This window comes from Hetaerina americana, unplaced genomic scaffold (assembly GCF_022747635.1).
Source record: "Hetaerina americana unplaced genomic scaffold, ioHetAmer1.1.p SCAF_9, whole genome shotgun sequence".
NCBI lineage: Eukaryota > Metazoa > Arthropoda > Insecta > Odonata > Calopterygidae > Hetaerina > Hetaerina americana.
Genome location: NW_027287538.1, coordinates 23,942,722 through 24,086,900, shown reverse-complemented (window position 1 = coordinate 24,086,900; position 144,179 = coordinate 23,942,722). Strand labels below are relative to the sequence as shown.

Sequence of the window (144,179 nt, the reverse complement as noted above, 5' to 3'; positions counted from 1 at the left end):
TTTCGCAAAATAAATATATTCTCACATATTAGCGTTTGACTAGGCATTGGTATGCTGTATGAAAACGTCTAATGAATAAATGACATAACTGGTGGAGATACGTTATGCCTCGTATAAAACTTAAAAGGCTTGAAAATTATCTATTGGCGAAGAACATAGCAAAAATGGAGTTATTATCTGTTAAATTTACTCACCTTTTGATTTAGTTTTGCTTATACATTCCTCAATGTATAATAAAAGATGACCTCCAAAATAAGGTGAATAAAATTTAGAACAATGGTTTTCTATTTGTCTTTCGGTGCTATACTGCGTTACTAGCCTTTAGTTGATGACAGTTTAGACCTCGTTCCAGAGATCATCTGCAGGTAGAAGAAGTTCTTCGTTACCTTCCAACTGAAGTCTTTTTTTTTAACAGGAATCAAACTGTCATTACCGAAAGACTGCCATTATGGTGTAGGACCTGAATCATTACACGACCACATCATGAAAGACCGCGGAAACCTATGCCAGAAGTTTGAGCTTTAATAAATATTCTTTTCCCTTTTTTAGGATTAGTTCCTCGCAGTGGCGATCCAAAGTTTCTCCCCATGACAAGTACTTCTTCGTTAAACTGAAATTATTCATTTTACGATCTTACCATATACGTATATTAATGAAGAGTACTTTAATATGAACCCGAAAAATGTTTCAACGAGATTGTGGTGAATTGTTTTCTTTAATATTTAACCATAGAAATTTAATTTGCTATTTAAAAAAACGATATTTCACACAGCTCATTTATTTGATGAGCCAGACAAATGTATACCTACGAGCCGGGTAATATCTTGTTGATCCTATTAGCGTTCGGAGTGTCGATTTGAGCAATGGCTCTTTTTGAAATGTTCACCGCACATTATGTATTCCAAGGATTGAAGTTTAACCTTTTGATTGGCTATTCCATCACGAATAATATTGAATTCTGCGTTTAACCGTCACCGCTGCTTTTCGAGGGATTGTGGCGGAGGGAGAGAGGGATAGTGAGGATTTCAGCGGGCTGGAGCTCGCCCGGCTGATGCAACGCGAACCCTTGGGTGGGGAAATTGACAAACAACAGGAGGATTTTGGAGGGGTTGGGGAGGAGAGGAGGGATGGGGAATAAGGATGTGTGTGCGTGTGTGTGTGTGTTGGGGGGGGGGGAATTGTTTGGCCGCTACGGCGGCGGGAATACCGAAATCTTGAATAGGCGCGGTGTCTTCGCTTCCTGGGGGAGGAGGAGGTCGAGTACGCACAAGTAGGCGTGGAAAATATTTTGAAAGAATTTTCGGCGTGTCGCTACCCCCGGAAGACAAGGCCGCTCTCGAAATGGTAAGTCCATTGATATTTGGGAAACGGTTCCTATTTTTAGACACCTGGGATTTCGGGATCTCCTGTTGATAGATATTTGTGTTTCGTTTCGTTTGCAAAGACTCTTTCCCTCCTTCTGTCTCTCTCTGAATTTTCTCTCTCATAGTTCACCAACACCGGAGGCACCTCTTGACAAATACCACTCGTTAACATCATTGAGATTTACCTAATACTATGACCTTTAGATAATTGCCATCTTAATAGCCATAAATGTTTGGCCTATGAGGAGATAGTTAGTTTCAAAACTGCCTTCGGAAGGAAAGCTCGCACATGACCTAAGTAGAAACTCCTTTCAAGTTACCCATATTTAAAAATAACGAAGGCCTTATCAGCGGAATTTGAATGCTTCCTTTGTCAAATTCTTTGGTATTAAATCCGCATCTTAAACAAATTTTATCTGCTTCGAATCACGCGTCATTTTTGAGAGCCCTTTCTGCGGTATTTTCTAATACCAAAAATGCGATGGTAATCTGAAATTATCCACGAGAGTAACTGTAAAAGCATCAAAACCGAAGCACTACTGGTGCTGTGGGACGTAGCCATCGCAAAACAAAATATACTGCACAGGAGTACTTAGTACTTTTTCGTGTTCAGGTATTACATGAGAGCAAGTAGGATGTTTTGGACGAAGCTTCTCAAAGTAAGAGGAAAAGAAAAAAATATTGTCGGGCAAAGAAACATTTGCAGAGTTAATGAAAGGGACCTTGAGTATGGATTCTAAGAAAATACTTGTTAAAACTGTGATATTGAGCATAGCTCTGTAAGCCGCGGAAACTTGGTCGCCGGAGAAAAATGATCGACGTGAATTGAAGGCTTTTGAAATTTGGTTCTGGAAGAGGGGTGAAAAGGTAACATGGGCGGAAAGGAAAACAAGCGAATAATTTCTACGGATGGTGGGAGGGGTAGGGTTATTGGGGGAGAACTAAAGGATGCAGGAAACGTGGATGCAGAGCCACTTAAGTGGCGATGGAATGTTGAAGACTTACTGAAATATAGAGAGGATTATGTTAGCAGACAAGGTGAGGGTGAAGGAAGGAAAAATAATGACACTTCAGATGGAATGAAGGGAGGTAGAAAGTATGCGTAATTAAAAGATTTGTTGAAGGTTAAAATGTAGGGTGTCGAGTTTTGGTGTGTTAGATGAGACCTAGTAATGTATTGTTGATTGTTCTGTATCTCATGCCTCAACCTACATGAACCGGCAGATTACCATTAATAATAGCAGTTATTAATTTTTAAGAAAATGCTTAAATTTTTATATTTGACACGAGAATTTCTAGACAATTTACTTCTCTCTATGCCATACGCCATCAAGTCGTATTAGATAAGCTATATCTATGCCTATATTATTCAAAATATATTTTTGAGTTTAAGAAATCCACGAGTGTGGTTGTGGAATGTATTTAACTTCCTGGAAATGTAGGTCGGGTCATGAATTAATCTCTAGGCGATTCTATTTTTCGACCAAATACTAGATAATATCCAAAAGGTGGCAGGACTAGGCACATCCGTATTTTTTAAACTTATTCTAGGAGTAAAAATACTTGTTTCTGCTCCTATTTTTTAATCATAAATAAAATCTGAACCCTTTCAAATCACCGTTGAACAGATTTTTCATTAAATAGCACATTCTGGTATTTTGTTATTAACAGTATAACGACAAAGATTGGTTTTCGATGGCCCCAGAAAAACTATTAATGTGGTGTTAGATAGGGAGAACTCAAAAGACAGCAAAGGACCAGTATTTTGAAGTCGAAAATATGTTGACAACTTAGAATAATTTTTTGAAGAGTGGGCAGTGAGGCGATTCATCACTAACGTCATTATCTCCGAGTCATTAAAGGAAAAACTGGATCATGGCAAACTGGAAGCAATCTTTCATTAAATGCCTCCAAAATCTTTTGCAATAGATAGATAGATGAACGTTTTTATTCGGGCGAAATTGGGACAATAAGGTCCCTTTTTCCATTTAACCTTTGGTATAAAAAATGCCGATAAAGATGTAATCATGCGACTACTGCTGTCAAGTTTTGGACTACTATCTGAACAAACGTCCAGCTAATCCTCACTCCGGAAACCAAAATAAAATGAGTATAATTAAACCGTTGATTTCCATTTCACTCTCTCCAAGCCTCCTCGGTACTCAGAGCCACTTATCTCGTTTTGATATTCTGGAACAAGATTTGGAAAACTAAATGCCGAATGTTTCTAAATCAATCACGTGACCTCGTTACCCTTCGAAATAACTTAGATATCAGCTTGTAACGGGAAATTAGGAATTTATTTTTGACTTGAAAATTCTTTAAGGTTCGAAATTCGATAGAAAAACTGCCCAAGGCGTCATAGCTGGTACTAGAGAAAGTTTTTCTCATCTAGCATAATAAGTTCATGTATTTATACTGAAAATTATGTCCTCATATAAGATTCGACTCATTTATCTACTGAGCATTTGAGTTTCTAGAAATAGATTAGTAGAGATTTCACAGAGGATTTTTCTCTTAGAGATGTCTCTCTTTTATTTCAGGTGCTATTAACGATTCTCAAGTAAGTGTTGTTGGGACAAGAAATTCGGATTACATTGCCAAATGCTTATCTATCAAAATATTTGTGTTCGATTTACAAAGAATCTACTTGTTTTAAGAGAAAAATTTAGAGAATTAAATTGTTTTGAGGGAAATTATCTGTAAACTACGCCCATAAATTATCTTCTCCACTTTTATCAATCGATATTCACACATTTTTACGACAACTCTAGTCTTTATACTTCAATTTCATTTCCGCACCACACGTATACATATTTAAGGTCACCGGATAAAATAAAATTCAATTCAGAATTTTAAGAAGTTCAATTGACAAAGAAAATAAAGACCAAGCATTCTCTCACAATAGTAAAGGCAGATTGGGATTATTAAGTATTGCAGCTGCCACAATTTGGTCTATGAAATAGAGTGGGTGCAGAATTTTTAGAATTATTTTCTCTAATACACCTTCGCTAAATGGAGCAATTAAAGGCCAATTCGGTATTCAGAATAAAGCAAGCCATTATATTTCCATGTCTGCGTCATTATCATCTTCAAGAATCTCTGGTTTTCACATGTTCACAGGAATGAAGTTTACCATCACATGGGGGCATATTTTTTGAACAAGTTTTTCCATGCAATAATTAATTTGTAGTTTGGATTAATACTGGAGAAATGGTAATGAAGATTTTGAAATTCGTTCTGTAATACAATTTGACACCAACGATGTAAGAAGGAGATCATTGGTATGAATGGTCACGCCTTGGTTTGTCTTGACCCCCATTATATAATTCAACAATTTGATGAAATACGATATGGGAGTGTTGAAGTTCAACAGCAAGAATTGGATGCCTTCCCTGCGGATTAGTCAAAGGCGAGGAGTGTATTTTCCGAGACTTTTTTCTTCTCTAAAAGGAGTGTTCTAATGGCTCTCTTGCGTATTCCATTTACCCAACGACACCTCACGACTTTTAAACTTAAAAAAAAATTGTAAAGTATACCTTCGATCAAATCAGTAGATCATTTATTATTTATTTAAAAATGAATTCCAAGTGATGTCGTGACTGATAATGTCATGGATAAACAGAAAAGCTTCTTAGCGGATCTTAAATAATTTTAATGACCGCAAATCTTGTTGGTTGTGCATCATTTTTTCATTTATCCCTTGCTTTACTTGCGGAAATCAAATATACTTCTCCGAAGGTAAAAACCGGGCGGTATGAGTTATCAGGTCAACCAACATATGTTGGTTTATTGTGAAATCATGTTTTTCAATGAAAATGTTCCTCGAGAGAAATAAGGGCAATCAATAAGTTGGCATCATCTGAGACAAAAATGACGCAATGAAGTATTTGCTTGAGGAATTGCTCAGCATCTTTTGAAGTGGTTTAATGACTGTTACATTTTTAATGTATTCAAAATTTTAGACATCAGTTGTATTCAAGACGTTGTATTCGATTTATTTTTGCTTCTAGGTCCGTTGAATAAAATGTTTAACCTTTGATTATTTCTTATATATAAGCGATCACCATCTTTTAAGCGTATCTCGCTTTGATGTGGTGGATTAATTAGTGGATTAAATGCTCTCTGTATCTCAGATTATATTATCAACTACAATTCTAAACGATCACTACTTCCTAAATATACCTGGTAAGAGAAAAGACGTCAAAAGAGGAGGTTTTATTATTCGACAGTCATATTTCAAAGCATATCTATAGGATTAATTTATCCTGGGTTTTCGATTTATGTCGTTTCGGTTGCTCATAGCTACTTGTGTGTAGAGTTATTCAAAATCAAAGCGAAGGGATGATTTTTCCAATCAAGGGATGAACCTACCAGGGTAGGTGAGAGAACTTCATTTTATTTATTGTTAACGCCTTCCACGATATTTCTACCAAAGTGAAGATTTTTCCTTATACATGACCCTTTCTTGGGAACGCAATTCAGCCCTATTAGATAGCGATTTTATGATCACCAGTTTCGTGAAATTTTAGGAAAATTAAAGCAGCAGCTCCTATAATAATATATGCATATTTTTATTTTCCTGTTGCAACACATGAAGCCTTCACTTTTCATATTAATAATAAATGGTAATATCATGAAAGAAACAATACTAATAAAATATAAGTATAATAACAATACTATTAAATATAATACACAACAATAAACAAGAATGCGGCTTTTTTAAGTGAAGAGTTTTGACTCAAGGTGAGGTTAAGCTCACCTAACAGATATGACGTGTATAAAGTTCACATTAGGTGGATAGAGACGGGAAAATATATTCCCTATGCCTCCCTGTGTTTTACCAAGCATACGTATCTGGTGCCAAAAAAATCAAACTTTTGTTTCACTACTGTATCTAGAGGCAAATCATCCCTGAGCTGGGACCATCCGCCTAGTAAGAAAAAAATCTGACTAATTGGATAGCCGTGAATTAATATAAACCAGTCTTAATCTCGAAGATGAAACTTAATAATCCTAGTGTGCACTACCGACTAAAAAATATGAACGAGATTTTTTGAATGAACAAATAAAAATAGTATCGCTTCGTAAAACATTCATCGAAACAATCTCAATTTATAGCCGCGTCTATACGAACTCTGTGGTAGTAACCACGAGTACTAGTAACCATACCAGTAGTAACTCTCGAGTAGAGCTCCTGTGTTTTTCTCTTTTGCCGACGCACTCTCAATGAAGTGTCTTGATTTTCATGTAATTTCCCGAACCATGAGGAATACATAACCCCAGCTTCGGCTGTTTCACGGGGAGGTTGCGGAAGTACGGGGTGACCAAGGGAGGAGGAGGGGGGTCGTCTCGTGGCGGGCGACGAGGTCGATGAGGAGGTGACCTAGGCGCGGGTCGTCGCGATAGCGATTGCCGCTTTCACTGCACGACCCTCGGCCGCCACAACCTCGCGCTCCAACCGACGCCTTTGAACCCTTCCCGCTCCTCCCAAGCCGCGTCTTCTGAATCCTTCCTCTGCCTCTTCCATATTTTAAATGCACTCTCCTTCGCTGGAATAGGGGACGGACGTACGTATGAGACCCGTTGGGGGATCTATTAAAATTCCCCGGCCTCTTTTAACTAAATGAAGGCTTACTGACATCATTCAATTACGGAGCCCGAAGTTAGGAGGGGAGATGCGAAGTCCTGAGATTTATGACCCGCATTCAGTTGGTTAAAAAGTTCTAAATCGGTGCTATTTTGATGCGTACCACGCCCGCGTTTGATTTTAACAAGAAAGGAGGAGGGGTTCTCAATTTTGGTGCGATGAAGTTGATTTTCGCAGAACATTTAATTGTATATTTCATAAAATAATCCTTCTGGAGTTTTAGTTTATTTCATATTAATGTAAATTTGGCACTAAAAAGTTGATGTTACTCATATTTTCGGGACATCATATTATACGTACGCGGAAAATCCTAAGTCCTTAAAGAGTTCGTCATCCGAGGTCTTAGACGTTCGTATCGTAAAAGTTTCCTTACCTATTCAAGATACATTATTACATACATGGTGTTCTACAAGCCAACCCTAGGGTATGTCACCAGACTACTTTTGATCCAAAATACTTTCTCCCCCTAGCGTGGTTAGACAACATATTCTGATCCTTTTTAGTTCGCGGGGAAAATGGCATCTTAAATCTATCTGTTCTTGTACACCTAATCTCTCCAATTTTATTTGCATATTCTCTACTACCGTAGAACGATGGGGCTAGTAATTAATGTTCAACATTGTCGCTAAAGAGATATCCTTTCAATTTGTGCAAGCATATATTTACGTTATTTTGTATTGAAAGTGAATTAATAACTTGAGAATGCCTTTCATAATCTAATATTAATGCAGCCCCTTTGAAAGTTGCAAAAGGTTAATTTGCTTTGTTAATAAAATAATTCGTACAATTTCTATTTAAGAGTTCTCATAGTTTCAACAGCTTCTGTTCTAATCGTTCTTTTAAGTCCTTAGCTCGGATTGAATTAGTTTAAACTGTAATAATGCGTAAATTATTGCAATTGGAATATTTCTCTTCTAAAGTGGAGAGGGATGATAAAAATACTTTGAATAGAAATGATGGCGTTTTAAAGGTGGTAGAGGATACAGAGGATATCCCAAGTTATAATTAGAGGAAGGTAAAAAGTGTAGTTGGAGGAGATACTGGGAGGTAGTAGAATGCAGAAGGAAATGATTGAATGGAGAATGTTTGACCGCAGGACAGAAGGACTGGAGAAAGGCTTTCTGGATGGTGCGAAGGCTTGGAAAGTATGATGTAGCGAAGAAGAAAATATTGGAGCGCAAACAAGAGTTTAGATTGGGGGAAGTCTTTAGTTTTAACCAATTAGTGTCATCAACCCGCTCTTTGATTTGGTAAATCATGTTCGAGCCTACCTAAATCTACGTCCAACGGCTAGAAAACTCCAAACATCAGGGAGGCGAGGGCTCCTTTCTCTACACTATCTTCCCGATTCCCAGGAAGATCTAGTATCCCAAAAACTACGGTGTCGAGCATACTTAGGGTGTCCAGAGGCGTCACCTTCATAAAGTCTTAATATTTTCAGTGAAAAATGTTTAAAATCTCCAAGGGGAAGGTCTTGTTCATTGGATTATTCCCAAATTTACCCGGCAGTTCTGAAAGCTTCGAGGGACATCCTCAGCACATTAGCAAGGAGGTTAAATGCCGGTGCACATACCTCCTTCATCCACACCACTTCGTCGACATCGCGACTTCCGTGTGGAGGGGGATCCGCAGATGCTGTATTCGATGCTGGTGAAAGGTCTCTGCGTGAAGTAGCATCGAACTTCTCCCAGCACTAGTCCCCTTCAACTTCGCCGGAGCGAGTAGGGTACGGAAGGAGGGTGAGGGGTTTCGGGGAGGCTAAAGTGGGGGTGGGGTTGAGCGGGAATAGGGGAGGATGGGGTCAACAGAGGACGGTTTGGGAAGGGGAGTAGAAGAGGGAAAGGATAGACGACCAACCCACGACTCTCATTTTTTTCTCTTCCAAAATCTTCACAGAGAGAAAAGACATGTCCCACCAATCACCAATCCTCTAGTGCCCAGACCAAATTTGAATGCGCAAATGAGTAAGAAATGAAATTTTGCCTTCGACTGCGGGATATTCCTTTCAAATAAATGACATTGTTTTTATTTCTGACAGAAATACTGATAAATAATGAAAACACTCAATTTGCCTTCAGCGAATTATGCATGCGTGTACGTAGGCTCGCATGCATCGATGAAAATTGTTGTGTTGAATTTGTTTAACATTTTTGTCTGTCTAGAGAGTATTCAACGCGTGATGTGTGAAAACGTGGGTAGGCCTGCGGTCAAGAGTGCTCCGACTTTTTCACTTCCCCTGTTCGTGAGGAGCGCGGATTCGGGAAATACTAATTATAAAATTGCTTTGTTCGACGATAGTAGTTACCTTCTTAGTCTTTTAGTATTTGGGATGATATATCTCAACTGGCACCTCTAAAGTGTGCCTACTTTCATCTTGCTGGTATCTTATTTTTTGTCTGCCGGTCATGTTTCTTGCTACTTAATTATTATCGGTAATGCACCGGTTAAAGTAGCTTTGGATGGATCCAAAGTACCAAATGGTACAGCGACAATTCTCTTGTCTCTCTTAACAAAACCTAGCCTGATATCCAACTGTACAACAAACCCCTCTTCAGTTCTGAATACTTCTTCCTCTTCCCTTTATTCTATTCTATTCCTACCCCTTCCTTGTTTGCCTAACATTATCTAACACAGTCTTTAACATCCCATTGCCAATCGATGTGCTTTGCATACATTTTTCCTGTCTCCTTATCATTTCCCTCAACAATCCCTTTTCCTCCCCCCGTACAATGACTAGATCTTCCCCGTTTGTTTTTCGTTCTATCCATTTCACCTTTTCCAACCTTCTCCATGATCACATTTCAAAAGTCTCCAATCTACGCCTATTATCCTGCTTCAATGACCATGTTTCCGAGCTGCACAAAATCCCGCTCCATACCAAAGTTTTGACGAGCCTTTCTTAACGTCCTTACTCAGCGCTTCTTTCCAAGAAGTAATTACATATTTAGAAATGACGGTCTTCAGTATTTAAGGAGAAAATTAGCCGTGCTGGCTGAAGGGGATGTGAAAATTTATAACACGTACGGGTGGCGTATTCTCCGTTTCCGAATGAAGTGGAAGGTGGAAGTGGACCGTAGGCTTTCTTTCTGTACGTTCAAAGGATGGTGGAGAAAGTGAGTTTAGATCGAGAGGATGGCAAGTGAAAAAGTGTTACATATGACGAGGAGAGGAAAGGAGGTTGTTGGGTGAAATACGGAGACGGTAGTAAAAGTGTGTTGGGAGCTATTTAGTAGCTACGGCGTGCCCAGTAAGACGAAGTTCAGAAAAATGTTAGGTAAGTAGGGGAGGGAATATAGACAAATTAAGAAGTGTTTCAGAATACACTCGGAGCGGTGTAAAGGCCAGGACTTACTTGAAGTAAGTGGTGTCCAGAGAGAAAATTCGTGATGACTCTTAAAGAATTCCTTTCCTTTCTCGAATTCTTTTAATGAAGGTAGTTAATAAAAGCATTTTCGGAATGAAAATGCAAATTTGTGGTGAATTTTCGAAACTTTCTTTCACTCATATAATTATGTTTCCGGAAGAAAAATGTTTTTACGCACAATATGAGAAATTCATCAATAAAATAGAAAAAAAAATCTTTCAATTTTCTTATAAACCTAATTGGACACGCCATATATCGTGAATTAAATGGGTTAGATACTCGTATACAAAATATTGTGTAAATTTGGTGGCGATGATAAAAAATAATTTTGCGAAATTAACTATATGCGTGCATTTTACATGTGGAATTAAATGATAATAAACCCTGCTGTACGGGGAGTATATACTAGTATGTATATTTATGAGCTATTTCTGAATATAAAATTCCAACCTGGACGTGAAATTTCGAACTCCTAGTATTACTTCCAAATTATTATTTATTATAATGAATATTTTATACTATAGCAAAAATATTTTCTAGCTCGAAGTAATTTTATCGATTTATATAACCGAAGATATGAAATATATTTATAGAGTCCCTAGAAGGATAAATATGAATTTTTGTCAAATATGATTGGTACTAAGCTCAAAGGCGAGCGAAATTCACACATTAATGAGGTAATAAGGGGGGTAGTTCCTTATTTCCTGTACCCCCTATGATTTCCCAGGAAGAGCTGGTACCCGGAAAACCGCACAGCACGGGTGAAGCTGCGAATTCCTAGACGCGTACCCGGGAGTCCAATCCGAGCCCTCGAGTCCAATCCAACGATCTACCCAATGGACTATCACGCCCCGATGTGTACAATACAAATATTAATTGAAGAATAAGCTTGTTTTAAAATTATAATATTAAAAATAATTGAAGTGAAGAATATCCATGTAATTATGTGCTCTATAAGTTATTATATATTATTCATATCCTCACTGGTTCGAATTGATAGTGATGAATGATTTCATATGAATGCCGTTATTAATAAAATTTAATGAAATCTTCTGGTTTGTGGCAATATTAATGACGACGATTATGCAGATGAGAGTAACACATGTCTTCGCACAGCCATGGCCTAAATTTACAGGACACAAAAATTGTTTCAAAACGAATCACCGAATATCGTAGCACCGTAGGTATCAGGATACCGCTGAAAAATATCTGCGTCTCCAGGAATCGAACTCGGGCCATCTCGGTGGGAAGCCAATACGTTAGCCTCCACACCATCCAGAACTCCCATGTATGCATATATATGTGCTCTATCAGTTATTTTATATTATTCATATCTCACTGGTTAAAATTGATTGTGATATATAAAATGTATATTATATATATAATATACATTATATATATTATACATATTATACATATGCATGTATCATATATATATATATATATATATATATATATATATATATATATATCCCTCCCCGGACTACAACCTTGACGTGGTGGAAGGGCTTGTGCGTTCCGATGACCCCTAGAGCTGTACTGGCGGGAGTAATAATTATTGCTCCTGGTAGGGTCACCCATGCCAGATAGGTCGAAGGTTAGGAGCCAGACGAAAGGTAGTCCACGCAGCGTCTGTTCCTCAGTGAGGCGGCTGCAATGGCGTCTGAGCCCAGTGGGGCGGCCAGTAAGTGATGGTGTCACGTTAAAAACACTATTGAGGAAGGCAACGGGAAACCACCTCAATTATCATTCCCTAGAAAAATATGATGGACAATAGAGATATTTTGAGTCCTGGCAACCACGGGGCTCGGCCCAATCGGCCGTGTGTCGTGCCCGGCAGCGGGGGAGGCAAGGCTTCCGCGGTCGTCATCCCACGAAACCCTTGCAAGGGAAAACCAGCAGCAGCAGGACAGAAGACGCAGGAGAAGAAGACAAAATTAGTTAGAATAGGATCGTGGAATGTTAGGACAATGATGAGGACAGGGAAATTGGAGAATGTTAAGCGAGAGATGGAAAGGGGAAATATAGATATTTTAGGTCTATGCGAGGTGAGATGGAAAGATAGCGGGGATTACTGGAGTGATAAGTATAGAATAATATACAGCGGTGGGGACGAGAGCCAACGAGGGGTTGCCATAGTATTAAATGAAGAGGTAGGAAGAAGCGTAGTCAACATAGAGCAGGTAACGGATAGAATACTACTAGTGGAGATAAAAGCAGAACCGACGAACTTAGTTATTATTCAGGTATACATGCCACCGAGCAACCATAAGGAAGAAGAGGTCGATAAGATATACGATCAGTTTGAGGACATGATCGCGTGTGTTCCTGCAGGGAAACATTTGATAGTGATGGGGGATTGGAATGCGACGGTAGGCGAAGGAAGAGATGGTGATGAGGTGGGCGACTACGGTTTGGGCACGAGGAATGACCGCGGGGAGAAAGCAGTTGAGTTCTGCAGGAGACAGGGGTTAGTCATCACCAACACTTGGTTTAGACACCACAAAAGACGCAGGTATACATGGAAAATGCCAGGTGACTCAGGAAGATATCAGCTAGATTATATCCTGGTTAGACACAGGTTTAGGAATAGTCTGATAAATTCCCACAGCTTTCCGGGAGCGGATGCGGACTCAGACCACAATTTAGTTGTTATGAAATGTAGCGTACGTTTCAAAAAGATAAGGCAGGGGCGGCGAGTTAGAAAATGGAATGTAGAAGCATTAAATGGGTTGAAAAGGAAGGAATACAAACAGGCGGTAGAGAAAATAATGGAGGATGGTAAAGGGCTTATTACTATCGAAGAAAAATGGGAAATGATCAAGAAAGGGTTGTCTAAAGCCGCAAAAGACACTATTGGAACCGTTAACGCTAAAAGGACTAGGAAACCATGGATCACGGATGAGATGATTACAAAGATGGATGAGCGGCGAAAATGGAAGAATATAAATACAGAATTAGGCAAAATGAAGTACAAAGAATTGAACAATAAATTGAGGCGGGCAACAAATAAGGCAAAAGACGCATGGTGGAAGACGCAGTGCGAGGGTATGGAAAGTCTCCAGAGGAAGGGCGAAATCGGTGCGCTGTACAGCAAAGTTAAATCGTTATCGGGAAGTAAGAAAGGAAGAGCTATGCTAATTGTTAGAGATAAAGCGGGTAAGGTAATAGTTGACGCAGGAAAGATCCAAGAGAGATGGAAGGAGTATATAGAAGAACTGTATAGTAAAGAACTCAGACCAACACAGTTAGACATTGAAAAAGAAAATGACGTAGAGGAAGACAGCTTAGGTCCAGGCATACTAGACAATGAGATAGAAAGGGCATTAAGGGAGATGAAACTAAATAAGGCCGTGGGGGTAGATAACATTCCCGTGGAACTTTTAAAATGCTTAGGAAAATGTGGGAGGAAGAGACTATATGGGCTGATCCGTAGCATTTATGAGGAGGGAATCTGGCCGGAAGACTTTGTGAGAGCAGTTTTAGTTCCGATTCCGAAAAAGGTAAAGGCCACGTCATGTGAGGACTATAGGACAATTAGTTTGATATCCCACGCAGCTAAAGTTGTTCTCAGGATCATAAACAAAAGGATAGAGAGTAGGGCAAATGATTACTTAGGGGATGATCAGTTTGGGTTTAGGAAGGGGAGAGGTACGCGTGAAACCATTGCAGTAATGAGATTATTAATCGACAGGAATATAGAACACAACCAGGAGGTATTTGCCTGTTTCGTAGATTTCGAAAAAGCGTTTGATAGAGTGAATTGGGAAAAACTAATGAGTATTCTGCAGAAAATAGGAATAGATTGGAGGGAAAGGAGGCTAATCCGCAACCTGTACATGTCTCAGACTGCTCAGGTGCGGGTGGGAAACGGGGAGTCAGGATGGGCAGTGTTAGGAAGGGGTGTAAGGCAGGTTGCCCATTATCACCGTTGCTGTTCAACCTGTATGCAGAGGAAATGATCAAAGAGGCATAAGAAGAACTCGAGGTAGGAATGAAAGTGGGCGGGGGATTCGTAAAATCAGTTAGGTTTGCTGATGACCAAGCTTTAGTTTGTCAGTCAGCCAAGGGGCTGCAAGCATTGCTTAGTGAATTGGAAATTCAGTGCGACAGGTATGGGATGAGAATCAACATTAATAAAACAAAGGTTATGCGATTTTCTAGAAAGAAAAAGGCTAATCTTAACATTAAAGTAAGAGGGCAAAAACTAGAGCAGGTAGAACAGTTTACGTATCTCGGTAGTGTTTTGGACCAACACGGTCAAAGTAGTAGGGACGTAAGGAGAAGAATTGCGCTAGGCAAAGAGGCTTTCACGAGGAGGAGGGAGTTGATGACGGGGACTTTGAGTAAGGATGTTAAGAAAAGACTCGTAAAAACTTTGATATGGAGCGTAGCTATGTACGGCGCGGAAACGTGGTCATTGAAGCAGGAGGATAGACGTAGACTGGAGGCTTTTGAAATGTGGGTGTGGAGAAGAATGGAAAAGGTGAAATGGACAGAGAAGAAAACAAATGAGGAAGTACTTGGTATGGTGGGCGAAGAGAGGGGTTTGTTGGGAGCAATCCTATGGAGGCAGGAAAAGTGGATGAAGGGGGTGTTGACCGGCAGTGTGATGTTGAAGACTGTGATAGAGGGTAGAATGTTGGGCAAAAGAGGAAAGGGAAGGAACAGGATAGGGATGTTGGACGGGATGAAGGGAGGAAGAAAGTACTCAGAGATGAAGAGGGACCTGGTGTAGAGTAGAATTTAGGGTTGTGTTTTGTTAGTAGTCACAAAATATTTGTTTGGTAGTTGTGTCCATCAAAAAACCTACCTTAACCGGTAGATTACCTTAAAAAAAAAAAAAAATATATATATATATATATATATATATATGCATGCATATACGTATGTTCATGTTTGTGTATATCTCAGGAAATTCCGCAAATCCTCCCAATAAGTGCACAAAAACGATCGGTCACCGCAATTTTCCGGGAGGCAAAAGAGGGCGCAAATTCATTCAAGATCAAATGCTGCTGTATCCCGCGACGGGGAAGAATTCGGAGCGCCTGTCATTGTAGAATATTGGCCGATCAGTTCCCCGACGGCTTTAAAGAGTTTGAAGGAGAAGGTAAAGGAAAATAAAAGAGGAGCGACGACCGCCGCCTCGCTTCGAAAAGGCATGGGGGTCGACCCTTGACATTCACGTGGGGGCGGGCGGGGAAGGAGGGCGACGTCGTCTGGGCGGCCTCCGGTGGGGGCGGGTGGTCGGGAAGGCGTATCTCAAGGTGGGAGGGGGGTGGTAAGGACGGGGCTTTCGGTAGCGGGGTGGTGGATGGCGACGAGGGTTGCGGGGGATCAATGGCGGATTGCGGGAAGGGAAAATCGGTTGCTCCCGTTTGGGAAGGGCAAACTTGGGACGACGGCGACAAATCGGAAACAAGATTTGATTGAAACCTCGCAACGAAAATAGCCGAACAGTATTGGCCCGGATGCGCGTGAAACGGAATACGTTTATGGTGGCAAGGTCCGCAGGTCCAGTTTCACTCGATACGGCCATCAATATCCAATGAAAGGTAAAAGGATTAAAGGGAAAAAAATAATTTACGATGGAGGAATTATTTATTCAGAGTTATGACTAATTTTTGGCGAAAATTGTAGCCAAGATATAGCGCTCAATCTGAAAAAAGCGAACTGTATCTGTGGCGTCCGCTACACTATATTGAGTGTAGGCTCATTCATCGTCATCTCATGCAGTCAAAGAATCGATGCTGAGCTTACGACCGTCCCTTAGGGTTAAAACGTATCCCCGATCCTGCTTGTTCTACATGATGTAAAGAATGTGAGTTATAAGTACGGAAATTTTGGAATTGGGTACATTCATCAGGAAAAAAACTGGACGCTTAAATCCCGGCAAGCGCGCGTTTCCTCGAATAAGATTTCCTCGCCGGGTTAGTGAAACCTGCCCCAGACTTCTCCGAAGCATTATATTCAGCCACAATATCGTAAACAGTTGATCTGGGGTACCAGAAGAATCAAACTATTTCGAAATATAACGCCCAGCGCGAGCATTTTCGATTGTACTTCGCACTTGTACATATTTTCTCGGCCATTTTCAGGTTATGACTCTTTACTAGATGCCTATAGCTTTTAAGAACTCCAATCGCGACCTCCAGTGGAACTACGATATGGCGGGAAATTCAAATTGAAAATCGTCCAGATTTAGGCGCCACGCCCTGTATACGGGTGAGCCTTGAGGAACCTAGGTCCCATTAGACGGGTTTTAGGAAAATCTAATGAAAAGGTTAGAGAGAGGAGTTGCTTCACTTTATTTAGTCCTAATTTGGAATATGATGTGATTATCTGGGGTCAAGGGGCGAGTATATTAATTGAGGAATAGGAAAGGGTTAATAATCGATCAGCTAGAATTATTAATAATTGCTACCAGAAGACGATAAATATGACGGCCATGTTGGAGGAATTAGGCTGGGAGTATTTTGATTCACTCAGACTGCTGGTAAGGCAGACTTTTAGAAATATACTATATAGTTCGCTTGATTTTTTTGAAGCAGTGAGGGAATTATTATGACACCGAATTGTAATGATTAATTTCAACAGCGGGATCAAATTAGAAACACAGGCACCGTCACAGGCCCATTCAATTACTCGTTATTCCTTAATAACCCAAGTGTATGCAAATGCATACAGGATGTGTTCCAACAGCAATGCAATTGAATTTACCACGCCGCTGCTATTGGTTGGAGTGGGATTAAACCACTTGGGAGTGGGAGGAAGGGACGCTAAGCTTTGCCGCAAAATAGTCTTAGTGCTCTCCAAGCTTAGAAAGCGGCAGGACCTTAGTTATTGTAAACATCTGCGCGCTGTGTCACGAAAAAAATAGAACCGTCGATCGTGCAAAGTTACGCGATTGCTAAGTTTCCTGCTAAACTAAAAAAATCTCTTGAGGAGACTAACAAAATGATTCTTGAGTCTTACGAGTACCCTGTTATATTCTACCCACAAGTTTGGAGATGGTGAAAAGCCTTTAAGGAGGGCCGGGAAAAGGTTCACGGCGATCAACTCTCTGGGTGGCCGTCCACCAGGAAAACTGACAACAATTTGGCTCGTCTTCGACAATTGCTGGACTTAGACCGTCGATTGATATCAAGATGGTTGCTAATGAACTGAACATGTAGTCTAATGTTGTATTTTGCATTGATATTGAAGATTTAGCGATGAGGAAAGTGTGTGCCAAGCTCGTGCCCAAGGTGTTTGCCAGAACGCGCTATGAGTCCGCGAGTTCCTGGCGAAACACCGGGTGCCAACACTGCTCCACCCCCCCAATAGTCCTGGCGTCGCCCCAGCAGATTCCTTTTTGTTCCCTCAGATTAAGGCAGCCCTGAAAGGAACTCGTTTTTGGTCCATAGAAGAGATCCAATCAGCCGTGACGAAGACCTTGCGAGAGGTCCCCGAAGACGCCTTCCAGGGCGCGTACCGGTCATGGCAGAGTCGCTGAAAAAAAAGTGTAGTGGCCCAAGGACAGTACTTTGAAGAATTTAAAGTGTTTGTGCAAATATGTCCAATAAATTACTTTAAAAAATAATTGTATTACTTTTGAGATGCACCCTGAATTAACATAGATATTATAATTTAATGCTTTAGTCAAATATTCTACCCCAATTTATGTATGATGTGCGTGTAGTGTATCTAGGAATGCCTGTATGTGTGTGAGTATTGTAGTGCTATTTTTTAACATTATCTAATATATATATATATATATATATATATATATATATATATATATATATTAGATAATGAAGAACGAGGATGCGACTTGGGGTGAGAAGAGAGGGAGGAATGGGTTTACGCTGATGAGGGCTTGCGGGGATGTTCGAGGAGGAGGAAGTCGTTGCGCGTAGGTTTGGGGGTAGGATTAAGAGAGAGTAGGGGAAGAGTTATTACGCTCCAGTTCAAGGTATGGGTGGGCTCCCACTCCCACATGGAGACCATTATTTGGGGTTCCGTAATAAGTTTGACAATCTGTTCATGCTAGTCGAGAGTGAGTAGGACGAAAAGGAGTTGATGAAGGACTCCTCTGTTTTATGGCAGTTCAGCAGACTTTTGTCAGCCGGTTACTGAGATGCAATATCTGACAAATTCAGCTTTGCCGCAAACGCACCATACATTTGCAATGTAAAATTGGTCTTTGAAGCAAGAGATTGAGAAGACTTTTGAGATGCGTGTGTGGTGAATGATTGAAAAAATAATTTGTAGAGAGAGGAAGAGCATCACTGAAATTTTACATGCAGTGTTTGGGTGAAGAGAAGAAGTTGTTAGGGGATAAACGAAAAAGGCACAGGCTTCCCACCGAAATGGCCCGGGTTCAAATCCTGGAGACAACTATTTTTCAGTGGTATCCCGATCCCTACTTGATGTGCTTTGTGGAGACCACTTTGAGCAAGTACGACGTCCATCGGTTGGGACATTAACTGCGGACCCCTTGGCGCCTTTTGACAAGAGTAGGATAAAGCCAACGCCGGGTTTCTCTCAACCCTTCCTTTCCCATCCATCCCTAATGGTGCAAATGGCCTTAGCTGTCGGTCGCCTCCCATAAAAACTACTACTACGAAATAGGAAAAATAAGTGGTCGGAGTAAATATTGAAAGGTTGTGGGATGTTAATGAAGCCATGATATAGAAGAGAAAATGTTGGGTAAGCGAGGCAGAAGAATAAAGAAAGTAGGCTTTTTAGGTAGAGTGAAGACACGTAGAAGTGATGAAGAAGTAAAGAAACAAATTGTGTACGGTAAACATGAGGCATTTTTCGTCGATACGTAGAGGATAATGATCATTAGGTACCGTTCAAGACCTATGTTTAAAAAAATAGAATACCTTGACTTTAATGAATTGCTATGTTCCATTTACGCGAATGATTTTTGATTTAAATTCTAGTTTGGTTCACCTATTGCAAGCAATGATAACAAACCATAGTTCCATGGTTGTAGTCGCTGAAAGTAGGCAATCTAACGCAGATTACCCTACCTCCTCCTCCGTACCTGCTCCTCGTCCTGATTCCCGCTCCTATATAACCCCCTTGGATTCACACTCATCCCAAAATAAGAGATAGATCAGAAGATTTAAAAGAAATGTGTATTCATGCAGTACGGTTTGTGGTAAGTTTCGGAGTATGTTATATTGCGAATATTGTTCAAAGACTAAAGGCAATGGAAGGGCATGAAAGTTTACTCTAGACATTATTTTATCGAAGTAACTTTGGATATGTTGGGGTTAGCATACGTATCGAACAAGTGTGGCGAGTTTGTAGTTCTTGAGGAGGGCTTTTCCTAAGATAGGGAGAATTGGGGCGAGGAATAATTGGATACTTTATAAATGTGGGTTGGGTGCATCACGTTATAGACAAATATGATTTGAGTGTGCGTACAGCGCTGGATTGGGAATACTGAGAGAAGGGATGGCAGTAGAATCACTCCAATTAGATAATGCGAGAGAAGAGTAGTGAAATGGCTTAGGAGGAAGGGATAAACAGAAATTATAATAAGAAAATCTAAAGACGGGGGCTGTTGTCTCTAGAACAAAAGACGATTCATCATGCACTGCATTAATGTGACGCAGGTGAAATATGTACGCAAGGATGGAGTAATATATAAGAAATTGGTGAATTGGAGGGATTTTTCTATCAAAACCACAGTAATCAACCTGAAGGTTGGTTTGATAAATGGGAGCAAAGTATGTCTTATACTGAACTATATACGCGTAGAATTTTGAATTCACATATCAACGCAAGGGGGAGGGGACAGTTCCTTTCCCTGTGCCGCCTACGGTTTCCCGGGAAGAACTGGTCGCGGATAAATCCGGGAGTCCGGGTGACGCTAAGGGAGTCCAGAGGAATCACCGAGAATTACCCCAAGCACTCTGCTAAATCGACTACCAGGTCTCCGAAGGTTTCTTTAATGCACTTGAAATGAGACTGTTTAGAGTATCCAAATCTTCCAGGATTTCTTACGCGTGGGTCCATTTTCTAGGACGACATTTTCACCGGCATTACATTCGGTGTCTTCAGGTGGTCTTCCCAAATACCTGTAGTCATAGAAATTGGACCCACGTCGAAGAAAGCCAGTAAGACTTGGGCCATCAATCGCTAAACTCTAGGGAAGCCATTACAGCGAACTGAGACTATTTTGATATTGCATACAGTCTTGACTTTGCCGCCCACGTCAAGGGAAAGGCGCGAAGGGAATGCATATATGTTTTTTTCACTCTCGGCGTAAACGACCTGCGACACTGAATTCCAACTTGGGCCACCGAAGGGTAAAGGGAAATGAAAAGCGGGGTGCGCTGCTGGCGATCATGCAAATGACATGCCCTCTACTTGATTCGTGCCACGACGCGGATACATTGACATATCTCCAAAATTCAATTCGCGGTCTCAAAAGGCGAGCTCCGCGCGCGTCCCTTGGATTCTGACTGGCTCGGGAAACTGATCCAGGGCCGTGGGCGGAATATTTTCCGATGTGCCGGGCAGCTCCTTGCCAAAGATGCAGAGGCCGCCCACGCTGCGCCGGAGCTCCCTTAACGTCTCGGCGGGAGTCGTCCCGATAATACGTGCGTGGTTGAGGGTGAGAGTAACATGGAGGGGGAAGGGGGTGTGGAGGGAATGGGCTGTTGGAGAGGCTGGAGTGAGTGGGGGAGAGTGGAGAAGCGAGAGTAAAGGAGGGGGAGGGGATCTGAGGAGAAAGTGACTGGGAGGAGGAGGATGGAGATGGAGAGAGAAGGAAAGTTCGTGGAGGGGTGAAATGGGGTTTCCTTGCTCAAGGGGTTTACTGGGAATGTAGGTGAGGAGGCGTGCGTGTGTGTGCGTGCGTGTGTTTGTGTGTGAGAGGCAGAGATAACGGGGAGCAAAGCGAAGGGTGTGGGTGAGAGTGTTGGCTGGGGAAGGAATAATTAAAAAAAAATTTTCTCTTCTCAAAATATTTTAAATTTCAACCTCGAACCTGTTAGGGCACGAAAGATACTCGTATAGGCTGGATCAATTTTCAACTTCTAACAACCAGGTGGATATGATATTCAAAATTTTCCGGCGAATAAAAAAACTGCAACCACTGTAACGTCTCTCGAATTCTGGAATGGTTACACTTTCGCTTCGAGTGTACATATGTAGACGGGTCGATAATCTTCAACTCAGTTTTTGGAGAGTTTAAAGCCATTGGATATTTGGGCCCTTCGATAATATAAGATAATGAAAACAATTGCTGGTTCATGGTCAACGATAAAATTGACATGGTATGTAAACATACGATTATGGAAGAAATAGTGGATGCAAAAATCTGGGAGAACTATGAGAAACCAACCTTGAAGAGCTCACACAGCACCAAATATAAACCTTATGGAGGTCAAAGGTGATTTTGAACCCCATTTCACACTTAATGAAGTGAGTGAGAAATATTGTTTATTGCTTTCGACAGCCAAAGCTGTGCTACCATGCCTACATAAATTTCACATTCTGGACTTTCCAATGAAGCTTTTGTCTTTGGCGTTGCCGCAGGAAGTGCGTAAGACAGGCCTTCTGATTTTAAAAGCTTGAGAAGCAACTCCCTATTGGCCCATCCGGTACAGTAACATTAAGTGATATCCGGGTAAGTCATTCTACTGATATACAGCAAATTATTAAAAATCGGGGCAGAGGCACATCGAAGGTGACGTTTGGAATCATAAATGACTGAGGACTTCATTCAGATTAAGGACAACCGTCAAGGTCAAGATAACGGTGAAATTTAAAAATATAAATGGGGGACGACTTGGTGTGATTATTAATGTGATTTTTTGTGGGAAGAAACACAATCACTGTAATCGCGCAGTAACCTTGGTATTGAGTTTCTGACCATCTTGCTCACTTCTCTAATTCTATACTATATTGCTTCTTTTATCGTCTTACGCACGCACATTGTCCCAGTTTCATACTTTGCCTGCGGCCCTCAAATTTTCATTTCGAACTTCTTCCTATACCAACCGCACGAATAAATATTCTGCATCTATATAATACCTTGCAAGTCACCGCAGGGGCGTGTGGCGGGCAGGGGATGTTGGGTCACCTGCCATTAATATTTTTCCACACGGAGCAGTATCTAGAAAATAAATGACAAAAATGAAGACATGGCCTGTTGCCTTTTCTCGTGAAACACCTGAATTCCATTTTGCACCTTGTATTTCAAACCTTTTCTAATAGTATTTGTTCCGATTTGAGGTAAGAGTTTACAAGAATTCGCAGATATTTAGTATTGATATTTGATATCGATCGCAAATACTCGCAGATTACTTGATAAGTAGTTCCGCGTGATTAAAAACTGATTTCCAGTGAACAATCCAACGCAAGTTTTCTCAGTAGTAAATAATTCTTGTTTAAATTATGTTCAGCATAATCTGTGGTTTAAAGTTTTATTAAGAGTGAACTAACGGATTCCACAGCGTAAAGTCTTATTAAAAATAATTGCAGTTAGTGACGACTGAGAAAGTTATTAGCACATAGGAATGGAATTCTGTGCTATCTGCGTCCAATACCACCTTTTATATCCTCTCCTTCTTCATCTTTCCGACTATCTCTGAAGTCGTATCGACGTAATTTATTTTTTATTGTGTTTGTCTCACTATTCTCGAAGACATTTCCTCTACTGTTTTGATTTCCTTATCCTCTTTTAGGAGTTTATAATCAGATTCTGGGGTATCGCCTCCTCTATTCCATTAAAACATCCTCACTACCACTTTCTCGAACCATTTGAAGCTAGGTTTCATGGCCACTAACGTCTGATTCGAATAGGCATCCGCTCTCAAAGAGCTGTGAAAATCGTTGACGTTTCCCTAAATCTATGTCAAACCCTAATAAAATTTAATTGGTGTCTCCAGGCACTTTTAACGCGTACCTACACCTGTTACGGTTAAAAAAAACCAGTTTTTGAGTTATGATGATACCATTTCTCCCGTGAAACTTGATTGTTTACACACACTGAGAGCAATATCACTCCTCGTTTCATACCTCACTCCCAACTCTCCCTTCGCCCACTCTTGTGCTCTCGATTGCCCATCACTGTAGGGCGTTCCATTCCCGGGATATTCTCAACGAATTCCCCTAGTTAGTCATATCCACACACGATATTCTTCCTGCCTATGACTTTCTCTTGCGATGTGCGAATGGGTTACAGCTAAATTATTAGGATATATTTTCTTATCTAACGGGATTTATTCGAATCCTATCACTCACCTGTGCTATATTTACTACCCCTTTACGTACCCTAGTATTCCACTCATCACTGTGGTTACAAACGTTATCGATACCTCCTGCCATGTTTTTTTCCCGAAAGTGTCTCTATTTTCGTTGCTCATGAAAATATGCGATATCGATGAGACCAGCAAAGACGGCCGAAGAAATAAATGGTGGTCACCCTAATATCTTCTTCTCTTTCCGAAACAAGAACTCGGCAAGTGAATGAAAGGAATGAAGAGGCACGAAGAAGATGGAGGGAGAGAGAGAGAAAGGGAATTTGGAAGAGTGTAATGGCATAGGCGTTGACAGAATAGTGGAGGAACTCCCGCGGAGGGATTAAGGTCACCAGACTCCATTACTTTTGAGATGTCAGAACCTGTTTTCGTATGCGTTCCTCCTCAGCGGGATGGAATTATTGAATAGGAGCGGAAGTTCTCCGTGGAATTTCATTCCGCACTCCTACGCACCTCTTTCCTATGCACCAGTTCTGTGTCTCTCACATATCGGCTCCTTTCCTCGAGCCTGTAGGCTGATGGTTTCTCATTTGTTTTGGAAGACCAGAACGATTCCCTATTTGTGTCTTGGATTAATGAAAACAACAGGGTCATTAATTTGAGAAATGAATTCACTATTTTTGTACCCATGCAACGAATCGAAAGTGAAGGAAACGATCAAATTATACCAAGGACCTTGGGGTTAATTTCCCAATCACGTGGACTAATTTCAATTGTAAGTCCGATCCACGTACATGTAAACTCTAAGCCTTTATTATGGCTGTTGAGAGTATTTTATTTCTTTATGGGAAGTTCAATTTATTACGAGATATGGTAAAGGAAACATAGATACAGGAAAGACGTAGGCTAAATGAAATATCACACAATTTAGCGTTGAAATGTTTAAAAATATTCATACGATTGAACTTACTTATTTTGGCTCATCAAGTTATCTCCAACACTATAAAAGGTAATAAAATTAATATTAAAGATGACTGAATTTCGATTTACGAATCCGTATTTTTTTAAATAGTTAAATTCGATACATTTCACCAGCATTCTATTATTCTCTAAATTCGGATGCTCCATAAATATATGTTTACGAATTTACTGTCAATAGTTGAGATTTTGAGCACACAAATTACATTACTTTTGCCAAGGGCCGGTTTTATATGACTATATTTTTTTAGGTTAGGCCCAAGTACCATTAAGATTTATGATTTCCAAAACTTCAAACAGTATTCACGAAATCCGCAGAGGAAAACGACGCAACCATTTTGCAAAAGCCAAGTCACCCATTCGGCCTAGCTATCCATTATGATTTCGTAGGTTTACTCGACAAAAGCGAACCGTCAGGTTGAATGGCCATCAATAGATAGGGAGAGAATTTTGTATGAATCACTTAAGTACCTAAAGAGTACCTTAAAATAATTTCCGGTCGTTCTGTGTCGTGCATAGACAAATTAGGAACGGTTTATTTTTTTATTATTATTCAACCTCTGCCTCCGAAGCATCAATCAAAGACTGAGTCGATTGAATTTTTAAAAGACATACCCATTTCCTCGGCTCACCTGACATTTCCTTCCTCGGCTAAAAGCTCAGCGTTACACTCATCCCTCCCCTCTTTCCATGCTCTCTCCCTCTTGTCTCTCACCAGCTAAGGGTTCCTGTAACCCCATTTCTTCGAAGTCTCCGGAAACCCCTCCCGTCTTCCCGACAGCCTCGAACCCCTCCAAAATCCCGAAACCTTTTCCCAACCAAAATCTTTCCTCAACACCTTATCTGAAGCCCCTCCCCTCTTTGTACTCCTCTCCAAAATCAACAAGTCCCAAATTTCAGCCGAACTTAAGATTTTGTCCTCCCTCAACTTGAAGCTCTTCTCAGCTCTGTTGACTTAAATTTTCTCTCGTTAATCGATCCCATAGGAGTCAAGGAAGCTTAGAGAACCGCAGCTTTTATTCATTACACAGCCAACTTCGACCTATACCGTGGATTTGTCGGAATGGGCATGAGAAGTTTCGAAGATTTATCTGCATTTCTTTATCGGGGATTGAAAACTCGCTTATGACAAAAAAATACCTGATTGAAATTACCATGATACTAATGGAATTCGCTAATTAAATGTAAGCCAGTAATGGTATCAATCTATATCGCGCGTATATTTAAAATCTTCAAGTCCTTCAATTTTGTGCTTGAATCGAGTTTCTTATTACCAAATCATAGTGGAAAACTATGAATGAAAAATCCTGGATCAAAATATGTCAATTTTACACGATTAGACTTAGGCTTAGTTCTAATTGAGGTATGATCTCGCCTACGAGAGCCTACCTTTCGGTTGACTTGTGTGATTACAAAACATTTTTCAAAATATAAATAGAAAAAATGAAATGAGTTGTGAAATTTATGAATCGAAATTTCAATCAATTTCAAATAAATACGTATTCCGTATTTTGAAAATGAATATTCATCGTTAAAATAAATGAAAATAGGCATAATTGAGTCGTCAAGCCCATCCACATTGGTTTAAAAATGAAGTTTCTGGTAGACAATAAAGACAGCATAATTGATAAATTATTTTTATTACTCCAGCAGTAATTTATTCTCAGTTATATACACTCAGGAAACGTGCGATGAATTGCACTTTCATTAACTTGAAATTTTTAATTTCCTTTGACTATTAAGTAATCCATAAAACTGCAGTTTATGATTTGGGTTGTCAAAACATAAATTTAGTTTATATTTACGAATAAGCTCGCATTACCCATCTGTGGAGCATTACATTGGGTTTTAATATGAATATTCTTTCGGCGTAGTAGAAGATAATTTGCATCTATTAAGGGACTCTGTATTCGTTCGTTTGTATCGTCTTACCAATAAGTGTCATAAATTGGTTTTCTCCTCTTCAGATGTTTCGTGATGATAAATGCTCAGCGGAGAATGATGATGGTATGAAAATTTGTGTCAAGTTTTTGTTATTAATCCTTTCCCGTTTCTGCAATGCATGTTTACCCGGATTCCTGAATTTAATGTTCGAGTGAAGTTAATGCGCCGTATACCCCGAATATCGTCTAACTCCTTTCAAAACAGATTAGAGATGACTTTATTTTTAGATATTTTTCGACCACAGAATTGTTCAGGAGAACAATTAATGCTTCTTTTCGTAAAAGTAGGTCAACAAAAAGTATTTTCAATTCCATTGTCCGCATAACAATACGAATTGCTACTTTTACGCGATAGATACGGACTCCCTTTGCTTACAGGTCCAAATAGTAACACTCATTGGAAGTAAAACCGCTTTTTTCTATTAGAGGAACTCTATCAATCTGATTTCACATAAAGCATTAGCGTGCCCGCATTGTTGTAATATTATGGTGATCATCCTTCAACATGGGCGTTGCACATTATTCTGGCCTGTATACATGGAGAAAATATTTGAAGTAGATTTTGTCAGTCTAGCATAGTGTTAAAGTATTTGATTTAATTGCAAGTAGTTAATTATTTGAAATGCCTTTAAGCTACAGTGATGCTAATTTTGATAAAGCATGCTGCATCATTATCTGGATTTTCTTATCGAGGACACTCAAACTGGATCTTTTTTTTATCGATGTTATCTACCTCAATTTTTTTGCACAAACAAAGCGAGCAGATTTGCAAATTACTTCCCCATTCTTTTTCGCGAAATCTCGAACCCTCGTAACGCCAGGCGAGCGGTGTAACAGTAGCAATCACACCGAGCAATCCAATAAAAAAAAGCGAAAGGATTTGGTGAAAATTGCAAAGGCTTTAATGGTAGCAAGTAGTAATGTAACAGGAGGGAATTAAAGTTGTTTCAGCATGGGGAGGTAGATAATTGAATGGAGTCGATCATCGAAATTCATGCTCTTTCTGCGTGAAGGGTGGACTGAAATCGGGATCATTGCTTTCGACCCGCTGAGCGTCAGACCGTTGAGCAGAACTGTAAGCGTTATTCTCACCTTTGAAAAAATTGCTTTCTGAGCTTGTACAGTTTAATAGAAAGTCTCATAAAGAGGCATTATCGTTCGCTTCTCATAACCGCAGAAAAATCTTGGATTATGAAGACAGAGCATGACGAATGGGATTATTAGGATGTCCTCAAAAGATTTTTGTGTTTCTCATTGCAGCTCAAGTCAAGCATGCAAATTCACGCGTTTTTTTCATACTTCGCCGGATCATAGACCCACCAGTAACTTTATTTCAGAATGTAACGGTCAAAAATGATTTTTTCGTTATTGCTAAGGAAGTTTTAGATAACGATATGGATAGTAACTAATGATATTTTATGCCTTAATATTTTTTGGCATTTAAATTGTACCTTGAAAACTGTCGTTCAGAGCTGAGTTTTTCAGAGGTGCGCTATCCATAATACGTATCACACGAAACTACAGTCCACTATAAGTAGAAGTATGACATGTATAGCAATGATAGCACTTTTAGAGCAATTGGAAAGGGTATGTGTATCAAACGGTGAAACTTAGTAGGACTTAAATGAGTTTTGAATTCTCTACAAAGATCGAGTATCTATTAGTGGTGCTCTCTTAATAAAGCTGATGAGCCATTAGTGGAGATTAAAGAACATAAATATGACGCCTAATTTCCCAGAAACTTGATAATTTTTTGAAAATGAGTGATTTTTATTTGAGCGAGATTTTATTGATTGTAGATGAATTGATTGGACACCTGAATGTTCTACAGCCACGTTTATGTTATCTTTATGATCCATGCCACCTCTTGATGAAGTTTTTGATATGCCTGTCACATTCTTGAGGAAAGGTACGTATGTCTAGACTTCGAAGTTAGTTAAGAGATTTCCACTCAATTTTAACCTTCGACCTACGAGTAACCTCACTCTAGTGCTTGTAAATATCTGGTATCACACCAATAGAGCTGTGATACATTCTTTTGCAAAATGATATTCTTACTCAAAAAGTGACCATTGTTGTTCTGGGCTACTACCGATCAAATATTACAAATAGGGTTATGATTTCCGTCTGATGTCATCGGAGCACCCGCCCATCCTTGCAGTCGTATTATTACGCCAGAATGTTAGAAAGAGTGTGAAAAAATTGTCACGATCAGCTACACACAAAATAAATGCCCCAACGAACTCACTAAAGCTCTATTTACAGCTCCGTCCGTTTTTATGCCCCAAGAGAGCTTTTCTTGGCATTTTTTTTTAGTTCCAGTGTTACGGTCTGGTTATGCACCCAAAACCACAGGAAGCGTTGAGACGTAGAGTTGGGAGAGATTTTGCTGTATGATCGATAAAAATCATTATGGAACGTTAAATGAGACAATAATTATCTACTAAAATATTGGTTTAATGACCAAGTATTTCGATGTTTAGTTTTACCTATAGGTACTGCATATCCAAAATAGAATTAGAGATGTGCGCGTCGAAACACGCATGTATGAAATTGAGCTTTTTTATGCTAATTTACGAAATAATTCATTTAAAATTTTAACTGGAGTAGTTTTGCTGTATTTCCTTTAAATCCGTTTATTTGAATTTTTCCTCTCGTTAAGTGTTTAACCGTTTGCATGTGGGATAAAGTCTCGCTTTCCATAATATTTTCATTTGATTGATCACACATGCGTACAATAGACAAATAGCAGTGTAAGAAAGTTGAATATGTAAATTGTTTCAGGTAATTGACTCCCAGAGTGTTTCTTTTACATGTACGGCATTCATACGTACTTTGCTTGATGCACGCTCTCAGGTTGATGATATTTGTTTTATTCCACATCTTGAGGGTGTCCCTTCGACCACATTCCACCAATGATTTTCTCGGTCCAAGCTTCCTCTCATTCTTCTCTCATGTACTTTATAGTGGTAAGATTTTCTCCCATTGACTCAACATGACTAAGCACTTGAACACGCTTTTTTTCATACTTGTTAATCCATCGATGGTGCAACATTCTTTCGAAACGCACTCATTTCTCCCTATTTCTCTCCTAATTTAATCAAAAACACTCATCCAAGACTCATATTTAGACCCTTTTTTCGACACTTATTATTCCTACTTTGCCAGAATTTTACTTCTAGTCACTAATGTAGGAAGAATTCTTATATCCACTGCCGTATTCGGTCCTTAGGCAAAGATCTATCGATTAGGGTACGTCACGCACCACAAAGAACAACCCCTTTTCCGAGAATTGCGCGTCTTTTAAATCCCTTCACCTAAATATTTTTTGTAAATATTTGCTGTACTACAGTGTCGAATATTCATCAAATCAAAGAAGTTAAGTGTCTTCACCGAATGAGATTAGGATGTTAATGTGTGACTCTCGTGTGATTTTTCTGTCTCGACGTCAAGAGGTAATGACTTACGTTAATGTTTTTAAATGCCAACTTGTGAATTTTCTCTCCATATTTCTGGATGTAGATGACGGAAATATGAGAGGTGGGTGTTTTATTTTCACGAATAACCACAAAGCTGTATTCTCACGTGTTTAGCGACTCTCTGGTGGCCTTCCGTCCTTCGGGGTCAGTTATTGATGAGATTTATAACACGATACCTTTGAAATAGATGGAATATTCACACTGTGAACTCGCCTCGGGACATCCTCCATCCCCCCAAGTATCGGGAGAGAGATACTTATTTTCGAAAGGAAATTCACATCTCAGTGGTGAACCAGTTTTGATAACAGAGGACGCGTAGAGTGATAAAGTGGAAGCATTATAATCTCATGAGTTTATTTGTTACGAGGGATGAATCGATAAAGTGGAAACGGTAGGGAAAAAATTCGTAGGCTTCTCGCATTGCCCACGGGAGGACACAACCCCCATGTTGTTTTTCAGGAGAGAGAACCATCGCTCATACCGTATTTATTAATTCATGCTCTATTTGTCTGCTCACTTTGCTACCGTAATGAATTTTCAGTCTGAGAAACGACTTCCTGTCACTTGTGATTTATGTTACCTCTTGGGTTTCAATAGCGATTTTTTCATAAATTCACGGGAACGTTCTCACGGGGATCGATGCGTACTTGTGCCCATCGCTTGAGTTGAGTGCTCTCGTGAGATTTCTGGCCCTAAGTCGTAGTTTTTTTTTCGGGAAAAATGGCATTCCTTGGAAAATTTATATAAAAACAATGACGTGGTCGTACGCAAAAGAGAACTGCAAATGTTTCGTCAAGTCGTGGATTAATGGAAATATATTTCGGTCTCCATGTTGTTTTATGATAGACAGGTAACGTTGGGACTCCATTTACATGAAGGTCATCTCAGTCAGCAGTGGTAGGAGGGATTAAATGGCGCTCGGCAGCATTCTCCTTGACGCTAAATTATAGGGGAAGAATCATTCAATGCGAGAAATTTTAAATATTTCTTTTGAATACGCTGGCAACTGAAAAATATTCTTGAAAAAATAATAAAACATGAAGGCCATGACTGCCTTAAATATATATTTAATGAATTGTACAGTGATTGAAATAAATGTTAAGGAAAATTATAAAAAGCAGCTTAAAGCCTAAATTTAAATCGTAATATAAGACCATGATTCTGCAGGGTCAAAAATGTAAAAAGATATGTTTGGTAGTCTCATTATTACCTTAGTCTAACTACCTTTAAATCACGACTTTGTCTGGTATTTTCCTTCTCTTTAATTTTAATTTAACGTGTAGCAAGTAAAACAATTAACCCATTTAGGAGTTGTTTTAGATAAAAATGGGTCAGTATATGCATGGGGCCCCAAGAGGAGGTTTGCGCTGGGTTGAGAAGCTATCAGCTGACGCAGATTTGGCAACTTTTGAGATAAACGTCAGGAGGAGAATGGAGAAATAGCAGGGACTAAAAGACAAAAAGGAAGTGCTAGAAACTTTTAGGGAAGAGAAAAGCTTTATGGGGAAATTCTGAGGCAAAAAGAGTATCCATAGGAGATACTTGTATTATGATACGTATACCTCTTGTATATATATATATATACGATATATATATATATATATATATATATATATATATATATATATATGTATATATATGTATATATATACATATAACATAAGTGAGTGTCCTTTCTTTGTGTTTCTATGGTTTAAAAATCTACATCTGTGTTTATATATATATATATATATATAATAATGTTGTATATATTCTATTTATCCCTCCCCATAGACTATAATGAAGACGTGATGGGAGGACTTCTACGTTCTGATGATAGGTTTGCGGTTGACCTATCTTATTTAGCTAATAAGCAAATGGTAGACAATCATTGTTGATTGCATTAAAAATTCGATGCGATGGGTATTGGATGAAGATCATCATTAAAAACTAAAGATGATGACCTTTTTGAGGAGGAGGAAGGCTATGCTAAATGTTGAAAAAGGACGGCAATAATTAGGGCCTGGATAGCCGAAGTAGCAAGGACATCAGAAGAGCAATTGCATTATACAGAGTAGATTTTGCAAACCAACACCAACAAAGAAGTGAGAGTGATCAGCGTGGTGGGGAAGGGGAGAGGCTTGTTGGGAGAGGTCCGCAGGAGACAGAGTATTTTGATTGGCGATGGAATGATCTGATAGATGGGAGAACTTTAAGCAAGCAAGATAGAGGGAGAAAAAGGGCTAGAATATTGAACAGAATGAAGGGAGATAGAAAGTATTCGGAATTAAAGAACGGTTTAATGTAGTGCTTGTCAAGTTATGTCTTTTTGGACGGAGCTGGAATGTGTTGGGATGATCAGTCTGCTCACCCAAAACCTACCACAGTGGATTACCAATATATATATATATATATATATATATATATATATATATATATATATATATATATATATATATGTATATATATACACACACACACACACACACACACACACACATATATATATATATATATATATATATATATATATATATATATATATATATATATATATGGTCCGCGGTAGTTCAGGGGGTAGAGCGTTGGACTACTGACCGGAGAGTTCGATTCCCGGACAAGTCTCTGAGCACCAGCAGTTTCACCCAAGCTATGTGATTTTTCGGGTACCAGATCTTTCTGGGAACCATAACCGGCACAAGGAAAGGAATTGGCCCCCCTACCCTAATGTGTGAATTCCACACGCCGTCGAGCTTAGTACTGGGTGAACTCTACAATCACCTACCAAACCGACCCTCGGGTTGATTACTGTGTTTATGGTTATATATATATATATATATATATATATATATATATATATATATATATATATATTAATTACTTTTTTAATCCTAGGATTGGTTTACTACAGCACTTATCTTTCCATTAAACTGTATTTGAAGGCAAGTCAGGGCTGCATATTCTAGGGAGAATAATGTGGTGGCTTCCCGTTACCTTCCATATATTTGTGTGTATATGTGTTCATATGTGACGCTTATATTTTTTTACATAAATTAATATCAGTAGGTGTATTGAGAGGAAAACGCGGAAGAAGGGAGAGTTTTGGTGAGCGAGGTAAAGAGAAAATAGTGACATTTTCGATGGCAAGAAGGAAGGTAGAAAGTACTTGGAGCTGAAAAACAGTATTATAATGTGGTGAGTATAACTGCCGTCCAGGGAGGGTTTACGGATGTAGTAACCATGAGTTCCTGAATCCATTAAACACCTATATTGACCAGAAGACTAAGGCTAGTAATAAGCATTTTGCTCAATCCATGCCACACGCTCTTGCAATGATATCACGTAAATTTTACACACCGGCTCAGTGCGGTTCAACGAGTGAAGGGGCTAATGATGACATTGCTGTCATACACGAGCGCATTCCGGCCGACGCGGCTCGATAATTCTTCCGATCACTGTCGCAGCAAGCGAGTGTCGAAGCGGAAGTGAACTGCGCGACTTAACCACCTTCGAACGGCGACGCAAGAAGAACGTTTTTGAGGAATAGGAACGTTCCGTTTGCTCGTCGGCGCGTGACGAGGGCCGTTGGGGCGTGGCCCGCCGCCGGCCGATCTTGCTTCCCCCCCCCCTTTTCCCTCCCTTACCCGTCCATTCCTCGCCTAGCGCTCCCAAGCCGAAGGTGGCGCCGTAAGCTCTTGCCTCGCCTCCACGCGGACGGATGGCGAATGCGAGGCAATGGGACGGCAGGAAATCTAACCGCCCTGGATAAAGGGGCTCCTTCCTCATAGCCTCAAGTTCAGTTTTAAAGTCTGAACTGTACGTCTTGTAAGTTGTACGGAGACCGCTAACGGCTACAAATGATCCACCTCATGTCACTTGCCTACAGTGCAAAATACTATATGTTAATTTTGAAGTGTTTATGTGAAATTTTAGGACTCTTTTGAGAGGACTAATAAATCGACCGGTAACTTTTAGAATCGAACCCCAGACCGGAAAAGGAATTAGCAAGCAGAGGAGGCCATTTATCAAAGTGACTTGTCACTTATTAAGTACTCAGTATTCAAGGCATGGTCTCAGATTTAGTATAAAACTGTTGGAACCAACTCAGCATTACATGTACTTATATACATGTCCATGAATGTATAAATCAATATTTACAAGTCTTATAACCTTTGATCTCAAGATTTTCATACTTCCCCGAGGTTAATAAAGGGGATCATCCCGTTCCTTAAAGACCCCTTTGATCAACCTCAGTGATGCATGACAATCTTGACACTAGATTTTTCTAAAACTTGTGACTTTACGGACAAAAGGCATACTTTCTATTTTCCTTTCAGTAATATTACAGTTCGCCCTAAGAGTTAATAATTGTTAGTTAGGGACATCATGTAAATGAGCTCTTCGAGTTCTTAAAATTAGCACTGTTGGAAATTAAATAGAATATTCGTACTATAGACTCTTTTAAATGTCTGAAATACATATATTTAAGGAACGAAGTGAATATTCCGCCCTGATTATGCATCTCCAAATTCGAATTTATTCGATTCTACGCTAATGAAACATTACAAATATTCACCCTTACTCACTCATGCTTAAAAATATTTAAAAACTGTTGAGATGAAACTGGGAACAAATGTTTAATCAGAGCATATAGAAGCACTAATAATTTATTTATTTTGGCCCACAATATAGTTGCACTGTCCTTTTCAAAAAATGCTGCGACTTCATTGAGAATCACTTATTTTCGGCCGAGGTATGCCGTGGTTATAAATATCACCCTGACTTCTTAATGGTCTCACCGACCTATTTAATCCGAACTTTCTTCGCTCGCAACAGGGCAGTCATCACCTATCAGAGACAGAAAGCAATGTATGAACGACTTTAGCTTCTTAATATTGTACCATTGAATCCCCTGATTGAACATCAATTGTGACTAAAATAAAAATATCCCAAATTTACACTTCAGTGTTCCAAAAAGGAAGGCTCCTTCCTTTTACAAGACACTATACGCATCTCCTACACTTTCCTTGCAACGCAAATATTCCAAATTTATTAGTATTATATTTATAAGGCAAAAGAATGGTTGAGGATGTGAAACTCTAAATTACTCACAGATAAATTAAGACTATATACATCATAGCAATTAGAATTAAGATAGTATATATCATAGCAATGTTCCTCTGGGTAGTGTAAATCATTCTCGTTAGCCTCTCTTCACTAGCTATTGAGGGTAGCCAAAGATGACACCAACTATCAGGATACCTTGGCAGAAATTTAAAAATGTATTCGAACTCATTGGCACAAAGAAGGCAATTTCCATCCCAAATCATCGTACGTAGTTTGAAAATAACTATAATATAAGGAATCAAACTTGATTGGCCTAAAATAATTAACTTAAACTCCTTATTAAAGCAATCAGATATAAAAAACAATATCCCACATTGATATGCACATGCCATAGAGAAAATACTACCAAATTTAGACTCTGCCTTAAAATATTATTAATATATTAAGTGACATTTTTTGGGATTTGATTTTTCAGCTTCTTTGAGCTCTGGAAGGATGCGAAGACCGATCATACTTTTATAATTAAGCCACAATTTATGTTCGTTTTACTTGCGGAAGCTAGAAATGGATTCGGTAAAAATTTTAAATAAACCTCACTTGAAACATTATTCGAGAAGGAACCACCTCTTATCTGTTGGTAAAGAAGGGATGAAATCGTCCCTGTAATAATAGGAGGGAAACTACCCCATCCGGCAAAAGGGTGTTTTATGTATTGACAATACTATCGTAAAAGAATGGGAAGGTTAAAAAAACGATAATATGAGAAATTATAGAGGCACAAGCATTCTTTTATCCTGAGGAGGTAGCACTAATGAATATAAACCTGCTAGTAAACAAAGAAATCGTAGTAACTTAACTTGGCTACTAATCATCTATTATTATAGATGAAGGTCGTAGATAGAAGTAGCTTCCTGGAAGATAAGAATGCAATAAATGAAAATGTGGCGGCATGAATACTGTAAGTAATCAAGTGGTCAACCGGTTCATAAAAGTCAACCAGCTTATAGGTAAGACATACCTATCAAATTCAGAGCTTACGTAAGACGCAAATGGGTTTAGGGAACGGAAATGCTGAGGAAAAAATATTCAAATGTGAAATGATTGTTCTACACCCCAATAAACTAACGATATGGAAGATCCATGTGAACACAAGACAAAAACACTTGAATAATAGTACATTGAATGACTTATTTTTACCGTGCACGTGGGGGGGAGTAACATTTTAATGTGTAGTGTAGACCTTTCATATGATACAAACGACATCCAAGGACTCTTTATTATGTTTATAAACATTTTTTTCACCCTTTATAATCGCCGGAATACGGTAAAATATTTATGAATTGAGTTTGATATTGGAATATAATTATATATCGTGTTATTTTCCAGGCTTTTATTCCCGGACGATGGTAGTCTTTGGAGAGTATTTTTATTATGTTGTTCGGATGCCCAATCATACCCAGGACACCATTCGTCGAATGTGACTCTCGAATGTGAACTTCCTCGGCATTTTTTATTTGAGAGCCCCCCCACTACCGAAAGTGAGTCATTCTCAACGGCGATGGGTTTTTTCCCGGTGAAGGAAAATCTGACAAAATAAAACGGTAATTGGAAATTTTGAACCTTGTCCCAGAGGTAAACCAGTGGCGCGACTCACTACTCTCTGCTCCTCCGTATTCATTCTTCCTTACTTAAACGTCAATCGCTGAATGGCCACCAAGTGATGAAAAACTGAAGGGCAAGATGGAGTGATGTTGAATGAGGAGAGCTGAGAAATCTATGATAAGAGTATCGAATTTCGATTGTTACCACAGTTGTCCCCGTACGCTCATTGGGAATGATGGAAATATTTATGAGAAGCTTCGAAAATTGATGCTAAGACTGAGGATCCTGAATCAACATGTTTGAATTAAGCGTTTTAAAATATTTTTGTGCTTGATTTTATTTATTGTCCTCAATGCTTATGGATTATAGCAAGATAAAATAAATCCAATTTTATAGTGATCAAATCGCATTTCATGCCATTGACATTGAATGACCAAATGCGAACTTGTGGAAATGAGTAGCGTTAGATTTTATTGGGATAATGCTAACTTTAACGATAAAACCTTTCGGCTTTTCTGTGAGTCATATAAAAGCGTGATTTGTAACACAAATTTGGCGGTATTTCGGACGAAATTTTCAAGGTCGGATAATGCGTCACTCGTATCCACGTTATTCTCAGGAATTCGGGGTATAAAGCAAAATTGCTTCCTCCAGAAAAATACAAGTGCGATAAACGTATAGGATATACTCGTACATAGCTTGTCAGATGTATACAGTTTGTCAAAGGGGCGCACGTAATATAATAAGTAGAATGGGTAAGCACAACGTACCTATCTTTCCAGAAATGTGGAAGAGTTTCTCAAGTAACTCTGGGCCGACTCCAAACTCCTTGGTGATTAAAATTCAACTTTTAGATCAAGAAAAGGTGTTAGACGTCAAATTAAGGTCTGTGGTCTTCTACCGCCGACCCATGGGAAGCGTTGTTTGATTAAGGACAAAGAAAAATATTGTGGTCCATGTCTCCCCCCAGTGATAACACTCCACTCTCTGTTCTAAATAACTGACTGATCTTACGTCGAATAATTTGCTTAGGCCTTTTTCATAGGCTTCCATGATATCCCCACTATTACTGACTATTTTCAATCATTCAGTGTTGATTAATGAAATATATTCAACAATATTTACGATCATTATCTCGGTACTTTCCTCCCGTTCATTTTTCAAGTCTTACGAGTCTGCAGTATACGTATGAATTGTCATGCTTGTAGATTTATAATAATTTTGCTTTTTATCTTTGCTTGCTGTAAACTAATCAATTCCTTTCCCCACGTTTCAACTATCAATGAAATAAACTATCCCATTTGATTTCATATGTTCTTGGGGGGAAACTCTGAACCAATTGACTCAAGTTAATTTTTATACTTTATAATTAAATTCCTGTCACAGTTATCAATGAGAATGTTACATATTCTTTCTTGTAATAATCCTCATTCTTCTTCACTACCAAGTAGTCACAACACAAGAATAGACTATCTATTTTTCACGTTTGCTTGAAGCTTTCTTAAAACTAATATTTTTCAGTATTTTATCTTAAAAAATCCACTTATTCGCAGTCATATGTCTGATTCCAAATTTGTTAAAACCCAAATGGTTTAGAGCTGTTAATATCACATCAGATTTGCTGATTCTTTGTAAAAACAACGGCTGGGAAATGAATCAGATTAAAGGGCAGCATAATGCTAAATAAAAGTAGTTTTGTCCTTTATTTTTCATCGTTTGCCATGAGGAAGTGAACGGCATTACTTTATCTGCATCATAGTATTCCTTTTAATCCAATAAATAAGGCCCTATTCGAACAAATATCTAAAGCATTGTTGCTGAAAAATATCCAGGGTCCTCATAAGCTTTTAATGTAATTGACTTGTAACTGCATATCATATGAGAAAGTTTAATCTCTAAATATTATTCTTTTTGCATTTTTTGCTGAACTAAAAGTTCATATTATTTCATACGATAAATTGTTTGATGCTCACCAAGTACTTGCTGCATATGCAGCCCTTGTAATTCTTACACCACAGTCGATGTAAAACTCTTAAGATCCTCCAATCAAACATCTCCCTGAACTACTGTACGGAAGTATTAATGTATCCAAGTGCTGGAAAAAAAACTTCACCTGAGGAACGGGCTTTTAGTAATAATTTTCACGAAATACTTCTTTTCATATTTCCTTATAACTTGTCACTTGGTCGTGGGGAGTGATCGCTCCGCTACTGCCTGTCATTTCCGACGGCCCAACCCAGTGAAATCCCAAATACGCAGCAATCCATTATTACGTACAATACAGTCAGAAGAATAAAGACCAATTAGCAGGGGCGGAGGTCTTGATTCGTAAATTAAAAGACCTTCGTCCGGGGGGAATTAATAAAAGCCCGTAGCGTGAACGCTCCGAGTCTGAAAACTCCCCAGCCTCGGGTTTAAACAAACTAGCTCCAACCCTCTTCTCCCCCCACCCCTATCCTCTCCAAACCCTCCCTCTTTCCACGCGAAGGAAGTGGAGGGGTGTGTGTGGGGTGGGGGGTTTGGATGTTGGGGTGCTGGGAGCGTTTTCACTCCCCACCTCGTCATTTGGGTGGGTCTCTTAAATCGCAGGAGAAAGTGTCTTTCTTAAAAGCCTCACGACCTTCCCCCTTCTCGACCTCCCCCCCCCAGCATTCCATTCCCCACCCCTTCCTCGCCCGGGCGGGGAAGGAATGCCGGCGCGGGCGGAAGGGCGGGCAGCCTCCTCCCCTCCACGCCCACTCGCCATTTATCTATCCCTCTGCCGCTGAGTTATATACCTCGGGAGGTGGGGAGTGTTCGCCTCTTTGTCCCCGTCCACTCCCCGCCCTCTCTTTTCTCCCTCGGTCCGGAATACTATACGCGCGTTATAATAATGTGCTCGCGCGTCCTACAGCGTCTCTCATCCCTCGTTGTCTCGTAAAATGCTAATGAATGCCATTGATATAAAGGCGCGTGGGTCGGTATGCGTGCGTGTGTGCATGTATTTTTTTAAGGCTCGCGTTTTTCGCCCTCTCGCAAATTTGTCATAGGGAGGGAATCAGGTGTGGGTATTATTTTGAGGCCATAAGGGAAAAGTGGGAAGGGTCCTATGTTGAATGTTTGCTCCCTTTTCATTTCCTCGCCTACTCCCAGTTATCGTCTGTGCGGAGTATTTATTTTCAAAGGTTTTGCAATTCTTTGCTTCTTACAAAGGATGGCAGGGGAATATCTAATAAGGGGGATGACTGGATTAATATTAAATATTGGCCTGGACATTATAATATAATAAATATATTTTTATGCTTGCCATTGTGATTTAATATTGTTACTAACTAGGAAAAGTTATTTATGTCACTCAATGGAACAACTTTCATTGGATGATTTTCATTTTCATCTAATTGTGCCCTCTATGCATTGAATGATTAGCAAAAGGAAGCAAAATCTTTTCCTTGATTGTGATTTCTATTTACCAAACTTGGGTCAACTCATTTCAAAGAGTTTTATTTCTTAGACGTAGGTGATTGTAAATAATGAATTACACTTGTAATGAATTGAAATATATTTTCTGAGTGAAATTGTGTATGCATTTCTTGTATGTACATTTCGTTTCAATTTTTTTAATATAAGAAAATACACACCTACCATTTTGAGCGATAAACATTACATTGATCGCTTTTATTGAGCCAATGCACCTATATAGAGCTAATATTACTCATAAATTTAAATGGGGATGGGATGGAATAATAAAAATCAAGTGTAAATATTTTTTATAAATCATATTTTATTTTTTGTTTATTTAACACATCAAACAATTATATTTTGTTTTTAGATTTTTCTTTACAATTTCTATGATGTCTACTTTTTGTTTAATTACTCCTCATTTTTGTAAATAGTATATTACAACGGACATAAAGGTTGTCCAAAAGTACCAGAAACATCACAAACATCACAGAATACATTTTTAAATACAAAGGAATCCCCTCAGATCTGAACAAGTCATGGACACTTTTTTAATGACGCTTGGGACTTTTTTACTGTAACTTATTCCTACGTGGGTTCGTTGGAAATTGTTTGGGCGTCCGTATTTTTCTCACAATCTCGTTCTCAAGTGATAAAACTAAGTTATTGTCCTATGTCAAGTCCCCTTCTTCCGAATTAGTTCTCTCAAAATTTTGAGAGTATTTAAGTGTTAAGTTGACTCATTTAATACTTTTCCTCTAAACTTACTCGACATTTGTCTAATTTAGTTCCAAACATAGCAAATATGCATACACATACGTATGTATACGTGCATATCTATGTATGTGTATATATATGTGTGTGTGTGTATATATATATATATATATATATATATATATATATATATATATATGCACACATATACCAGCAGAATGTTTTCATTCGACCACAAAGAATTGTTTCCAGGAAACTTATAAAGGGTAAATATATTTTCAAGATTGCTATATTTCAATTCTATAATTGATAATATTGTTTATTTGATCATTATTTCACGCAGAAAGTGGGAATTGATTTTGATAAAGGTTATATAGTACCAGAAATGTCGAGAAAGCTCAGAAGTTATCGTCCACAAAGAGGTAAATTACCTCTTGTAATTTTTTTCTTATTTTTTTGCGATTCGCTCAAGTCAAGTAATTTTGATGTTTGTTTTTAAGTCGTGCCCGCGTCCGAGGATTTCATGACATCAATTACCTTCACGCGTCTCCATGTTCTTCTTTCTCATCAGAGGCCTGATCTTGGTCTCGCGGACTATGCAGCGCCAAACGGCAGTTACCTCATCTGCATTCAGTCTAACGTAAGCCGATGAATCGCGGTGCAGAACTTACGAGATAGAAATTTAGGAAAAAAACCCGACCTTCCGTTGAGTCGTTCAACTGCCATTTCACGTTTGATTCAGTCAGAATTGTCAATACCATCACTCATATCAGGACGCGTGAACTTCAAAAAGACTACAAAATTTTCTCCCTACGATGTTCTTTTTACAATGAAACGATTCGTTTCCAAGTTGGCATTAATCATTATCATCATCATTTGTCGATCTTACGTTCGCCGTATCTCTTCATATCTCAACTCTCGTCCCCTCTCGACTCACCTGAAGCCCAGCGAAGATGTTATTCCTAATTTAAAAAAACAGTCTTTTTTAAAAAGAATATCATGAAAAATGCAAAAATAAACCTCCACATCACTTCTCAAAAAGAATTTGCACATTATATTTTTTGATACATTTACGCCCAGACCCTCGCTGGCATGGCCCCTGAGTCCAATAACGGCGCCACACTGTTCCACGTGATGCTTTCCCAATTGCGAATTATGGTTTCAAAAAAATTGCGAATCACAATCCGTGTCGAACCCCAATAATTATTTATTCCGGAGCCTTGATGTAAGATGGGTGTGCTGGTGCTCCTCAATCGGGTGGTGAGGTGAAGGAAAAGACGTATTATTCTGGCGAAAGCCTCTCTTGCAAAACTGTCTTCGGGAACCCTCTCTCGTCACGGATATTTTGACGCCGTGTACCGGCAGAAAAAGAATTAAAAAATAACATTTGGAGTCACAAGATGTCACGTCCTTCTCGACAAGAGAAATAATATATATGTGTATTTTTTAAAAATCTTTGCGGTCAATCACGGTTCCCGGGGCACAGCCTTGTGGGTCTTCTTCCGCCTTAACGTGTTCTTCCTGATGTCCCCTTCAGGGCGAAAGTGAAAAAAAATGAAACGATGCACCCTTCCGCAGTAAAAAAAATAAAATAATAGAAACAGTTTCTTCACCCCCGGAGTGTGGGAAATCGACCCTTTTCATTGTCCGCCGAAGCGAATTACAAAAAAAAAATGTGAAAAAGTTCCGAGATTTGCCCACACCGGGGGTTACACGGCGGGGTCGGGACCATCCGTCCCACACCCCTGCAAAAACATGCATCGTTGTCTTTTTTTATATATATATAACCAACTCCCTCGTTGAGTGTTCGTCTTCTGTATTTTTTATATTTATTCGATGGAAAAAAAATTCGCTCGTTCATTTAAGAAAACAGTTGTCTCCCTCCGATCCTTCTCCTCCTCCCCTCCCAATTTTTCCCATTCGCACATCTCCGTCCTCTCATCCATTCATTCCCACAATCTCTTCCAATCTCTCCCTTCTACTCGGAAGGAGCGCTTCTTCCTCTTGGCTGACTCCTCGTCTCCCCCTTAAGTCCCGTATCCAAACTCCCTTCCGTCTCCTAGAAAAATCCATCTCCGGTGGGATCGTTGACCCAGGGGTAGTTATTGGGGCATCGGACGCAGGTCTGGAGGTTGACGGTCTCTCCGGGAATTTCCTTGGAGGTGAGCTTGCAGCTGTGGGGCACCCAGCAGGCAGGGGGCGAGTTGGGGTCAACGGAACACTTCTCCCTCCAGGGCTCGAAGTTCTTGGCCTCGGAGATGGTCCTTGGGTTCTGGATCCACTGGATCACCTACGGAGGAAAGGAAAAAATATATAAGACTGATTAATCGCCTTAAAACAACTTCGCGTTTCGTATTTCTTGCGCCTCCCGAAGAGTTGCTCGGCACACCTCCACGAGTAGGATTACACCGCGGCAGTTCCTAACCAGTAACATCTCCCACCGCCACAGTATTCAACCCAAAGGTTGGTTTGGTTATTGAGAGTAGAGCTCATTCAATAATAATAACCAAACGTAGCATCCAATTAACACAAAAATGGGTGCCAGTGATTTTCCCTGTTCCACCTGTGTTTTTCCAAGAAACTTTGCTGTCCGGAAAATTATACACAGCTTGGGTGAAGCTGAGGTTTGCTAGAGGTACTAACTGGAATCAAACCGGAGTTCTCCAGTCAGTGGTGGTACTATATAACACGCCAACTAACACGTCCAAGGAGGTTAAATTAATAGGCATGGTGAGCCCTAGTTGTTGCAGAATAATGATTGGACGAAAGTGGCACGAGTGAAAATGCACGAAATGGAAATGCATAAAATTATTCTCACCTGGCTATAGCACGCAAAAAAATAGAACGAAGCGTTGCGTGCTATGTTTGGACGGAGAGGGGAAGAATTTGAATAGCCATGTTGGATCAAAATCTTTTCATTCTCTATTATTAGTAAGGACGGGGACGAAATTAGTCTATGAAGGATCGCCTAAACTTTGTTTATGATACGTATTCCGCACTACGGCACCATAAAGACATTGACGAATCACCTTCATTCTGGATTGGTAACTCCAATGGAGAGATGAGCTAATGAGAAATGTTGACTGTAAGAAATCACAGTTCTGTTTCGATGTGAACACGAGTCTAGAATCATATATTTCGGATTATGGCATTCTTATCTATGACAATGAGTCTAGGCAGATTTTTTTTAAATGCCATAGATTTTACTTAAATTTAATCTCAAGTAGTACAAGGAGGGGTCATTTTTCTTTTCTTTTCTATAAATATATCATGTCTTAATTATCTTTTATCGTCATATGGTAAAAATAGTAGAATTGGTATGTAGAACTTCTCAAAGCTGTTTCAGACTGCAAGCAACCAAGTTTGTAGCAGCTATCCTGTTACCTGGCTAACTTATCATTTCTTCCTAGTTTTGTAGGCTTCATTTTCTCCTCGTAATTCATTCATGGCCTCCATCAGTAATGTTACCACTCTATGTTTCCTTAAAATATAGTCTTCATCAAATTTGTAGGAGGTATACATTAAACTTTCATCTCCACGGTTTTTCTTACAAAAGATTTCGACCTTCACACAATTATTTTAGAATACTTCTTCACAATTTCCTCTCATTTAATTGTCATCATTATACCGTGTCAACGTGTCTCAAACACGTCTGCTCACCTTCTTTTCGTCCTCAGTAAGCTCTTAAAAATGATAAAAAGAAGTCTGCCACCTAGTTTATACAGTTGGGTAATAGAAGTTATCACAGAGAGCCTAGTTATTTGAGGGGAAAAGACCAGTGCCCTTTCCAAAGGAGAGCTCTTTGGGTCGAATTATATCACTTTTAGAGGTAAAGGGAACACCTGGCTGGCGGAGCTCGTTTACGGGACGGCGTTTCACTTCTCATGTTAAAGGGTCGATCCGCGTCCTTATTCACGTCCAGCCGTAACCTTGGTGACTCTGCTCCGTCAAGTTTACTTTTGCTCCAGTTCAATTGGAAAGTTGTCATCGGTCACTCCGGTGTCACAGCGAGTAGTAGTAGTAGTTGAATCTCTTCTCTCCAAAAGTCAATCACGTTCGCTACTACGCAATGTCACAGCTCTCTTTTCATCGCGGCGATATACGCTGATCAAAGTTATATTAGGGCACTCTTCTCGGGGAGAAATTCTTGTTTGGCGCGGCGTGAGGAGTGATACGAAAGACATTTTCATCATGAAAGTCTGGGAATTTACTTAAAAAATTCATTGCTTCTCTGATCATTATCGTAAAAAATTTCACACTTTCGAGGGCTGAATCTCCTTAGCTTGCTGTTACCTGAACATTTTAAAACATTTATTGCTCGTTGAATAAGATTTTAATTCACCTATTAGAGGTTTGAAACCGTGATAATAATTTCAATTTCACTCCAAAACCGATGCAATTTTATGATTTTCAGGCTCGTGACGGGGTCAGAATTACTTGAGCCTATCCTTTCATTTGCTTACCTGTCAATTAACTATATAGGCTGTTTTAATCTATCTCTTCAGCGGTGCACAGTTGTTTGCCAATGCATTCCACATTGCTTGTAATTTAAATTTGCTCTTGATGTCAAGTTAACCGCTGCTAGTGGAGATATCGCCCCAAGGTCAGTGAACAGAATGCTGTTATCCATCAAGGCTTTCAATTAATCAAGGCTTTCTGAAACGAATACCGTTCGGTGACAGCCTTGGAGTTACTAGGGAAATGTTTTTAGTGGGCGTTTTGCGACCAATGCTCACCATGCACAAAATTCACAGAGGAAAATAAAAACAACGTTATTATAATATCTAGATTCTGAAAAAAACATGTCAGGATACAACCGTTTGATGACTAGACTTCTATTCTTTTCCGTGTGGGTTCTGGTAGCGAAAGAGGATTTTAATTTAAATTTGAATAGATTTGGTATTATCAAGTTCATATCTTTTCGTTTGATGATTCATGTGTTTGGAATGCTGGACACATTCGAACTGTGAGGTTGAGGGGGAAAGTAATGTTTTCGAGGGTAGCGAACAATAGGAAGCGCAGTCATTGGGGCCGATCGCTCTCGGGACGCTTTGCAATGGGCCTCTGCGTCGGCTCTGCAGGGAGGAACGCTGTCAAACGAACGAGAGATCGCGCGCTTCGCCCTCACGCGGTGAAAGTTGGTTTCCGACGAATGCCGCCCGGAGTGCGTCATAGTCGCCTTCCGATCGCTTTTGGCTCGGCTCCAGAGCGCAGACGACCCGACCACTCCGTTGGAAGGGAAGAATTAATTTATTTTCTTTTCCTCTTTGAGTTTTCTCCCTTCGGTGATCGCAGCCGAGATAATTTCCCGACTCATTCGGACGTCCCTATACCATCCAGCCCGATCCAAGTTCGTTTCTTCTAGGCTCAAGCTTTTCTCTGGAACAGACGGTCTTTCACACCTCCGGGGTGCTCAAAGTCCCAGTAGGACCAAATTTGAATTCAAACAAGTCAGGCGAAAGAAAAGGTTAATCGGGAACACCGCCTGCTAGGTACCGCATTCATACGTAGCGAATGGGGACTTTGACGAAGCAAGTTTTGCTGATTAGAACTGATGAATATTATATTATGCGCATTTTTTCGCATACTTCTGCGCATAGTTTTTAATTTAAAAAAGTAAATCTAATATTTTAATTTGTGCATAGTTTCCAATTGGAAACGCTTTGCGTAAAATATTAGCACCAAGCTATTTTAGCACCGATTGGGAACTACACCGAGAAAGGACATTTAATAAGTCCCTAGAAAATCCATGAGATGGCGCTCGTAGTATCGGTAAAGTTTTGTTTTTAGTAAGTCTCATCTCTCACTAGACAGCTATTAAGTTTCCGCTAGATCCATCGCCTGGCATAATTTCCATATTCGATTGAAATAACTAACTTTTGTCCATGTAGAAAAACGAAAAAAAATGATTTTCCTCTGTCCTATTTTGAGGACTTTCCGAAGCCTTTCTTTTTGGACCACTTAAAAAAGTTAGAGAAACGCTGGGAGAAGTCTATCAAGTTTTAAGGAAATTATGTTGAAAAATAAAAAAATCCATCCGAAACAATGTTTTCCTATTATTTTCCCCCGAGGACTTACTGGACGATCAATGTATAAATCCACCGTAATAGGTTGGGATAAGATAAAAGATGGATTAAAATTTTCTTAATTTGCACTAACATTTTACCCTAATGAGACGATTAAGGTTCTGGAGGACGTTAAAGCCTTTAAAAGTATCCTAAACGGATGACGAATTTCAAGATACGATTGAACAGATTTGTAATTGTTCCAATTTTTCTATTTTTTCAAAAGCGACCACAGAGATCATAATAGTCGTGACGGACGTCACAACGTTAGTTTTTTTTAATCCTAACATATGCGCAGTATAAAAAAAACGAAATATTTTACGAAACGTTCATCAACATATTCTTCAAAAGGGTCGGGAATAACGAGACAAGATAACAAGTGTGGCAGATGCTTATCCTAGTGATTATGTAACCCTCAGTGCACGGATGCGCAGCCCAAGTGGGCAGGGAGGGAATGTGAAATGGAGTTCAACGGCGCGCAATGGTTAATGACCGTGACGAAGTGTTTTGGGGAGTCAGAGAACCTGCTTCACGGTCCAGAATTGGTTGCATGCCACGGAATAATATTTCCTAGCCTCCCGCAACGGTGTCAGGACCCCGTGTAGTGCGCTCGAGTCGCCGCTAAGATAAGAAATCATAGTCTGCGGTACCATTGGTTGTCGGCGCAGATCCGTTGTGTAGAAAATGGTGATTCCAACAACTAGCTCCCCTGGGAGCGAAATAATTTATTTAAATTGAAGCCTTACGATCCTTCGGCACGCAGACCGTCGGCGACTAATGCATGGTTAGGCTCTTCAGCCGAGTTCAACGTCGAGTGAAACCAGAAATGTGTGTGTGACATCAATTCAAGCTGCTCCATGCGACGACCTTTAGCATTTTGAAGACAGTATTTCACGAGAGTCAACTCTACCTGAGAATGTTTTATCTGATTTTCCCCATTACTTCATTATACTTGAGCCCATATCTCCCTAATCATCTGTGATGTTCGGGATTTCTATCCAACAATAAGTACGATTGTCTCAAAGGTGAAAGCAGCGTGAGGCGTTGAGAATGAATTCCTGAATCGATGTCAGTTGCGATTAGGCCAAAGAGATAGATATGGATGCATCTGCTGCTTTCTTTTGCGGTTTCCATTGGGTTATTCCCCCGTTGGCCATTGATGGAAATTACTAGGTGAGCGACGAAAAATCTTTACAGACTTTCGTTATTGAAGTACTACTAATTACTATCTTCTTCCCTGCTACGTACTCTGATAAAATTGAACAAAATTATAATAGATGGTTAAATGTAAATATCTAGAATGGTCAAAGAACATTATAATAGATGGTTAAATGTAAATATCTAGAATGGTCAAAGAAAAGGTTTTAAACTTGGGCAAAATTGGTTGGAATGTGATAAAATTCGCTGGGCTAACTTAAGGGAAAGCATTTACGAGCATACTATATAATAGAAAATGGAAATTACAAAATAGAAAAAAATGTCTTGCATGAGCATGAAATTGAATGTTCATCTTTATTTTGTATTGTATCCCCTGGATGCTTGCGTGAAAATTAGACTTTTTTGGTAAACTTAGCTTCACGTCAGAGTTGGAATGCCAAGCCATATGCGCACGTATTTTTGTTAACTTTATGACTTCTGTAGGTTTCTGGTGAATCTTTCGTGAATAGTGCAATCGGAATAACACTATGAGCTCGGATAATTTTCAACCCGTTGCATTCATGGTATATCCTTCACCGGTATATTCCCTAGCTTTGGTATTGGGGCAAATTATACCCGTACATTCACTTGTTTTAAGTCCCACAGCGAGTCCAAACAGAAGGGAAACACTCATCACAACGACCATGGTGTTTAAAGCTAAGAAAAAAAAATCTGCCCCAGCAATTGCTCGATGCTCTCCTCCCGTCTCATCTAAGTGATAACCGGCGTCAGAGATACCATTCACCACCCGCGTGGGGTTTGGAGAAGGAATTAAAATTTAAAAAATGAAAGAAGAAAAAACGTTTTCCAGTGGGCTCAACTAAAGCCGGTTCATCCGACCGACTGATGACATTCTTTCTCCCCCCTCGTCCTAAACTTCCATCACCCCTCTCTCCCCCATGCCTACAGTAACTCCCGTCCCACAATCTTTCGTTAACGACCCGGCTCCAGAAGTCTCTCTCTCTCGCTCCCCTTGATATGGGCCCAGTGACCTACAGACGCCCGGCAGAGGTGTGTCGCCTCCTTTTTTTAATTATATTTTCTCGCTATTTTATTTTTAATTTCTCCTCCTCCACCGAAATTATACATTTTTTTAACGAGCGTCCAAAACCCGGGTCCAAGAGATACGACCGGCGGCGGCAGCGGGTCAGGGGTTGCGAAATTGCCCCAATCGTCTCCTCCACACGCACTGAACACGCTCGCGAAACCCTTCACTCCCTCTCTTACACCGCAGTCCAACGCCATCAGCTTCTCCCACTTGTCACATCTCTCAACGGCCTTGTACTTTTGAAGGCGGGTTACGGCGTTATAAAGAATCTCCCGCTCCTTCCCTCCCCCCCCCCTTCGGATCTTGGGGGGAGGGAGGGAGGTGGGATAAAGAGTCACTGAAGGTCGTCCGGTTTCTTCGAGGCAAGGCACGACCGTTATTTGGCCGGCTCGGGGAGTAAGGGAGGGAAAGAGATGGAGGAGGCTCACCGATGGGAGGTAAGGTAGAAGCCGGCCGGTGGGTTCTCTAGGGAAAGGGAACGGGGGAAGCCGAGGGAGGGGTGCGTAGGACCCATAAGGGTGGTCTGGAGAGGGGGATGGTGCCACCACGGTATCCTTACCACGGGCGGCACGCGAAAGTAAGTTGCTTCACCAGGTGGCGACAGTCGTCAGGACAGCTTTGTCATAATTATCCGATGGATAATTTAGCGCGCGCTCCGTAATAGCACCCATTCATGCGCCATTCACGAACTAAATGCAATTTCTGTCCTGTTGCCATGCATAAGTTTAGACGAGCCTGACTTCATTTGTTAAAATCAATGACTATGTCCTCCTCGGGATCGTTTACGTTAGCCGACTAGTGATGGATTACACGTGTTTGAAGCTCTGGATGATTAAAAAAAAATTGTCGAATAATGTTGAATGATTTGACTTCGTAACAAATATTTTCTGAATGGATATAATTTTATGAGTTGAATATCATGCCTAATATATAATATAAACCCTCAGCAGTATTTGAAATTTGAATTTAAGACTCCGTCTGGAAATTTACCCTATGTTTTCCATGTCCACCAGGTTGGTACTGGTTTTGAGAACAACATCCAACAAAAATAATTTTTATTAAGATTTTTTACTCAGACCCTCGTAGTCCATAGATGTTTTGCAGCCTTATGATAATAGCAGTGAGAGAACCGTGAATGTTATCAAAAATGGTCGCAAGTTTGAATGTGTAGTATTATGAGAGCTTATGACATGATCTGAAGGGAAAACTCGAATTTGTCCGTACCCAAAGCAATGGGAATCCTTATGGATATAATGGAATTTCAAATGATATCCATAGGAATATTGACTCATCCTGCTTCAAACAACATATCTGATTTACACTATTATTTCTAATAAAAATTGTCAAAGAAGTACGGACGAGAATTGCGTCGTCTCTTGATTCCCGTGGAAAATAAAAATTGATAAGAGCAGTAAAATAAACTGCTCCCCTACTTCCAGTAGTGAGTTTTAACCCTAAATCTTCTCCTCTTAAGTCAATTTTACCATAACAGCGACAAATGCTTTACCAAGATATTAGTGTATTCTTGCGCCGCGAATAAGGTACAAGTACGTGACAGAAAAGGTTATTATCAGGCTTGTCGATTATTACTTTACATACAATTTACCGTTCGTAATAATCTGAATCATTGCCAGCTAAAGGAACGCGAGCAGAGTGACACGGTAGCAGGCAATACAAATTAAAAAAAAATACCTTCTATTATCAATCAATATATTTATACATGCATATATGTGGTATATGTGTACATATATTAATGTGCCAGCATATTATATTCCCCTTGAGCAATACATCTATCCTCGACTCTATCGTCGTTTAGTCTACCTCTCGTTTTAACATACGTCCGACATGCCGAAGGTAAAAACCGAGAAAATATTACGAATTAATCACCAGCGCCGACGCGAAAGGCGTTGAATATTTTCAGATTTTTCTGTCGCGTCCCGAGGAATGCAGAGGGGTTTCGCCACCTCCTCCCGCGTGACTCTGCGCGTGTGCGCGCGTGTGGGCACAGCTCGAGGCTTTTTCCCCCCGCTGGACCAGATTCGGAAGATCTCTCGGGCGACGACGGGTCGGTCGGTCGATGGACGGGAGCGGTGGAAGGGGGTGCGGGGTGGGATAGGATTTGACCTTTAAGAGTCCCCCTCCTGGTCGGGAACCCGCCGCGGCAATTATGCAAGGCCACGCGACCGAGTGGCTCTGCGGAGGCCGCGTCTTACACACTTATCGGTCACCCCGAATATCAGGTTTTTCAGTCCTCAGTGCAACGGAATAATGGGTCCAAGGGGGGTTCCAGTCGGGAGGGAAGGATGGAGTGGAGGAGGGTTTAGAAAGCGATCCGCTCTCTTCGTCCAGAATATTTCGGCTCTGGGTCAAAGTGAGGGAAACGTTTTTCGCTTAGCGGAGGGGAGATTTACGTCCTCCGGGCGGAGGAAAATATAACGACGCCGTGCGGATGAGCGGCGATGGGATTAAAACGGACTGATTATAAAGTGGGTAATGAGGGTGCCTCGACAAAGGAGGCGCATAATGAAACGTGTTGGGAATACTTAATCCACTGGATGGGATTAAAAAAAGCTATCGAACAGATTGATTCCTCGAACAAATTGAAGCTCATTATTACATGTTAACGGTAGACTGCCGATCAAAATGGATTTCAAATTTAGCCATGAATTGAGCACTGCTAAAAACGGACTGAAATCATCACTAAATACACTAATAATTTACATTTAACATAAACCATATTTTTATCTCCCGACCTCTCTTATTCTCCCCTCCATATCCAGGTTTCAGGCATAGCGATGTATCCTGTATCATATGGGAAACTAAAATATTGGAATGCAAGTAGAAAGAAACAAAACAAAAGACAGAAGACGAATAAATAAGAGTGCCAGGAATTATGCATAATGTCCTAAAGCAAATATCTGAAAATTTATAGAGGTCGAGATTCTTAAAAATGAAAATATAATCATGTTCGTGTTAAGAGAACGGTTAAAAGTTGAACGAATAACATATAAATTTTGATTTACTCTCAATAAACCGGTACATGGCTCTCAAAAAGTTAAGTACCTTATCCAAACCATCTATCACTAATTTTTCACCTGGGCTCGGAAACAAAACGCCATGGATTGGAATATATTTGAATTTAATGTTGCGCTGATGTCATGGTTTACTTGAGGTACAATTAACCTTATTAAGTTCAATGGGGCAATCGCTTTCGAAATAAATTCTCGGAAACTGCATCACCAATTTATTTAAGATATTTTAGGGTCATGAAACCCTAGGGACTATTTTCTTAAAGTTCAGAAATCCTAATTTCGACTTAGCTGTTTTCCAAAATTAATGCATGGCAAATAGATATTAAAATAAAAAAAGAATTAGCTGTAATGGTTTAGGCGATCCGATTACGCTCGCTTCTATCTAAATTATATTTGCGTGGCCTTAGAGCTACAAAAACGTACCTAACATCTTGAATGCATCGGAGGTTGGTATCGTGGATAAGCGACATTCGGTTGTGTGAGGGAATGGGTCACAGAATCGTTCTTTCTGAAGTCCTATCCATTTCCTCACTTTCAAAGCAGAGAAAGTGAGGCTGAAATCGATACAGTCGGGTAAGATAAAGAGTTGTGAAATATAAAAATTAAACTTTTTTTTAAGGCTTCTGAAACTATGTAAAATGCTATGCTGGCTATGCGTTCCTAATCGTGAATAGGTTACGCTGTCAGCACCTATGGATTTCGTAATGGGACTCGATGGAATACCTGCCTATGCATTATCGCGCGCATAAATGATACAGCATAAATTCGGTTCAGGTGTTTGAGAAACTGGATTAATCAAGTCTTTCCGTTCCAGTGGCACAATTTCATTTTGATATAAACGTGGCGGCATTCCTTTCCCTTTGGATGGAAATCAACTCACGTTCCTCTAATTTAGTGAAGCCCAACTCATGAATTATCGGCACTACAGTTAGGAACAGAAAACGAATAAATTTAAACTTGTCGTTGATACGACGTTGACCTTCTAAATCATGAATTGCGCGCACGGTGTTTTAAATCAGATTTAAGGCATTAGTATATTTGTTCGAAGGTTTCCGCGGCGATGAGTAGGTGATTTCCACATTTTTCGGGCTGCGTCCGCGTATGTCGTTTAAAAGTACAACAGTTTCGCCAGCTATCCTGCTGGCGTCCTCAGGTCAAGGATGAAAAGAAGCTTGTTGTCCCGTCTTATATAGGAAAAATCCGGCGCCAATACCGGGAAATTTCTTGGCCAATCAGGGAACGTCCTCATATTTGCGCGGGATTATTCGTTTCCACGCACTGTGGAGTGGATATCCATCCTCTCTGTTAAAATTTTTTGGCCTTTTAACGATTTCAATGGCCTCTCTGATTATTCTCTGGAAGTATTTTCCTTCTTTCGCTATTATTTTAGCGTCGTCGAAGAGAATAGAGTGTCCAGGTTCACTCCAGGCGTGCTCAGCGATGGCCGATGCTCTAAACTGTTTGGCCTTGGTTGCCCTCTGGTGTTCACTCATGCGCGTTTTCAGCGCTCTGCACGTTTCACCGATGTACCATTTGCCACAGGAGCATGGCACTTGATACACGCCTTCTGATATTAACGGTGAAATTCCATCCTTGGGTCCGGGTAGGGTGTCAGCTATCTTGGTGACGCAGTTGAATCTGGTCACCACATCATGTTTCCTTAAAGCCCTCGCGATTCTTTCCGAAGTCCCTGCGATGAAGGGGATGGTGACGTAAGCCTTCGGACGTGGTCTGGAGTCTTCCTCTCTGTCAGGAACAGCGGTGGTTTGTTGTACTGTTGTACTTTTAAACGACATACGCGGACGCAGCCCGAAAAATGTGGAAATTAGTATATTTGACTGAATTTCCGGGTAATGAGCGTGAAACATTTGAAATAAAAAAAACTATACGAGCCGTTAAAAATACGTAAGTATATTTCTATTTTTCGAACAGCTGTCCTTTAATAATTGATTTGGGTTCAATAATTAAACGCGGCCGCGGCCTGGGCTTTGCACTGTAATATTTATCGTGAAATTTTAATTTACAATATTTTTCTTATTTTTAAGGAATGGTTCTGAAAGCATGTCTTGCTCAGTCAGATTGCAGAAATTAATTAATATTGAGATGCTATTGGCATGCAAATATAATCCACGAGTAAGCAGTTCTTTTATTTTTTTGTGAATGTATATATTAACTATTTATTGACATTGTGGACGACATTTTGTTTGGCATGCAGCCACGTGCTCCCGTTACTTTCCATCTTTTGACTGTATAACTGAGCACGGCGATCGCTCATGGTCATACTAATACTGACACGAGTTCCATCGTTTCTTGAACACATGTTGAAGATACGTGTTTATTTCACATTTAAAATGAAATATTTTCACCTGGACTTATTACACTCTTTTAATAAATTATCAGCAACGCCCCAGAGGCATTTTATCCGATCTCCAACGTGACGATGGAACTTCCACTTTCCTTTCAGAGGTTAAATTATGCTTTCCTACATGTATCAGTCACTTGGGCAATTTTTATTGGATGAAAATATTTCATGGCATCCGCGCCATGGCCATTGATCATCGGATTGTATTCATGCTTTGCGTCGTATATCAATGCTTGTCGCTGGAGTCTAAAATATTTCTGCTCTTGAGAATTCTTTCTCCACAGTCAATCTTGAAGTTCCCTTTTGCTTTTCTCTCTCTGAACATAAACACTCCTCCCATTTATATTTTTAGTAATACGAATCTCATCCATTCTTTCAACAAGAAAACACCAGCCAAGAGTTCGTGTTTCATTATAAAACTGAATACTTTTCGAATCATATCACAAGCACTTCTGGGTGTAGCACCATTTGGTTAGTTTCCATTTTGGCTGCCATAGACAAAAGTTAATTGTTTGTTACATGATACGGTAAACTTTTCACCAGGAATTCGCGGGTCTTTCAATTTCATTATCTAAATGTCAACCTTTTACAAAACGTCTGTCATTGTACACCCAATAGCACAAATAATCAATTATTTCTTTGCCTACTCAAAGTATGTGGAAAAAAATCCCATTTTTTTCACAAATCCAACTTTTTTCGTACAGAAACGTCGGGATTTAATGCGCAGTTATAGGTTATCGTTGACTTACTTAAAAGAAGCGTCCGTAAAGGGAAGTGCAGTTGAACATGATATTTTCTGTGCCAACTGATAAGACATTTAAAGTTGTATTTTCTAGCTAATCGTGTGAAAAGATCAGATGATTGAAATGCGTCAATGTCTAGGCCGAATTATCTCATTCAATTCCGGATATCAAATCAACCGATGTGACTTGAGGAGTTAATCATTTTTATTAAATTCATAATCAAAAGAGAATGGCGTTTTTTTATCTTTGTTAAAGTCTCTAATCTACTATCTATCTTCGTGCCTGGAGATATTATTGTCGTATCCTCAAATAACCCTCTAAAAGTTTTACTTTCCCCTCCTAATATTTAATACAAATCTAATTAATACGTAGTTCTCGGAATTCAATAAATCGCCTCGATTAAAGATTTTTCCAATTGATCCTGAATATATTCTAAACGTGGTCTAACTACCTATGAGAAAAACCGACATTTAATGAAACGTGGTGATTTTGGCGGGACTAGTTAGTTTCGCCCGAAAAAATTGCTCCCTTTTTGTACGGGGCGAAAGAGGAGTCTCCGGTTTCGCGTTTGGTAAGCAAGTTGATTGGCTTACCTCGCCTTAAAGATATCTCTAGAAGACGAGAATTGCCACTCTTATCCACGCACACTGTCACACACGCACACTCGCAAACCGCTCTCTTCCTCTCGTGTCCGAGGGAGGGCGAGTCGGAGGCGTGGCGTGGACGAGGAGAGGGAGATAGTGAGAGTTTTGGGACGAGGAGAAAATCGCGGCAAATGGCCGTCAGGGGGGGAGGAGGGTGGGTCGGAAGGGGGGGGGGGATTGAGACGGGGAGATCCGCCGGCCGAGAGCAAAACCGACGTCGGGAGATGTGTATGTATGTGTGGAGGGGGAAGAGAGGAGACGAGGATGATCTTTGGAGCGAGCTCGGACTCCCGTTTCGAAAAGGAATTGACCTTGCTGCGAGAGAGATAGTGACCGCTCTTATTTGGTCGGGACGGACGCGAGGGCGAGACGGGTGGCGGGGACGAGAGGAAGCGGACCCGCCTTTTTCTTTCCTTCCTCTCTTTCCCTTTTCGGAATCCTCCGGGGGAGAGAAGTTTTCCTCGAGCTGAAAAGTCCGGCCCGCCTCTTCCCCCTTCCCCCAACCACCCACCCATTGTTATTTCATTCGATTTCGTAAAATGCGACGGCGTGCCAACCGAGGTCACACCAATGAGTGCTCGGGTTGTTTCGACGGAACAGACGGAAGGTAGCTTTTGGTGATGTTTTTACGACAGTGGTTCTGATGCCGGGTCTTTTATTGGAGAAATATCTCCTGAAGCTGTGAACTTGGCTGTCTAGCGAAGGTTATTTTCTGACAGGATCACATAAAACAGTAGGAACCGAGAAACGGACGAGTCTTCAAAGAGCGGCTGGCCATAAAAATAGAACGAAGGGTTTAGAAAATTGCTCACTGACTCAATCAAGAATAGTATAAGATCTCCTGCGGATGACAATATAGAATAAGTGAAAGAGTTTCAACCTGGGCATATATTAAACTTTTAATATGAAATATGGCAATTAACGCCCTGATAAATACTGATTTTTCCAATACATTTTCTGTGAATCCTCTTTGAAATTCATGAAATTCCACATTTAATCGGCGGCCACCGTTTCAAAATGTCGTGCTCATCAGATGAACGAGCACAACTACGACGCATGAGTACCACAAAAATTATATTGAAAATGGAATCAAACCGCTTTCAAAAATGATGATATGGAAATTAATCTTCCTCATAGTTCTTTTAGGGACTCCGTCTTCTATCGCGGGGCGTAAAAGGGTATGGAGCACTGCACTTGGCAACAAATATATTAATTTCGTAAAATAACACCAAGGGAATGATACCTATACCTTTGACAGTCAGAAATGAGACGCAATAACGATCTGATTCCCTGTGAGATGAAGGTATCGCTTGGCGTCATTTTGTACGAGATTTTTCAACCGCAGGTGGTGGAGAGAGAGAGAGAAAGAGAGAAAGAGGTAAAAGACGCAATCAATGTCGAAACAGTTTGAGCGCTACTGAATTCAAAGAGTCGCACTGAGAACGCTTAGGGGTCACCCACAAACTGCGCCACGAACATGGAGCTAGTGGTAAGGGTGTTGGTTGGTTTGTCGGGGTCGGGTAGGAGAGAGAGGGGCGGGGAGCGGCGGGCGGTGACGAGAGGGAGTGGACTGAAATTTCACGGCGTAGGGCGAAGAGGATGTTTGAACACGTTTTCGATGACGCCCTTGGTTTGACGAGAAATTAGCAGGGCGTGAAAGAAACAGGGTTAATCGATATTCGTTCTTCGGCGTAGTTTGTAACTATCTTGAGGGCTAACGATGAATTCTAAGGGTTGTATCGCAAAAGAATACTTTCCAAAAGTAGCGGGAAATTCATTCTTTGTAGTAAAAATTGATTCACAAAATAAAATCACCTTAAAATCGAATTTTTTCTCGGAAAAGAGTATGCGAAGTAACTCGATTGTCATACGGGTTTGAAACCTTATAAGGATTGTTAATGCTGTGATGGACTTGATCGATTTTTTATACCTTTACAAACTTTATATCTGAAAATGGAATAAAAATCACAATTTTATATATATATATATATATATATATATATATATATATATATATATACACACACACACATATACACACACACACGCTATTTGTATTGCTTTTTTTCGACAATCTCTTCATAAATGCGGTGCGTTATTGCTAGAGTCTCAAAAATTAACTTTTCTAAATGTGCTTAATAACACGCGGTTGGTATGCTCGGGAGGAAACGGGCCGTCGAGGCCTGTGGGGAATTAAGGAGAGCGCGGATGCAGCCCGCACTTCAAGGCTCTTTCCTTCTATCTACTCTGCAATCGCGCTGAAACCTTCGGTGCGAATTGAAATGCAAGCAAAAAGTGGAGCCTAAAAAGTAGAAAAAACAAAATGTACCATATTGCAATGCCCACAACACTCAATTTGATGGAGAAAATAAAGGCTGTCCTTGATACTTAAAAAGTCTACAGAACGAATGGAGATTCGGACTTTCAGAAGCCGGATATTAATGACTGAATTAAAAAATAATTTCCTAGTCTTCTATTAATAAGGTGGAAAAGTTTTGAAAACCCATTCTTAGTACCTAGAAAGAACTTCTGGTGTTAAAAGCAACACGACATCGGAAGAATTGAAGAAGATACTTCAGGGCCCACAAGAATTATCGATGTACTTCATGGTAATAAATGAATGGGCTCCAAAAGATAACGACCCTCTACTGTTGTTTGTGTTACGGGCGTAAGAACTTTCTGTAACCGTATATTCATGGTGAAAATTTACGTTAGCTGCTCAGTGTTATTATTTCCAACTCAATGACAACCTTGAATCTTCCCAAGCCAAAACATCGTTATTCTTATATTAAAATAAATAGAACAGATGTTTGGAGTCAGTTATGATTCTTTAGCAATAGCTCCAATGATGGCGTCATTATAGCTTGAATTGGAAATCTACCAATGTTTAGAATTCATATAACGACTTGAGACATATTCATAACTGCCCCAGCGATTTTTTTATTTTGACATTGAATATTCGTAATCGCTAAAACTCATGTTCAGAAAAACGTGAAAGAAAATGCGGCAATTTAGCATGGCGTATTGTTCAGTTCGTAGTATTTGCAGTATCAGCCAGTTTCGCAATTTGAGATTGAAGCTTACAAATCAAGGCAATGTCCCGATTCAAGTATTAAAAAATTTCGACGCCATTAAAATTTTGTAGATTTTGGTGAATTTATACGGCGGAGTGAGCAGTTATTGTTGTCGGATTTGGACGAGTTGACCAACTTCATTTTGAAGAAATAAAATATTTTTTCGCTTAAGAAATATACCATGAAGCTTCGAGTCAGAATAATGCTCAGTCGTTTTTCATGTATTTTTTTGGACAAGTCGCGATTCAAAACCCGTGCGCTAGTTAAATTTAGGTCTTGGATGAAGTCCACCGGAGGGATAAGCTTCACTTTAAACGCATCCAAAATTGAATGCACACGTTCACATTGCCCGAGAAAAAGAAAACGACGTATGCAAAGAGTTTTTATCTCGGTGCTAGTCGCTGAAGCGACGGGACGGCAGGTGGAGGATTCTTTACTCTCTCCGAATAGGTGAGGTATAGAAAGCGCATGACGCTGTGGGCGGCGTCTCCGCGCGCGCGGAGCATGACCCACGTGACCCACGCGGAAGGATCACGTGCCTCCCGGGTCATGTTCTTCGCGTCAACCGCCCGAGGCCGCACGTGTCGTGGCAGCGGGAGTGGAGAGTTCGGAAAAAAAGGAAGAAAATCCGTGTGCACATCGAAGAGAAGAGAATGAAGGGACTCGAGCAGTCGTAATGTTAGCGTTTGTGAAACCACGCGTAAATGCCTATGCAATATATATATATATATATATATATATATATATATATATATATATATATATATATATATATATATATATTTGCATCCGGAGAAGATGGAATTGAGTTGCATCGCGCGAGGAACTCACGCAACCCAATTCGCGACAGAGGAGGAGAAAAGTAAGAAATAAAAAGAAGATAGGTATCCTCGAACGGACTCTGAAAAATAAATAACGTAGACAGAGACGAGCTCTTGGGGAACGACGCTGAAATGGAACGTGGAACAAACACGTGGCGATGGGAATAATGTTTCATCTCTTCGATTCGCGAAGGGAAGTGGAGGTGGGGAGGGTGAGGGGTGGAGGGTGAGGATCAAGTTTTCACGCGAATCCAAACCAAGGGAAAAGACTAAGATGCAAAAATTATTGGATGAATTTTAATAATTTGAGCTTCTTCTTAAAAAATTTCCCATTAACCTTCGTTAAATAAAATATCTCTTTCAAATTGAGTTAACCCGAAAAAAAAATTCCAACGGGGTAGAATAAAAATGATAACGTAGCTCGTTTAACATTTTACGCACAGATATAAAATGATTGATGTATTATTCGAAGATGTACGAAATCAGAATTATATTTGTCTCATTGACAATTTATTTATGCTAATGAGTTCCGTTTGAAACCATGAAACCATAAATTATTTCTCATATATATTTCCGGGGAAGAATAAGTTGCAGTGTGTTGGGGGGAGGGCAGATTGAAAATTTCGTTTCACTAGAAAATGTGGTATTTTCGTGCTCTAAATCAGTCGCTACTTATTTTAATGAGGTTTCGGAATCCTCTAAAGTAAGATGAAGCAAATTTCATTTCCCCGAGAGAGAAAGAGGACTCATTCCCCACCCGGAAGTGCCCCAAGTCGCAATTCTCCGTTCCGCAGAATACTCGGTGATTTTGTCGCAACAGCCAGTGCAAGTGGCTACTGTGACTTTCCCCTTTGGCCTTTCGATCGAAGCGAAGCGGCGGATCCAGCACCGATGCGCACCTCGTCCGGCAAATTGATTTATCTCCACTCGCGGACGAAAATAATGGAGAAACTTACCGAGAATTGACGGGGAGGGATAGGCACCTATCAAATTGTTTCCATCACTAGAGGATTAATTATGACTACATTGTCTGATACTCGTATACTATGGTATTTCTTGGTGTTTGCATCGCGGAGGACTACCCTATTGTACTACTCTACCGTTATACTACCCTATTTCATTAATTTGCGGAACTGCCGCACAAACGTTTTAGGCATCCAAATCTACAATACATCATAGTAATAGTGTTTACGGGATTTTTGATTTTGGTAAAGCACTTACGGTTTGATGTATTAAAATGCCAATAGGTCTGATACTACTAACCACTTGTGGCGCTTCTAAAGTGAGAAAGGGTAACTTTTCAGAAAAAATCTCGGAAAATTCCGTCTTTGCAGTCAATTCTATTCTATCGGTTTGCATTGTTGAAAACGAATGTACTCATTTTATAGAGTGAATCCGCGAGAGAAGTAAGTTTTGAGTTATTTACCTGAAATATTGCGTTTTTAACAACTTTTTTCCCTTTGAAAATCAAAGGATTTCGCATCGATTCAGTGATGATTAAGTGTCATCGCGGGACTAAGCACTTGGCATGCTCTGTGCACCCATGTTCTGCGCATTCGAGAGCCACCATTAGACTCTCAACCCTTTCTCTCTTGTAGGGATAATAAAGCGACGGTTATGCAGTAATAACCGAGACGGTCGTCCCCTACCTTAGGTTGCTGACTCTTACGCGAGCTATGCCCACCTCCCCTTTCCATTCCCCGTAGCCGTTTGCCTTTCCCGCTACCTTCGCAACTCAAGCCCATTGGGTGGGTACCCCCACCCCCCCAATCACCCAACGGCGCACGTAATAAAAACACCATCGGGCAAAGGGCATCGCTTCCGTCGCCACCGACCCTAGAAAACAAACCTATGAGACTGACTTGGCGGCTGTTACTTCCTCCCTTTGCCCCCCCCCACCCGTCCCTTCACACTGCGAGAAACAAGTCGCCTCCGCCGTCACGTGACACCCACTCTTGTGGGGTGTATGTGTGTGGGTGTGTGTGGGGAGGGAGGCCGGGGAAATGAAACCCCGTCACCGCGAAGTATGGAACCCGGTTGCGACGGAGTGGGAGGAATGCGATGCAACCGCTGCCGTCGCCTCTTCGCTGCCTCGTATCGCATATCAGTTCCGCCTCTTTGAGGATGAAATGGGTAGGTCGCATTTTGGAGTGGGGGGAGACGGGGAAGGACCAACCCGCACGGGACAACAAATACCCACCCGCCTCCCACTACCCTCCTCGTACCATGTACAAGAAAGGAAAAAAACTAAATATATATAATGAGACGACTCTCGGATTCAGTGGTGAAAACACGTAATCCTTTGCGAGCTCAAGGAAGTGGAGACGTTCCTCTTGCATAGGAGATAATGTGCTTCGGCTATTGAAAGGGTGAAAGCGTGAATATTCTCGGACCTTTGCTCAAGGACTGAAGCAGAAAGGATTTACAAGCAAGAGCTAGTCTTATTTGAGTCGGTGAGGGCGTTTTGGAAAGTTAAAAATCAACACTCTCGCGGTGTATTTAGGTGTTTGAAACGATCCTCATTACGAAGCGAAATCGAAATCATTTGTCGGGTGACTGAAGCAGAAATTATTTATAAAAGCACCTTGAAAAATTATTTCTGGATGAAAGTATGCACCCGCTGGGTGTAAGTAATAGAATTATTTATTGTCCCAGAGGAGGTTGACGATAGTTTGGATCTAATTGAGAGCAGCACTGTTCGTACCGAAAGGTATAGGGTTGGTAAAAAGAAAAGATATTCGATAAATCTAACTTATGAAAAGAATATGCCCATGGTGAATTCCTAACTGGGATGAGCATTACAGAATTATCGGCTGGAAGCTTACTCTAAAATTAATTTTCGAGTTAGTGAAATCTTGTCATTTCACCGGCGATAGATTTTTTACGAAGAATATGATAATGCATACGTTGGCAGAATGAAGGCCCATCCAAATGGCCATTGCATATGTACTTCTTGGGTTTTAAAAAACACGGTAAATCCAAGGATACTGCCAGAACGATTTTCTCTCCTGCAAAAATTTCATGTCATTCGCAATTTATACATGAGTTGTTAAACTATTTCGTCTTGACTTTTTTGGGTCTGGTTTGGGAAGGTTATTAAATGAGCGAGTGAGTTTGTGACACGATAAAATAAACCACGTCGATTGAAGGAATCGCTCCCGTTTGGGTGGAAGTCGGATCAGATCACGATAGTCGATTGGAAAGCAAAGTCCTTTCTCTTACCTGCGTCATGGTGACAAAGTAGACGTCTTGGTGGTTGGCGAGGATCTCGTCGACCCAATACAGGAAGGCGTCCAGGAACTCGGGGTTGTTCTTCAGCCAGGCCGCGTGGAAGTAGAGTCCCAGAGGCGCCCTGTTCTGGTTGTAGTGACGGTCAAAGTTGTGGTTGAGGAAGTTGTAAAACTGGTCTCCTACGATTCGGAACGAGAAGAAATGAAGAAAATTGATTAATTAAGTATTTCTGCCATTGTAATAGAGTTAATGCACAAAAATTAAACTTAAGTACTATTAAGTCACACGACTGATGAACATTTTGAAAGTTCACTGAGAATTGTGGCGGTCTCCTTCGAACCAGATGTCGATGCGATGAGTGTTTCAAATAGTTTCCAATATTGCCTTTGTTTTATGATACTATTTCTTCCTTTAGTATTAAGCTAATATATTTTTATTAATAATGAAATTGTACTATTTAGGTATATATACATATTCTTCATCAGGTATCGCGAACAGGTATTTCGATCAAACACCTAAATCTAAAAAAAAGTAACTACTGCAATCTTACTAATGTAAGAGCGGATATGATGATACGTATGAACGTATATTTCTTTTGGCATCAGATATTGCTGGCATTTTTTATTTTTTTTACTTGCCCTAAGACAACTAGTCTTCTGTTAGAGTGGGTCAGAAAATCCAGAAAGTTAGACATCCTTGGTTCACATGCATAACCAAAAACATATATAGTGTCTCGTGGTTGTGTCAAATGCAATTCAAATCTCAATAAAGCAACGTTAAAAATATAATTGTTGACTATTAAATTCAATAATTTACATTTAAATGCTTAATGTAAGAAAATGTGAATTGATGATAGGTATTGGCAAAACTCCGGGGATCACGACTATTTTGCGCTTTTTAAAAAAGATATTTTTCAAACAGCCTTAAGGCTGGTTAGAATATTATCGAATCCTATCAATAAATATATCTTTATACAATAAAGACAAGAAAAAAGTAAAGAGCACAAAGCTCTGTGGGAGCTCAATACTTTCGGATAATATGTAGAGGAGAAGGGATTCTGATTGCTCATTCTATTTAATATACAAGGACTCACGTGGTATTTGCATTTTTATCCCTATTTTCTGTCTTGAAAATCCTTGAAGATTTAATAAAAAACAGATAGTAACAATTTTACACTAGATAATTATCACACCTATAACTCCACACCACAACATCACACCTAAAACTATTCAATTTGTTTCTTGGAGATTTTCTGGATCACACCATTCATTTTATTGTATTGTTACTACATTAAAGTTTGGTTTTAGACCATATCCTGGTTTTCCTACGTATTCAATTAAAATATTTATGGTCTATACCTTCTTCCATTAACTTCATAATTTCGTAGCTCTACTCTAAGGAAACATTAAGACCTATGCTATCAAATTGCAGTTACTCGAGATAATTTTTTGGGCTAATTTTTTTCAATACACGATATGCACGTTACACTTCCGTTGGAAAACTTAAAACATCGAGAGACCACTCGCCGGAGCTTGAAGATGTACGATTCGGCGTAGAAAGTTCTCATCTATCTCCGTTTGGGAAAGGTTATCGAGTCAAAGAAAAATAGGCCGAACGAATTAGACTACTTTCATCGATTATTATTTAGTCGCTGACCCGCATCAAAATTGTAACATCTCGCGTTATTTTCCTGTGGGGAAGGAGGTGAACGTAGTCTAGTGGTAATGCCCCGCAGGTAACCTGCTGGAAGCAATCGCTCGCCACAGAGGGGTGAGAGTGTGTGTGTCTGTCTCTCGGGGGGTTTATGGGGGGGGGGGGTGAGAGAGAGAGGAAGGGTGCGCTGTTCGGTGGTTGGAGGGGTTTCATTTTGGGTCAAACTCTCACCCCTACCCTCTCGAGAGAAATCCATTCGCTTCACGCGCTCCTACGCCTAGTCCCCGGCATTTTTAACGAGACGGACTTATGGCCTACATGCAAAAAAAAACAACTAATAAAAGCATGAGCCATCGGGAGAAAACTTATCCATACGAGTCTTTCCCGGTGACGTTCTTTTATTTAAAAAAAATAAATTTGTCCGTCTCGTCGGCCGCTCAAGGCATGGATATCCCAAATTAAGCGCCAGTTTATTATTATTAGAAGTGGGTTAGGCTCATCCCTGCGGGATGCAATTAATAAACGCACCTCGGCGCAATTAATACGTTTAGAGTGCTTAAAAAAAGGAAGGAAACGAGTTTGTTGGTCAAGAATCTCTCCTACGATGAGTTTATATAATATTCGATTAATATTTTTAAACCACGAAGCGACGGAGTTCCTTAATGAGCTATTTGGTTTCTGATCAAATTTCAACTTATACGCTCAGAGGGACATGAGCTCCGAATTGGTTTCCCATAAGCGATAATCGCTTTTATTATAGGAGCGAAACTCAGCCATTTCAGCGTGAGCTCTCGGCCCTGAATCTATCCCATGCCATCTGCCATACAAGTCTGTTGATTTTGCTGAGCTCGGTGAGGCGAGACAAATATGGTAAACAAACGGTTGCAGTGGCCACACAGTAAACATCATCTTATGAGTAAATTTATGCACATATATGAGACGCCGAATGACGAAGCATTATGGTTGCTTTTCAAGAGAGCGTTGGAAATGTGTGGATTTAAAAAAGAAACATTTCTCCATGAGTGATAATTGGGAAAACAAATTGCAAAACCAATTGAAAGTGTGGTTCAATGTAAATAGTTAGGATTTGGGCCTTTGGTCTTCATTGTAGAGTTTTCCATAAAAATATTACTGTAGGGGAGCTAATTTGTCTTGTCGACTCCGAAGGGTATAACCGCCGTTCGAGTTGAGTTTTTATTCATCCGTAGTATGCACTACCATCGGCGAGAATTCCCGAATCACTTATCTCCAGAGGACATTATCGGTCTTCTTCCATAGACAAATATTTCATTTTAGTATGCTGAATTGACGACCGAATTCACACCGAGGGAGAAAATAAAACAAAAAATCACTTGATAAATACCTAAAACAGTGGTAAATGGACACTTAAGGGTCAAAAGTGGAGGATCATACATCATCAAGTTGATTATGAAAAGTAAAGGTAGAGTTCACTCTGAACTAAGTCCTATAACGCGTATATCATCGACAAATGTCAATTGGGAAAGGGAGATTTGCGGCACAGTCCCTGTGCCACAAATCGGGTTTCCGCGAAAGTATGCCAGCATCAAAAAAATGGCACCACCTGGATTTATGGATGGGGTTGTCCATAGGAATCACCCGGAACTTGAACATAAGACCCCTTCGTCCGTAACTGATAGCTCTAAACCCAAAGTTATTACGCTCATCCATTCATCCGTAATATGTGACATTTACCTGTATTGTTCGGTGCATCACCACATCAAGGGTTTCTAAGGTATTGCGCTTGATTTCAATGACTGCCTCCTCGCAGTCACACCGGTAAATGCGATTCGCGAGCGACTTTTTATCTCGCACGCGGCGAAAGTTGAAAAAAATATCTTTTCCTACTCGCCCGCTCCCGCCTGTTGAACCAAGACGAAGAATCCTAACCCCCGATTGGTCTAGCGACCTTCGCGCACGCATCCACGCAAGCGCACTTCAACCTAGAGCCGAGGGACTGCAGTCTCCCGAGAGAGTTTAGGATTAGCGCTCAATCCTCGGGAGAGGCGAAACGTTTGCCAAGGAAATCTACTCCCTCTCCTCCTCAGTCCTCTCCCTCACTCCCTTCTAAGGTGGCAGTTCGCACTCCACCGCTGACTACCTGAGGGTCACATATTCTGGTCCACAGAATGAGGTCTCCGGAGATCCACTTCCCCGGTCGACCTTCCGCCTCGGAGAATAAGAGCACTTTATCGAAGGGGTGGGGGAATGAAAAGGGGTGGGTCTCTCTCTCTCCTTCAAGGCGATGACGGAACGACGTAATGAAACTCCCACGGCACGACCTCTCCCATTTATACAGTTACCAACGTGTGGTACCGACCGTTTTAATGTGTCGACTTGCCGGAAAGGGAAGATTTTATTAAGAATCTTCCTCGTCCTTGAAATTGAACTCAGGGCCCGTAGGGCTAGGGGGAACCCGGCGATATTGAGTGCGGCGTGGACCACGGGAAGGTGTATTTGCACTCTATTCCCGAAACTTTGTGGGTCCTTTGGTGTAGATCTGCACATAGAGATCTTTTGGGAAGTTTTCGTAGCGGTGCTCAAGCGCGTACCTTTGTTATCTTAAGAAAAGGTGTCCACAAGATCTCATTTTACGTCGACTATCTAATTGTAAGATTTAGACAAAGAATCTGCTATCCGAGCTTGATAAAAGCGACAAAAAAATATACAAGATGTGTAAGGCCACTTTGAAATGAACACCATAGACAGATCATGTCGCATTATAAGAAAACATTTAAATATTACGGTGGCGAAATACTAAATTGAGGTTGATTACGATTTCGTCGATAGTGCATCTCGTGTTTACTCCTTAGGTTTTTCTTTATATTTGAAAGAAAGGTTAAATTTTACTGTCGAGATTCTGGATGCATTATTATTATTCTCATCACTAATGGTAGAAGAGACGCTACTATTTTATTCGACTGAATTCTGACGCTACCGAACGCGGCACAAAGATTCATAAATAACTGAATAGTTATTCAATTGTGTCTCTAGTTTCCAGATGTCAAATCTTCATCTACCTCCTATGAATTTCTCCAGACCGTTGAACTTGATCGATGTGGATTTTGGTCCAGATATTAACGCGGGATAAATAGGCCGCGGCTCTCATTTTATTCTTCCTTAAGACGCCAGGGAGGGATGAGAGGCATGGTACAGCGTTGGCTATGGTCTCAATGAGTGGCAGTGCCATTAGTTTCTGTGTAATCAAGCCTCACACTTCAGTCCTCAATCCAAAGGCTGTCACTCTGCCATCCTCTTTCGCGGTTAGGTTCTGTTTCTTGATGATGCTAAGGATTTATTTATGAAATACGAATGATTTTTGGCTGATGACTATCGTGGAAAATCACCACGCGTTTCTTTATTAGATCCAGTCCATAGGAAAGCGAATTGAAATGAATGATGACGGCTATTTAACGTGTTGCCAATTTAATATGTCAAACATATTTAACTAATATACCAAGGATTAATTAGGGTGCATAAGTGCCCTTAAAATTTGAATTACATTTTAATGTGACATATGCTATATATACATTTAAATTGAATCCAAAATACGCAAGTTTTCTTCAAATCCAAAGGGAAATGTACCCCAAACGGATTTCAAAGGAGAAACGAAGGATGATGTTGGAAACGTTATCCCTCGCTCGTCAAACAGACCGTGAGCGCCGAAGATATTTGCTATCTAAATTGAAATTTCAATTTAACCAGGAGTTAATGAGTGTTCATTCAGTGCTGTCGGGCAAATCTGCAAGCAGCACTCCTTGCGCTCTGCGCAGAGAGCACGATATCTCCGAATTTGGCGGGTGAAAGTGAGCATTTTTTTCTGAGGGCGTTCAAAAGTTGAAACCAGCATGAAACTATTAGGACGCCGGTCGTGATTACTACGTATTGCTTCGCATTGCCTGACATCAAAACAGTGATCTCAACTGAGAGGTTATTTTTTCAAAACCCAGCAAGAATAGTTCCATATGCTATTCGACACGAATGTTATAGTTATTACTTTCCAAACAATTAATCAACGTACTGATTGGAATCTCACTTTCACCAATGACCAATGGGTATCGCAATTTTAGATGAAAACCTGCTTCGATTTACTTTCTGTTCGATCCGCGCTTTGAGACTCACTTTTAATAGAGGCACAATATATTTGTTTTCAAACTAAAAAGATCTCGTGGGGAGAGAGTATTCAAATTGATTATTTTATTGTTGGATATAATAATTTTCATCGTCAATTTTGGTTCTGAAGAAGTAAATGTTAATGAAAATTGTTGGTGAATAGGCGATACACAGACAGGAAACGGTGGAAGAGTTCGGAAAACTAAGTGAGAATTGCAATTAGGAATGAATTACAATAAACATTCGTTTTCCTTCACTGCTTTTGTCTTGAGAGTTTGCATCATTCAGTTGCTCCCATGCTTACAATTTCTTACATATTCCCTAGACAATCAAAATATTTAAGAAATATTGAATCCAGTAGAAAAACAAAACGAATGTTATATAAAACTATAAATAAAGAAAAACCATCTCGATTTCTCTTTTCCTTTCTCAGTGCCTGTGGGGTACTTCGATAATCTCGCGTAATTAAATATTTCATGTTCCGCACCACATTGGCTAAGGATTCGTAATCTTTTCAATCTCCAATATATTTTTGCTCAATATGTTTAGAAAAAATCAACTCTCGCACAACACGCTGCGGTCATGATTGTCGTTTCCTGAGTTACTTTTTTTGCGGCAAATATCTTAGGATAGCCTTACCTTCTATTTTTCCGTAATAATTTTCAAAATACCTCATTCAATAAGAATTGATGCCTATGGTCCGAGTGATACCAAAACGCATTGAGCACACATTTTTCTCGCTACTTATATCTGGGAATGATTTTGAAACAACCATTACATCCATAAATTTTAAAGCAATTTCGATAAGCAAAAGAAATGTTATTGGCGATTTTATATCCATAGGTTTTTCCAAAGAAGGAGCAAGTCGGTTCACGACACGAAAAATATTTTCATTCTTCTTCTCGTATTTCCGGAAATAACCTCGCTCACTGCGATTCAGCTATTTTTTACGCCCCGGAGTTGGTTGGCAAAAGCTTAAATTAAATTTCAAGACAAATGTTCTTTGTTGCTAAAAGGACATGATTGGGATTTTAAAGGTCTTTCGAAATAAATCGTTTTCAATTTGTGAATACTAAAATTGTTTTTGAATAAAAATAGTTTAAAATCAGAGTGTAAGTACGTTTCAGATTATTTGTTAATATTAACTTATGCATTTACCTTTCGTCCTTTAATTTATATCCCTTTATTAACAATAGAAAATCACTCATAACTCGAAACCTCAAATCCTGACTTTTTTTTACCTTGAATTAATTTTTTTTTAACCGCTTTTCTCAAAACCTTTTTAAGAGTGAAATTTTTGTCAAATAAAAAAGTATTTTCTTTTCTAAAGACGTTATTTAGTTCCATTTCTTTTAGCTACTATGACTCACTAACTTTAAAAAACAGTTTTAAAGATTTCAAAGTTATTTCCTGTAAACTGTAGTATGAATCTGCGCATAAAGTTAGAAATGTGGCGGCAATTATTTCGCAATACGATATTCCGTGGCAAATATGATGACCTAAGGGCTATTTGTGGCACGGGAGAATAATATCTCTCGTTGGCTATTCAGTCCACACCAATGTAGGAGCTTTAAGGTAACTAAGTGGAGACTGAGTAAACACTCAAGATTTCTGATTTTATCTTTGCCTTCATAGCCATAAAATAATCTGAGCTATAACGGGATCAGAAAATCCGCGTGTTTTCCTTAATGGTCGCCGTTAGTGGTGCGAGTTAGGAGTGCGAGAATAATTTTCATTACGTCATAACCCAGCGGGGATTTCAATTTCCCTGAATTCATTTTCCAACTGACTGTCTTATGAATGAAGACAATTGAAGTTGCTCATATTTGTTTCGATAAAAAAGATTTTTCTTCAAGTTCTTAGCATCCTACTTCTCCGTAAATTGCCAATTAAAGGAAAGAGAACCACGCCGTGAGGGCAAGAAAACATTTATGATTTTATTGAGGTTTTTCTTCTCCTGGCTTGCCGATGAGTTTTAAAAAATCCGGCTAATAAGTGTAAGGATAGATTTTCATTTAATAGAAAATACTATTCTGGGGACACAGATATTAGATTAAATAAACGTTGCATTAAATTACATAGTACCCTGCAAGCCGCCGCTAAGGGGATAATTACACATCAGACCACTTCTGATTCAAAATACTTTCCCCTCTAGCGCGGTCGGACAACGTTATTCTGATCCACTATCGCTAGCAGAAAAACTGATATCTTGAATCTATCTGTTTTAGACTTTATCTCTCTAATTTCATTTTCAAGATGTCTCCTATCTTATTATGTTGGGGGTTAAGTTGCATTTTCAACATCGTCACCAAACAGATGCATTCCTAATTTATGCAAGGGATTTAATCTGAAAGATTTAATCAACAAAAGAACACTGAATGGTTGCTCAGAATAGATCCTAGAAGTAGAAATCTGATGACAGCCCCCGTAAACTCTATGGCTCTCGCATCGCATTTCACTGTTTGCAATCGTGTTAACCGAAATCCGTGTACTAGTCAAGACTTTCAAAGCCAAAAACATCTTAAGCAAGTTTAATCCTACATCTTTTACCTCATCCGTCACCTTGGATTTCCGTGTGAGTATTGGAAAGGAAACATATGGAAGGGGTAGACCGAACGTCAAGCGGTAATCACCAAACACGATGGGTACTTACTTGATGTAAAACAGAAATTACACTGGAATAAAAATGAGAGGAAAACGTAAAAGTCCTTACCGGTCAAGATGTTAGAGCAGGAGTCCACCATGGCGCACCCTGGGAGGTATTCATCGAAGGCAGGGTCTTCCCTCCTGTCCAGCTCGTTCATGACCATTTCCCAAACGGCATGGGATCGAGTAGGGCAGTTCTGAAGGTTTCCGTGACAGCGGTGGGGCATGCGGAAGTACATGGTGTAGGGCCAGAGGGGAGGGTCGGAGAGAGGGGCAGTGATGGTGGAGTCGTAGAGGAAGGCCTGTTCCTCCATCATGGTGAACTGGTTGTTGCCTCCTACTCGGAGGTACGGGGCTCGAACTCCCACGACGCTGTTGTCAGTCAGGTTGGCGTATTTTTCAACGATTATCCTCATGCCGGCCATTTCCTTTGCCCAGTCGTCCACGGTGGCGTTTGACCAGAACTGTTCGTCGTCGTTGTGCCTGGGCGGGTGGAGAAGATGACGTAGCACAATGGAGTGAAGAGCGTCCACCAAGAACTACACTATTAATTTTTTTTTGTCAAACGAATTGATCATAACTCCGCAACCTTAGAAATTCCATGCTTTCGTAAACGAAGTAAATCTGCGGATTGACTTCCTCCGTTGACGTGTTTTGATACCCACCCACTACTACCCCTAGATATCCACCAATTTTGTATTCCCCCTACCAACGTAACTATTTACTGCCCCAATATTAGCCTCAGAGGCTCTGAATACACGAACAGTATCAACGAAATATTTGGCCCGAATAAAGGTCTAATGGCGAATATAACCTCGGCATTAATAGAGTAAACTTTAATATCTGCGTGCAAAAGAATTAAAGTTTATTGTTTGCCGACATTGTCTATTTTTGACGTGTAAAGCTTCTGCGTCGCTCAGGTATACTCTATAAAATAACTCAAGATTATAGATTATAACCCACCTACATTTATTTTTTCTCAATGACGGTTTATCCCTGTAGTCAACGCCAGTAAGTTTCTAGATTGCGCGCATTTAGATTTACTATACCTAATAAGATAAAGGTCAAATGAATTTCAAAGAACGTCCGTCAGATATTTCTTTCAGGGAGGCTGAAAATATTAAAAAAAATATCTTCCCACAAAACTACTATTCCTAGTCCCAGACCATGCGATGCATAATACGATACGCCTTTGGGTATACCTGATCAATATAGAATAGTGGTATTTTCGAAAATTTAGTCTCAGTTTAGCTAAAGAGGAATTCATTTCCCTGAGTATACATTTTCTGTAAAAAAAAGCACAATCCTCCATCCAGAATGATCCAAACTTACGTGGTCTCGACGGTGTTCTTGGGTCCCTTCCTGTAGATTAGATATTCATTCGTGTTACAATATAAAATGATTTTTAGTGAATATATAACCATAAAGAAAAAAAATATAATGAGAACTCACGTAAAACTTTATAACTATAAAAGCTCTTTGAACTAGTCCAAGGTACTGGCCTGCGGATGACATTAACGTCCAAATTGACAGAAATACCATCGATTTCCATATAACAAATGAACATTTCATAAAAGAGAATTAAACTGTCAAATACAAATGTTCATCCTTAATCGATAATAGATGGTTTCTTGTTTACTTTGACTGACAAATCATCCGCAGACCATGTCCCGAAACTATTTCAAAAATATTAAATCAGTTCACCATTTCATCGTGAGCTATCAAATATATTCTTAACTCTATGGTATATAACCCTATCTTTAAAACATTTATCTGGATCCTAATTTTCTATGGTAGTCGGGCAGGAACAGTAACAGCGGCAGAAAAGACAGAAGGCTGGAAGAAATTGGCAACCAAGTGTTCCAGAAGAATGCGGAAGATTAAGTGTACCGAGCCGATCTCCAATAAATACGTCCAGGGAAGATTAGATGAAGAATGAATTCAGTTAAAACAGTATGAAGAAGACACAAATACATTTAGGGATAAAGTGAGGCAAAATAACCTCCTGAAGACACATGGAAGATTTAATGGCGATAATAAACGCTGGGAAAGTTCAAAGTGGGTATAGAGCACATCAAGCAATGAGTGATGTTAATGTCACGGAGAAGAAAGTTGTTAGCCAATAAAAAGAACGGGAGAGGATTTTGACATTCCCTCCAAAACATTTTCGAAATTGGGATTCAATTAGGTGACAGTGTAGAAGAAATTGGCTTTTGAATCCACTTAAAACATTAAAATACAACGTATGCAACTGGATAAAATTCGTTGAGAAAACAAGCAGAGTAGTACTTGGGTAGGTAACCTTTGAGTCTATAAACCTTTAAGCCTCGGTTACCTCCTTCGATGTAATGGTGTAGATTGAGACGTCATGAGAATCAGTTGTTTGAAGCGATACGTATAAAACCATCGAAGTACTTATTGGCAAATTGAGTGGGAAAAACAATTGAAGTCTCCGTACTAAGAATTGATGGCTATTTTGATAAGTGCTTATGACATAAAAATGTTACTTTCCCAAATAGCAACTTCCCCTAAAAGATTGTAAAACTACGTTTTTCAGAAATACTCCAGAAATGTACAATTGAATTTTTGAAAGCCAGTAATGTGTCGTCCTCGGCTCCGTCTTATTTTAAGCCGATCGCATTAATGGTGAAAGTCAACGAAGCCTAGAGTTCGAAACAATCTAGTGAGAAAATCGTAATCACGAGTGGTCTAGTCATCTCTTGTTAAGATGAGGCACTTGCGTCTTTGTGGCATGAAGCTCTTGTCTTGCGTTTTGACATTTACGGCGGTATATAGGCCATATATTGAGAGACGAAAGAAAAAAAAGGAATTTTTTTGCTATAGTTTGTCCTTACGTCTCATAAGGACGCTGAAATGAAAAACAATTTTAGGTCACGTAATTAAAACTTAACGTACATTCATTGCCTCAAAAATCACTGTGTATCACTGAGGACTTAAATAAAAGAATTTATAAGATTCCTATTATCGCTGGAAAAAATATTCCTTCTGGAAAGCGTCACGTTGTGCCAATGATTCTCTCTGACACAAAGGAAAATTCAAGTATCTCCTAGTATTAACTTAATGGGTATAATATTCATGAAAAAAACAATCCTTATGGAAATTATTGGTGTCTATTTTCGAGTCCAGCATCAAATGAAAAGAAATGTAATAGGGCATGAACGTCACGCGTGACCAGTTTTCAGGATTGAGACCGTTGAAAGTTTCTTGGACAATATTTCCAAAAGTAATCGCACCAAATTATTTTCCGGGTAAAGTAGTCAATATTTACGGAAGGAAGTTGTCCTGCTTAATTAATTGGAAACTAATGCCTGGAATAATTCGTCATATTATTACATAACTAAATTGATGAAAGTTAAGTAAAGGTGTTCGAGTCGTCCCAAATCTGTGCTGTGAAATCGTGATGAGAAACGCGACATTTCTGAATGTAACTTATAGATATTAGCAACTTCCTTTTCGTTTGTTGCAATGTACGTAATACAGAAGTGAACATTTAACATATCTGATCAGGGCTCCAGAATAATTCGGGAAGTATTTTTTCGGTTCCTGATGCTGAAAGGTAAAATACATTTACTTCTAATAAATTTAAATTTAGCTAATTTTTTAAGAATGCGTAAATTAGTAATAAGATTCAAGTAAGTGAAAAAAATCTAGCATTTACTAAACAACTAGCTATGAATATCGTGCTGAACTTGAAATTAAAATGAAATCTTTGACTGGTCGTCGATTGAACTGAGATGACCATCGATCAATTACACAAATGTGCACCTCATATATGAATGTTTTCAACACCTTACCGACAACTTGTCGCGTAGGAAATTTTTTAATCGCGCGAGCGTGAGACAGAGATAAGTAAAGAGTACACATTCATTTTAAGTCAATGAATTCAATACTTTCACCAGTTTCACTTCAATGTGTGGACATTGAAGTGATACGTGAAACTATTTTTGAAATTTTTCCCCTCCCAATTGTCGGAATTACATGTATACGACAAAGGAGCGGTAGAACTGCGACCGTTTCAACAAAGAAAATCACATCTAAGATGTTCTGAAGTATTAAAACGAAACAACTTTCCTCCCACGCTAACGCCTACTTAACGCTTCCTTAAGATATGTATCCAGTCTCATGCCTTAAAAATTCACATTCTCCCCGTCAGTCTTTTTCGATTATACTCATACCTATATACAGGTTCGAATTCTCTGATTTCTCGAGTTAGTTTTCATCATGGATCTCTTCTGTTTCATTTTGAACTTCCCCTTCCCAATCTCCCACCTCCCCTCACCGTATTTTCACACACTTCTCCGCTTGTCTTCCCCTCTTTATCACACACAACATTTTAAAATGGAACAACAAGACATTCAAAAAAACAAAAAAATAAAGCAAGCGAAAATAAATGGAAGCATATTTAGATTACCACATAGATTTAAACTTACGTGATGGAGTGGACTGCGATTTCGTGTCCCTTGCGGTGAGTTTCCTGAACGGCAGAGTAGTTGGTGTACTTGTGCGAGACGAAGAAGGTGGCCTTGATGTCGCAGCCGTTGGGGTTCTTCCTCCTCTTGCCCTGGCCGTTGACGCCACCGCCGAACATCTCCTGGTACAGTTCGATGTTGTTATTGTTGATGGCATCGTCGAAGGTGATGGTGATCATTTGGGGCACGTCCTTGGAGGGCAGGTCCCCGGGCACCGCTGTGCCATCCTCCGAGCAGAAGCAGTCGGGGAGGACGCAAACGGAGGGGTCGCAGGGTGGTGCCCTGTTGGGGTCGTTGTCGATATCTGCAGTCGAGGACAAAGATGAGGGGGAGGGGGGGCAGAAAAAACGTTAGAAGGTCCGGGAGGACATAAGGAGGTTGGATCGGTACTGCTAGATTCAAATCTATCACCTTAGTTCATGTACCAGCGACGGGTGATGACATTAATGTAATTCATGAGTGTTTCGCATACAGATATGAAGTCAGTGAACAGTTTATTCAGTTTTTAAGTTCTCTCTTATTCTTAATAATTTTTAACACGTGCTATGATCCTTATTTTGGATTATTTTTGAAGCGCCAACTTTTGAAATTATGATTATTCTGCAGTTTCTCCCATACAAATTCATTAATACTATTGCATTTCGGTAGGTGCTGTTACTTTTACATTATAAGAACTCTTATATAATCGCAAACATGCTGTCAGTGTTTAGTGAGAAGTGATCGTATTTCCGCGCCATTATTAATGCATTATTATTCTTGTATTAGTCCTCCACTAGCATGGGATCCCTAAAATCTTGGCTTTTTCAATGTCAAATTTCTTTTAAAACTAAAATGGTAAGACACTGTTTTATCATCAATATTTGACTTGAATGTATACGATTCATTTCATGGATGTTATGAGTTTCTTGAAAATTGGTACTTTTTGTGAATGTCTTTCCTTAGATATCATTTTAATAACACACATGCGCAAATCGAAATGTCAAATAAAGCTCATTTTATTTTATATGAAAATGACGAAAATATTAATGAGAAAACTTTTTCGGTGCAATAGCTTTAGAATGATTCTCTTTGAATGATCATTTTGCTGTGCATGAATAAAAACGGAATAGTTAGGGAAAAGAATGTTTTAAAATGGCGAAAAATATTTTATATCGTGCGGTAGGAAGTAATAACCATAAGCTCTTGTCTACTAAATTCTAAACTTACGGAGCAAGATCCAGATTCAAGATGGCTTGACCTAGTTATTTACGCTTGAATCAATCGATATTTCCGGAAGAAAATAAATGTCTTAGTTTTATCGGAGTTGGAACGATTCATTTCCACATTAACGACAAACCTATTTTTACCGAGTATTTAAGGTGCTTTGTTCTTCCGAGAATTTTAATTAATTACGAAAATGTCTAGGCTTGCATTTTGTTGCTTTTGTACTCATCCGCGTGAATTACATTCACTTCCTCAAATTCAAATAAAGACAAAGAGACTTGGAATCTTCAAAATGGTCTGTCGGAGCACACTGATTATTTAACTTACCGCAGGTGTTCTCGTCGGACCCATCGTTACAGTCCTTCTCTCCGTTACAGAAGAGCCCCCTCTCGATACAAGCTCCGTCTCCGCAAGCAAGGAATCCATCCTGAAAGACAAAAAGACGGAAACATTTTCATAAGGGCATCCTTGTCGAAATATTGCGCAGTGCGCCAATGATACAGTTTTAAAGCAATAAAATTTAGGATTCATCAGGGAAAGAGGGACAACAAATATAATTTCGCTTGGGCAGGATGCATCTACCTTACAATGTGATATAATGAGCCATAAGAAATATGTATCCGTGGGTCGTTCCATAAGTTCGTGGCAAAATATAGAAAAACAAATTATTTTGTGTAGATTTATTCATTTTTCAACATAATCTCCTTTTAGTTCGACGCACTTCCCAACGTTTCTCCAACTTTTATAAGTCGCCTTAAAAGTAAGGAAAGTCCTCAAATAAGGCATTTTTGTTGGAGATGACCTTCTTGTTCGACGTGAATTGTTTCCCGTCGGGACATATTTTCAAGTTTGTAAAAACAAAATTCACTGGGGGGGGGGGGGTGAATACGGTGGTTGATTCTAATCTGGTGAATACGGTGGTTGTTGTAATAATTTGAATTTCATAATTTTCGCCATCGAAACTGCAAAGGTGTGCAACCGCGGATTGTCCTGATGGAAGAGAATATTTACTTTGCCACACGGTTTTTGAAATGATTTCTTCACTCAATCAGTGCAGTGGCGATGCATAATACTTTCCATTTGTCGTTTATCCTTTTTGCATGTAGTCGACGTAGATGATGATGTTCATACCAAAAGATCCGTGGCCACCCTTTGTCGGTCGATTTCACCGTCTTCGCCTTCTTCGGAGCCGGATTGCCTTTATAAAATCCCTGCTCCAACTGTTCCCTTGGTTCTAGAGTGTAGTAGTGAATTTATTTTTTTTATAAAGGGGGCAAAAACCCGCCAATGTCAACCAGATGTGCGGAGAATACATCCGAATTTATCAATTTTCTCGGCCGTCAAAAGTTAGAGTAGACTTAAAATTCGATGCTAATAGCGACAGCTCAGATAACTGATTTCTGGGGGGATGGAGATATCTAGCAGGCACTGGTATTTAATGAGTGAACAGCCGTGCTGAAATTTCGTTGTCTGTGGCTAAGAGCAATGGAAAAATATTGTCGCTCAATGCTGCTTCCCTTCGATGCCGCTTGGGGATTCATGCTCTTGGCCACGTTTGGTGCCCCATAACGTGAGATCCGATCATTACTCTCCAATCGTGTCTTAATTGATCGAATTCTCGGGGGAGCATTCCCGTGACTAGCTATTCACAAATCTGAAAATTTTGATACGATTGACAGGATATCTTTTCATTTTAAATCCTTGACTTCATTTTTCCACATCACGGAGATGGTTCAAAACCCAGTTTTCCGCTCTTCCATTTTCGGTTTATAACGACCGAATTTCTCCGATGAATCTCACCGTGATTACTCAGAGCAAGTGCTATCGAATGCGGTCACCCACGAATTTTTGGACCAGAAAATCTTTTTCCTTGGAAGTCTGTTTTTTATTCTTCCTCTTCCGAGTTCACGGTTTTGGAGGGCTTCGCGTTGTGGTCATGACGAGAAAAAGTATATCCTAATTATTTATTTGTGGACGATTATAATAATTTTTCAGTTCCATTGTGTTTTTTATGAACTTTTAAAATTACTCAGTGCAAAAACACTGAAATGTAAACCCAACTGCATTACAAGTCACGGGTCACGTTTCTTTGATGCCAAACTGTTTCAGCTAATTAGTCGAATTAGCGAAAGAGTACATGGGATTGTTATTTGCATATTTCCGTGTTATGGTTCTGCATATTCCCCCGACGTATCTCAAATTTCGACTTTGCTGAGTCTAATTCCCGATATATCTTTTGCCTTTAATGCCCGAATAATAACTTCTAACATCCACAAGACAAGTATTTAAAAGCATATTTAACATGCCTTGATGACTGTTTTATAATGGAAGTTTTGCCCACGTAAGTACGGTATATTAACCTGACTTTGCTGAAATTCTTATTTACTTCTATTTCTTTGCGGGTGGGTATGGAAGCCATTTCACGCAGTACCCACTTGTGATTGCTAATTCGGGTACGACCTGACGTGCAATGTTCTCGCTTATATGGTCTACCCTGTCCTAACGATGATGCTCATTTAATATTGTCAGGGATGTAACACAAAATATAATATCATAGATAAAATTTGCCCGAAATATTCCAGGATAGCAAGACCGGGAATGCTCCCAAGAATGCAGATTTCAGCCACTCTCTGCCGTGCGGTGAATTGAAAATTCATTCGTTAATTATTATAACATACCTCTCATTCAAATAATTCGCATAGGTCGTGAATACGAATAGCGGTGTATATTAGTACAATTATCTAAATGTATGTATGGTCCCATTTGATTAAAATATAACAATATTCTTTTCTCTCCTTGAAGGAAAACAATTTACCAACATCTTCTTAATCCCATCAATAGATGCCTATTGAAGTGTTAGAATTTGGTGAAAGATTGGAATCCAGCCTCGCTCTATATATTTACTGAAATCGATGGGTATTCTCAAAAAAATAATGCATAGTCAAAAATCAAGTTTTATTTCTGGACTAATATGTAAACCTATTCAAAGTGTTAATGTAGGGAGTATTAAATATAAATAAAGGACATATTTTGATTTTTTGTTAGAAACTTAAGAAATACAGGATGTTTTGAACGCAGCGTAAACAAATTGGTTCCACGAATTAAATATCTATCCTTGACGATGATCGACGCGTGGTAATCGCTCGGTTTATCGCCTATAACCATATTTGCTGTTGTTCACTGACTTCCGGAGGAAATGCTTTGGGTCAATAGTTATATGGTCGTCAAAAATCAGATATGGGAGAACGGGATACTGTCCAATAGTATATAGAGGGTGTTCCTGTACAGATAGCAGATTTATATTCCTCGTTTATTCCTAGACTTAGCTCCGGCATATTTTATCAACCATATTACAGAACATACTACCGAATGGGATACGTACATTGTACAATAATGAGAGGGCACCAATATTTGATCAAATAAAAATAAACACATGAGCCCATAGGATCAATGTTGAAATTACTTCTAGGTATTTCTGCTGAAAGTTATAATTTACCACGAAAACTTTACATAGAGCTTAAAATTTTCGGAAAATGTCTCATTAATTACCATTGATAAAATAAACGAAAATGAAAGGACCGACATGCATTAAGCAATTTTCCCTCAGCAAAATTTTATGAAATGAAACTACAGATTTTTTCTAATTGTCCTGGCAATATTTGGGATTCTTATTTCGCCATATGAATTAGGGTTAAAGTCTTCTTAATTTACTTTCTTTCGCTTCGTTCTTTGCTTCTTTTTTTAACGAAATCGTGCATCATGCCGACAAATTTAAAAATAATGAATACCTTTACTTAGGATATTAAGCCTCATCTTTTTTATATAATTAATTGAGCAGGACCCACAGAATCGAGCCATAAAACAAACAAGGCATAAAAATATAACATTCTCTGGGCAGAATATTTTGCCTTAGATTTCTATAACCGCTGATGGGTAGGCAATTTACCGATTGATAAGTTAAGCGAAACACTTTTCTAAATTGATATTATTTTTATCCTTTTTTATAATTACCTATCGGGTTCCATCTTTAAAAGCTAATTGCACTTCTTTTGTCACGCTATATGGACATGGGCAGACCAAAAAAAATGCCTCTGCGGAAGGCTAGCGAAGCTTTTATAGAAACCAAAAACAAATGGGAGAACTGGAGCATGCCGATCCTACTCGATAGGGGATGGCGAAAACGGCGAGATGAACGCTTTCTAGGCAGTGAAGAGATTTGCGAGGATACTCAATTGCCACACAACCTTCTGCTTCCTCGCACTCCGGTCTGCCGGGGGGTAATTAAGGACTCGGGAAGGAGACACCGTCCCTTCGCCTTTGTGTAATTGGTTCCACTCACTCCCAGTGCTCCCCGAAGTGTGCCGTGCAAATTGAGGAAGCCTCCGCTCGCTCCGCGTTGAATAATGAAAAAAAATACAAGTATCCCTCGTTCGCAATCTCCAATGCGATACAAATCGACAAACAGACGACGTCAAATGGAACATCATCTCTCACTATTCGCATGAGAGTAAATCTAGGTGAGAGTGAGAGAAATAAGTGAAAGCAAAATGGTTCTGGTAGAGGGAGGTGTGAAGCCGGGTATAATCTGCCTACTGCTACTAATATCCACGGCCGTCCCGTTTCTGGCAAAGGGGGACGTAGGAGGGAGGAGGCTGGCCGATGATGGTCAGAACAGTTAGACCGGCGGGTTCGTCACAGAGCGCTAACCGCGCGGCGAAAGTCCGTTTGGGAGGGAGACCGTTATGAAGCCTTCTTCCGTTTCCTCTCTCTCCGACCCGCTCACTTTCCCCCCTTCCTTCCCCCCCATGCCAGCCGGATTGCTGGGGGGGGGGGGACTCGGCCACGTTTGGCCTTGCCGTTTCCCTAGGACGAGGCGGATAGGTACCGTCGTCGTCGCCGGGCAGGAGACGGAGCTCTTGCGTGAAACTAACTAGGTGGGTTCCCGTGCTATGCACCATGTAATAAAATGGAGTCTCCACCGTTGTGTAATGTTGGCTCTAGCGACGGAGAAGATCCAAGAAATGTTTTAAAAGTCCTCAGTTCCCCATAACGATGGAAATGCAAATTGTGTGGTGGATGCTGCTTTCCTATTCTTCTTTGCTCGGTGATTCTTGAATGTAAATGATATCACTTTCGACGCCGCAAGAAATTTTCTTTCAAATAATCTATTATAAAAATAAATCGTAAATTCCTAGGCTCTGATAAAGTTATCAGAAACTTTTCTTATGTGCATCAGAAAGTTTGTCGATAACTCAACATATACTTAGGGAAATCGTTCGCTAGTTATTTGAAAATTCACGGTACACTTTGTGAACGTGATATATAGACTACCTCGATTATTAATATGCACTTAATTAGTTCAATTATGTAAGTTATCATTCATTTTGAAGAATGTAGATGCACATATATATCGGAAAACTTGCCAGAACTGGAGAATATCAATTTTCACGAGAATGCTTAGAAAAAAATTACCAACTTTCGAATTTATTGGCGTGCGTCAGAAATATCTGCTTATTTCCGACCCACCGAATGATCACCTTCAATAAGCCATCGACTGTGGCGGCTTCACAGTTATCGAATTTCATTCCAAACAACATTAGGAAATCTCGAGATGAGCCAAGTTTTAAAATTAAATTGTTTAATATTTTGGTCGAAAAATGTTTCCCTTAATATTGAAGTATGTCTTAATATCAATATGTTATTTTAGAAATTTAATTTGAAATCTCATGGTCCATTCATGTTCTTAATTCGAATACAATCAATTCTTATGGTGTCCTTTTGTTGTTTCCTCTACGGGACTAGTCTCAGAGCATAACAAAAACATGCATTCTATCCTACTTTAGCATAGCTATTCATTCAATGGTACCCTACCTAAGTAAAGGTAGATTTAATTTGAATTTTATTGACACCTAAAGGCTATCATAACGGTCCCTATAAAACATGAGATACTATATATGATTTGGAATTACTCCCGTTTTTACCGCGAGCGAAATACTGTATAATTCTATTGCAAAGAGAGTACTTAATTCAACGACTTGAAGTATATCTGAAATTGAAATGTTATGCCGTAAAAGTTCACTTTCTGTGGAAAAATATATCATAAACGTCTGTCCATACACATTTTGATAAAAAATCATTGGATATTGGCAATGAATTTCCTCATTTAATCATCTGTAACGAATGATTCATTTGAGTCAACTAGATACAAAACCCCATTAATCTCTAAATCAATTCAGGGCTTCATAATGCGAGCACAGTCTTAAATTAACTGCTGTTACAATGAATGACAGCTAGATGAATCATCGTGAAGGACACAAGAAAAACACATTCTATCCGGATATTTCACACGGCCTTCGACCAGCAAGTGGCTTATGGGTAAATATCTTTGTCTATTGCATTCTTTAGAGTCTCACAATGTGGTATCATAAAGTATCCTTGAGAGACTACTCTTTCCGCTTTTTCGAAAAATGATAATTAACCCAGAATGTTCCAATTTTTACGGTGAATTCTTCGAAAGTGAGACAGGTGTCTCACTTCAAAGAACAATAACCCTCGCCATTCTTGTAAATGGATATATCTTTGGATGTGTCCGTTAGGAAACGACACTAATACACTCACTGGCGGAATTCTAAAGAATTTTCTCAAGGAGAAAAACTTCTCAGTTGGGAGGAGAAATAGAATGGCTATTATTTAGGGACAACCTTTATTATTAACGAGAGACAGTGAAGATTTATTTTATTTATGTGCTGGAAAATGACGAAGAGGTAACTATCTATAACTGAAATTCTAGTGACGGCTGGCATCGCTTACAACTTCATTTCAAGCCTTTAATAAGATTTACTCGTCTTTTCTTTAGCCCTCTACGCAAAATTCAACACCCTTGATGGCACATAATATAGAATTGATAAATATATCAAAGCCTCCCTGTATTAATGGTAAAATGCTGTCGCGTTCACAATGTTTTAACTAGCTATTAAATCGGGTAAGGGGGAGAGTGGAATGAGAGGAGAGGACAGAGGCTCTTCATGTGGAGGCTAAAATGAAATGAAAGGTTCCAAATGAATCACATGCAGCTGTACGACTTAGAGCACTCTCTCCCATTGCAATTATCATAACCTACTTCTATCCAATACATTGCGGATACATTGTGCAATGGATCTAATTTGAAATATCTTCAAATGGTTTACATCTCGCTGCGTGATATCTCACGTGTTATTTCCATGTTCACATATTTGATAAAAAGAAATCATTTAAAACAGTCGATGGAATTATTTTTAAAAACAATTTGTCTTTTTTCCCGATTAAAAATGTAAAAATTGGGTAAAAATTAAAATATCATTGAGGAGATGGTAATATTCTGAGAAGTTTTGCATGACGTGAACATGGTTTTCGGTGATTGTGTAAGGTTACAGCTTCTGCTCTCCGACTTCCAGAAAGATTACTTACTATTTATTTCGACATTAAACAATTTTTGATCTCAAGCAAGTTTCTTCGTACGAATAGCTCCCAAGATTTTACGGCAGTAGAATTTTAATCGAATGATAATTCATTCAAAAGGGATCACTTACTTAGTCCTTATTTACATATAGGGCCCAAGTTTGATGACTGTTATCAGTAACAGTTGCATAACCCGTGAATGGTCGTAAAAAAATCAAATTGCCTTAGGTCTGGATTTTAATCAATCGCATACGAATGAATCGTCATCTATTCATTTGATGAATCTCCAAAAACTGACCGCGAAGGTAGGTACTACGAATAATCAATGCCGCTTTTTCTCATTCTCTACAGTTTGACGAAAAGGAATAGAGTAAGAGAATTAAATAAAACATCAGATCAGAGTGAAATACTCGATCATATGATCATTGGTTGTTAATAGTACATTATCCCTACAGTGCTCTTCCCATGAATATGATTTCGGTGACCATTATACTTATTCTGATGGTTGAAATTCCGTTTCGTAGTAGAGTACAGACTCTACTACTACTCCACCTTGACCAAAGTATAGGAAACGTCATTTTCATGCAACAGCTTTGACTTTGAGCCAAAGGAATCACATCTCTATTTGCGTCAAAATTGCATCCAATCTATTTATATTTATGTAGTTTTTCTAGTAGTAAGGAAAGATTAACGATTCGTTGGAACTGAAACTACTTCAACTGAACTAATTCAATGGTTTAGAGGTCAAAATTTAAAAGACTTCACAAAGATTTAAGTGGAATTGGTAAGTTCAAACGTGAATATTTGATTTTTTGGTAAGAAGAGATTTTTTTGGGGAGAAAGAATATTAATTAAGCAATACAGATTCATTCAAAGAATATTTACTAAATATCATATTTTAAAATAAACTAAGAAAATATTCAATTTTACTTGCTTACATTGGGGAATCAAATGAAGTATTTAACATGTTCCTATGAAGCAGATTTCAAGGAGTAGCTATTTGAAAAATGGCCCGTAAGAGCCACACGAACGCTTAGCTGAATGGCAGTCACCATTATGTCAAATATGCTTAATGTCTCCGAAAGGTCTCACAGTAAAAACGAGGCAGAATATGAATATAGGCACTAAGGGGTCTTTAGTTTTTTCCAATGACTCACGCGGACTTTTTCACGAGAAATTGCTCAATGGTAATGTCTAGGAAAGACATTAACTTTTTTATGTTTTGGTTCCTGGCAGAGATGAGTTAGCAGAAACCTTGATTTCTTTCGATTTCTTACCTGGCAAAGAGGCTCGTCTGTGTAGAGCAAGGGCTTGACCTTCCTCTCCTTATTCTTTCGGGCGCAGTTCTTGACGGCGTCCTTCCAGTCGCAGGTCTGCTTCTCAATGTCGAAGTACAAACCTGCGGGGCACCTGATGGCTTGGAGACCCTGGGAAAAAGAAGGAAGTGACGAAATAGTTTAATATATTTTACTACCAAATTTTCTGGGTGATTATTTGGGTTGAATTCACACGTTTCCCTACACGAAGTCGTGGAAAAAAAATTAAAACCCCGAGTAGATTTGCGGAGCTAAAAGCACTGGTTTCATGGAAATGAAAATGTAATTATGACCTGAAATAACACGCTTACCCCAATGCTTGGAACGGAAAATATATCGAACATTTTTTGTCCGAAGTATTGAATACTACCAATAATTGACCTCACATCATATTAGAAGATCTATTTCAGTGAGTGTAGGTCAACGATTTTTCTGTGACTTAAACTAGCAAAAAATCCTTTAGAAAAACTTGCTGGCACAGAAATTGATATATGATATTTTTGCCATAAATTAATTTTATCAACGAGTATGATATCAATTTATGCCACTGTTATACAGCACGATTAAATTAAAACTGTTTGGACAGGTAATTTTATCATAAGGAATCAAAATCAAGAAAATACGTGGTAGAATTTATTACCAAATTTGAGAACTACGCATACTTCTGCAACACCGGTTGACAAGGGAATAATTTTACCGTAAAATAAATATGAAAGCGAAAGGTTCAATGATACACAATTCACGGCTTTAATGAGCAAGAAAATGACTCAAAAGAATTATAAAATACAAAGCATGTTAAGATTTATTTTCGAGTGACAAGCATGATTCATCCGGGGATATTATAATCACTTTAATACAAGACATAAAATATGACGCTGACGAATTATGTCCCATTAAAGTTTCCAAGAGGTTGAAGCAGCCATAATATTTAATTTAGTTATATTCTAGTGATGCAAAATTAATGATGCAATTTAATAACGGCCAGTTAAAGCTATTCATTTTAGGTTTTTATGGGCTCACGCAGCTCTTCTATCTCGTTACATGACGGAGTTATGGAAGGCAGCTTAAGGGTATCAAATTAAGACGAAGATAAGAACGGAAACTATTTATGATCTCATGTCATTTATTCCGGACGTAACGCTTCGGAGAGATTAATACACAGGTGGAAAGATAACGGATGTAACAAATCTATTTGTGGTTTAATAGGAAAATGATGACTAAACTCACATAATCTAACACTTTTTCAATAAATACTTAAAGTGTATGGAATTGACTACTAATTACTTTTCTAAACATTTTCTTGAATTTTTGTTGATGACCAAAAAGTTTGGATGCAGCCTCAGCGTTAGCTTAATCTACAGGTGTAACGGGTCTGCTAGAATAAATGAAAGGATACGAAAAATGTTTATGTTTGAATCAGAATCACGGTCACACAATGCACTTACCAATTGACGAGTACAATTAATTAATTACATGAATAACATGTTAAAAAAAGATGATGTTGTTTAGAAATTTGATATAGGGATTTTATTGAGTTTGAAATAGATACAACTTTACTAAAGAGGCCCACGACAGAACGTTTGAATAATTAATTCTCTCTTCACTTGCGCTCTAGTTGGAATCAATATTTAAAGGAATCATTTACTGATTCAAAGTAGGACCACACATAAATTGTGCCTGCACTTCGATGGCTGTACATATGTAGTTTGAGCTCGCAATTACCACTTATTTCATCTTACCCTGTGGGATTGGTAAGATATATCATACGAAGGGAGGAGTTAAATTTGAGAATTGCATGTTATATCACTATTATTTAAAAGGGAGGAAATTAATATGCCAATGACAAAAATCACAACTTTTTTCATTATTTTGGAGGAGCCTTCAGAATTTTAACTGAACTTTCCATGTTTAAGTTGTATTTGAGAATGAAACATGCTTGTCAAATTTAAGATTTCCAGTTAGATTGAAAGCCGTAAATTACACGGAGTTAGAGAGCACGATTTGAGGAATTCAAACCCCGGAGGATATGCCATTAGATTTTACTTACCGAGGATGTGCACTGGATGACGTCACGGCAGTTGTCACCTTCTCCGGCGACTAACCGAAACCATTCACCCGCGTCTTTGTCTTTACACAGCTCAACCTCGAAGCTGTCCTCCTTCTTTGCTTCCTCCTGTGCAGATGCTGCGGAAGAGAAAAAAGCATACCCATTGAGATTATGGAGGTATCATCGTCGCTTAACTTAATTGCTACAAAATGAAGAGTGCTAACATTTTTAGGAGGTATCGTTGATATTTAATTGTTGCATTTTTTTAAAGTTCTAAAAGTAGTTTTTCTCAAGCATAGAATTTCAAATAAACATCGTCTGCCGTAAGCTATTTAGAAGAAAATGGTTTATTTTGATGGAAACTAAACGAATTTGACGGTCATCATCGACAAAACATAGCAGTTGATTCGCGAAAATTAAATTCACTACTTTGACGGTTACAAGTCAATTGAATTCTGTATAAAATCTTATTTTTCTTCATTTTCTTTTGGAAACGAATGCGCTGAACAATATAAGATGCCGTTAGTTGGGAAAATAACATTATTCAGAAAACATTTTCTACCCAGACATCACTATTTTTATACCGACCGAACATAGTAATTACGGTAATATTGACGTAATCTACCGTTGGAGAAGTGTACCAGGAAGCATATTTTTCAATTAACGAGAATAGATACTTCTAAATCCCTTAGCTAATCCATTTAAATTTAACAAAAGGTCATATTTGACTTGTTGCCGCTTGCCATTTTTAACCGTCGAAAAGAAACAGAAAAAAGGCAAAAGGTAGGACTAATTCAGGAGTTCTGTCGTTCTTGAAATCCGACGGTGAAAAGTGACGAAAATTAATGCTCTCGCGCGAGCAGTAACGTACAAATGAGTGCGAATTACCACTTCCCGTGCACGAGGAACAGTAAAGCGAAGTTGGGAAGAAGTTTTTTTTTTAACTTGATAAGCAAACAGCGATACATCATCGCGTGATGGCACACAAAAGAGAAGAGGGGGTAGTAGCAATATAAGGTCAAAACCTCCCCTCCTATTTCCCTCGAACTTCCACGACACGTGCGAGTAGTCGTTTCGTTCCGGAGACATTTCGTATTCACTGCGCGAGCAACCACCGTCGAATAGGTGGGTACACCGATTCATCTTCCTTGACACTTACCTCACACCCCGAATAATATATGTATATCTACAAATGTATCAGACTAATTTTGCTGGTCAACGTCTCTCAATGGAGACAGAGAGGGAGAGAGTCTAGTGTGGGCACACTTACGACGCTGTGACCTTGATATTGAAAGTTTAGGGGTAGAGGCGGGCGATATGACTATGATCAGTTAAAATCGAAGCTTACCAATAGGCGATGAATCGATTCGATGCTACGTAATAGTTTCGATATTGAAATGTATCGATTGTTTTGTTGCGATACTTTTGCCGATTCGATTATTCTTTTCGAGGATCTTTTTAGAAAAATTAATTTTCTCTACTTTTACAATTCCTCAGTGAAAATATTTGGAATGTAGCCCCCTTTATGATTAACATTACACCCCCGCGAAAGACGACTCGTGAGTAAGCGTATAGTTAATAAAGAGGGTAATTCGTTAGTGAACCCTCCCTTGTCGTAAGGCTGTCATGAGTAGATCTTAAAACTTACTTCACGGTCACATCACTTCATCTTAAATTAATGAAAGTCCTTACTCCAAACTTATTACAAAATATTACCAGAGCAGTATTCCGTACGTTTAGCGTTATTGATATGTGTTCCATGTATTATACAGGAATGAGAGATAATTGGAGCATTTCGAGTAATAAAGTAATAGAATGAGTATTTTTTCTCAATAGAGAACTAATTAGTTTTCTTTTTATCTCCAATTTTTATATGGCTTCACTAATTTTAGTGGATCATATATTTATCGCATTGTCGGTGGGTCTCGAAAATTAGCAGCAGGGTATCTTGAAAACATTGTATGCTTAACACTTTTGATTAGGACAGCAAAATTAGGGTTACTTCCCCAATTGGTCCTACATATTTTTATGCAATAAATTCAGCCGTTATTACGTATTGATTATACTAATATTTTACCTTTTATTATACAGAAAGGCATTAGTAGAACTATGAAAGTACTACGAGAGAGTACCATGAAATGCAAAATTCAAAGAAACTATGGAGATGCCGCGGCAGTAACTTTTAGCGGAGTCATCCGCTAATGCGCATTATTATGCAGCACACATGCTATGAAATGTTTAATGTTTCTTCCCTCAAAATATAACGGCTAGATTTAAATTTATTTCAAAACATTTTAACATTCCACTTGTCCTTTTCCCGAAAGGCCAGTATGTAAAACCTTCGATAATTATTCGCCGGATTTTCTTCAGCTTCTTTAGGTGCCGTTAAGGTTCCCTGGCCAATATTGTCCCAGGCTCATAGGAGAACCTCTTTAATTTATAAAGAGAATCGAGAGAATCGGGGAAGACGATTACAAATATGTGCAAACAATGAGAAACATGGAAACGTGTCTTTGAGCGTCAAAAAGAGAAAGTATTAATTATGGTCGACAATTAGAGAATACGAACTAGTCATTAAGGTCGCGCTGGACCCGAGATGGGGCAGTGAACGAATTGATCTCTTCACCTCAAAACAGTAGACTATCACGCCGTTGTTGTGTTAAAAATGTTATTAGTGGATGACTTTCCGTGCAGAATCATCAAAACCATTTCGCGGAAACGTTCACAAAAATTGAAAATACCTCCTATCTACGCCACGTATCAATTATATTTTCTTCCGAGTAGGGAGGGTTATTTAGATGTGATTTTTGTAGGCGTTAGAATTACAGTTTGCGATGAATGGGGCCAGACACGGATGGGCGTTAATTCGAACAGTATTGTTGAGAAGACGGCGTAGCCATAAGGAGGAGTGGGGAGGGAGGCAGAAGGGTTGATGAGAAATACACCTCCGGACCGAGGAGGGAGGGGACCATGGAGGAGGGGGGAGGGAGGGTGGTTGGTGGGAAATCACACTTCTCCCCTCACCCCATCCTGCCGATTTGCACCTCTCTTTTGTTTTTTGGGGTCGACCTGAGCATAACTCGAGGCTTGCGTGTCCGGAGTTAATAAAGAGCGTGCCCTCGGGGGTCACGCCCCACGCGTGCACCGAGTGTAAACTGGGCGGCTTCGTGCCGCATGGAGTGGTGCTTCAACGTGAGGCAATCGCGACGGTCGCGGGAAGCCGGGGCACGAATGAAGCATTAAAGGAGATTTTGCGGATTCCGCGAGACGCCCTGGCAAATGCCATGACAAGAGCGGAGCGGCCTATCTAAAAATAATAATAATGTTCATTAACGCGAAGCTTTAATCTAAATTGACTTCTCGAGTCGGTCTCATTGAGTGCCATATACTACAGTAAAGAGAGTCTTCTCATCAATCTCTCTCGTGTGGTGAAATAGCTTGGAAACTATTGAAATTAAATTTAAAATACTTCGCCTTTCCACATTAAACTATGTTTTATTTGGAAAGGCGAAGTATTTTAAATTTAATTTCAATATGAAGAATTTCCACCAAGTAACGCCAGAAACTGTTTTATTTAGCTTGGAAACCTCGAGCGGAATTTCAAAATGTTCGATGTAATACATGAGTGAGTGAGAAAATCATTATTAAAAAAATTTAAAAATGGCGATTTAAGATGTAGTTAATCAAAAGAGATGCAAAAAGTTTTTGTCCTCTTCAACGATTCACCGAAAAAAAATTTAGCGATTGATTTCTTTATTTTACCCTACGGATTTAAAACTTGGCGTGCGTTTTAAATTAGTTGAATGCTGATATTTTCTTCATGCTGTAATCTATTGAGGTCCTTGGCATACCGGGGAAGATATGGCTGCTCATAGGAAAATATTATTCAACCTAATGTCATGGTTATCTATAGGAGTGACCCGTATCGTTATTGTACAAGTGAATACATTTTGATACAGTAGTAAATAAGTAATTTAGAGAAAATATTTGGGATATTGAATAAACGCAAAAATACTACATTGATTGTATTAAGTTAAAAGTGAACTATGATTGATATACATTGTCCCTCACATTTCCGGAACTACCAAATCTTAAACTGTTATTATGACCTGATTAAAGAGTACATATTAGATATTTTGGATGGTTTGAAAATGGATGAACCGCGAGCAAATAATATTATTATGTACTATAGACCTCGAGAATTCTAACATAGCGTAATGAAATGCAGGAAAAAATGTGTACTATATCCACGCATATTAATAAGCGAGATATAAATTGTAATGGCCCCTTTATATTTGTACTTGTATGGGCATTCGCTTTGGGTTTTGGATTAATACCGATCGTGACACCTAAATATGAGTCAAAAGCAGCTGAATTAAGTGAAAGGATGACTGAAATGGATCTGATGTGCCGCGTATGGGTGGTTAGCGAACCAGCAACTTGTTCATTGGCCACCCGATTTTCAATGACGTTATTATTATCTTAATCTCCCGCCATTAAAATGATATCGGAAAGTTTCAGCCATTTAAAATTAGAAGCGTATGACGAGGTACAATAGAAAGCATACGTGACACATCCTATCCATTTCAATTCTCCTTTCCTGGTAGCATTATTTGGCTATATAAAGGGGAACGCGTAATCGCCGATTACAAAGGATAATTTGCTTATCCACTTGAATTTATTTTCTCTTTAATCAACATTCATGATGCACGTGTGAATCCGTGTTTGTTTTCGTAATGGTTTGCTTATTGGGACGCGTTCCATTTCCATTCCGAACGTGGTTGACGCGGTATCATTCTTCACCAATCTCCGTTCTTCGTAACACGCCCTCAGGTTGGAGCACGCATTCGCCATACTCGAGTGGCTAAACTTGAAGAAAACGAGGGTAGAAAATGACCTTTATTTACGAATTTGGGCGTGAAAGTGGGTATGTGTGCGGGCTATTAGCATTGCAAGGTGCCATTTTTGAGACGTAAAAGGTAGAGTACTTAGAGCAGGACTGTGGTTATATGCGTTTCCGTTTCACCTTGGACCTACTTTGCCTGAAGATTGACGGAAATCGTTTTCCCTGTCTCTCTCTTTCTCCTCTCACGGCACTTGTCAATTTCCTTGTTCGATTGGGAACGAGAGAGAAATACTTGGGCCGTATGTTGAACGATATTTTCCCAAATCGTGAAGAAGAAACAAGATACTTATATTTCGGCGAATTAGCGCGAAACGAGAGATTGAGGGATTTGAGTACCTGCACTTTTCTGGAAAACGAAAAATAATAAGTGATTTGATTTTCGGATTTTTTGCAATGAAACAGATTTAAGAGAAATATGTTGTAGAATCTGCAGCGTGAAACTGTTTCTTGCGTATTAAAAAAATTGATAACAATATGAAATGAATTCGTTGATTTTGCATCGGAGTTATCTTCAAATTGAAATTATTGGTTCTTTCTTCACCGTTGTTTTGGGTACAAAATGTAATACCGACCTCGTATATTCTTTGGTTCGTTTATACTTGTAATGGCCCTTGACTCACGAATGATTTATGTTGTATCACGTTTGGAGAACTTGCTCAGGAAACATATTCATTTGAATCTCAATTGATTATCTTATTGCTCAATCGGTACGCAATTTAAATAAGTACGAAAAAATACGATTACGAAAATTAACATTACATTACGTTAACCATTTGAAAAAACTTCTACGGTTTTTTATGCTATGATATTTTTGAAACTCCATTGCCAATGAAATAGCAATGGAGTAGAAGTGAAATCACAGCACGGTCATCATAATAAAAAACAAAATTCTCGCTCCCACGTGAGCTCTTACGGTATTAATAATTTCAAATCCAAGCAGGAACTCTCTTTTCCCGTAGATGGATTTGGGACCAAATAATCTCTGAATATTTTAGTTGGTTTCGTATATCTAAATAGGGTTTTCCCTCAGTTTCCGAAGAAACCAGTTGCAAGTTTGCCCCTATTGAGCTCATCGGAACACCGATTCCGTGCCAAATTGGCCGAAAAACTCGGGGAAACTTTTGGTGCGGAGACGAGACCCAGTGCATTGGGTTGAAGTCATCCCAAAGCGTCTTAGCATCAAGAGAGTCAGACTTCCTCGGCGTACTTTCACCTTGAGACCCTTGGGGACCGAGAAAGATGGCAGGTGGGGGAGAAAGTGTTGGGGAAGGAGGAAGAAGAGGAGCCGAGGGAAGGAGCGTCGGGAGGGGGGGATGGATGGGATGAAGGGGCGGGACTCACTGGAAGCGGGATGCACAGGAGGGGAGGGGTGCGTGTCTGATGTGGAAGAGGAAGACGCCACTCGAGAAAGCAATGCACGGCGGCTACTGAACGCGACCGACCCCATTTTTCCCCACTCCTCCACATCTCGGAATGTATAACCAACTCCTCACCCTTTCCATCCCCGTCGCATCCGACCCCTCTGGCCTATTCCAGCACGAATCTCCCTAAATTCCTCTACTCGGCTCTCACAACCTTAGGGGATACCCTACGAGTCTTTTATTACACTCGATATCGAAAGGATTAATTTTTGGAAGCCTATCATTCCCCTGAGATATGAGTCGTAAAGGAGAACGTAATTAAAGAAACTGGACGAATATGCATCACCAAGTGTACAAAAACAAGGTAAATGCACTCAAACTCTAAAAATTAGTTAGACATAACAAGAGAGTAGAAGGTTACGTAGAAATTAGGACCCGCTCTGAGATAACTACGGGGTCGATAAGTGTAGTGAACCCATAGCTGTTTTTACTATTTTTTCAAGCATTCCCTCGTAACGAGACAAAAACTAAATCACTCTTAAACCTATAGGTACATAAATTATGACATTTTTGATGGAAAGTTATTTATAACATAAAAAAGTCATTGGCGTCAATTCTATTTAACAGTATGTAGTATCGAATTCATTGTGAATCAAAGGTTATCCAATGGCAGTCATCGCGGTCAATCAACATACATTTTCATATGTAATGGCTCTAGAGACAAAAAAGGTATTTTCTTCTTTACCACGGTTAATCCTGGATGGCCACTCAGTTTGCGTGTTTCTAAAAATTTGAGTTGCCGATCAAAATAGAGAAATCGTAGCAGCTTACCACAATCAGGAAATTCAGTTCCCTCGAGTGAAAACAAGCGCGTAATCTCCCGGATTAAATGTTTTAGAAAATATAACCGTATTCGTAATTAATATGACAGAATTCTTCGTAGATCGTAGAAATTCGTCCTCTGTAATGTGCCTCCTTCTATGTTTCTGGATCTTTTAATTAAAATCTTTAACTTTATTTTTCGATATGGAATGCGTGAGATTTTTCAAGATAAATACATTTCTCAATTGCGCGTTTTTGTTTAATTTGCCTTGTTGAAACAGAGACGGAAGTAGTTGAGTCGAGGCCGAGGTAGCCCGAACAGAAAATTTCATCAAAATAAGTTATGATCGTAATTTTGAAACTCGCACACATAGAAAAAATTTTCAGGGGCGTTACACCGCTATTTTTGTGGGTAGTATAGTAAATAGGCACAAACAATTTCAAATTAAGATGAAATCTTATGTATGAATCTTACGTTTATATTAAGTTCCATCCTAGTCTCAGGGGATATATTCTAGTGCAAAATTGTTTTTTTCATAGAAATTAAGGTATTTTATAAACATTACGCTTAAATAATCGTTGATTATTACTTAAATACCTATTATGTACCTGTTCGGAAGTTTTAGCGGATATTTTGAACAGTAAATATGAAATAAATTTTACGTTGCATACGATATAAACATTAGCAATAAAGTTGGATTGGGGACAACTCACTTATTACTAGGCACGGTATATAAAATTCACGTGCCAGTTTACCTGAGCGATTTCTTTTTCGATCTGTCGCCTGCGGCTTCCCGGCAAGATGCTTGCCGAAACATTACAGAGCTTGGATGATACTAACGGGGCCTTAAGGCGTCACCCGGAATCAAACCCTGGGACATCAATAGCATTCAGCTCCATTTAGACTACCATGCAAGTAATACACACTATATATCACTTGAGTTTGACCACGGTTTCAAGGATTATGCTTAATTTCCAAACCATTTAGTAGAAAAACGATCATTGCAATACTTGCGTGTATTCATTGTGGTATTGTATCAAACTGTTTACCAAGTGCGTGTGCCCGTATAGCAAACTTCAACTGGTGAATTTATTGCTTCGGAATTATATTTACTTATGTATTTCTTTCAAATAAACTAAAGTCAATCAATTTCCAAGTGCACAAAACGCTTTTATTGCATTCTGACACGGAATAATTTACAACATGACCGACCTATGTTACGAAATGGAAGCATAATAACTGGCTTTATGCACCAGACGGAGTAACGTGGCAGTTTTTAGAGTTACGCAAGAGTGTTTGCACCGCGGTGGATCTAAAAATAAACACTGCAGTGAAACACTGAAAGGCTTTTGGTCACCGTTAAAGCTGATATAAATTAGTATTTTAAGACCCAGTGCTCCAGAAACAGAGTTATGGTCCATTCGTAAACCACACCGGACACCGCGGTGGTATTTTTTTTTTTAAACATGAGAGCGTTGGAATTGCGGTTGGTTGGTCCGAAAATAAACCTGGCAGTAAGTGTTGAGATGCGTTTTGATCGTCGCTAACGGCACATTGGAATCAGCCTTTAAAAAAAATAAAACCCAGTGCCCTAAAACCGGAGCTACAAGACCGTTCGTGAAGTCGGCCAAAATTCTTTAAACCCTGTTTTCGATTATCGTCAAGAGGGTGGCCGCTGAGGTGAGAGTCGCCACGCGAATTTTCTCGCTTGTTGTTTTGGGTCTCCGGTCTCTCAGTCGAGGGCAACGCGGCAGCTCGCCCCCACCTTATAAAAGGTTTTACGTCCCTCCCCCCCCCCCCCCGGACCAACCCCGAGTTCCCAAAGACTCCGCAATTGCTACCCTCCCCACCAACGGCAACGGCGAAGCCGCAAGAACCACCACGTTCACTTTCGACCACTTTCACTTCTCGAATCAACATTGTCAACAATGACTCTGCGCCCCAGTGGAGCCAGGATGAGAGTTCGGGGCGATACATAGCGCCACCATCTCGAACAATGGACTCCTGAGGATCATGACGAAGCCTCCATCGCTCAAAAATCATCCCGTCCTTCGAAGACGTCCCCGCCTCTCTATGCCCACCTATCCTTTCCCTCTTGCCCACATGCGCCATTTTCCGGATATGTGCCCCCCCCCCAACTTCCCCACATCAAAAACCCCCCAGTCATATTCCGATCACGATCCACACGCGGAACTAAATACCTAATCTCGAATTTCTCTCTCTCTCTTTCTCCGTTTGCCTCGGGGGTTTTGAATCCTTTTGAGGGATTAGCAGCTTGGATTTGGAGTTTTGGGGTCAGCGTGGCAGCGGCATATTCGCGGTGGAGGTTCGTGATCTAGGTCGCTCGCCCGATGCAATGTCACGCGTACAGGTGGGGTGGTGAGGTGTGGAAAGGGATCGCCCGCGTGGTGCGACCCAGACCGGGGGCTGTGCGGGCGATCGTGAGGGTGCATCGGCTATGATGCCCTAGAGAGTACAGCGCAGGGAAGGGGACTCTCGCGAAGGCGAGGAAGTTTGAAAGGGAGTCATCAATCTGTTTTATTTATGCATTTTGCGCTTTCCCGTCAGATTACTACACACGGGAGAATAAATAGATTAAGGGAGAGTGAGGAAGGATAGAGAGATTTAGCACGTATAGGTTTCGGTTAATGTGTAAGGTTTAAGGTTGTCATACGACTGTATCGACTCGCAGCTTTCTCCACTGCCCACGCCCGGTTCCGAAATTCCCGTTCCGAATAAAATTTACGTAGAATATATATATATATATATATATATAAATATATATATATATATATAGATATATATATATATATATATATAAATATATATATATATATATAGATATATATGCATATATATATATATATATTTTTTTACATATATATATACAACCATAAACACAGTTATCAACCCGAAGGTCGGTTTGGTAGGTGATGGTAGAGTTCACCCAGTAATAATCCCGATATATATATATATACATATATATATATATATATAAATATATAGCTTAAGTGAGTTTTCGGGTACCAGGTCTTCCTGGGAAACCACAACCGGCACAGTGAAAGGAACTTTGATGTATTTTTGTTCATCTTAGTTAGATTCGGCAGCACTTGAAACTGAAAGGAAGCATCATTAATGAGAAATAATACTTCAAATCTACTATGCGGGTTTAAAAACAAAGTATAATTGCGCGATGCGTCGTTACTTAATTTGCGTATTCGGCGTTCGACGTTATATCTATCATCCAACAACAGTTATCAAACCTGAAGGTTCAGGCAAAACCTGTTGGGTTGATGGGTGACGGTCGATCTCACCTAGTACAAAGCACGACGGCGTGTAATACTTACACATTAACAGAGTAATAAGGGTGGCCAATTTTTTTTCTGTGCCGCTCATGGTTTCACAGGAAGATCTGTTACCTCTAAAATCACACAGATTGGGCGAAGCGGAGGGTGTCTACAGGACGGTATTATATACAAGTATGTAGATATGAAGTAAGAAGTCTAAGCGCTGTTTTTTTTTCTGATCATTTTCTGTGGAAAGGCACTTTGGCCATCTTAGTCATAGGAGTTTGGGATGAGTGACCCATCTGAAAATACCAATTATCAACTTATTTGCTTTCCCATTCCGAGTTTTAAATTTTCTAAATTGAGGCCATGGGGTAAAACTCGAACAAGGACTTAATACTCGATCAAGTTACGGGGTGACAAGCGTCAATGTTTACAATGGAGAGCATTTACCACCTTGGGGAGATAAAGAGTGAGAGAGAAAGAACGAGGAAAGTCCATACAAATATGTGGAGAGGGAGAGATAGAGAGAGAGAAGGAGGGAGGGGTTATACGTGCATTGAGGAGATGGAGAATTCCTACGCAGCGCGCTTGTGGCGTTCCACTTTCAAATCCGAATTCCAGCGAGTGGGCGGGCGGGAGCCCGTGCCGGAGCGCCGGCGGTGTTCGGAGGCACACGCCCTGCCTGCCACCCTGTGTCCCCACGACTCAGCCCCCGCCCCTTTCCTCCTTTCCCTCCCCCGGCACACCCTTCAAACCGCCCGCCCCTTGGGATATGTCCACCCCACTAGCGTTAATCGGTTACATCGACGTCCGGCCTCGCATTGCAATTAATGACATTATTGTTGCTCCGGGGTTCGGGGGGGGGAGGCAGATGAAGAAGTTGCGAAATGCCTCTTGCAGAACGGGATGTCTCCAAGTTACGAGCGTCATATTTGCCAATGGACGAACCCAGCAAAAGTTTGTGTGTATCTCTCCACTTTTGAAAGTCCCGCCAACAAAATCTCCGAGAGTTCGATCAATTCGATGGTTTTACAAACTCTGTAAATCTACATATTTTTACGAAATTCGTTATCAACTGCTGCAGTCTTTATTGCTCATATATTAATATCGGGAAGTGGGTGGCATAAAAATGACTCGGGTATGATTCGCAGTATAAATTGTAGCAGTTGTGCTTTGAAGTTTTTTTTCTGGGTTTTGGAATGTTAAAAAAAACTTTTATATGGTGACAGACTATGAATTAGGGTCATGAAATTTTGAATTTATGCAATAAAGCACAAACAAATACATTTAAAATGTTTTTCAAGAAGTAACCGATATAATTCATGGGTTAGGAGTAGTCTTAAGTATCGGGAAGAAGGAGTTGAGGATATCAACCAAACCTTCAAGAATGAATGGCATTTATCAAGCGCACAATTATTTCTTAGCTAATGCAATAAGCATTAGCACGGAAAATAATTGAAGGCTCTACTGTACAAGTCTTCGGATTGTAAACTATCGGATGCAATTAGTGAACTCGCCGTACAGAAACTAATGAAATTCGAAAGTTCTTAATGTCTCTGGTCAATCAAGGACGATACACCACCTTCAGTAATTCGTTTCCGCATTCTTCCCATGTATTCCCAATTTTGGAAAAGGTTAACAAAAAATCCTGAAATCCAGTTTGATCATGTCGTATTATTTTATTCAAATGAATTGACTTTCGCTCTTTGGAAGAAATAATGACCCAGTTTATGCTTGGAGGTAGGTATAAACTCTTCTTTTTCTTACGAGTTGGAATTTCCAGAGTTCTGAGGCCTGAGATGAGAGTTAAATTTGCATAAATGTACTTTGTAAAAATTATTATGCATATTATATATATATATATTTATACATATATACTTTTTTCATGTTTACATGGCAATTTTACAGCCTATTGATGGACAGGTCTTCATTCAAAATATCTTCAATCAAAGTCAGGTCGGCATTGGCCTTTTATAATTACTGATACTAGTTAGCCGTTGATGACGATGATCCAAATTGTTTGTTCGCATTTCTGAATGCTAATTATTTATTATGAGAGGACAGATTTGTAAACTTCATGGAACGAATTATTTTAAAATCACGATGACGTAATACTTCATGTTAAATGGGCATTGTTCCGAAGCGCCTAATTTAATTTCAAACTTAGGACATTGTCATTAGTTTCAGAACAATGAGAAGACCCATTTGGTACATTGTATGGAAGAAAATCAAATCCATATGAAAGAGCATATAATAAAACTCCTATAACAAGTCTTGAGATTCGCATCTATGCGTGGAAACGCCCTATTCGACGTAGCAACTATCAACTGCGTCGGAGTGCCTCCACTAAATAATTGGTTTCCTTAACTATAATAATATACGCATTTAGCGATGAGAATTTTCACAGTAATTGAAGTAAAACCATGATAATTAAAATTGCTCGAAACTTGGAGATTCAAATCACCCATGAAGTCGTTTCCCCTCTTACATTTCTAACTAACCCACCAGGTTCTCAAATTATTTACGATCTGCACGCTATGCATTAAAAAAAAGAAAAGAGGACCCTTAATGCGATTTTAAATGTACTAATTGATCTCAAGATGCAATGACGAATTAATTTCGTTATTAAAAGTCATTGGTAAAAGTACCTGGAGGCAATTGCGTCACTGCCTGCAGATAAAATTACGTCACGCGTTCCTTTTACATTTCCGACACATTCCATCTGTGCCATACTTTGAAAGAGATTTTCAACAACCTTTAATATTACAAAACCCCCGATCCTAAGTCTACGTAATTTTTTTTCAAAGCCGCTGTTAGGAAATCGACCGATAGGGAAGAGGAAGTGACTGGAATAGACATTTTCGACAGAGCGAAAGGAAGAAATTGAAATAAGGACGTGGATATTTATTTGCATTCCTCTGATTTGTTCAGCAGCCGTAAATGTTGAAATGTTTCCTGATGCATTTGCTATAGCTTCAGAAACCTACCTAAAAGAAATAGGGAACTTATTTTTATTATAATAGTCAAATTTAGACTTTCGTTTCAGCGTTTACAAACTTGGCAGTGGGACAGCGGCTTATTTCATTCCTTTCGACATCAAACTGTTTTTAGTGGTCTTTAGACCCTATTTTTCCACTATTCCTCCCTTTCCTTTTGTTTAGGTCATAATAGCTATACGGAGGGTACCAAGGTGAAAGAAGCGGATAAATTATTTCGTTTTGTTCCCCTAGCCCATTGCTCATTACCAGGAAGGGACGTTTTCAAAGACCACGAATGACACTCACCTATTATCTTAGCATGAATGGATTGTCCCGTTCGCCTTGGAAGACTGGATGCGGGGATACCTGGAATCTTTCGTCCTTATCTCGCTTCCAATTTGCTTCGTGTGGTTTACTAAGGCTCACTTTACAATACGCTCCGGTATTCGTCTTGACTGAAAATCACTTTTTTTAATATTCGTAGAAAATATCTAAAATAAATGTCTGTATATTCTTGCAGGAATGCATAGTTAAATTTCATTTATATCGAAATATTTTATACACTTCCCACTAATATTGGCTCCTCTTTCTACACTGACCTTGTTTTACTATTGAATTCTGTCTGTAAATTTTAACTCGGAGCACATTTGGATATGGTATTTAATTCCTAACAGTGGAATGAGATTTTGATGAGGACATCATATCTTCTTCACTCTATCAAAAAACTATTAGCGTAATTACTTTTTATTATTATTTAAAATTAATAAAAGAAACATGCGTGGTTTTCCAGTGGTTAGAGTATTAGGCTACTGTCTGTCTGAGTATGATTTCCGATGACCCATTGGACACCCTCATCTTGGCTCAAGCTGTGTAATTTCTTTCGGGCACCAGTTCTTCCTGGGGTACTGCAGATGGAACAGTGAAAGGAATTTAAGGGCCCTAATTAACCTGATGTGTAAATTCAACACACTAAATATAGAGCTTTGCACCAATTAATTAGTAGATACTATAAGGTTCGTCTTTTTTTTGGAAAAAGAGCGGTGGAGAATTCTCATAGGATTTTCACTCTCTCTAGCAAATAAAATGGTCCACTCTACCATACTCTTCCAAATCAATGAGTGCTCTGCTGAGTTAAATCAATTACTTGAATCGCTTAGGAATTAAGAGACGATGACAACCATTAATAAATGTGGAGATGGTTAAATTGACAACCATTTTCCGTTCAGTATTGAGTAAACTGGGAGACGAACATCCAACGTCGACTATGTACAGGTTGTGCTCGTTGCCGTAAAAAGATACGTATAAGCACCTCGAGAATCCAAAATATTTTTCAAGTAAATTAATTACTTTAGTTTATCTAGCTCTCTCAAGCCACATACCGATTAAATATTGCTGTTGTGGTCGCAGGAAATTTCAACTGTCATTGTTCGCCAAAAATTTGAATGAATTATGAAATCATATAGATACCTCTTTTGTTTCCTCGGCGTGAAAGTCTAACGGAATCTTGAAATTAGTTGAAAAATTGCAAAGTTTATCTAAATTGTGCAATATAATCAGCATTTATGCTAATTTTACGGAGCGAGTATTGAAATCTCCAGTTAATTTATTATCTTTGCCAAACTTCAATTAAATAATGAATTTTCTTAATTCATTTTTTTTAGGCCTACTATTTACTACTCATTGCGCGCGCGGAACATTAGTGAGGGTAGTGTTTCACTAGTAGGGCGCAATTTCAGATGAGCTCTGCCCTTACCTAGAAAAACAAATTGTCGCTTGAATTCTCTGTTTTTATATTACCTCTTATAATGTGTGAGGACTCGAAATTCTTGGGAAAGGACTTGAAATCGATGGATATAGCATTTCTGCGTAGGTACGAGAAGATGCTATATGAGATACTAAGTAAAGAGACGGCCCACAAGAGAGAATGAAATAGAGATTATAAACTTTTCCTTTTATTCCAGAGAATCGAAAAATCTCAGACCGCTCTAGCATTTCATCATTTCCCATTAGGAATAAATACATTTGCGCGGTCCGAGGCAGGGAGGTGTTGGCGCGCCAATCTCGATATTTTTCGCGGGACGCGGACAAGCGAGTGAAAGGTGGGGGGTAGGGGGGCTGGGAGGATAGGGCGGAGTTGGCGCCTCACCGGTCTCGCCGGCGCCTCTCGCAGGCGACGCCGAGAGGCGCCATCACCTCCCTGAGTGTCATGAGATTCGACACGCCCGCCATACGGGGATACGCACACCGCAAATATCCGTACTAATGCCCATGCGAATTTCTCGGGGGACTGCGTCACCCGCGCGCGAGAGATCGGGTTTGTGAAGGCGTTCCGCGTGTGTGTGCTCGAAAATGGCAGAGAAAAATACAGTCGCGGAGCGCACGACGACTCTCCCGACTCCGACGACGCCTACTTTCGCCAAACGGCCACATGCTCTCTCGCATGTGATTGCTCCCCTCCTCCCCATCCCCACCCACCCTCCGCTCTCAACATCGATATGGGTGCGAAAAATGTCTTCCCCTTTCCCTCGCGAATCCCACTGGGATTTCCCCTTCGGCCCCATCCCTCCCCCTCCCGTCCTCCTCCGGCTTAGCGGTTATTGTGGAAGGCACCGAACTGCTGAGGTCACTCGTGCCGTCTGCAAAAGGCTTTTGGTTGACGAATGAGGGCGCGAAGGGGGGGCATTTATAGAATGGCTGGGAGAAACCCGGCGTTGGGATCAACCCGCCCACCCCACCTATAGGGTAGAGCCAGATCGGAAAAATGATCACCATTTAGAAATATCGTCCTCATAGATACATCTCGCCAAATGATTGAAGTGTGCACATTATATCAGTACATTTATTTCCCTAATATAGGGATCATTTGGTATATGGTTTTTACTTATTTAGTGGTCATAAAATGTCAAGAAAATGAGCCTTAAGACCATAAAATTCCTATCTTACTGTTTTTTTGGGTCCTAGATACCATTCCTTCAGTTATTCCTATCCTCTATTATTCTGTTCATATTTCCGTAGTGTACTCTTCAAAATACCTTTTTTTTGATGCTTCTCAATCCCATTTCTTCCCTATTCCTTCTATCGTATCTTATAAAACATCTTTCTTTCTATAAAATTTCCTTCGTATTGCTTGGCCTATTCCATTCCTTAAAATTTCATTAATTTAGTTGATCAGAGTTCTTTCTTTCGAGTACCCTATTCAATCCTCCCTCATTACCTACTTAATCTAATCACTTCTTTATTTTTGACATTATCATCCAAGTCTCCATTTCGAAGCCTCGTATCCTTTTCCTGTCTTCCTCAAAAATGGTCCTTAGAGATGACTCTTATGGTTTTGATGTGCAAATAAAGACAAATTAAACCCCATCGGAGAAGGAAACATTTCCCCTATCCGAGTCTCTCGTACGAAAGAGCTCGATGTGACCATAACATTTTTCCGAAATGAGACGTTACTATCGCGAGGGGAAAAGTTTCCGCTTGAAAAATTCATTTCGAAAAACTTTCCCACATCGTCTAGCATCAAAATGTTTTTGAACGATGGATTGGAAATCATTTTCAAATCCCTTCGAATTCAATTTACTTCAACACACTTAACTCGGTATTGAATTCTCATCGCGTGGTTTTTCTGAAGCGCAGAAAGGTATATAATATATATATTTTTAAATAAAACTAGTAAAGATGGAAATTTTTCGTGTGAACTACGGTCTTTGTGGTTAATGTCCCTAGTGGCGCGATGGTGGACGTAATAGGAGGGATAGGTGAGGTCATTCACGTCGTTCAAGAAAAGTGGGTGATTATGAGAAGGCGGGAACGGAGTATAGGAAGGGAGGGAGAGGTGGAGCCTTCGCTCATGCCTCGAAGGAAGTAATGAGAGTGGAAAGAAAGCCAGAGGGAGAGCATCTTAAGAAAACTATGAGTAATTCCAAAAGAATTCCTGGAAAGTTAACGGCAGTCATCTGATTTTGGATGTTTCAAAAACATCAGTTTGACGCGAGAATAATATTGCGTTGAAATACTTCAATTTCATACTACATAAATGTTTATCCAGACAATTTGTATTACCCTGGAAACTGAAACGGTGTCGCATTTCGGAGTATTTTAAGTCACTATCTATTAGCCAAAAGGGATATTTATAGATTACATTATGAAAATAAGGAAGAAATTATCTTTTTCTAACATGAAACGTTATTAATAACACTGCTTGAATAGAAAAATGAAAAAGATAAGTGAATGATTGCTGGTAGTTTGTTCGAGTGTTTCTGACATAAGTATTCACTTGGTCAATCAATTGGTTTACGTCTAAACTGCAATTTTGCGAACCCTGGGATAGAAGCTCCTGAGAGACAGCCCTGGGTGGTGGCGTAGTAGCCAACAAATTACATTCCAATCTCCACCACTTTGGTGCATGTCAGCCAGCCTACGGTGGGCGGACTGGTTTCCAACGATGTAATATGTCATCTGGCCAGTGCAGTTTTCCTTGTGCTGACCTCCTCTGAATACACATTGCTGGACTTCATAGCATTGGTTAAGGTATCGCGAAAAATCCATGCGATGAAATATATTGAATATACATAATTTACTGGGAAATAACATGTAAGGTTTCCTATATTTATGCAAAAATGCCAAATATTTGAAGAAAATGAGAGTATCATGACGGAATATAATGCTTATGCATAAGTTTGACAGGAGTACAGAAAATGCTATTGAGCAAAGGTCTTATATTTAAGGTTTGCGATATTAAATATTCCTGCGAAATTATTCCCATGAAAGCGGTCGAAGGCATTGAACTAGATAGGTGAAATATTAACTATTCATGACCGAAAGGGGATGACATTATTTTTTGTTTTATTCTACCATGTCAACTATACTTGATACATTGAATCGTAGTTTATTTGTCAATTTGAGAGTTATCCCATTCGCATTTTTATTGATAGAAAAAGGTCTAATATCCTCTTTGGAGCATTGAATTCCGACAAAATATTAATTCAATCCGTTAGAAGTGGCGCTATATTATATGTAATTTCGGTCAGTTAATCAGTCTAAATCCTATACAAACGGAACTCTTTGAAATGATTTATACAACTCAATGAGCTAAACGGGACACTAAGTTAAAATTGGCCGTTGGAGTCGTTAATTCTCCTCGGCGTTTCTCTGCACTGCACCAGAGGCGTTAAGGTGCGAGGGGTCGGACACCTCGCGAGCATGCTCCGAGTAGGCCCCGCGTTGCCTTGACCTATATAGCTTCCGTCTGGTCACACATCAGGCAATCTAACGATCTCGCCTGCACGGAAAGGAAGGGAACTTACTGCATTCGGGAACGCACACCCAGATCGTAATAAATGTCCCGTGACACCGGACGGAATACGATTGTGTTGTTTGTGCATTATCCGGAGCCCTCGGCATCTTACTTAAGGTTTTCAATGACTTATGGGTCAGATGGTTTTAAAATCTACAGTGAATCGCTTTCATTTAAAAAAGAATTCATCCACAAGTGTGTGTGTATGGTTGTGTTAGTGTTAAAAGAGTTTCAAATAGGATATCAAATAGGCGATACAGCAAACATTACCATTGGCCGGATAGAAAATTTTAGGTGGACACTAAAAAGTGAATTTTTATAGTTTTATCACACCTAACAAAATCTTCAGAATACGTTTCTCCAAAACAAAATATATTTTATTGTGTAGCAATCGCAAATGATTATCACATAAGTAATTGAACCAAGGGAATGAATAAACTGCTTGGAAAAGTTGAATGCTTTTTGATGCATTCGTGGAAACGCTTTTTAAGTAATAAATGGTAATTTATGCTGGTATCAACCTTAGGCATAAACACCCAGAAAAACTCTTATTTACATCATTATGTACTTGAACAATACATGAATAAATTGTCTAGTGCCAGAAATAACAAGTTTCTGTTATCTAAACCGATTTACCATGACCCTAGGTTAATCAAGGCTCACACAATAGCATTGTGCATTGAACGAAATTCATGATTTTTCCTCTGAAAGTGTCTGAAAGAGATCCGGCAATTTAATTGGTAAAAGGAGGAAAAGGGCCGCCACGGACCGACATTGGAATTAAGATTATCTCAACAAGCAACGATGAAAAGGAAGCGGCTTTACAGGATGCGTTTCATCTCACTTCTTTTGTTTCCTGCGAGATTTTAACGGAAAAAACAAGTTCTGTGAAAGGTTATAAGGGAAGGTCTTAGGAGGGGGGCATGCTAATTTGTTTAGGTTACTGAATAATCATATATATATAATTTTAATGCCTGGTGTTAAGATATCGAGACCATGATTTGACAGACATAGTTAGCTCTCAAACATTTTCAAAATTCAAAAATAAAAATATAGATGGAGATCAAAACTGAATATAAATTAATATTGTTGAAATATAAGGCTGGAATGATTGGTTCATACTTTACTTGATAAATGTTTTGACGTCAATTAACAGCGGCGAGATATGCGAAACATTCATGCGTCTTGCATAAAAAGGTGGAATATTGCATTCACGATGAAATGTTATTAGCACTCGACCTAGGTCAGTGGAAAATGACGTAAATTGATACTTTTTAGACTAAGAGATATCCGAAACTTGTTTAATTTTAATCTCTTTTCATTCCTTTGTAGAAATGCTCAAAGATATCTCATTTTGATCAATTATCTAACCTCTGATAAAATTCAATTAATTCTCCTTAAGGTCATTTTTATACCTGCACTATATATATATATATAGCATGTTTCTTATTGACCTAAGATATCCAAATATTTTTAATTTTAAAATTATTGATTATTCATTTAACTCATTTTCCAATGGAAACCTTTGTCACCATATCAATGAAATCAATAATTAACTAAAAGATTGCAAAGTGAATATATTATATTATAGGAAATCCTTTCTTACTTTTATTGCTCTCTACTTTTTGTGATATTTAGCTCAAATTTTCATTACCACCCCTTGGCCTCAATAAATATTGTGTTCTAATCACCAGATTATCGATTAGGTTTAATCGAATTGACAATGGGCACAGCAGATCACCAAGAGCATGTTTCAGAGTTCACCCGAAGGTATTAAAGGTTCATTCTTTTAAAGATCACGGAGTACCACAAGATTACCAGATTTTCTCCGTATCTATCAAACAAAAAGTTGGATGTAACAAACTTTATAATTGAAGGAAATCATCAAAAATAATATGATTTAATATTTTTTTCCAACTTCATTGTATTTAATTTGGAGATATTTTTTTTAGAATAACAAGGTGGACAGAGTTGCCAAAAATAGGCTGATAGTTAGCAGAAAAAATATTTTATCATGAGGAGATTTTAAAATTGAAAGGTTTTTTGTGCAACAAAACTAGTGGAAATATTGAGAAGTTAGACAATGCTATGTTTAAAAAAAGATTACGTGCTTTTACATATGATCATTATGATACAAGATGGTTAAAGTATATAATATGTCCTTAATATGGTAGTCACATTGAAGGCAGTGGACTCATTTCTGACAATTTGCATGACATGCTTATGAGTTTCTCCTTTAATGTACCTGTACGTATTTGAAATAGAAACAACCACCTCGGAATCAGGAGGAACCGGCCGTTCTTGGGTGAACATTGTCTCCAAGTGTCAGCAGAGTTTTACAATTTCACTGGTGTTTTCCGTGTCTAACAAGTTCTTGAAGTATTTTACTCTAGTCTGAAGGCGATTTCAATTGAGTGGAAGCAGTAGCACATGGCGTAGTCCGACCCCATTTTTTTCGAAAAGTATTTCGTTGCAAGAGATGGAAGAAGTGGGGAAGAGGGGAAAGCGAGCGTGGGGTAGAGAGAGAGGGAGAGGGGGACTCATTTGGGGGATTCAGATCCCCTGGCCGCAGAGGGAGGAGGGATGGAGTGACTCCATCTCTTTCTCGGTTTGGACCGGTGGCGACGACGGGACTGATGGCACGCAAGCAAGACGGAAAGTGGCACGCGACACGGAATGCCATGAAAGCACGCCACATCACATGTCCGGGGGGGGGGGGAGGAGGGGATCGGACCGGTTTCTCCAAAACCATTCGCGATCGAGGGGACAATGGGGCGCCAAAAAATATCCTCCCTGGCGGAAAGCATTCTCTTTCTCGTTCGAGAGCCGATTGGGGGGGCCGGAGAGTACTGGAGCGATTGGACACGGGACCGTGAGTCACTCCTTTGCATATAAATGGATCGCCATCTCCGGTCTGAAAGGATTTCTGCGCATATTTTGGGAGCGTTACTCAACACATGAATACGGTACAGATTATAAAATCTTTTCAAATGCAGTTCTCGGGGTGCATATCCGTGAAAGAAATGATGGAAATCCCCGGCGTCGCAATACGGAAAGATTTTCTATTTTCAGCCTTGCGACAGCCAATTTAGTATTTTTATCACCAAACTGCTAACGAATGCTACAGTAGCGGCTAATTCTGATGTTTTTTTTTCATAGCCCAAATGATTATTTGCATGGATACACACGAATTCCATATTTCGGAACTTGATTTGGTTTGGTCTACGAATGCGGGGACGACGAAAGTAGAGCAATGTGTAGCTTGAGTCTACTGAACTACTAACAAAACCTTAAGTGAAAATATTTTCCATTAAAAATTATTTTAAACTTCTAATGTATTTATTTGAACCTGATGAAAATTTGTCCACAAATAGATGTACGAAGAGTTTTATATTCATAGAGGATTTTGAAAAAAAATATTTCACATCATGGAATCTTAAACGAATATTTCCGGCATTGAGAATGACAATGCAAGCTAAACTTTTTTTTCCGATGTTTACATTTTTTACACCTTTTTTACACCTTTGTAAGATCATTAAATAGTGCTGTTGAATTTTGAAAAACTAGAAGTAGATAAAGATTTTTTTTACCCAAGCTTGAACTTAATACATATATTTCATAAATTGCGTCTCCTGTTATCAGTTTGATTCAATATGTAAAGTTCGCAGTCAAGCAAAAGCAAGAATATTGAGTAATGTCGGATGCGCGCTAACGAGCGATTCAATCTATGTTTATTTAGAGGTTCTTAATAAAATTTTGGGTTAGAATCGAAAGCTGGATTAAGAATATATTTTTCAATCTGGACGAACTAGTTTTGCAATCATATTGTATGGAGAATAAGCACTAAGATACACGGTTAAACAAGAGTTGGCACTCATTTGAGGCCCAATTGAGTGCATTGCGGTCAATATTAGAGAAAAAATGGATATTTATGTAAAGGCGGTTGGTAATCGAGTAAAAAAACTCATTCATAGAGCTGAAAGTAGGAAGAACTACGTTTGCCTACCTAGCAACTATTCTGAAAGTTGAAACATTAAAGAACAAATATTGCAGGACTTAAAACAACATTTTATTCAAACCTAAAAAGCTATACAATTAAAAATTTCATCGCAAACATCACTGTAAAAGACACAAACAACAAAATTCAATTTTATATGCTTGCTAATAACGCATGAAAAATGTATAATGAAAAATTTTAACCAGTTTTCTTATCAAGGACAATATTGTCACCACTATTACAACAAAATATTGCAATTTAAAATGCGTATATCGGTACGCAAAATTCTATTTCTCTCCCTTCAAATAAAAGATGTGGTACTTAGTAATAAAAATGTATCAAAGGACTAGCATCCAAGTATTACTGCCGTTGTGACGGGAGAAAAATAGCCAGATACTCTTAATTATCCCACGCACTCGTTCTTTTGCGAGTGAAAGCTGAATATTGAGTCAGTGTTAGAAATTAATATGTAATTAGTTTATTGTTATACTATAATATGTGCTGTATAAACTAAAAATGTATTTTTCTTAACCGCTCAGTTGTGCTAACTACCCGTTATCTTCATGTATTCAAACGAATCCACTTTTGTTCGCGATTCAAAGCGAATTACTCGTCTTTAAAGCTCAATCTTCGGTTCTCTCCTTTAATTGGACCTCTCTGTCGGAATCAATTAATCGTGTTTCTGCTCTCAGTATAAAACGTCAAACGATCAATAAACACATTTATTCAGAAAATTGGGACATTATGATAGCTCGAATGATTGTATTAAATCCCTGCAAGAGGAGAGTGCTCTCATTCTTAACGCTTCATCTTCAGCTTTAATCTGTCGTGGATTCTCTTTCCGTCCTCACTCCCGAGTTCACCATTGCGCGCGACTCATGATACCAATTGAAAACCGCCCCGGTTTCTTCCGTCGGCCCCTTACCAGCCGCGAACACAAACCCACGTGACAGAAGGCCGAGAGAAAGTCTTGTTGCCACGGCGCCAACAACTCCCTCCCACCCCATAGCCAGTCCTCCGTCCCCCCCCCCCTCAATCTCCAAGCCAACCCCTATCCGCCGTGCCATGCTCACGACTCGCCCACCTCCGCAGCCCCGAAGCAGCGATCCCATAATCCTCCACGCGTGCTTTGGCATTTCACTCAGTCACTCATCTGAGCCTCCTTAGTGAACGCTAGCCAATAGATGAACCGTGCGATGAAAGCCTTCTATGAATCCGTAATCCCCTCGACACAAGAGTGCCTAGTGGAGAAAACAGATCCCTTGAAATACTTTTAATAAATTTAATAGGGGGGAGTCAATTTTCGCCGACGCGCTGCATGAAACAGAGATCTATTATCCATAGTCCTGCACCGACGCAATATGCCCCCCCTTGTGACGACTTTCATGGGTTGAATGTAATTTCAAGTTTATACCACAATTGGTTAATGGCCGAAGGTGTAATTAAGTTATGTTCACGATTGAATAAGATTTGCTAACATTTAATTGTGTTCTATTGTAGAGATTGGTTTATTATTTATACCTTTCAGTATCTATTTTTTTAATTTTTGTTGCATTTTCAAAAAATCATAACCAGAATTGAAATGAGTATTTCAATTGATGATTGGAATTTTATGTACATCCGTGCGGGGCAAAAGAAACCTGGAGAAAATTTATTGCCATGGAGAGGTTTTTGAGTTTTTTTTCTTTTAGCCCAGGATAACCGAATAAATATCATGTTGCAATTATGTTTATGCTTGTAAGTAAATTCACTTGATTTTAATCAATATCTCTATCGGCGATCTTAGGTATTAAGTGAATACGTTTCGTCCTACCCTCTTGAAACCCTCATCGTTTGCTTTCGTCCCTCAAGGATTCTTAATTGTTATGCTTACCACTCTAGATTCAATCTCTCCGGATACACAGCCACTCCTCCACCCGTTTTCTCCTTTGCTCAGCCATCAAGATGGCTGCCGGAAGGATTTCATTGAAAAAAAATCGCGGGTATCCGACACTATGAGTGCCTCGCTAATCGAGCCGGGAAATCTCTTCGGGCCGCAATCGAGATTATATTTCAGGTTGTGGCGTTTCATCCTCATTCAATCTTCTCTCCTCATTCTCTCTCTCTCTCTCTTATGAAAGGATTACCACCCTCGAATTATGTGCGGGGTATAAAATAATAAAAGAGGCCATGCCGCGATATCACTAAAATGTAAATTCACTTGCAAAAATGGCATTTACGCATCACGGAGCGATTCAAGGTCCAAAAGAATGGTTTTTAAATCGAGCTATATGATTAATGATGAATATGATCTCTCAATCTCTTCGGAACTACACTCTTGCGTAAATATTTGGGTTTTTGAGAAAAAGAAACCACGGCTTTCATAGTCGACACGGTGCTGGGCAGATCATTCACGCAGGTAACTTTTCGTTTCGGATGAAAAGGGAAAAATTGGAAAGCCATCATGTGAGGAAATCTCTTTTCATCATGGAGAGCTGAAAGTTGCGGACGCGAGCGATTCATTATGCATTGCAGACTTCCAAATACACAACTGTAATTATCATGAAAACAATCGATATACTTATTATGTTAGTAATTATACTTGCATAGGAGAAAAGATGCGCAAGAGATGCTCATATTTTCTGCAATGAATTATCAGTTTTTGGAAAGAAAAATTACTTAACAGTTCATTATTTGTATTGCCAAAGGAATTATCCATCAAAAGTAGAATATGCCTTCTAATCAACACGCAGTATGACGTTTTTATGCTTTCATAAAATTTGGGGAACTCCCAACCCCAGTTATAACTGAGTATTAATGCTTATTGTTTATCGTTATCAATGCAGAAAAAAACTACTGTAAATTACAAAATAATTTTTTGCATTTTTAACTTCCTCGAGCTTATCAAGTTATCTTTTTGTATTGGTACAAAACTTTTTGCAAAAGGAAGTAAGGATTTTCATAACATGGATTCAAAATACTACACGTGGAGGTGGGAAATTTATGTGATCATTTTTAGATACCGGTCACACCCAAGGAGTAGTTTTAGTCCCATTACGATGCAGTGTTTTATGAAAGTGCCCCATCTAGTACATCTCCACGTCGTAGACGGCTATTTTCTTACGGCATCACCTCTTTTTATGAATTGGAATGCCGATGAGACCTCATCTTGCTCCTTTCCTTGCCCACCTCCCGTAAAATTAACATCTCGAGACACCCAACGACTTAAAGAGTTCTCTCCCATGCACACGCACCGCATGCCACCGCTCAAGAAAGAATCCACTTTCTCGCGCGAAACGCCCGTTTCTTTGGGGTTTCTGTCCCAGCGACCAAACCTCCCTCCCTTCCATACCCTATGCGCCCCTCCCTACTCCAACCCCCCCACCCCACATCCCATTCCCGGGACAATAACGTTCCCTTTCCCTTGTTTAACAACGAAAAAAAATGACAACCTTCGAATGGAGGCTGGTGACGTCACCCATTCTCTCCGCCTCTCCCCATCCCTGTGAAACCTTCCACCCTCCTCTTCCCTTCACCCTCCCATCCAATCCGGTAGGCAGGCCATTGTTCCCGGTAGACGCTTTGTGGAAATTGTCCGCTCTCTCACGCATACACACACAGACACACGCACACATGCGGACACCAACAACACATCACCGTCTTCATCATCATAGAACGCGCCTTGTGTGGAGTCCTCATCCCCACCCCTCCACAAGACATTCACGTCCCACTTAACTAACGACTCCGGGAGACCGAAGTTTTTCCGCACGACATAAACCACGCGGACGAGACCGTAAATTTTCTCATTCCAATTTGTCACGGGCTTTAAAGAGCGCGGTGTGACGGAACGCGGAAATTATGCCGGGGCGAGTGGGGAGCGAGGAAGAATTCTGACGGGAACTAATTGGATGCACCTCCACTCAAGAAATGATTCTGCGGTGGCCTCCGCTGCTTAAGTTTGGGTTAATGTGCACTTCCTCCTCAAGTCAATTGTTTTTAATATTTTTTGGTCTTCTGTCCGACCGAGGGAAGTTAGCCATTTTAAAAACTATGGGTGCTTCCGAAACAACTCTTGTTTTGCGGAGGGATACGGAAGCATTATGTGAGAGTCTGGGGTATGTCTCGGAAAAAATATATGAAATAAGGTGTGCAATTAATTTTATTTTTAAACTTCGAAATGCTTACGGTCGAAAAACTAGGAGAAAAATTCCTTGTCTCTGTTATAATTGAACGCATGACAGCTGTGTTATTATATTGAGTGATTTCCATGTTTACTGATATATAGGTGATATTCTTCCAAGGTGCTAATTTCCTGCCCCCACTGAATTATGAAATCAATCAAGGATATTTCAACTGTTTGGCCAAATTATAATGTAAGTTGCATAAATAAAAATGAATTTCAATTCAAATATGCCGATGTGCGCTGATTCTGATGAAAGTGCAGCTGATAGAATCAAACCGATACTTTAAAATTAGATGTAATATAGAATAAAATTTAATAATTAAATCAATCATTCGCTTAGGTATAATATGAATAAGATTATGCTTGATAAATGGATATCATATTTCCTGAAAATTAGCAAAATGCAAAGAAAAGAAAATTTTTATGCTTTTCCAGAATTAATATATGCGTTATTTATGATCTTTCAGTTTCAATGCATGGAGGAATGGTTTCTAGGCGGCATCTGCCGTAGTGAATAAAGATGTAACTAACCCGAAGAAACCGGTTTTGCTTTGAATAAATTTAAGCGAAACTGATAAGATGTAATATTTACTCCTCACTACTCATCTTGCGGTCTCACTTACTTTCACTTCTCTTCATTACCGTTGTCCCCGAAAAAAAAATGTTGCCTTTGCGTTGTCGTTGAGTTTATTCGTTTGAGAAATATTCTATTTCATCTAAAATGGGAAACGTTTTAGATTTGTTTGTCTCAGAAAAATTCCCGAAAACATTTTCATCCGTAGAAGACTGCGGTCTCATTTGGATGAAATTAAATGCGTTTTTCTTTTAATCGGATCAGTCAGATGACGCAAAACGGTTCCTCATCTGTCCAGGTGATGAGCACTTTTTTAAATTGTTATCTTTTGAGAGAAGTGTTAAAATGAGTTTAGTATGAATGTATACGTCTCTGTGGGGGTGAATTGGTATGTTTTCGACAGTTTTGCGTGTGGTTTTCGTCTTTTTTAGCGGTGAAGTCCTAAAATCCCCATCAAATACCCTTGTGGTGACTTTAGGGGTATTGTATAGATGTAGATGAAATGGTATTTTTAGATTACCCAAAAAAATAAGGAATGTTCTACGAAAGTTTTGGTGTACTTGAAATCCTCTAAAACTACACCGATTTAGTTTAATTTCGCAAAAGCAATTGTTATAATCTCTTGTTGCAACATTGCATTAAAGATCGACCTGTTCTTATGACGAAGTCCATCTAATATTACAGACAGTAAAGATATTACTGAAGTTTATGTATTCAGCGGGACTTGCCCTTGGATTGCACATGCCTGAATGCCTCCCAAAATAAACTTAACAAAGACAATTACGGGTTCTTTTATCCTCCGGCGTCGTTGGACATTGTGTGGTCGTCACAATAGTCCTGTCGCCCAAGATTTCTTTAACTATTTATTCGCTAGAGGCCAGGAGTAAAACTCAATTCACTTAGGCAAAAAAATTCTTTACAGTCAGCTACTACTTAAGGAAGTTTATATGTGCCTATGTAAACTTCGGTCTCATTGCTAAAATATTTGAGTTCAGAATTAAAAATTATTTGGATAGTATTTACACGTAGATATTATTGAGTAGCCCACATCATCAAGCAATTGAAACTTCCAAAAACTGGGCGTAAAACTAACGATACCCTTTGTAGAGTGAGTTTGACATGCATACATGTATTATCTAGCCATATAGACACCACACTTTCTTCCAATTGATACTCTATCTAAACAACGATAATGGATATCTTTCAAGTCTTTTTTGAGTATCCTTGCATTGGAATTCATTGAGTTTCATCACGAAACTTTTACTTACGAATTCAGAATACGTTAATTAATATATTTAAAAGGGTAGTTAAATTGCCGCTTAGTGGCAACGATCGTTAATTAAGTGCAATCGGAACGATGTCAAATCTGAACGCGCTGGGCAATATTGGGAACGCAATCCGCCGGTGTGTCTTGGATGTCCATGAATATTTTTTGCCTCTAGTGTATGCGCTAAGCTTCTATAAAACCACAGTGGAAAAAAAATTTCAGCATTTAATGGTGCAAGAAGTAACTAATCGTATGGCTGAAAATGCTTTCGAAATTTTACGTTTGTGAAACTGCCACGGACCACGCATTTTTACCCGAGAACTTTCAAGCTTTCATGGTGTTGCCTTAAAACTCTTTTCTCTCTATAGGCATTCGCACTATTAACTTATATTAAAGTTGTTTCTAACAGCCGGACTTCCGGTCGACAGTTGGACATGCTATATATTTAAACAAGACCTCGTATTTACTCTTGTTTATCGCCCAGCCTAAAGTCTACGGTAACTACTTAACCCCTTTACTGCTTAGGTACTACCAAGAACAGTTCATAGCGATTTTAAATAAATTTAGAACTCGATAATTGCTTAAGACAGAAGTCTGAAGTGGAACAAATATCTAAAAGATTTTCCTTATCGTTATGCAATAAAATAAAAAAAATCAAAATAACAATCGATGTAAGAATTTTGAATGTAACTTTGACATTTTACACTTAAAAATTATCGTGTTCACCGGAGACCTCTAAACCATGGAAGCCTCCATGAAAAATGTGATAACATCAAGTGCAGTTAAAAGTTTCATTGAATGCAATGTATATATTCATATATTCACTATGGAAATTAAGCATTTGCGTCATTCAACTCCGCTAACATTCACGTTAAAATATTTCTTTGTCACATTGTTGAGTATGCATGGAAACTAAGTTGAAAAGGAAAGATAGATGGCGTGTGGGACAGCATGGATTGGAATAGTACTCCATCCACCGCTGGGAGTGATGGGTTTCGAGGGTGGAATGGGGGAGTGAAAGGCAAGCGAGTCCCTCACTGTCCCCTGGACTGAATCGACAAAGGGGTCGACACTATTGCGTCAGAAGCACCGAGACTTGCATGAAGGGTGCATTATATCACGGGACATTCGGCAGAAAAAAATTCTGCTCTCTAGTATTCAGGCAGATATACCTACACGATAAACTCATTTTATTATCTAGAATTTCCTACGGGAATATGATCGGCTGATGTACAAACTAAACCTTGTTGCCAGGCAAAAAATGTGCTCGGAGTAGGGATGATATATATCATCACATACCCAACTCATTTCCTCCCACAACTGCCGACATCGCTGAGAATGTTCTAACAGTCATGATAATGAACTCATAGCGCAGACTGTATCTTCCCTGTGCGTATGAAAAGCGCAGTGAATTTGATTTGAAGCATACGGACACCACCAGATGAATCCAAACCGTGTGATTGTTCTGGATGCCAGAACTTAAAAGGTCACGCTACAAGCTACACAACAAAAAGGAACTAGTTCATCTTGGGTACAGTGTCTTGTATGATGTACCTTCACCCAACCATCAAACAGATATTAAGAATGAATACCGCGGTTGCCTCTCCCTATAACTATTTCTTTGGCACATGAATGCACATTGATTGAATTAGACTACGGATGCTGAATACATGAAGGGTAAGAAGATGGGGTCTGGTTCACCACGTGGTTTGAAAATGGCGGACATTGTTATGCCCACGTGACACCAATACTTCCTGCTTCACTTCTCAGGTATCATAAATATTACCTATTCATTCCCCCTTTTATTTGAAGATTCCTTTACCCTCCCTGCCACGTTAATTGAATTTTTCCCTAATAACTCAATATTTTGTCCGTCCAGAGTAAACAACATGAGCGTACCAAGCGGGAATATGTTTTCTTGTGGACAAAATTATTTGTTGCAGTAGGTACTCTGGACTATGTCAATTGCCAAATGCTTCATGGATATGATAAATATAGATTTGCGCTTAAAAAGGGATGCTTATTTCCAATTTTATGACAAATTTGGTTCACAAGGTATCCCTGATCGTGTCTCAACTATCTTACGATTTCAAAAGCAAACACGCATATATTCGGTTCCATCGGCGTAACAAAACGACACACTTCATTGTTTCGTGTTTTAGTGGATAATACAAGTAATGTATTGTAATTGAACCATCGAGTCTGACAATGTGCCTGAGATATATTGTCTTAACTTATTCTGTTAATTAAACATGCCTAGTTTCTCTAATCTGTATACGCTCGTGTTCTCAAGTTCAAGGGCTTCATAACTCTCTCAAGGATAAATGTTGTGATGTAGGGTTAATTTTTAAATTAAGATTGGTGGTTATTCATCACCGCCTTATGGCACCTAATACATAAATACATCTCTTACATTATGATTTTTTAAGCGGAATTTTAATACTGATATACCGGCTGAGGTCAGAAATGTCTCTTTTACTATATAGGACATAACTATTGAGAGAATACGGAGCGATAAAAGTCTATCTTGGGACATTGGGTAATTATAATGGGTGTGCTTAGTGCGTGAAGTACTTCGCGATTGTATGTATACTGACCTACGAGACACTCTTAGATATACAGGAGAGACCATTTAGACAGGAAAGTTGATCAAATACTGACCAGCCATTAAAATAGCACGATGAAATTGCTCTCATCTAGTCATCTAGCTGAGCGTATTGAAAGAGGAATAACCGAAATTGAAAGTCGCAGTGGTAAATGAATCCAAAAATAAAGTAACTGCGGATTGAAATGCAAACATAGCATACTTGCACTTCCCATTGGATTAACGCAAGATAATTAGTCGAGAAGCCAAATTGAGGTTTTTAGGACTACGTTAATTAAAAAAAATGGAAAAATTATCACAATTTCGTTCGTTTTAAGCTGAAGTAATATTCCACGGAAGAAACCTTGTCTCCATCCTTAATTAAGGCAAGTGCCTTCGAGTGTAAAATATCAAAATAAATCGTAATGTACTCTTTGTGCTAACATTTTTTTCCTTTCGAGCGGGCAGACAAAGTTTTGAATGGTGAGAATATCATAATGAATGGGAAGATTCCCAAGACGTGCGTCCCGCTGATCGCTTTGCCTGACCATCAAAAGCTTCAAGGAGCGGTAGCTCTCCGATGGACTTCCTTCAAGGACGTCGGTTTCCCAAAGGTCATCACGTTGAACGGTATGGCTAATTTTAGTTAACCTTCCGTTTTACACAGTTAAATTGGGATTGACAATAATTTTATGCTATCAAAACTGCAGGTTTAATCGTGTGATGTGATTGAATGGTGCGCATTCAGTTTCTGCTGTGTTAGAGTAGATTACATTTTTCTTACGCCAAGTATAGCGATATATTTGAATACGTGTGGTTAACTGCAATAATATATTTTAAAGCCAATAAAATTAAATTGTTTAAGCTTCTCTCGGAAAAGGTAAGAGCCCATGTACCTGTATCCAGCCAATCGACATCGGAACGCTAAGAATAATGATTAGCGAAAGCGATCTGCAACGCCGCAAGGTCTCTTGGCCTTGCTAAATGTATGTGAATTCCAACGGTGTCTCTAATGGCGCTCACAGGCAGCGCAGTATGAAACAATCGATTCCCATTTTACCGTCAATGAAAATTGTGACTATATCTTTCTCATTACATTAATTATTTCCGAGAATTTTGTGTCATGTTAAAATACTTGGCCGATTTGATGATTATTCATCCATCCTATTCAAATCGTAAATATTTTGGGCTAGCGCTGTGGTACGAAAATCATTTCATGGAAAATACAAAAGGCACAAATAAAAATGGCGATGGTTTGGCTCAAAGAAAGATCAATCAAGTTGGCATTTTTACTTGGTGTGTTGTCAACTCAGTTCTCTTCACAAAAAAAGTTGATCGTTTGTTTCATTGGGTTATTTTATCGGCCCTTGTACATATTTAATCTTTCCAGTAAACCGAAGGAAAATAAGTGTTACATACAAGTTTAATAATTGGATGTTTCTTTTGCGATGCTAACGTGCTCAGAGGTAAAATACTTATACAAAATTTTTGCAATCTGTTTACAGAAAATGTCGTTTGTGAATTGAGACTGCAATTGTATTTTCGTTACTGAAAACACGGTTCTGTAGGTGAACAGTATTACGAAGTAAAAATAAAGTTGAATATTGAATTGAATTATATCGCTATATTAATGGCTATATATCGACAAAAATGTCCATATTAGAGTGATAGTTGTTTTTTGTATCTTTTAATAGGCTTTTCTCATCGTTACCAATAGTATTCCTTGTTGCTAACCTGAATTTGACCGAATTGCGGTATATTATTAAAACATTTTTTGAATTTACTTTATCCCGATGAAGGCTTTTATTATTAGTTTTTGTCAAAATGATTACAGGACGTATATAATATCGTTAATAAATGATAACTGATTGATGGTATTAATTAATACCATGCTTCAATTAAAGAAAATATTTTGATAAATTAGCTGATAGAGAAGTAAAACTTTCCCCTCAAAATTCAAGTCCACTTTGTGTTGCGATAACAAAATAATAAGTATCACCAGAAATTACAAAAGTAGTGAGGTCATAGGTAGAATGTATTTCTGTAAGCAAGAACTAACTTCTATCACTCTTAAAATGTTTCCACGTAATTAATAAAAATGCGAAAGAATTTATGCAAAGTTACACTCTTAATAAAATATTTAAAAATTTAAGACGCTGCAAATTCCTGAATAACGAAATGAGCTCGTGCAAAACTTGAAAAATTCGCGCCTAGCCTTAATGCTTGGAAATTTGCTCGAACTTGAGTAAAATCCCTTGAAAAATCTTATTTTGTGCAGGACAGATATTTTAATTTATAATCAAGCCTATAAACCTGCTTGCATACGAAGCGCACATTGAGATATGAAAACGTAATAAATTCTTAACGTGAATTTAGCAGCATATGCATCCCAGCTGCCTTGCGTTGACCTATGCCGCTGAAATCTTTGGTTCTTCGTATGGAAAATTTGGAATTTTAGAAAGGTACCTGACATTTAAAACCTTTATAGACATTCCACCCCTTCCTAACCCACCATTTCTTATGTCGCATGCCGTCCTTCTTTTGTTTCACGGAATCCTCCTCGGATCCCCTCTCCTCTCACCCCCTCCCCAATACCAAACCCGGGGCAAGCTTTCGAGGAAACAAGCAACTTGTTGCGCAACTGCTATTAAAAGGGGGATGGATGCAAAAGGCGGCGCAGAAATAAATGCTCAAGAATGGAACAAGTGAAGGATGGGGAGCGAAACGGGGGAGAGGGTGGGATGAGAGGTAGGGTTTAAAGGGAATGAGGAGGACGGGGAGAGAGGGTGTGGGGAGGGGTGGAAGGGGACGGGGGAGGGAGGTCTGAGGGGAGTTTGAGCGGTGGAGGGGTTGAGAGTTAACTTTCGAACACGGAGGCTAGGAGGCTGGGCCAGCTCCAATGCCTTCCGGGGAGAATATATCCTGGAAGGCCGACTTTCTCGTGAATCAGCTATGTGGCCAGTTTCCTTGCCGCTTGGAACGGCTTCGGCTCTAAGGACACCTGAAGCAGGTTTGCATCGGTTCGAGTGTAATTGAGATTTTTATGTGACATTCCTAGGCAGGCAACACCCTTCCCACGTAACGGTTTATCGCCAAGAGTTTGTTTTAGGCAAGGTGGTAGACTCCCGGGAAAAACTCAACCGTGACCATATTCAGGAAGTGAGCGGAAGTCACGGTATGAATCCATAAATGCGTTGAAATGTACACCTTCAGCGTTGCTCAAGATCACAGGTTAATTTTTTATGAGTAAATTTGTAATATCACTCTCAAGATACCACAATGTCTACAAGCACTGCCTATATATCAGACATAGTTACATATATATATATATATATATATATATATATATATATATATATATATATATATATATATATATATATATATACATACATACATATAAATGTATATATGTTTATATATTTACGTTGTGAGAAAAATTACAGCCTGTTGCACAGCAAGAGCATTACGACCTTTAGTATAAAGGACTGCTTAATGTATTTGGTCATAAAAAATATTAATGCTGCGCATTCTGTTGTATTTTGAAAAGTTAGCGTGAAAAACTTAAAAGCTAGATTGATAAAAATTTGTATTCACAAATTTTTCTACGTTCATTACAAAAACAAATGTTTTAGAAAAATAGTGAAGAGCTTTGCTGAAATATCCAACGTGATTTAGTTCACTATTATGTTATACTAGTTCCCCGATCTTTAAGTGGCTGTTTTAAAAAAATACTGCGAATGCAACAATTAAATAGTCACAAGGAATAAACGAATGCCTCCACAATTATTACAGATTAATATACCATTAGACCGGTTAGAATTATGAAGAAATAATTTTGCCGAGGGCTAGAAAATGTACTCACCATTTTCTGGGAGCGCCGACAGGACGACAGCAACCCCGATCACTAAGAATCCCCACCGCACCGCCATATTCCACGATTAGCCGGAGAAAGTCCCTTGTAAATAATGTACAGAATACAAAAAGTACCAACTTGTTAAAAAAAACAACAATTACGAAGAGCTGCAGCACCAGCACAGTCTCTTCGCCACCATAGGACCCGCGCTCTGCGTGACGTTGCTTTTATACTCCGTTGTAGGTGTCGCCACAAGAGCCGGGCCCTCCCCTTCGCCCCCTCCCTTCCTCCTGTCTACCCCTCCTACCTCCCCCATCAAGATTTTCCTCAACCTCCCTACTCCACCTGACTCTACCTGGCTGGGCTTCACTATTCCCCCACCGCCCCACTCTCTCTCTCTCTTTCTCTTCGTCCCCCTCCTCGATCCCACTCCCTGCCGACCAACCTCACAGTGGAGGAGGTCGTGGAGCCTAGCTTACTTCAGCTGTGGACTGTGCCTGCCCGTGGGCTTTGTAACGAGGGCACCCCGGTCTCATGGAGGGGGAGCAGTTTCATTTTTTCCCCTCACATCCAACAGATAGCCGAAGATGATGGCAAAGGTTCCCCCAGATGTGAGGTCCTCGATGGACAAACTAACAGGGGGTTTCCCCTCCTTGACCCCTCTTCCCCCTCAACTAACCATTCCTCCCCCCCAACGGGTATCTCGGCAGCATTGTAGGGAGGAGGACACTGTGATGACGCCCCAGCCGGCGGCTGAAGACTGCAGCTTCGCTCCTGGATGACGTGGCCAGCGCCATCTCTCCGCGCTGCCGCGAAAGTGCTCGCGCGGTCGTTGAAATCTCTTGTGGAGAGTCCTCGGATATGTGGCGAAAGAGCGCCTGTTTCGTAGTCCCAATGTGCTCCCCTGCGAAATATATGCCATTGATTATGACTAACGGTATTAAACTTCAATTTATTGAGGGAGGAGATCGTATGAATTTTCATTGAACATTCCGGGCTGGATAAAATTTTAATCGGTAGGCTGCACTTTATTTCGCGATAATTTAATTCAGGAGCGTATGGGTTTTTTTCTCCTCTGATGAGGAATGAAAACATTTCAGAGGAGTTTTAAGGTATCTGCTGAAATTGCTGTTAAATGGTTGAATGATTATTTTTTGGACGGAGAAGGGGATCGGAGGATATTTAGGCCAATGTCAACAACGATGTAAGACCTATCGTACTTCTATCCCTTGCTCCATCGTTAAAATACTATAAGTGTACTGTAAGTGTTTCAGGTATTCAATATTTTCTTTACAGAGGGCATAAAAATAAGAGTACTTTAAAATTGCAAGTTATGCACAGATGTAGGGTATATTAACTTCATTAAAATACTTGGTTACTGAAATAAAGTCCATGAATTTTTTTTAATTCATCAACGGCACATTCATCATGAAGTAATAAGTGGAGTAAAATATTACATAATTTGAGAAAAAAGCCGATTTGTGTACAAAAGCAAAATCATATGATACATTATTATAATTTTCATTGGTATTATTAGCTATTAGGAAAGGTAAGCGATAGGTAAGGTCATGTGCGCCATTTGATAGGTAGATTGTAAGGTAGTTTGCTTGGGATAGGGTCTTCAGGTAATTAAGGAAGGCTGAAGAGAAACTCGGCGTTGACATTAGCATTAGGCACCAAGGGGTTAACAGTTTAAATTCTAATCTGATGGACGACGTACCCGATTAATGTTATCTCTACTCCTCAAGTAGGTACGCAGGCACCCCAAGTAATGATCAAGATACCTATAAAAATTCCTGCCACCTCCGGGATTCAAACCCGTGCCCTAGGGGTGGGAAATCAGTACATTTCCCACCGAAATATCCCGATTCCTTCATTTTCCTTAACATATCATTATATTTTTTAAATGTTATTTTATTCCCACTAATCTTAACGTTGCTAACAAACACTGAGCTATCGTATCAGTTTCAAGAAAAAGGGTTTACTGGAAAATGTTGAGAACAAAATCAATAAAATAATCCCGGAAAAACGTATCCCATATAAAGGCATTATTATTACCCTTATATTGGCAGTTTGAATCACCAGGATAATACAAAGAGTAAATAGCACCACACATAGATTCATGAAAGCGCTCATTTCTCACAATATATAATTTTAACAAAACCAAGAATAAATACTGCGCTCTAAATTCAAATTACTGAATTTAAAACTTTACTAGAAAAGTGCCATTATTTCAAGGTGTAGACTACTTTGAATGTAAGTGTTTTGTGTGAGTTTATTTTTATATACGCATAAGGTCATATTTATAAGAGGAACACTGGTGCCTTAATACGAGTTATTTGAGTTAATAGAATAATCTTGTGGTGGTAGGTTTAAGTTTGCAGGTATTAAGTAAATACAGGTGTAGGTCATTAGTCAAAATGCTTAATAATTTAAGTACAGCCTAAAAATTTAATTAAAGTTTGAATTTACAACTCTAAAATGCATATGGTTAGGTTTATTGATCGTTGAGTGTGCATGAAAGAGACTATGATATTAATTGTAAATACTTCTACAAAATTACATTTTTAAAGGTATTAACACAAATATTTTATTCAACTTTTCAATGCTACGAATTAACTTGGAACTACTATCAGTAAGTAATAATATTTGTTATGTTTAGAGCGAATTTCGAACTAAACGTACTGTGTGCCCTAAAATTCATTTTCCTAAGTTATGGACATGAACGATATTATAGCTTATAAAAATTAGTTTCATAGTGTTATTATGATAAGACAAGGTGAAATCCTTAAAAATGTGCGATGATTGATTACGTTTACCATTGGGTTTCTCAGTTTTAATAACAATTATAGTAATTAACTTTAAGTTTGATATAATAGGTGAGAGTAGAGGTCCTTTTGCATTACGCCGTGAACGGCGTGAGAACTTTGCACAATAGCGGTGTTGTAATTGGGTTTAGCTTCATTCCCAGTGCCAGCGATTATTTCCCAGAAATATCTGGTACCCGAAAAATCACACACTTTGGGTGAAACTGTATCGGTGCTAATGATATACGTATAGTAAGAGTTTTTAGGGGAGGTGACCGACAGCTAAGGCCAATTGCGCCATTAGGAATAGATGGAAAAGGATGAAGGGTGGAGAGAAACCCGGCGTCGATATTAGACTAGTCTAAACGAAAACTGCCAAGGGATCCTCAGTTTAACTCTCATACGACGTGCGCTTTGCTCACTCAAAGTGCTCTCCACCAAGCCTCTCAAGTAGGGATCGGGATACCACTGAAAAATATGTGCCGTCTCTAGGATTCTCGATGCGAAGCCAATACGTTAGCCAACACGCCATCCCGATCTCTAGCGCTAATAATCACAAATTATAAATGCCATCACTGATAGATAACAACGATAATTGTTAGCTTTTGTCTATCTAAGCCGCAGTCGCATGCCTCGTGGTGTCTTGTATGGTAAGATAGATGCAGATGAAATTAAGATTACCATATTCATAGAATTCTCTCCACATCATTACCCAAAGAAATGTTTCGCTAAACTGTGTGGAAATCTTGAGTAAATATGTAGGTATTTAATCCATATTTAAAGATTTTTTCTGAAAACATTAGTGACTCTTGGAATTTGTAGAGAATATCTTCCTTCTGGCCGAATAATGTATGTATGATCGTACTCACCACTACTACTTTCATACTGAAAAGCTGGATAATCAATATTGAATTTCCTTTGTACTTTTATTAAGGTAGACACGCATTGAAGGAAATCAGTATGTACTTCAAGGCATGAACCACCAGCGGGTCGGAAAATTAGCATGGCCGCTTTGTAGAGAGTTCAGTGAAACCTTGGTTGTTCAGATAACTCATCTTAGATATGACGTTATGTAACGCAGAGTCAGTACTATTTTTTCAAACTTGAAAGAGTTGGAAAAATTTAAAATAACGAAAATTATTTCCCCACATTCATAAAAGCATATATTTCAATAATTATTTTGAAATTAATTCCAAGTTTTGCCCCACCAAAGTTGTTTACCTTTTTATTAACCTGCACGATATATTCGAACCATAAAAATAATGGATCGTGAAAACGTCATAGCTATACGAAACTATTAAAAGCATTTTCTAGGTCATCAAAATAAAATAATGTATGTTAAATTTTATGAAAAACGAGAATATTCTTGTGCAACATCACATTGATTATACTCTGAATATTTGCATTCCTCTGCCTAGGAATGGGTCTCATCCTGATTATTAGTGTTTCAGACCAAACAAAATGTCATTGGGAAATAAAACTTATTCAAGAGCATTTAAGTGTTAAAATAATTTTCATGTACGGAGGCGTATCATATCTCATAAACAAAAGCTCAAATGTCAACGGGGGTTAGAAAATACAACCTTGGTTCATTAACAGCAGAGCTGAAACTCGTCTCAGAAGAATGAAATATCGAAATTCTCTCCCGGTTTCAGAAACCGATTAGAGAGAGGTCTAAAGAGAGAATCTTTAAGCCAAGAGCATAAGAAAGGAGAATCTATGGGATTTAGGAATCTTGAGATCTAGGTAGGAAAGTCTACGACAACAACTGTATCACATCAGCTATTCACATCAAACCGTGTTTTTTTAAAGGAGTATATCTTCCTGATATTTACGGCCTGGGCGGAGTAATGTCAAGCATTCGAAGCAGGTGTCGATATGAATCTTTCTCTACCACCAGAAAATTGCTCTTGCCACCCTTCTACGTGGGCATCAGGATTTAGAGCCTGGGTATGACATTAGGAACCACCAAGTTGTTAGAAATCCATACCAATTGTCACTCTATACTTGGTTGGACTGTAATAGTTTGGTAGTAGCTTTACATTTTTCAAATGGTTGAAGTCAATTTTCTTTACCAGGGAACTGGAGGACGACATGGCTTACGGTACGGTCTATGTAAGGCAAGTTGGATAGGTAAGTCTACTGTGACTGACACCTTGAGTAGATGTCTGTTATGCTGTTCAACCAACTAGGGTTCCAACGAATTCTCAAATTATCCCATTACGCCTATTAAACTATCAAGATGAAGGGAACGACTATAAGTACTTGAAAGAGAGAGAGTAAGTAAGTCATTAGACATATCCAATATACATGCCATGAAATCATGGAATCCTACCAAAACAAGCACTTCCTACGAAGTCTGCCTCAAAAGTAGTATGACGAATTTTTTCCGTATGGACAGAGGGACGAGCGGCGGTTTCTCTGTCGGGGTTCGAGGGAGAGGAATCTCAGGAAAGCCTGGAGGCCGAAGCTAGTTGGCTCCCAGCCTTTGCGGAGTGCGAATCGTCCGTTTGCGCAACCTCCATTACGTGATTTCGTTATGCTTCTTCATGAACCGGTTATTGAAACAGCGCTCCGCCATCAAATTTTGCATTGAAACTGGGCAAAACCGGGAAAGAGACTCATGACCTAGGCAGCTTATGGTGTAAACGCCGTGGGTAGATCAGGTATTTTTGAGAGGCTCAAGTAGTTTCGGGAGGGTAGAGAAAATTATGAAGATTCCGAACGTTCAGGACGACCTTCGACCTCAAAAAGTGACGAAAATCTTACACGAGTGAAGGCTTTGTTTGGCAGGGATTGCAGTATAAATGTTTGTGTGGTTTTTGATGAACTTGGTATCCCTAAAAGTGATATGCATAGACTTGTCAAAAAAATTGGGCATGGGGAAGACGTGCGTGCGAAATTAGTACCACAAGTGGTCTCGGAAGAACAAAAGAAAACTCGTACGCGGATTTACCAATAGCTTCTCGTCCATGTCAGTTAGGATCCAAATGTTTTATACAGTGGCCCACCATACTTCTTTCTCTTCCCCCGCCTCAAATCCGTGGTGAAAGGAAGTTGAAGACTCGTTGCTAGCGTTACAACAAGCCGTGACTAGGGAGCTTAGCAAAATTTCGGGAACCGCCTTCTAGAAGACGTACGAAGCGTGGAAAATCCGCAGGCAGCGGTTTGTGTACACACAAGGGATCTGCTTCGAGGAATTTCGGGTGAATTTATCATTTATGGCAAAGTTTATTTGAAAGGTTTCGACAGTTACTTTAGCGTAGGTACAAGTTTATTTGTGTGCAAAGGGGATATTTTCCTGGTATAATATCACTCGTCTTGATCGGAGTTATATCTCGTGTCCACAAGCAAAATATAATTTGGTCTGCGTTCGAATATTAGTCAAATCGAACGATTTTACACAGTGTAACTCTTCCATTTGTATGAAAAGAAATGAGCGACTGCGCTGTAGTCACCCTTGGAACCTTTCTCATAGTTACTTAAACCTTTATAATAAATGCCTTAATAGATATTTTTTATAAAAAGTGAGGTAAATATGTTGTAATGAAAGGTAAAAACGTGGCACTGAAATTTCAGTATTTACTTAGATTTCCTTGAGAATGGAATGAAATAAATTTTAAAAAATTACTAATGCGTTTTAAAAAGATGTCCATTGACGCTTACCTACCCGTATACTCACCGTAACATCTGATATCAGTTTCTAAATTGGGAGAGTGAAAGAGAAGTCTTGTTATATATTGTGCAAGCACAAAAGGTCGGGCAGATGAAGAAAATGTACCATTTAGTGGGTATGGATTGTGGTATTTTTAACGGGAAGAAAATCCATCTGCTGCCAATTGTATATCCCGGGAAGAAGCAATGGACCCTTGACTGTAAATCTTGAATTAATGAGAGGGCTCAACTCCTTTTGAGGACTCATCGTGCCTGGAGGTTTCTTAAGTACGATTCCCTTATCTGTTCCACATGACCGGAGAATGAGCCCCTAAAGTGAGGCATCCTGTTCATATCAACCCACTCGGACATTTAATATGGAAGGAAACTGGCTTGGTGCACACGAGCGGCGTTTGACAGATCCAGCATGATTCCTGATGCCTAATATGTTGTTTTCTAGGGAAAGATCCATTCATTTTTAGAGAGATTGATAGCTTAAGAAATAATAAATTTGAATCTGTTATTATCAATAGTGTTACAAGCCTATTGATTGCTATCATTCGATTGGGTACACTGGGAAAAACAAATGGAGGCTGTGAGGCAATGGAATGCGGCGTTAGGGGTGGGAACTATAAGTTACATGTTCGAGGATTAATAGAAATCTCCCTTTCTTGCTTTCCAGTTCTACATGACCTATCTTAGTTTGGTGGCATTTAATCGTATAGGTAGTTGTGGTATATTTTTATTCCCTCCTATTCAATATCTGAAAGCTACTGTAGTGGGTGGCATTAACACTTGTTTAGAACTAAGTTTCCCGCTAACATGTATATATTTCCAAGGATTTTAAGTGGATGTTCCCCCCTCCCATTTCCCTAACTCCTTGTCTACCCTCCCTCTCCGTCATCCCTTACTCTGTCAACCTGGTTCTTGCAACCTGGAACTTACCTTTGTGGTGGATTGAAAGGTATTTGAGTAGACATACTTTCAGATGAATATTGAATTTTTCCGATTTTCCTCAGGTTGATATTAATTTGCCACCATATTGGAATGATAATATTCAAATGTCATCTAGGGATTTTCCGATTTATAGTTGAATTAGTATTCAACATCATTTTGCAAAGATCGAGTGTTTGGTTTTATTTATTTCATTAAAGCCCAAATCCCTCCAAACACAACCGAGATGCTTTCACGGGAATGAGAATCCATATTAAAGAATCACCAAGACGGCAGTTGAAGAAGGCACAAATATTACGGTAAAATTTTAAATTCTTTCGAATTCAAAAATTTAAATTTTAAATAAATTCTCCCCGTTAGTTATTCTTCAATGATATTGATGCATTCAAAAGTCAATATTAATTAAAATAAAAGAAAAAATAAAGTTTTGCAATAGTGTGTCCGTTATATTTGTTTCCCTATCGAGACATTTTGATTGAGCAAAAATCGAAAACATAGTAATTTGTGAATAAAATCATACGTGTACTGAAGTATACGCATATTTACCCTAAGTGGCAATAAAAACTTTTCCCGAGCTTTTTCCGTTGGTCGGCGTTTTCAGGAGTGCGGTAAAAATATCTTAGCTCGACCTTCTACCATCTACTCTCCACTATTGCGGAACTTTATGATAGTCAAGTAAGCCATCGGATAAAAATGCCGCCCTCGCCTCTTGGACCCAAGTCACGTTTTAATGAAAGAGCCTTGTGCCAAAACTCACGACGCAAGATCAAGGAGAGAAGTAACTTGTGACATTTAGGCATTGTGCCATTTGAAATGATCAACTTGTACCGACGCACATTAAACATCTTCATGAATGAACTTATGAGTGCTTTGATTGTCATGTTTTATTCGATAATTGATTTTAAAACACAAAATGATAGATTGCCACGCATAGCTTACTTAAAGGAAAAGCTCCTGAAGTGAATCCGGAGAATTCTTACTCGATTCCACTGATGTGCAGAACGGTGCGTCATTTGTTTTCACAACATTAAAAATTGTATTTATCACAAGAGCTATTTTTATAATTTTAATGATACATGGAATTTTTCTGCAAAATGTAGTCTATGAATATTAGCTTCACCAGAGGACAAACTTCTTCGGGGTTGTGTGTCATAAAAGCGATGTGAGTGCTAAAGAAATTCATTTGGCGGACAAAAGGTTTTAAATGAAATCCGACGAGAGATTTTAACGAATTTTACCACAAATATTGAATGTATTGGAATTTAAAACTATTATTCAGCTGTACTATTGTTTAAGTTTTTTCGTCATAAAGAAAACATTCCCCTTATGACCAACAGTTCTATCGAACTATGATGTTGAGAGTCGAATTTTTCTGTATAAAAGGCCAACCCGAAACAACGAACTGAACGATATTGGAAAAATGAAGAAGAGATTGAAAAAGTATGCACCGGAACGCAATGGACAATAAAGAAATGATAACCGATTATTCGTCTGGAAGATTATTTTAAAAAACAACCGTCCTCACTTACTGTGCAGAACGTATTTTATTATTTCAGTGTTGACATGGTTTCACATTTAAAATAGATGAAATATCGTATATAACAACATATTTAAATCGCTAGCGTGAAGTTGCAGAGCCTGACCCTATCATATTTGCCTTTATCTAATTGAAGGGTCAAATGCAGGTTCGTCATATGCATGGTTAGGAATATATATCTCCCGAATGTGAACATATAACTCTCTGTGGCACCAGCCATTGGGTTGGATTATGATTTGACCAGTGAATTCTACAACTGCGTCATATTACTTCACATTCCATTAATTAAAATGAAAAGATGTGGTTTGACCATGTTTTATCCTCACTTAGAATTGAGCCATTCTGATAAATCTAATTTAAATGTGGCCAAAAGGTTTTGGAGCTCTAGTTTTCCTAATTTTAAGACATGATTTTCTATTGACTTCAAACAATGAAATGAATTTAGGATACAATTCATTTCCATATATTCTCACTTATCCTTTTTATATTATTGATAATAAATATAGCAACGGGTAGAATACCGTACATTAAATTAAGGTGCTAAGAATCAGACGCTGCGACTTGTTGATAGCTACCAGAATATTTGAAATTTTTTTGGCTAAAAATATCTGCGCTCAAGCCCTCTACATTGACAGAGAAAAAATAAATATCATCACAATATTGCATAAAAATGAAACGGGTGTACTAGGATAAGCATGAGCATCGACAAAATGCGGTGAGGATGTGGCACTCAGTAAGTGTTTGTGGTAAGAAAAGGAAAAGAATGAATGAAGAACGGGTGGACCATGAAAGAATGAAGGTTGGTTTAACTCGGGATAAACTATTATGGAAGAATTATACTAAGCTTGGTTGACGGAGCTAATAAGGACTGTATTACATAGATAAAGGAGAGAAGAGTAAATTATGCAAAAGGAATGATCAAACTCGGAAACATTGGGTGTGTTTGGTGGAAAGGACTCTTTAAGGAACGGAAAACAGAAGAACATTTATGAAAAATCTATGAATCGAACAGAGAAAAGAGAAGAAAATTGGCGAGGACACGGAAGATATTAGTAAAAGTACCCAATTTCTTAGTCTTCTATAAAAATTTTATATACAGTGCCTATCCCATGAGAAAAGAGTACAAATTGTTATTCTATAAAAAAAATTACCGCAATATCAATGTGCATTAATATGACTATATCTGTTATGTTATTGCATCAAATACCGGATGTCGAAAATCGTTCAAGTGTAATCGTTCTCATATTTTTATTATTTATCTGTTTCCTTCAAAAAGAGTTAAAAAAAGAGATCCTGGGATGTGCAATAGCAGACGTTATACTCTATAGGTGACGTAGTGTGAATATTTGGGAATGATTTGGATCTTTATTTCACCCAGACATTCGAAACAAGCATTCCTCTCCTGAGAACACTTAAAAATGGGCTTTTTTTACCCACCTCAAGTTTTGGATTAATGTAATAATATCCATTTATATACTCAACCAACTTTTTTTTGAGTGTCATACCCGTATTCTGTTTTTTATCATGCTAATCTCGGACAAATTACCGTGGCACTGCATCTAATAATTTGTGGTTTTGGAGAGCCGTAACTTTTGTCTCGGTTCGGCGGCCGTGTACTTGTCTTCTTCAATCAGCCATTCCTTTTCAATACGTACTTCCGTATCCACCCCACCTCACCTCTCGTTTAGGTCTCCCGGACGTCTCCAGCTTATGCATAGTAACGAGGTTTGTCCGAAAAGCCATTTGAAAAAAATAGCCTACCTAGAACTATGACGAGACTTAAGTCCCCTTCAATATACTCCCCTTGTGACCTCACACACTCCAAGCGCCTCCTTGACTCTCCAAAACAATGGGGAAAGTCCCTTTTAGGAAACAGTCATCAACCGCCCCGTCGTATTCTCCTTTATCTCTTAAACGTCCAGAATTACGTGCTGCAGTTGTAGGGGACTTGTTCCAAGCGGCAAACGATGACCCAGGGTTTCTAGAAAAGGCCAAATCTGGAGATAGGTCGTGGGTATACGGCTCTAAGAAATGCACAGTCTTCCCAGCAGTCGGTTGTCGAAATGAAGGAGAATGCGATGAAGCGGCTGATGACCATTTCGAAAAAGGACTTGTATATATATACGTATACATATATATAAATAAATAAATATATATGTATATGTATATATATATATATAGACGCTAGTTTCATATGCTTTATATACATCATGTAAAACCAGCGTCTCGAGTTTGTTTCATTTTATCGAAGAAAATTCACAGATTTATTTCGTAGCCATTTCATGATTGCTTCAAAAATTACTTCTGCTGCTAATTAGTTTTTTTTAACTATAGGAGATTTTTATTTTATATCTTTTACCACTGTGCTATCTGACTTCAGTTATCGAGGAACTAATTATTGGATACTGCCATATATCATTTAAATTCTTCGGGTTATATTCCATTTGATGAATACTGAGGAATGTTTAAAATTTGATCAAGAAGTTTCACTCATCAAAATAGCTATCTTTTTTGAGAATTTGGAATTCAAATATTATGTTTAGAATCTTAGAAGATAAGGTGCTTATGGCATCTGACTGTATAAATCACTGTTAAAGAAATGGTGTCGAAGTTAAAAAAATTATGGATATATTCATTCATCTGATAGTGGTTTACAATTTGCTAATAAAAAGCGACCAGGATATAATTCGAGAACTCTCTTCTTCCAAGACCTTAGAAACACGACCTTCAAATAAAAGAGTGTGAGGAAAATAGGCTGATATTGAAAAATCGCAAAGTATTTCTTTCATAAAGTAACATTTGCCGTATGAAAAGTTTTTTATGTTCTAATATAAAAAGGAATGTTGCAATGAAAGCACAAAATGAAAAATTGCGAACTTGATGGAAAATAAGACAAAAAATCCAAATAAAGAAGAAAAACGGGAACTTGTACCCATTGTTTTTACTGTTGATATTTTGGAGCGTCATACTGGTATTATTAGCTGAAAAACTTCTTTCTGAAGATTTCCCTCTGGAACGTGGCCGAAGCTGTCGTCGTATAAAGACTAATGACGTTAGTGAGAATTTGAAGTACAATATTGATTTTTGATTTTCTAAAAATCCGACTCCGTAAGCTACACAAGATGAAACTCTTCAGTTTCTTTTGGATCTCCGGGAATAGTTTTCGACGTAAACCCCGAGCACTATGCTATAAATGTATCCATAAATTTCCAAATTTAAGCTAGGCATTTAAATTTTTCAGTTATTGGTCATTCGTTGAGTAGGCGCATCGATATATTCCTACTAAATCTAAAAACCGCTCCTCGATCCATCAAAAAGGTGTGTGGCAGGAGTTGTAGGCACCAGGTTGAAAGGGTTAAGCATTAGGGAGAGGGAACGGTGTTTAAAGGACTGCGAAATGGAAAAAAAACATCCTCTTAAAATCCTTGAAGAGACTTGAATGGTAGTAAAAACTTATAAGCATGCTAGCAGAAAATTTAGTTTAAAACAATTGTTAATTTTACCCCCTGCAGGAGTTTTAGGTTATATTAAAAAGAAGGGAGTAGAAATGAGCCAAAACAACTCATAGAGTTGACTACCGCCATACCAAGACAGGTCATTTAGAACTGTCCTTAACCTGGCGCTGCTGCTGGATTTAGAGGTTTGATGTCGAAAATTACTGCCTCAAGCACGGTAACAGTTTCTGATCATGCGTCCTTGGCGGATTTCATTCGAAAATATACTGTGCGCTCACCCTCGGGGTACGAAAGAATATAAGAAAGTTTTACATGTTACGGGCAGGATTTGGATCCAACATTACACCAACGTAAGTGGAAGATATCACACCAAAATTTCATGTTCGCACACCAGAAACGTAAGCGTTTTAGTGCTGCAACAGCTTGACCTACTCCTTTTTACCAACCGCAAATGTCACCGTTCGTGTGCGGATTCGTCCGTTAAAAAGTCTCCGTATCGCTTCTGAATTCCAGGGGAATTGAATTCACCCCTACCCCTCCCCCCCCGCTGCGGTGTCTTTAGTCCAATGAGGTCTCCATTCCCACCATCGGCAGGAAGCACGAATGACTCTCTTCACGTCCTCGAAAAAGCAACGCGTGAGACTCTGTGACCTTTTAAGCATTCCGCGGAGTCACTGTCCATTGAGCAACTTTGGCCCGACGTAATGCATTGTCTGGCTGGGAAAAATTTGATATACCCTTCCTCCAATAGCTCAGAAATTCATTTATGGTATGGCACTTATTCGCCAATGGAATCAATCCTCGACGATTGCTTCCACGGTACGGTTGATTGGCATTATTTTGATCAACTTGAGTAACATATTAATAAAAGAGAAAGTGATAGGTCATATAACAGGAATTTTATATTTCAAAATTGCAGCAATTTTTAGTTGCTCGTTAATGCGATACCTTACCGCACTGCAGTGAACCAACTGAGCCTTGGTAAAAATTGAATACATTTCAATTGTAAAAAGTCCTTCATCGCACAAAACATTCATAGAGGGGTATATCATAGGAAAATAATAATCTTTTAAAATATTCGTCTATTTTTATATGAACGGTTATGAAAAGGAAGCAAGCCTCAGAGAATAATCTAATGATATAATAAACATGGATATATCGAATACTTTGGAACCAATGGTGAGAAATGGTAGAGTTGATATTTTTATTACATTTTAGCCTATTTATTTTGATTTTCGATGCCGATTACTGTTACAAAGCAGTACGTGAGAATATTCCAAATAGCTGAGTAATTTTATGTAGTTTCGTCTTACCGATGATTGGGTGAAATGTTAATTAACGGATAATATGTTCTCTATGCCGTAGAGGCATCAGCAAAAACAATTGTTCTATTATCCCTTCCAATATCAAGTCTTTAACCATGGCCGAAAACACCTCACAGTTTGAGCAAGAGCGGGCTTGGTAAGAGTCGCCATAAAAGCTATAGGTACGTAGGAGCTTCTTAAAGCAACAGAGTAAAGATTAATCATTATTGGCATTTAAATATTAATTGGTGTACTACGACCATTCATTCTTCTCATGTTAATCAAACTGTGCTCCAAACCTTATGTGTAGGTAGCCTAATTGGCTCAGCCAAGGAGTGTTTTGAAGCACATGGCTGTTTAGGTATAACATTGGAGAAAGCTGTTGTGTATAATTTATGCAAGTCTCTGTGAGAATTAACAGAACTGTACTTATATGTGTGCACATGCCCAACAATTGTAAAAGTAGCTGGAGACTAAATGTGCAAAATACACCCAGAACTGTTCTCCGCTCTTCTCGGTTCTACTTAATTTGTTCTATATACTTGCCTATTGGTCTGCTTCACGGGATCTTCACTTCAACTTACTTCCCTTCTATTACGTTTCTCACTAATCTATTGTGCTACAAGATTTGCGTCCAATCCATCTAGTTCATCTTTACCGCAGAGTTTTCTCTACTATGTGATCCTTTCTCTTCTCCTTTCCTCTACTTCTTATATACTTGATCGTTTCTCACTTTGTCTGGCCATGTAGTCGTAAGCATTCTCCCCAATTTCGATATTTTAAAGGCAAAGATTAACGGTGTCAGCAAATGTTTTCTTAATATTAGTTCATATGAGTCAACTAGACAATATTTTTCCACATAACTCAGGGATCCATTCAAAGTTGAAGACCTTCCCAGGAGTGAAATATTGTTAGATTTTCTGGCTCAGTCCTCTTTGCAACCACAGTTTCATAACTGTGGGGAGTCATTGCTGTCTATGATTCAACTCTGTGTTCACAAAATGACTCACGCCAATTACTAAGGGAGGGCACCGTTGGTATTGTCATCGATCTGATTCGCTGAATCCTTTCCCCCTGTTGCAAGTTGGGCATTTGAATTTCTCGAGGTGTTGGGTGCGCGTGAAATTGGGTCACCGTTGAACTGTTAGTGATCTCCATGCTCTCATTTAGTGTTGATGCCTATGCGTACTTCCCCATGATGCACACTCACGTCATATCCAAGGTAGCGAAACTGCATGCCACGGTATTCACCAACCGGATGGTTACAGGAAAAAAGAAGGCAATGCAGAATATACAAAAGTAGTTAGTGGAGACGTTGTCATCTGCCATCATAGTATCGAAAGTCACCTTCAGCATTGACAATTATTTATTACTTTTCTAACGCTGATCATGCTGTTCTTGTGAACATTCAATTTGTGATTGTGCATAAATGCATATATATATATATATATATATATATATATATATATATATATATATATATATATATATACACACACACACTTAGCACTTGTGGACAGAGACAAAAACACAGAAACACACAAAAAAGAGACTCACTATTTTCCGAATATTCGGTGGTCGCGGCCACCTTTATCAAGGAAGAGAGGGACAGAAGAGTTCTATCCCTATCTTCCTTGGTAAAGGTGGCCACGACCACCAAATATTCGAAAAATAGTGAGTCTCTTTTTGGTGTGTTTCTGTGTTTTTGTCTCTGTCCACTAGTGCTAAGTGTTATACATTATTATTCACGTCCGTGAGACTTTCAAAAAGTTATATATATATATATATATATATATATATATATATATATATATATATATATATATATATATATATATATATATATATATATTGGGACGGCACAATAGAACACAAATAAAATAGTAACACTTAAAAGGACACACACGGCAAATTGTTTAAGCTTTCGGCCTTCTCCGAGGCCTTTTTCAAGTAAGATTCTTGCTCTCTTAGTCTTACTTGAAAAAGGCCTCGGAGAAGGCCGAAAGCTTAAAAAATTTACCGTGTTAGTATTCTTTTAAGTGTTACTATTTTATTTGTGTTCTATTGTGCCGTCCCAATATTATACTGCTTGTGTGAGTGTTTCCGTATAATCGATATCGGTCTTAATGTGAAAATGCGATATGCTGCAGATGATTGAATGTCATTTCTCAACTGTTATCATGAACTACGGGTTGACCTTATGGAAATTTGCATTTTACTTCGTTTTATTTTATGCATTCTATTAATTTCTTTTACATTCTCTTTTATTAAGTATCACTATATACTTTTACGTGGCATAAATAAAAGTTATGTATACTCTTTCGTGCCTGCAAAAATGTAGTGAAGATAAAGTGGACAATTTAACAAAGCTTTATTTAAAAAGTTGTGAGTATAAACAGATATACTGAAACTAAGAATAGCAATAAATTATTCTGTAGAAGTTTCATTCGACGGATAGGAGTTGGAAGATGACTAGAAAGTTCTATGAAACATTGCCAGGCTGAACAATATTTATAATTATGAACCATAGATTTGATAGTATCTACTCTAGAAATCGTGATAATTCCCCAAAATGGCGGAAGGAGCCAAATATTTTCTTGCTAATCTTCATACAAGTCGCTTTATATTCCATGGAACGCCTAAATGCTCAGTAGAAGTTTTTATTAAAGGAAAATTAATGTCACATTCTCTTAGAATTATTTTTTTAATCCTGTAGAGAGCCGCTAAAAAATGAATATTTCCTTACAGGTTTGGCATATTATGTCTTTATATTTTTAATGTGGTGAGATTTATTGAGAATCCTTGCTATGAGATCATTATTTGTTTAAGCTATTTTTATATTAGGTATTCTACCGGATAAGGTAGGTTTTGGATTGGCACTGTTAAACAATTATACAGCATTACAAACAATTCCGCATACTGCCTTACTCGCTTTTACTTTGCAAGGATTTTGTGAGATGAAGACCAATTGGGCGATTGGGCTGAGTCCTGTAGTTGCCAGGACTCATTTCATCCAAACTGTCCATCATAAAACCTTGGGAATGATAATTGAGGTGGTTTCCCGTTGCCTTCCTCAATAGTTTTTTACGTTACATCATTTTTTGACGGTTTTACATCATTACTTGGGTCCCACTCCCACTGGGGTCAGACGCCTCGGCAGTCACCTCACAGAGTAACAAACGCTGCACGGACTACCTTTCGTCTGGCTCCTACCTTTCGACCCTACCAGGAGCAATTATTATTGATCCCGCAAGCACAGCTCTATGGGTCATCAGAACTCACAAGCTCTTCCACCACATCAAGGTTGTAGTTTATGGGGACGGTTTTACATTATTGAAAGTCAATCTATAGCCTCTTTTGAATACAGTATAACCAAGACATGTATAGGAATAATTAGTTATGTTTTCTCCTATTTTAGCTCAGTACCATTATAAGTTTTAATAATAGATTTTCTATGCATTTCCTCTGCATGATTTTCTGCAGATTATTATACGCAATATAGTATGTCATTGTATGTAGTGCTTCGCCGACACTATACATTTTATTTCGTCTTTTTCCACGATTAATATTTCCCTCAAAGTCTTATAATCATTACATACTTCAAATATGCTTTGCATATTTACAAAATTTTCCAGCCTTGCGAGATAAAAAAAAATAGCTTACGCTGCGGATTTCAAGTTTTCCCAAGTGAACAGGACTTCCTTTCCTCTCTCGATGCCAATCACCTAACGCAATATCTGGTAATGACATAAACTGAATACATTACAGAAGATCTGGTAGATAATACTGGAATATTGGGAAACAAAATATGTGCCTCATCTTAATAAACATAAGTTGAGCGTAAGAAAGTTCTTACTACCCTTTCTCAACCACAAGTGATTTTTGCTCAACGTACACAGACTTTAATCCCATCTGTATTGTGGGCGGTTTTTTGTGATGTACTAATAGTATTTGTGGTATTTAGGTCAATGCATTTAAATCACTAGGAAACCTTAAATCCGTTTACCTCAACTAACCTGACTCGGTTGACGCTGATGCTATAATTCCCGTGTTGTGACCGTGAGTTTTTTATCCCACCGTGGGCATTTAAGATGTCATTTTATTGCACTTCAACCAACTCTCTACGACTTAAAAGCTTACTGTGCGAAGAGGTATTGGAGTTGTAGAGGTGGTTACGCACTCTCGGTCATGAGTTGGGTTTGAAATGACGTTTTATAGGGTGCACAGGTAGAGCATCGAAAGGAAAAGATTGTGATTTTTCTCGGGAGACTTGGACGTCGAGGAAAGTAAGAGCGTTATAGGGTGTTGGCCAACCGACCCAATCGCGGATTGTCCGCTGCCAGTGGCGGGCCTTTCGATGAGAATGGTTTTAAGCTTTCATGCTCACGATTGTCAATTCTTTATCCACACGCCCGCATGTGTATTTCGCCGTTTTTGTTCCGCGGATCATTACGGGATGACGAGATATGAATGGAGGAAGAGCGGTGGGGGTGAGATTAGTGGGGAGGAATTTGCGGTGTGGTGTGATTCCCAACATACTGAAACCTTTCACCACCCATACTGGTTGATGATAGGTCGATTGCAAATCCATTCGTGATATAAAAGAAGGCGTTCCTTTTCTTAAAACGACCTCCATTTTCATAATAGGTAAAGCACTTCGGCTACGTTAAAAAATAAAAGCGAATTCTTAATCGGATCGATCGCACGCACACATTTTGTAACAGCTGTCAGTCATCGTGACAATTGTTTTTTTTTTACTTTTTAATTTTTGCATAAGTGAGGTCACGCAAGAGGCAGTAGGCATCCTGCACCCGTGAACAGGTCGTAAAGAGGAGACGAGGAATTAATTTGTTGACAGTGGTTTCTAATTGATAGCTTGGGTTGGAATGGCAAATTACTTTAAATAATATCCGCAGTATGACTCAGGTACCGCAGTTTTCATTATCCCTAATATAAGATACAAAAATAACCTACCCGTAATGGGCTCTTATAATGACTGGTAATTGAAATTTAAAAACATCACCAATTGGCCTAATAAGTTGTGCTGTGAAATAATTGATAAAACTGGTTTTGGTACCTTATTCTATCTTTATTGTTTCCTCCTTCTGTCCGTTAACTTACTCATTAAATATTTAACTTGCGTAATCGAATTACCCAGCAGTTTTTCCTGGAAGTCGCTCACGTGAAAGCTATTTTTTATTTTTTATCACGAAGAATGCTTTATTTGCCCTTTTCTTTGCACATAGTAATTGAGCGTATTACAGAGTCAATCAGCATGAGTCCACATGTAATACTACTGCACGTGAAACATTTAACTTAAATAATATATTATTTGTAATAGTAAATAAAATGTAAATAAATGAAAATAAGGATAAATAATACTTAGGAAGACTCATAGAATGAATTAAAATATTTTTTCAGTTACTTGGAGTATATTCTAAGATTGAGAGAGCAAGTTATCGAATACAAATTAGACGGATGATTGTCTCTTGTTTCTCACAGCTGCAATACAAAGTTAAAGGAAATATACTCGTTTAAGCTTAAGATAGAGTCAAATGGAATTGTGAGCTGATTCTGCCTCCACACAAATCAGTGGTGAACAAACACATTATAGTGATCGGATATTTGCATATAATATCATGCATATTATGGTTGCTTAAAATAATTATTCAGAGTTATAAGCAATGAGTGTAGCAAAAATACTAGTTTTCAAATAAAATAAACTGGATTATTTTATTACTGGAAAATAACAAAATTCCTTGATTTCAAATGAAATGTGTAGCAGTTGAAAATGTCTCCAGAAATCAGAGAAAATTAAGTTTGGCATTAAATTATAAGTTCATTATAGGATTTAGGGCGAATTTACAAGTAAAAATTTCTTATAACTATGGAAATATTCGGTTTAGCTTAATTGAATTAAATATTTTCTTGGATCTTCTCCAATAGAGCACTCCCATAAAGTGCAGATTTTTACTTCAGAAGACTTGACGTAGTGAAATTCCTTCTAAATGTGAAAAGATAGCACAAAAAAGTAACATTCATTATTGACGTAGTGAAATAGAACCGGGTACTTTCTTTCTTTCCATATTAATTGCAAACTTGATTCCATGTTTTTATGTACGTGCGTCAAACTTAATGTGTGTACAAATATCTTACATCTGACAACACAAGTTTAACACCTTACATGCATATGCAGTATTGTGTAACAAAGTGTGTAATTTGGTGACAGATCACACTACAAAAAGGGCCTCCGTGAAGGCTACCCGTCCGCCACAATTACACATCCTTGACTGTTTGGCTTCCGCTTATTGTCCTCTTCTCTTACTAATGGGCTAGATCGTTTGTGAGTCGTTAATAACCGTTGGTACCTAATTTAAAAAATGTTTTTGAAATATTTCAGCCGGAAGATTATAATTCACTGTAGGAGTCGTTAAAATCTCGCTCTAGATACATATCATAGTATAGGCGCGTAATAAAATACCACAACGTGAAAGAACGTCGCAACAAAACACTTTGAAAACAGGTTCACAATACGTATGAGTTCGGTTCCATCCATCGAATATTAAATAATTTAGATAATAGTTTAATCCTGAGTAAAACCGCACTTGCGTCATATGATCTAAAACGCTCATTCCTGATGCGCTCTGCTTAAAAAAATTAGACCAGCTAGATGCGTTAGTTTTGGTTCGTTTTGTCCAAATAATGGACAGGTTTTAAAATTTTTATGGATAAAAATATGTATCAATACTTTTGGAAGCTGCATGTAACTGTGATACTATGCTAGATAAGGATTAATATGCATATGTATTTTCTAAAAAATATTGATCAGATATGTGTAGCGTTAGGATTTAATGCCTGTAAATGATAACTATTTCCTTCATCGCCTTTTTTCAGCTATTAAACTTTAGGAGTGCTTTTATGCAGAGCCGGATATCTCAGATCACGTATGCCACGTGAATTTGATATATCGGAAATAATGTTGCTAGTATTCTTATCATTTAACTTAACAAAGGGTTAAAATCAGCATTTTTAATATAGACTAAATATCAAAGTATAATAAGCTATACCGAAACATCCAAGGATGACACGGGTTCTAGTCTTCAACCTAATTGTCTAATACCTACTAATTCAAAAGTTACGTTCTGCTGTGTGACTTATATCAATTTATGAGATAGATTAGAATTAGAACAATGGGAATCCATCATCTGCCTGGGTAGTCGCATAACTAGGGTTGGATGAAAAGTTCGATCGATATCAAGCTAAGAATAGCTCAAGCTAAGGTGTTTATGAGGAAGAGGTGACTACTATGTTCCAAGAACACCTGAGGTTGCAAACAAGGAAGCAGTTCGTCAAAACGTTCGCATGGAGCTTGGAACTCCACAGATCATAGAATATTGGAATAGAGGAGAGGGTGAAGTATTGAAGAAGAAGCCGTTGATAACATTTGCTGA

General features: G+C 39.0%; 1 protein-coding gene across 2 annotated transcripts; it reads right to left on the bottom strand.

Moving 5' to 3' along the window:
* Positions 1–40,374: 40,374 nt before the first annotated feature.
* Positions 40,375–123,226, bottom strand: serp (chitin deacetylase-like protein serp). Of its 2 annotated transcripts, XM_071597715.1 has the most exons (9): positions 123,027–123,226; positions 87,927–88,063; positions 85,841–85,990; positions 77,454–77,553; positions 75,885–76,227; positions 72,766–72,795; positions 71,501–71,916; positions 62,995–63,182; positions 40,375–43,076 (listed from the first exon to the last, which is right to left on the bottom strand). In XM_071597715.1, the coding sequence occupies exons 1-9, from the start codon at positions 123,091–123,093 to the stop codon at positions 42,846–42,848; spliced, it is 1,662 nt and encodes a 553-aa protein (XP_071453816.1). In that variant the 5' UTR covers positions 123,094–123,226; the 3' UTR covers positions 40,375–42,845. The 2 variants fall into 2 exon arrangements, with proteins under 2 accessions (XP_071453816.1, XP_071453817.1); XM_071597716.1 differs by lacking the exon at positions 72,766–72,795 and having other exon boundaries at positions 123,027–123,225.
* Positions 123,227–144,179: the final 20,953 nt, after the last annotated feature.

Excerpts from the sequence above, each read along its gene's own strand:
- serp (XM_071597715.1), bottom strand. The coding sequence starts at position 123,093 with ATGGCGGTGCGGTGGGGATTCTTAGTGATCGGGGTTGCTGTCGTCCTG. Across the intron at positions 85,991-87,926 it reads TCATCCAGTGCACATCCTCG|GGTCTCCAAGCCATCAGGTG; the intron begins GTAAGTAAAATC and ends TCTTTTTCCCAG. Across the intron at positions 71,917-72,765 it reads AAGAACACCGTCGAGACCAC|GCACAACGACGACGAACAGT; the intron begins GTAAGTTTGGAT and ends CCACCCGCCCAG.